Genomic DNA, 109,940 nt, shown 5'->3' with positions numbered 1-109,940 from the left:
GAAACATGTTTTGTGATAGCATCAAGGCTCCCAATCACAAGGTGTTCATTGAAACAGAATTTTCCATTTGCACAAAACTAGAGGCTGAAAACTGACCTAATATGGAGGTCAGGACAGAACATGAAAAAACCTCAAAGATTAAGCTGTCTTTTAATAAAACTGACAGTAATTACAATTAAGGTGATGAACTTATTTCACTGGTGCTTTACAAATGTACTGTACTTGGTTTGCAAAGAGGAAGAAGGCACAAAAGGTTAAATAATGCTTTTATTCAGCTTTCACAGTTCTAAACAGTAAACATAATTAACAATTCACCAATGGTATCAGAGAATACAGTCCTGGTATCAGTAAAATATCTACTGTTTAAGGCACTGGTAGTGGGAAGAAAAAAGACACAACACGGACTGCTCTTTATTAATCAGAATTCGAATCTATTATGAATATGTGCTTGCTATTCAATGCTTAGAAAGCCACAAGCTACATTCACAAACAAATGTTTATACAAGTTCAGTAATTACCGAGACAGGAATCAATGGCTCCCCTACTTCGACTCTAGAGCAAATATTGCTTTTCTTTGGAATGGAATCAATTTTTAACCTACTAAAAGAAACCAAAACATGAATTACTTCAACAGTATGGCTTTAAGACCCTGTATTTGGTTACAATATAGCAAGCCAAGTTAAGTAACAGCATACAAGTGCCATATACTGTCATTTTAAAAGAAGTCGTTTTACAATATAAAAAGTAGTTTAGAACATACTAAAACCAGTTTTTGTACAAACATTTTTACAAAACTGAATTACTAAAAAAACCTCAAGAACATTTTAAATATGAATCACACTTTACGTGTTGTATGAATCAAATTACTTATCTTGATGATATAAATTAGGGATACTACAAAATTTTTAAAGCTGGCATTCATATGCTATTGAAATGCACACATCAGAAATACTGAAATGTTAGTTGTGTAAAAATTCTGAAGAGTCACTTTTACGTTTGCCAAATTGATGTATGGTGACTTCAGTTTCTAAAGGAGTCACAGTGACCTCCCGTGGCCACCTAAGAAATCCCTGTCCTTAACCTTTTTTTCCATTTTGTACATGACATGCCACACAAATGCCAATAAACTTAAAAGGTACAGCAGTGGTTTCATGCCTGGTCCAGCTACTCCAGAAAACCACAGTATATCTGAAATGAGCCTTTATACAATCTAGCTCCAGGCTGCAGAAAAAAGTCAAGTGTCCTCTATGATTTATCAAGAAACTGTTCCAGAACCTTTCAGAGAACTGTTTTCCGTAAGTCAGTGAGAGATGATGTTTAATAGATGTTCAACACTTATTCAATATTAGGCTCCCACATACATAAATTCAGCTTTTGAGAGAGCAAAGGAAGGGAATGTAAATTGATGCTGTCTGAACCAAGTCCAAAGCAGAACACAGGTAAAGCTGTACAAGACTCTTAAATGTGAGTCAAGTTCATTGGCATACAAAGCCCAAAAACGTTCTAAAGAGAAACCAAGCGGAGGAAAAGAATCCAAAAGTCATTTAAGTGCCTTCTTCCATTGCTCGGAAGGGATGCAGCCAACAGGAACAAAATACTGTCTTCTTATGTCGTGAACAGATGAACAATGTGAAAACAAAGCAAAAATCACAGCAGTGACTGTCTCTCAGCTGTAAAATAGTAATTAACACTTGCATTCTTCTACTGCTTATAAATCCTCTCTGTTATATCCAACATTCTTTCCATTACGTGACTCTTCTGTGTTTGGTGCCAGCCATGTGAAATACACCTTCACTGGATCAATATTCCAGTGCTTGTGAAATGATACTGGAATTTGGTGAGAAAGGTAGTCTTTTGGGTAGTCCATCGGCCTTGCCTAGAGATGGAAGAATAAAGCAAAAGGACCAGTACTTAATGATGAATAATATTTTTAAAAAGATATCACTGCTCAATGGCCCCTGTAACAAAACAATGTGGCACAGATAAAATACCCAAGATGGTTACAAAGGGTTTTTTACATCATCCTATTATATCAATTGTCAAGGCATTAGTTTAAATCTTCAACTCACACTGCAATCATCACGCTAGGAATGAAGTACACTGATACTAAATATGCCCCATTTCTCAGGATGAAATGGGCACCATCTCAGAAGGCAAGCAATAAACAGTGTAGTTGGTATGAAATCTTTTTAAATATGCAGTTTTGGCTCAATAATGACAAAATTATTTTAAACTATATTGTCTTCCTCCTCTAACGAGAGTTGTCAGCACTGCCACCGTGACTGTAGGATTCTAATAAGGCCATAAGCAGCCAAAATATATAGAGTTTATGATAGATAAAGGTTCCAAACATTGTGGTGCCAGAAAACTGTGTTGTTTTTCATTATCAGGCTATATCAAACCAGACAGAATTACAACACAGCTACAAGATGCAGCTGCTGTACTAATGCTCCACATGTATTTAATTTTCTCTGGCAGTTCAATGGCACTAAGTGCATCATTACATTAAAAATTGCCACTTGCAGTGGTCCCTGGTAAAACAACTACATTTTGTAATTACATAAATTAATTACATTGTAATTAATTTGTAACTACATTAGAGTTTTTGTAAGAAAAATGCATGACAGGCAAACATTTGTGGTTTATATATAGAGGAAAAAACCCAAATAAGAAGAAAATAGAATGATTTGGTTAACAAATAATTGATTTGATGCCTAAGCTGGTAACTGATTCAGTAATGCATGCTTCACCTACTTGTGATGGTATTTATGAATTCTTCATGCAGTTCTGTATATGTTACAGTCATAAAATCAGGCAACAGAATTTGACCTTATGAAATCTGAGAATGTGTTGTTGGTGTTTTGAGGTTTTTTTATTCTGATATTTAAAACACAGAGTGCTTAGTTTTAAAAATTCCACTGGAGAAGTCAAGAGGGAATCTGTATCCCTCATGACATTTGAAAACACTTTGAAGAACATTTAGGTTTCAAGAACCTGAAGAATTTATTTTGGATAGAGACAGTTCTTACATATTTGAAACCAAAGACTTTTGCTGTTCTAAAATAAATCAGATTTTATTAAGCTATGGACAAAATTCTGGTGTTTTGATAATGCTAAAATAATGATACCTACCATAATAACTGTAATTTTTTACCTCTGGAACAGGTTACAGGATATGTATGTATCTGCCTCAGCAAGTAGGCAGCAGGAACCAGTAAGAGTGAACAAACACATCACAGACACTCCAAGAACAAAGATATCTTTGCTTCTGGTTTCATAATCTGTATCTCAGCACAATTTTAGATTCACAGACATCAAGGAACATCATACATCATAATACTTCAGTCAAGTGCTTAAAAAGTTATTTTCTGGTTGACAGAAAATCCAAAGTTGGTTTTCTCATTTTAAAAATACATTTTGCACAATAAGCACATTCAATCTTTTTCAGTGGTTTTCTCCCATGGGTTAATTTCTGTTGAGGGATGTTAAATAGAATTTGTTACAAGCAACAGTAAAGATGAATTAGAAGTCAAGTGCAATTTTCTATGTGGAAAATCAAACTGCTAGGATTTCACTTTCAAAGTGACTCGGTATCAAACACACTATTAAGGATTACAAGGAGGTCCTTTTTTTTGAATAAGGATTATTCTAACAAATTTGAAAAATGAGTTATGTTCTGACTATCCTTTAATTAGGCTGGTTTGTTGTTTCAGGTTTTTTTAACACCTGTGCAGGCAAAATTATTCAGTAACCATTCATTTTATAATATGCATGACTTGTTTTCTTTCTATATTGAAAGGAATAAGCAATGATAAACAAACCAGGAGAGTAAACAGATATGATTTTTTTTTTTGGACAAGGAATTAAAATATTGAATAGGATGTTCTCAGTCTTCCCATTTCTCTAAATAGTAAATGTAATCAGTAATGGATTTTTAACATAGGAAAATATGACAATTTAAATAAGAGACTCCCCCTCTCCACTGACAGCTGCTTTGAACCACAGGGCAATTTAGTAATTCTCAAGTAGCTTATTACCTTATTCTCAGCTCATATTCAGATATGCAGCTCTTCCCAGTTTTTCAACTAGATTGACACCTGAAAAAGCATCAAATACTACACTAATTTAAATGCTGACTTTTAAAATTGTGCACTGTTTGAGAAAAAAAATTTCTAGTGCTTCTTGTTCATATCGCAGAAGGATTTGGTTTACTTGGTTTACAAGGAAGAAAATCTCTACAGCCTCAATGCATTGTGCTTTCCACCGTAACACTCCAGTTAGCTTGGTAAATACCGTGGAAGACAGAAACAAGATTAAAATCTACTCCAGCCCTTTTCTCCCAAACTCACATGAAAATTATGTTTTGTAAGCTCTCTTTCCCATATGCTAGCATACAGCAATTTATTGTACTTACACCACTCTTCAGAACCCACCATAAAAGCAGTAATTTCGTATTTTCTATCTGCACTAATGAGGTAGTTCAGAATACTAAATACTGAATCAATACAAAAATCAGGTGTGTAGAGCAGGCAGATTTACTGAAAGATTTTACAGTCAGCTCTCCATTACCTGAAGAAAAAAGTATTGTGTTATAATTGTGTGTTTTCCTTAGAGGATATATGACTACTATTCAAAGCATGTGGCTCCTAATTCTATTTCTTATTCAAAATCCTCACCTCTGACTGCATTTCTAATAAAATGTAATTATAGGTTAGCTAAAATTAGTAGTATAAAATGTAGTTATAGGTTAGCAAAGCATTGCAGTAAACCATGGTGTGAGAATGTTTTTATTTGATCAGTTTTGTTCTGCTGAGAATCAAGGTAAAGCAGCAGCAGCTTCTTGGTTAGTGTTATTACATATTGATCAAATTGGAGTATTTGTGACTGTTTTATGGGTATACTTAAAAAGTGAAATACATTTTTAATATTCAAAAATAGCTCTCTGACCTGATGAAAAAGTGGACTATGTGTTATAGGGATTCCCAAGCCACTGAAGCACATCCCAAGGACCATATCATCGGGTGCATCCATGCTGTAACACCGGCATTTGCTGGCAAGTAGTTTCTGAACAGCTGTCCTGCTGAAAACCATCCTGAATAAAAAACAAAGCACATGAAATGTATAAAAACTTCTAAAGACACCAAATAACTGTAATTAATAAATATTGCTAAATTATTTAGTACTGCAAGACTGAATGTAGCCCTCTGATACAACACATTTGAAATTCAAAATTTAAGGGGTCAGAATTGACAAATAGCACAAGAGGCATTTTCTGAAAGATAATTACTTTTTATACTGGAAACTAATTACAGCAATTACATTCATTGTTGTTATTCCAACAATAAGTTAGCTACCCACCATTTTACTACAGCTGATAATTCCTTCTAAACTTGGCCTGGACTCAAAAGGGGTGTTCTCCTCAATCTCCCTCAAATGTAAGGGAAGAAGAGTCAGGCACGTGAGACCAGCATGTGTCACTACACAGAAGGTGTGAGATAACTGCACACATTTGGGGAAAACATCATTGTTTCTGTTGAAACTGATTTGTGTCATAATTTAAAATATTTGCACTCAAAACAGAAACTACTGTAGATCTCAGTAGGAACTCAAATCAATTACCCTCCTCCACCAGTGATATAGCTGTATCCTCCTGTTCCCAAGCCGTAGCCATAACGCTCTCCAAGGAATACTGGTTCATTTGGGTCATAGCAGCTGAGCAATTTTCGGAGTCTGGATATACTGTAATATGAAAAGCCATTAATAAAAAGTCTTGTAAACATTCATTTTGGAACAGACATTGCTACCCTCAACAGCATTGTCTTAAATAGCACAAAGATGACAGGAGAAATTCAGAAATTCTACCCAAAAAAACACTCCCAGAGACACAAACTGCTAAACAAAAATTTATGATGGATTATTTACTGTGAGATATGATTGTGCAATTTGGTCAAATGATGAACAAATTAACTTAAAGTATTTTTTGATTTAGGCAGCTTATCATCAAAACTGCAACTCATCTCAGAGAAAACATGAAATTACACTTTCCAAGATCTTCGCAAATTATCTATGAAGATTTACAAATTGAAAACTAAAATGGTAGATTTAGTTCTATGAATGCTGCATTATCCACAGTTGCATCCTCTCACTATTTCTTCTTCTGTCAAATGATTTAATGTAAAGTATTGTCTTGAATCACTGTTCCTAACCGTGGGATCCTGGGCATTGCTCACTGTGCCTTTTTTTGCTTATGTTGCAGTGTCAGATTTTATGAGAATGGGATCTAATTTTCCAACAAAGGCAAGTTCCAAAACACCATTCGGGTAGCTCAGGATAACTGACCAGAGCTTGTGGAACCTTTCTTCTGACACATTTGTCTAAGGAACCTTTAAAAAAGGGTTTTTGGCAAATGACTAAACCCTACCAGCTCAAACATACCTACACTGAGGAATCACAAAATGTGGTGTGTCCAGACTAAATGATTACACGATAATACTGATATGCACAGTTTTAACCAAGTTACAACATTGTTTTTAATACCTGTCAAAAGAATACTGATGGGAAGAGACAATTTTTCCTCAAGTAATATAAAGCCACATGACTAATAAAATAGCTGTATCTCTTAAAGAAAGAAGGATAGGTGAATATTGCTAAATCTCTTATTGACATAAAGAGTGGTAGCTCCTGAAGCAATGCAATATGTACCTTATCAGTGTGTCATCATCCACTACAACTAACCAAGGGGTTCTGGGAGAAGTATGATTCAAAAACCTTTCCAAAATGGCAAAAGTTTTCCCACAGTGACCTAAAAAGAAGAGAAATTAACAGAATATATGCTTAAATAAGATAGGAATTAAATTAAAACCAAGCTTTATTCCAGTTATCTGTCAAGCTGTTGAACAATAATGGACAAATTGCTATTCTTAATTTAAAGAGCTGTAAAAATGAGAAGACTATGACAGAAAAATGTTCTGCAAAATACTCCAAGATATTGTCATAGCATTTCACGATGCATCAGGCATTGATCCATTGCTTTTATAGAAATATTTAAATATATTTTAATCTACTGAACTCCTCACTGAGAACTCAGGTCCTGATCACTGCCTCCAAGGAAAGGTCTGAACATTTATCACAAGATTATGAGTTCAGAGGTAAGACACCCTTTGCTAGGAGTGCAGAAGGGAAACACCCTTTTTCAGAATAAGCAGGACATGAGAAACAAGAAGTTTCAGACTTCTTCTGAGTCTTTTCCAGAGCTTGGACAAACCTCATTTCAGTCAGTCTTTATTCATCACAGTTGACTGTCTAAAGTAATTACTGCTATCAATATTACATTTAGTAAACAATCACTCAAAATAACAGGATTATATTTGAAGCCAGTTTCAGTTAAAATATTCTTTGAGAAAATGCAGCAATTCTATGCTAAAGAAATGAAGGAAGTCCTCACTCTGGTGATTTTGTGAGACTGTGAACTTAATGCAGACTGATACGTGAAAATTAATTAAATTTACAAAATTAAACCCAAGATTTCTACATTATATTCTATCACAAAATGTGGTATGACTAGGACTGCTGGGCATGACTTCTTGCAATGATCCACGTGTGCCCAGCAGGTTTGCTGCCTCCTGAAAACACTCACTGCTTGCTCATGCCCCACTCCACCTGTGCACACAAAAAATCTTGCCTATTCTCTCTCTGCTTCTAACAGAGGAAAAAAAAGGGGCAGAAATAACCCAGAGGCCAGAACAACTGACCTTGTGGGCCAGGTAAGGCTAACAGGCCACCACTGCATAGAGACCTGTAATTCAGAAGGTAATGGATATAAAATATCAGCCTAAGAACAATAACTCAAATGAAAGAAAAAAAAATCAAAATTAATAAACCAAAAAAAGCCATTATATCTCCTCAGCCTTTTTTCTATTCAAACACAAAGTAAATTAATTTAAATGCCTGTTGTTTGCTATAAAAAGATGTTTCAATCTTAACATTTAGTTTTTGTGCTTAAATCAAGGCACATGGATATAATATCTGAATACCATATGGTAAGCAGTTTATGCTTAGTATGGTTGGCACTGCCTGAGGTCTTTAGAAATCAATTTATGACTTCTTCACTGTTGATGATCCGACTGAAAATCATAAATCACTGTAGAGATACTACTCTTACCCCAAGTAATAATACCATTTTTTTTCTCTTAGAGAATACCAATATACCATGCTTTCATAATCTCAGTATTTAGGTTTCTGCTAAAAAGAACAAGTTATCTACACAGGGCGACTCTGAATGTACTCTCCATCCATTTGTGTGAAGAGCATTCTTGTAGTTCAAGCTGCACATATGTGCTAGAGAAAAACAGAATTTCTAAATGACATGCTTGACATGAAAGGCACATATCATCCACAAAACTTCCCTTCTTCAGTCAGTCACTGGTGCAAAGCTGTCCACAGTCAATAGCTCACCTCTGTCAGTGTTAGGTATGCCTAAATCTATAGTAGGAATGGAGATGTCTGCATAATCACTGTAGTATTCAATAAGGGCAGCTTCTCTTTCCCAAGTCTGCTTTACAACGGGTACTGCAAAACAACGATTGGCATTCAAACACAAGGAACTTGATTAAAATAGATACTTGATCCAAATATTCATGTTAACCACGTTTGGTAGCCACATTTCTTCACATAAAAATGCTGCATCAAATACAGCATCATGATTCTAAATGTTCATGCTATTTTCTTTGCTATAATATCTAGACAGAAAAAAATTTACAATTTTATGAAAGCCAGTCAGGACAGTTTTATTTAAAGTATAAAAAAGGTTCTATTAAGATATGACAATAGTTTCATGATACTATTATTCATAATAATAATTGAAAAATGTGATATTTACATTTTGGCTAACCAAAGCATGGAATTCTACTTTTGCACTTGCTATTGTATGATTCATAGCACACATCAGCACAAACACTATCAGAGATTAGTCCTTCTTCTAGTATTGAAATGGCACATTTTAATCCAACTGTACAATCTGTACACATATTCTGAATCAGAAAAAGACCAAATGTAACTTTTGAAATACTATACTGGTATTTATACACATCCCATCTGACAAGAACATCATATTAATCCTCCAAAGCACTGTCTCTGGAGACAAACTCACAGGACATTTGAAACCATTCCTGTTATAAATGTATAAATATTTATTGTTTCATTTATAAATAAGAAGTATTTGTATAGTATAGTTTATAAATATCATACAATCAATTTTGATCCCATGGAGACTCTATTCAAAGGAGGATTGCTTAATGCTTCTCTAAAAAAAAGAAACCTTTTTCTTACTAGTTGGCCATTTCACATCAGCATGTAAAATTGATCACACAAAATTCTAATAATGATGAGTGTTTACATTACATCCAGAAGTGAATCAATTATGAGTAACACACACAAAAAAAATCCAGCCATCTGCAGGGTGTTCAGAAGAAAATCATCAGATTGAAATAAAGATCTCTGTGCCATTTAAAAAATGAGATCAGGCCTGAGATTTGCAAGTACTCTGCATTCTGCTGTTATTGCTTCTCTGCTCTATGCTCTCTGACACCATCCAGGAGGTCTCACCAGCAGCAGGTAGAGCTTTAAATGGAGGAAATATTTAGATAACTTCCCTTTGCTGCTATACAACCCTGATGCTTGTGAACAACTCACTTTAGCCCCTTGCTAGAATCATCCCTCACCTAATTTGATGTTTGTTGCCTACCTAGTTGCTCACTTCCCATAACTCTGGACACACGGGATTTATTACTCTTGATTGATCAACACTCAGTTTGCTAACAGTTACCTTCTAGTTCATTTTAGTGTAAAGACAGAGTAATAAGAACTCAATACACTAATGGAAAGGCTTTAATATTTTGAAAAGAAAAAAATCACTTTCGTAGCATTTTGCAACGGTCCATGCGACTTTTAAAAGTTCTTAAAGAAATGTAAAAGTGTTCTCATTTTTTCGTAACACATCCAAAAGGAATTATGTACAAAAAACATGTACAGGCCAGAAATGATTTTCTTATTTTGTTGAAATGCTTTACTTAAAAATGTTTCTCAGCAGAACAAAACCAGAAAGGTTTCAGAAAACAAGGCTCCAGAACAGAAGATCACAGATACACAGGAGCATCCCAACTTCCCCTGGCAGAAGCGATGTGCCTGTGAAGGTTGTTCTACCTTTCTCCAAACAAGGACCTGAAACTCAGCAGGGTCCTTTAACACACAGAAATATTTGCAGTTACAGACTGAGCCTCTCAATTCCTTTGGTGGAGCCCCTCTTCTTTCTAGAAATGAAAAGCTTACTGAAACAAGGACTTGGGTCTCATCTCAGTTAAGAGGTCTAGCAAGGGGCTGTCAGATGAAGCGTCCTTCTCTTTCCCTTGCCTGTCTTGATGGAAGTGTCACCATGCAGACCAATGTCAATTGTAAATTGAATCCCACAATACTTTGTAATTTCTGGCAGATTGTATCTTCCAAAAGAAAACTGCTTGAAGTTTTGGACTGGATGATGATGCAAATATTTATCAATATGTATTAATACTTGTGATCACACCAGAGTTTTAATACCACTAGAGATATTTAAAGGTCAGCTCTAAGCTCTTAATGACATTTTATTTCTGCTATTTCTAGAACCCTGATGCATATTTGCAGTTGTGAAATTTTCTTTTACAACTACAGATGGTATGTGTAAGAAGGAGAGTTGTATCTGAAGTAAATTTTGAGGTCAAATTTAGCTACTTTTAAAAGCACATCCATTTCCAAGCCTTAATGCCGCATTAATGTAGTTTTTGGCATACAATAAAGAATGACTTACCAGGTAAAAAGAGCTCTCTGAAGCTGGCATCCATTAATCTTTCAAAATCTGGAGTAAGATTATCCTCTATTGCATTACACTGGAAGCTGTGAGGAAAGTTCAAGAATTTTCCTCAGTCTTCAACAGGTGTTTCTTGACGGAGGTTTGTGCTATCTTTTTGAGGCCTTATGTTTCTTTCTGACTTTCTTGGTTGTTTTTTTCTTCTACTTATTTTTTAAAATTTTGATATTTAAAAATTAATATGGATCCAGAATGGAGAATTCTTCAGTGAACTCCAATTACAGAACAGTCAATTTTGTTTTGTCAAAAGCTACTTTAAAGACAACCTAACAATTACATTATTAAAACACTACAAATATGCCTTCATCAGGTGCAGTAGCATTAAGAAAAAATTTCCACAAATCTTATTATGAAAAAAATCTTGGCTGTTTTTAACCAGACCTAGTTAAGAAAAGAGCTTTTACTTTCATCCTGTCCTCGACAACAGGTGTGGCAAAACCCTCTCAAAATTTGGTACAATTACTAACCAATTACTTGGGGGTTTTTTGCCAATTATAATCACTTTAAATTATGCTTATAAACAGACTAAGCATAATGGAGACAGTATTATGCACCATGAGTATTAAAGAGCACATAAAATTCAAGCAAATTCCTGGAAGCAAATCTCTTCCTTCTTATCAAAATGTCTAGAAGCAAACCAGAACAGACTGGCAGGTGGTATCAAGTAGGTGGAGCGTCTTCTGTTAAACTGGTGGATTTAGAATTTTTCTTTCCAAGCTTTGTTGAGACTTGATCTCCCTCAACTTTGCTGAGCATTACTATGTGTTAGCAGAAGCTGAGAGTCTCTCTGTGTCTATTTTCTGTGCCTCTGAGGAGGAAGTCAATGCTCGCTGTGTGTATCTTGTTGCCCTGTGCCAGGGTTTTTTGTTTGCTGTTTTTATCATGGTGACTACCACTGCTTGTGTAACTCCACAATTTCAGATGGACTTTCAGATGAGACATGCTATAGTGTTTCATACACTCTTGATCTGGGCCACTGGCTAGACAAAGTACTATGTATGACCAGATTTCTAGAAGGGACAAATTTTCTCATTCCAAGCATTATAAAGTACTTGAGCACATGGAAGAGCCAGAAGCAACATGACAGCATAAGCTGCTCAATCTTTTACTGCAGAGGAGGGAAGGACGAAAGGAAGGAGGAGATGAGGGACCTTTCAGCTTGTTCAAATTTCTAAGCCAGCCACCAAAGAGCTGCACAATTTTCACTGCTGGTATGAAGAAAAGAAGTGAAGCAATTGTCTGGGGGAAACTCACTGAAGGATATTCATAGCTGTTGTATTAATTCACATATGTCATACAACAATATAAGCTAACCCTATGTAGGCTTTAATTTAGGTATTCCATTCCAAGTTTTCTGCCAACAGTGACTAACAATTAAACAATTTTTTATTTTAAATGTTTCACAGCACTCCTGAGGACTCTAAACAGTAAAAAGATCCCTCTTGAAGAATAAGCTGTTTATAATTCCGAAACTTTCCTGTTTCCCAGTCCATTTTGAAAACACTTAGTCCCCAAGAGCTACAGAGACAGCACATATCAGCTTGCTTTTTAAATATTCATTTTATATTGCGTAGAACTACTACCTTGACCAGCCAACAACTTACTTCTGTCACCATGAAATTTTCGACACGTTTTTACAGCAACAAAAACATCTTCCTTATTCACTGGCTCTCCCTATATGGACAAAACAAAAATTAATCTTTTAAGTGCAGGTTCTGCCTGTGGTACTTTACAGGATATGTATGTCCATACATATAATAAAACAGGAAGTATCTTTTCATTGTATAGTCTACCAAGCAGAAAAGTGTTCTTGTCATACATCAGGAAGTAAATTTTTATCTCTTGAGAAAAAAGGCATTGGTTGTTTAAAATTCCTGAAATAATACTATTGGCATTTTTTTTCCATTGATGAGTACTCAAACAAGAACTAAAACATCTATCATTAGGAAAAGACCATGAGTAGAAAAACTTGTTAAACTAAGAATGAGTCATCCAAAAAAGAATGATTCCTTAATTTCTTTGAAATTGGTAGCTATGACAACACAAACTGTATCACACTTGAGAAAAAACAGCTTAAATGATACAGACTAAAAATCTTTCAATTTCCTCAGCTGTAATAAACCATTTGACCACTTTGATTTGTTATGCTTTTTGGCACCTAGAATTTTGCTTTCCTGGAAGCACAGAACACATTTTGGCCTCTAGCTACACTTAACTCATAATATAATAAATGTATTCTCCTAGAGGTTGAAGAGATGGGTTATAATTTAAGGCACAAAATACTATTTTACATTTTATCTTTAGCCTCAACAAGTTTTAGATTCCCATCTGTGGGAAAAAAAAAATATCATCTATACTTCAGTCTCTCACAGTGTAAGCAGTGTAAGGATAAATAATGTACAGATCATGCACCAACCAAACATTGTGGTAGAAAGACTCATTAAGGCACACGCAGTGTTAGTTGCCAGGAAATGTTCTGAAAGCCTGAAAGAAGCCTGAAAGCATATCCAAAATACATCCTGGATAAATGCCAGAACAAAATATTTTGTAGGGGTTTCTTTCAGCTTCCTTAAAAATATTTTCTCAAGTTTTGAGATTTTTGAACTCAAGTATTATACATTTTAGTAAGAGTTTTACTTTTGCTAAGCAAATGGTATATAAAATATTGTACTTACACAAAGTGGCAGGAAATTACTGAATGTTGTTGCACAGTGATCAGCCTTATATGAATTCACATCATCTGTGCAGAACTCGGGCACTGGAGTAAGATGAGGTCCTTCCCCTTTCTGCCAAATGTACAGGGCAATCTACCAAAATTGGAAACATTTATATCAGTAATTATACTAGATAAAAATTTTCAGGGCATACAAAGAAATCGCGTTAACAAGGAAAGTGAAGGATATGGGATGGTGTAGCAGATTTGTCCCTGAGCTGATTAACTACTTCCTCCATATTCTGGTGGTGTCACCATGCTCTGAGCAGGTATTGGTTGCTGGCTCTTCCAGTTTCATCCCTCATCACTCCCTGCAACTGGAAGGATAGAGAACAGTACTTGTGCTCCTGGGTCCTTTAACAAATTGCATTAGTATTAATTCAGAATTCAGCTATTCAGAATTAATGACGACCACATGAACCCACAAAGAAGCAATGCTGCTAGAGAATAAAGACTATTTGCCAAGTGTAACTTATCACCGATTATTTATGGAAACTCACAATGTACTAAATTTCCCACTGAAAAATAAAATTTCAATAGAAAGCCTTAGAATGGTGTGAAGCTATATTATTTCAGAAGTGAGGTTAGAGTGCCATTTTGGGTTGTAGCACTGGATGACATAAGGTTAATAAAACCATGGAGACAGATTTACAATAAAAAGACAAGAATAGTCTTAATCCTAGTTCAGATCTAGTGTTAGATGTACAAAAAAATCTGTTATTCAATTTCAGCTTTGAACAGGTATCAAGGAATGTGCCACATATTGTATGGCTACGAAAAGCCTAAGCAACAACCTACAAATGAGCAGCAGTGTGACAAAATCACTTTACCACATCTGCAAGATATGAAAGCAATATAAATGTTATGGATATAAGAAACAGGGACTTGGAAAGTAATAAGGCAACACAAACAAAAAATTTTTAAAAAGGGATGGAGCACAATAAAATACCAAAGATTTGAGGCATATGTTATTAGAGTCTGTCAAACTAAAATATTTCTTATAAACTTAAAAATTATAAACAATTATTAAAAACAACAGATTATATTCTTTGATTTGTTGTCAATCTTGATTCACACAGGAAGAACATAGACATAAAAATGATTTAAGACAGAGAAGATGGTGATTTATTAAATAAATGTGAGGGAATGAAGCTGTCTCTAGGGAGGCATGAGACTGTGCAGAAAGAATAACTACAGGGCTGAAGTAGGTTATCAGTGGCAATAAATTTGAAATGAAACATATGCAAAGACCTGCTAACAGAATAATAAGTAGATGTAAGTCATTTTGTTGGTCGAGTGATCAATTGTTTTTTACTAAGCAATCTGTGGCACATAAAAACAGAAGCTCTTAATGATTTTTTTTTAAAGACAATATGTTTAGAGACTTTGTTAGTGCTGAGGTAGCCTGGAATACTGGGAATATATGAATGATTTTGTCTTAAAAATAAAGCTAAAATAAAAGGACATTGTGAAGCTCAAGGTCTTGCATTGAGAAACATTAACAAGAGGATAAAACCAACTTCTTGTTTCTTGTCTTGTTTCTTACAGCAAAATGAATGCTGAGAGGGATGCAATTGTTTTTGAGAAATACATCAGTCAACAAGGGAAAATAATATAGAAGAATGGTTTTACATACAACCAAATTTATTTAAATATGCTAAAAATCTATACTCGATAAATACACTGTAGAGTAATGTTGTAAAAGAGGAGGTTTATAAACATTACAAGATCTGAAAAATCAGCAGTAGTTTTATGTAAAGGTGTTTTTTTTTCTGGACCAGAACAAAAATTTATAGATGCTTTTCAGGAGGGGTAAAGTAATTAAAACTACTTCAGTATCAGTCATAATTTCAGCCCAAAATCTTTATCCTGTTCTTCCTTCCTTGTTCTTCACATTCCTTATTCCTAACCTTAATCATATTCCTATTTCAGGCCAGAAGCTTATTCCAGATCCATCCCCCTCTTCCAGCCCTGGTTCAGCAGTTCATTTTGGTGACAGTACAAAACCCTGGGTGGCACAAACATTTTAAATGCAGAAAAAAAAAGGCCTCCAAAAAAGGAGCACGGAGACAGCCTACTTTTCATGTTCCTTTCAGTCAGTTCACTCACTGTCTGAAATACCTTCTGCCAACCTTTTGAAAGCATTGCATACCAGAGACAAAAAAATGTCTTTCTAGACTTGCATGCTGCAAGTTGCAGCACTGCTTGTTCACACACAGGTAGATTCCTCAGAGTATTTAATGCAAACCCCACCATATTTAGCTTTGAGGATCTAATTCAGAAAGTGAGTGAGGCTGGCTAGAATTGAGATATTACTCACCTCACCTTATGGTTCATGAATTGGAAGTCTCTCTCCTTCCTTACAGAGCAATCCTTAGACGATACCTTAATCTATACAACTCTGTATGCATTCATATATTAATGCAAGCTTATTAATGAGTTTTTCTATGCTTAAAATATAGTTCTAAAGTATTACAATATTCTAAAGGAAGGAAAAGAAATCTACCATGCCATTGCAGATAAACTCTTTAGCAATGTTTAAGAAAAATCTCTCATTTCCATTATGATTTAATACTATTCACATACGTAATTTTGAGACAATTTTTTCTTTCATCACACCACTGCTTACCTCATGCTTCAAATCTATTGTGAAGTCTGATTTGAGTGGTTCACTCTTTAGCTTCTTTGCAAGCCTATGCAGTTAAGAGATGAAGAAGTTTAATCAAACATATTAAAAAATCAATCACTAGTGCATGCAGGAAAGTGTGGCTGCTACTACTGACCACCTTATAAAGGGAAAAATAATAATAAATCACATTTATGTATTTATTGCCTCAAGAAGCAACTTATATTTATCATATAAATCCTTTTCTCAAAAAAATCTGAACAGTGCCATGATGTTAATATTAGTTTTCAGCACACACATTTTGATACATTCTTCCTGTGCAAGAAAAAAATTCTCATCGGGGGAGACAGAGAGTCTGGCATTAAATTTTCAACAAATTAAAAGCAGCATTTGAAGCATTGAAGTGCATTTGAAGCTCAGTATTGATCAGTATCTCAAGCTACAGACAAGATTCTCTTTCTGTGTATTTCAAAGCATATTATTTAGGGACTTTCAATTTATGAGAACATTGATCCTTGCTATGGTAAAATGCATTCAACTTCTGAAACCCATGAACTTTTCTAATCTCATTTGAAAGAACCTAAGCCTCTAAGCTGAAATAAATATGTACTTTGTACAGCATGAGAAACACTTCTAGAGGGCAATGCAGCCACTCTATGACTCAAGAAAAAAAAACATGGTCTGGGAAAGAATACATTCTCAAAATTACAATATGGGATCGAACTGGTTAAACAATTAGTACTGGACAATTATTAGCTATTTCATGTAGGCAGAGTGAAGCAAAATAAATAACATGCACAGCAATTATACAGAAATCTATTTCTGCACTCTTGATTAATTTTGAAGTGTTTATGATAATTATACTTGGAACATGTAGAATAATGGAGAATAAACAGGAAGTGACTTAAAATTCAATTCTTACTTGTTAACAAGTGGAATGCTAAGTGCCCAACCAGCAGCAAAATCTGGAAATTTAAAGACTGTAGGATTTTCAGCAAAGGCATAATGGTGAATTATTGTAGATTCTTCATCATATAATGCTTTACCTAAAAACCACTCCTGTAAAGGAATATAGGAAACAATTTTGTTCATCTACAGCATCCTTTTAGTGAAGATGATGACTGCATTCATGCTGAATAAAGCAAACCTGAAAACAAAAACAAGGGAAGCATATTGTTCACAATAAATAATCTGGATAAAAACTGTACTTGGTAAGACATGAAACTAAAGATTGTTCTCTGAAATCAAATACAGGCTGCATTTTCAAACTCCAGAACATGCCTTGGCTTCCACCTGTTCAAAGAATACTGAATCCCAGAGTCACAGAATGGCGAAGGTTGGAAGAAGCCTCTTGAGATCACCTAGTCCAATTCCCCTGCTCAAGCAGGATCACCCAATGCAGGTTGCCCAGGACTCTGTCCAGTCATGCTTTGAATACATTCCACAATCTCTCTGGGCAATCTGTTCCAGTGTGTGAATTCCCAAACTGACTGCTCTCTAGACAGGACACTCAAAAGCATTGTATTCAGGAACTCCCTACATAGCAGTTCTGAATTTCCATCCATCTGGCCCCTTCACACTAGGGAACTTAAAAAGATTTCAGATGTCACACCCTCACAGTCTCATACAACATTTTATGAGTTCTTAAGATTCTCAAAAATAAACTGTTCTTAAGACAGATTTTTTATACCCTTTAGGTATCAACAGCTACTAAGTCATTGCTGCCCATCCACTTGGTTTATTCATTCCAGACATCTTTGGAGCTGTAGTCTAATACCCTGTTAGGATGACTGGAAGAGGCACATACAATTTGGTTTAACCTTGCTGCCATCTTCCACTATGAAAGAACAGTTTGAATCAATCTCCTGTTGAAACAGAGAATCACAGAAAGGATGAGGTTGGAAGGGACCTCTGAAGATCACCTGGCCTAACTTCCCTTGCTCAGACAGGTCAAGCTACAAAGCAGAATGCTCAGGATAATGTCCTAATGGCTCATGAGTTATACCCAAGCATTGAGACTTCACAATGTCTTTGGGACAGTGCTCATTCATCTGCACAATAAAAACGTGTTGCCTGATGTTCAGGTATAATTCAGCATTTGAGTGCTTGCCTTGAGGTCTGTATCTAAGGACATTCCCCACTGTTTTGCAGTTTTACTGCAGTCAGTAATGCCCTTAGTTATCAATGCAGGACATTCTCTTAACATTCTTCCAGTCTCTTTCAATGCTTTGAAACATCTGTTTTCATTCATTATTACATTCAATACTACACTTGTATTAGTCTTAATATTTCTGTTACTAATCTCTACATATTCACACTGAAAAGCTGCAGATTCATCAACAATTCACATGCCCACTGCAGACCTCTTAATGAGATAAACATATACCAACTTTTTATTATGTGGACTGCTGAGACTTTAAAATGAATATTGAATGAGCTGATATAAATCACCTTAAATTTTGTACCTGATGGACTACTACTCTATATAAGGAATCATGGATGCACTGTTACACTAAGATGACAATTACTGTGTACAAAAGCAAAATGGTTTTTTGCTTTTTATTGCAGGTTAGAAATTTGTTATTTTATTAGAATCTGTATGCAATGCAAATGAGAGAGTAAAACTGACAAAAGGGCAACATCTAGAACAAAACTGTTCATGTTTCTATTCTGAGAATATCAATTACAAGCAGGTGTTTCTGAAAAAAAAGGGATATTCCAAAGGTCTGAATATATTCAGTCCTCTGTTTTGAAGAGTTTTAAAGTGTTTTAAAAGGTAAGACCTCTGAACTGTTATTATTATTACCATTTTAGAAAAGAACTGTGAGGAAACACAAGGTCATGCGCCTGAAAAGGCAGTAAATATGCTAAGGTGAGTCCTGAGGCAGAATTACAATGAAGAAGCAAAACATATTTCACACAGCAGATTTTGGCTTCTTTTATTACAGGCAAAGGACCGACACCAAGGTGTTTCTTTTTCTGAACACTGAAAACTCTAAATATTATCACCTTTCATGTGTTGGCATTGCCAAATTTGCTTTGCTCCTTGGTGACTGTATTTCTGTTTTGTTCTGCAAGTCTTTCAGTGTTGTTTTTTTTTCCAACAGGTACAGAATACTAATCACCAAGACAGATCAGAAACAGAATGCAAGTAAAACACCCTACACTATTTTACATCACAGACAAACTAGCCTCAGCCATTCAGTCTGATGATAATTAGAATTGATAAAAGACAGGAAAATGGGGAGAAGGGACCACAAAACAGACTATATTCATCTTTTTATTTATGGTACATAATTTTCAGGCTATTCATGGAAAAAATGATTTCTCTGCTGGATTTTAACAGTTCTTCAACAGCTGTACAGGCATCTGCACTGCTTCATGTTAAATACCTTGCTCTCAGCCTCAGCAATAGAAATCTGTGCCCCTGTTTTAAGGTGTTTGGACACATCTTTTCTAACATTTGGCAAAACACACTCAATCACACTCAAAAAAAGAGTCAAATATCTGATTTTTATTTCACCTTAGACTTGTCAAATCTTCTGAGTGTTTCTAGCAGTTTTATGACTTGTATTCTTGTATCTTCTTCACAGAAGAAAATCCATGAGGCGTTCCTACCATAGGTAACAGAGAAGCTAAAAAAAGAAACCAGCATTTCACTAAAAAGGAGGCTTATGAACAAAAATGGCAAATTCAAGGCACATTCCCCAAATATAAGTAATTTGCAATCAATTCCTCATTTACAAAGAAGCAGAAAATTTTACTACTGATATAGAATTACACATCAAAGGACTACTGTGAATGGATAAACTGACTCTGCTGCTATCTATTTATAAGGCACAATTTATTACAGGAAGAAGAGAACAGAGATACATAAAGAATTTCCATTCAGAAATGTACAGGTCTAATAGCCACCTACAAATTCAGAAGTCCACAGACAGCAGTTTAAGTTACCTTCCCCATCTTCCAAGAAGCCCCAACATTTGCCGTAGAAAATCTAACAGCACTGCAACCATCATCAAAATGCCAAATGACAGCTTTTCTCACAGCTGTTGGACACTGATCATTGCCACCCTAAAAACTTCGTTAGCTTTTCCAGTACAGTGGAACTGTACAGACTGAAGGGACTTTGCAAAGATAGCAATAATCTCAATGCAGGATTCCTGACTCCTTCAGAAAAATGTCATCCCTTGTTTCTCTGTTCCTCTAGCCTTAATTCTTCCACTACTCATCAAAACAGAGCTGTATTAATTAATAACATCCTAATGGAAAAAAACCTGCAATCTTTATTTGTCCGATTTCCTTTGCATGACTTTTACATTGCTTCAATTTAACAAATCATCTGAGGAGAGGGAAAAGAAAACTAGTATCTATAAACATCATAGTCTGCTTTCCCCAAAACAATTTCTACTGATAAAATCAGCAATGAAAAGAAATAGCAGAAATCAAAGTCAGCAGAAGTAAGCGAAAAAGGTTGATTGGATCATTTATGTTTTAGAGAATTATGTTTGCCTAAAAAAAACCCCAAATCAAAACCCTCTCAAAAAGCCAAACCCATCAACTGAGAAATACTTCAGCTAGAAAATGTGTTACCTGCCTCTGCAGGTATTGCAATAACATGCTAGAAGCACCAGATGGTTGCCAAGCGTTGAACTAGTTCAGTCTTTTTTCACCTGGGACCAATTATTGTGCTGGGGTAAAATTAATTTTCTTTACAGTATCAGGAGAGTCATCTTCCTGTTAAGCTACCTTTCCTCTGTGTCTTGCAACAGTATTTGACTATTCAGTGCTTTCTGCTTAAGACACTTAATCTGCTAAACTCCAGTAGGCAGAAGAACTCATTATTCATCCTTTCAGCCTACAGTCAGTGCATAGTCAACACTGAAATCCAGGCAGCTCTCTGCCATTCAGCCAAGAAAGCAATACACAGTAAAGGGGGAAAAACACTTCCTAGCTGCCTCTCTATACTTTCCAAACAAGCACAGAAAGGGTATCAGATACACCTCATGTTCTTAGATATGTACCATAATTAATACCCTGTGAAGTCTGCAGGCTTTTCCCTCACATTTCAGTGCTCAGCTAGAACTTCCGGACAGAAATGTCTGGATTTACATGACAGGCGAAGGGCAAGGGGAAAACACAAAAACAACCCCTACAAAAAGATTTACTGCATGCTGTGAATATAGTACACAAGTTCACAAAAATAATGAGCAGCTCATCTAGCTACTGATGGGCAAACAGAATGATTCCCAAGGCTAGCTACTTAAGATGTCCAAGAGATTCTTACGCAGACCTCAGAGCAAAAGGTTTGGATTTCAGACTGCAAGGAGACATTGAAGATACCCAGATATGATCCTGTTTTGGATAATTTTTAAAAAAATGGATTTCTGCTCTGCTGAATGAACATGGTTACTGAGAAGAAATGTAGCAGGCCTTCTGGGCACAATAAGGATATTGTGTATGACATCTACTGATTGTATCTTCTGAAATTAAATATTTTGTCCAACTTAACATGTGCCAAAGAACTAAAAATCAAGAATTTTCACCACTGCTTAGAGACTTCCTTAAAAATGCTGACATCTACAGGACTGAGAAATCTATTCTTTGAAAGCAGTTTTTTGATACAGATGCATCTTATACCACAGTTAAAAGCAACATCAGCTGCTGCAGGATGAGCTGAACTCTCTTCTTCCTCTTTTGTCCATTGAGAAAACAAAACAAGCTTCAAAACATCAACATGATTCTAAACCACTCCATGTCCTCATTTGCCAAAAGTACTAAGTGAAACAGTACACACAGTACACTCATATGCCATAAATCTCAATATGGAAGTTCTTTACTTAAGATTCCTCTTCTGATTTCTAAACAATTTTCTTCTGCTTTCTCAAGCAAATGAACATTTGTATTTTTTCTTTTAGTTTTGCTATCTTCTAAGAGCTGTATCTGTAAACCCTGTCACCAAGACATAAATAATTCAGAAGAGGAACCACAAGGTCATTGAAACAGGAGCTAAGCAGGAAAAAAAGAAAGATGACTGATGGTTTGAACATCATCTTCCAGTTTTTCAATTTTCTTCAAATCTCTTCTGCTATTTTTCAGAGTTTGCCTATATCTCTAAGACAGCTGCTATACAAGCACTATTTACATTTTTCTACACACAAAGCAGTGGAAAGCAAAAGGAAAAGTATCCTGTCCTGCAACCACTCTGACATAAAAACATCACCCTGAATGTGTCTAATAAATTGTATTAACTAAATTAAACCTCAGAAGGCTGCAGATTTCAAATGCAAGCTTCAGGCAAAAGATACTCTTCAGTACCACAGAGCTTCAGGATTACTAAAATAATTTCCTGACAGTTTGCAAGATACTACCATGTAAATGCAGCATTTCTTCCTTGGAGCCACCTGTATAAGCTAAGAAGGAAAGATATTTGAGATTACCTGTCTTTTCTGATCATACTAATATGAAAATTTGCCATATAAGCATCTAAAGATGCTGAAACCTACTTCTCCCTACTGAGACATAAAACCTCTTACAAACACTATAAGCAATAAAAACCCCAAATAAGTATCATGATATATTCTTAAATTTATTCCACTTTATTCAGTCAAGTAATCTGAAAGATCAAAATTTCTGTAATGCTTTGCATCTTAAACTGTAAGGAGTTTAAACAGAAAAATACATATTTAAAAATGCTGCTTCTTTAGACTAGTTTACTTCCCTAATAATTTTAAGATGCACTGTGATTCAAAGAAGGTTGTTGTTCAGTTAAATTTTAATATTATTATTATTTTATTTCAATAGGTTTCTCTGATGTAATGAAGTTGATCAGAAATGTGCTTTGTAAAACAACAAAAAAAGAAAAGTAAAAAAGTTTAAATATATGAGTTAGCAACTCTCATTAAAAACTTTGCTTCTGATATAAAAGAGGTCTGAGTAACTAACATATATTCTTGGTTACAAAAACCTCAGAAAATAACTGGCATTCATTACACTTACTCTTTCATTAATGGCAATATTGTCCATGCACCTTCATGCCTGTCGATCTGATGAATAAGCAGAACCGTAGGCAATTCCTTGAAGAAAAATAAAAATGTTCCCATTAAACTTGAATTATATGTACTTTATTCCTAAACATCAATTAATCTTTAAAAAATTATTCTGGAACCACTACTTAGTTTTCATTGGTTTTGACTGGCAAGTAGCCCTGAGGAATAGATGACTTAGGATGGCATGAAACAAGGTGAATTGCAAGTTAGGGACAGTGCTTCTTCCAACTTGTCATTTCTTAATTGTCTTTTAGTTATAAAGCTAACAGACTTCAAGTTAAATGCTTTGCATAAGAACCCATGTAATCAATACAGCATAGCAGTCTCATGGCCATACCATAAAATCTCGTAAAAGAAGTACTTACAAATAATGAGGGGTGTTCTGCAGAGGCTTCCACTGGACAATCATGTCACACACAGCTTAAGTGAGAGTTCTAACACTCTTTACTTTGAGCTGACCTTTGACCTGTCACACCAGCATCATGACAAAAACGAATGGATTTACGGAAAAATCAAAACGAGGAGTTAGCATTCTTTTTCTTTCTGAAAGATCAAAGAAGCTTTCCTACAAAGGAAAATACTTCTCCTAAGTTCCTTTGCTCTTTTGGTACTCGAAACCTCTTTGATGTGGCAGACCCAATGTCTAGCACATAAGCTATCATTCTGGGGTGGTTTCCAAGGAAAGACCATTTAAGCACAACCTTCTGATAAACCAAACTGCACGATTTGTAATACATGAGAAAAGCTGGATCCAGATACATCCCTTAATGCACACACTGTACGTTATTCCACCAACAAGTCCTATCCCTCACTGCAGCATCACTCTGGCCAGGTGTGACAGCAGCTAAAGAGAAGGGAGAGGCTCCCTGCTCACCTGACAGTCTGACAGCAGGTCACTGCCCACAGGAGCATGGCACTCACCACAGCATTCAGGGGAACAGCACTTTGGGTTGGCACAAAACCTCACCATGAGATGCTTAGGAGAGAGCAAAAGGCCAGCAGAAGAGGGATCATGGTGGGTTGAGGAGTGGTTTATGCCCAGCTGGAAATGAAGCACCACACAGCTGCTCACTCAACCCCCCTCATCCCCTATCCTAGCTGAAACAAGGAGGAAAAATCATTGGTAAGTACCAGATAAAAAGGGAGTTGGTCACTTGTAACATTGCTGGTCATGCCCTGCTCTGATCACTGCAGTCTGTCCTGTCTTCTCCTTAAATTCCATTTCTAACTCCTGGGCAGGAGGCTTTGGTTGTTCCCACAACCAGAAAGAGGACCTTGAGTTGCAGGGGTGCTCCTGTTTCTCCACGCCCTTATCCTTTTCCACTTAAACCTTGCATGTGCCAAACATTCCTGCTTGATGAATGCTTTCCGTGAACAATGCCATTAACACAAAATCCACACTTAAACACAAAAATAATTTATTTTCTAAGAAAAGCTCTAAGATGAAGTTTACACTATTTGCTGACTCTGTCAAGTTTACATTAAATCATTTTTAAAGGCAGTTAAGCACAGCACCTAGAAATACATAAAACCTCCAAATTTCATATTCATCTCTTTTGCTCTAAGGAATGACTGTACTTCTCAGGAATGCATTAACCTTATAAAAAAATAATGATTTATGCTATTGGAATGACCCAAATAAAAAAGAATCAAAACAATGTCAAAACTCTAATTTGGAACTGGGTATTGACCTGCATTTCAAATCAGCATTTCTGATTTATGTTTCCAATTAAAACTAACCTAACAAATGTGTTTCTGGTTGTTTTCAATTTACTGAAAAAACAAAAGTTCAGAGTTTTTTGTGGAAGTGGCAAATCTTAATCATAGTATTCTCAACATCTTGTATTTCACTAAAATGTGACAATGGTAAAATTTACTTTGGTATAGTGTCACCATTATTGATTTTATTTACTTAGATTTATTTATTTATTTTTGAGATAAGTTTATGGTAAAACCATAAAATTATGCTTACTTATAGGACTGCAGATAGGAAGATTAAAAGGGCAGACCTCTGTCTTTAAAAGAACATTTATTTTTATATGCATACAAAACCTGCAGTTATGCTAGTATTTCTAGGCAGCCATGTATATCACGTACAATAGGATCCAGACAAAGAAAAAAGTAATTAATAATAGTACATTCAGTGTCTCTATCACATTGAAGGCTGAAACTGGATTAATTATAGATAAAAACAGCACTTACCCATGCAAAAGATATGAAGTAAATTATGTCATCTAAGTAGCTGTACCATATATTCTATTTCCTTTATGCAGAGCAAAGGAGTGATGACAAAGAAAAAGCACTCTCTCTTGAGCTAATATCCAATACTTTTACAAGGTATCTTTTCTCTTGGATATCTCACAAACCAGCTCTCTTTCTCTACCCAACTTCCTCTAAAACAAGAAGATGCATGTCCTGCATGATCCATAGCTTCCACTCACCTCTAACTATGCATCAATTCTAATTTAATAAAGGAGATGCTTAAAACACACTGTATAGATCTAAAACAGCCTCTTTCAAAATATACAGGAGGAGTTCTGTTGTTTTTCCTTTCTCATTTTTTACTCTGAACCTAGTGGAACTGGGCTGACATATTCATTTTATTTATTCTACCTTCAGTACAAGGACAGAATAAAAAAGCAAAATGTACCTGCTGTCAGCTTTGAGGAGTGGAAGGGCACGTGTGGTCAAGGTAATGAAATGTAACTTGCACGCTGTGTCTAGCTCATAAAACTCTCCTACAAATGCATCCATGGCCTGTACTGCATTCACTGGTTATTCTAGCTTGAAACTATTGATTTCCATAGTTACAAACAACATGGATTTTCACACATACCAACATTTTACATATGACACAAGTAAAATATCTTATAATCTAAATAAAATAATTTAATCACTTTTTGAAGATGGAGAAATGACCCTCACCACTTACACAACTGAGCTGACTTTAAAGGGCGAAACCAAGAAATACAATTGTTTGTGGTCTGTAAGACATTTTTATTCCAAAGACTACCTACTCTATCAGCACAGTGAGATCAGTAATACCTGCCCCAGATCACAAGTGCAAACTTTACACAAACAAAAAACCAAAGTGTGAATAAAAGGGTTAGATCCATGTTTTCAAGACAGTTCTATAGACACAGACTCACACAGCTTCATTTGTACCTTAAAATCAACTAGTATTTTTTATGCAAGTTGAAGTAAGAAGATGCTAGCAACACAATTTCACACCAAATCATCAAGAGAACTCTGGTTCTTCAATCTAAATATTGAAAGTTCTCTTCATTAACATGAAAAAACTTGGATGACTAGCATATCCAATAAAGAAAAGGTAATTCAGAATAGAAGAATTAGGAACTAAGAAAGGGAATTGTTAACCTGAAACAAGTATCTGTATTCTTTCTGCACCACTGCAATTTTATATTAATCTACCAAATCCTATATGAGAAACATGCAATTTATAGAGAACAAAACTGAACAGAGTAAAACCAAAAGAAAATGCTAAGGTTTCATAGATTACAAGGCCAAAATGGGCTTCTGAATGCACGCAGGATGACAGAGATCCACCTGAGACAAAATGGGATTTCCAGGCTAGGCTATGACCCTCTAGCAGAACTGTGTTTGCTTTGTTTTCCTACAAAATAGTTCACAGAATTTCATCTAAGCATAACCAAACCTTGCCCTGAGTGTATTCTTTTGTGAGAACACGCTTTCTTAGAACACAACTCAAACTAGACCTTGCTCAGCACTATTAATTATACGTCCTGTGTGCCATGATTTTGCAAGTATGACATAGAAACAGCTACGGAACTGGGGTGAAATGCAAACCACAACAGTAATGTGTTTGCTGTGATATGACTGAGTCGTCCAAGCAGAGCAAAAAGCCATCTTGTAATACACCAGAGAAAAACAAAGTAGTGTATAGGAATTTCCCCCTAATGAGACCAGTTTGCTGGTATCTGTAGGTGCCTTGCATACATCATCTCTCTGCTTTGTGAGCTTATTAAACTTGCCTCAGAAAGCCCAGAGCTGAGGAGCAGGAGGATCTTAAACCCTGAGCACTGCTGCTGAACTGCAGAGCTGCAGAATTAGAAATGTTTTCCTGTCTTTACATACCTTACAAGCACGTAAAAACATTTTCCCTACTCCCTTATCCTCTTATCAGTAATCAATCCTAAGACATATTCAGAACTAGCCTACCTTCTCAGCCTTCCCTTGGGAGGTTAAATAAGCCAAGCTCTTACCCTCTTACCATCATCTGTTATGACTACTTTGACAAAGCAGAGCTGTGGAATAGATACTGAAGTCTCCCTACAGCTTTATTTTCAAAAACATGCCAATTCTGTAGACATCCTGAAGCATTTCTAAAAGAAAGTAATACCAATAGCAGTAGTAAAAGAAAGTAATAGCAAATCTCCTACCTCTAAGCCCAGACAATTCACTGGGAATTGCCAGCTTCAAACATTATACCAAACACTACATCTTCCCTATATTCTAACAATTTTCTTCAATATTGAAAATCACAACAACCATTTCAAATATTTTTCATGTTTTAAAGACATAAGTATCAATTTTATCAGAGCCTTGTTTCTAAGAATCCAGGACAAAATATTATTTCAACAATCCCATTCAAATAAAACTCATAAAATATTTAAAGTACTATTTTACCATACCACTGTAAAAGAATTTTGCTTCTGTTTAACACATCAGTTATTTAGAAGCGTCTCCAAAGTTGTCCAGTCCTTCTAGTTCCTTGCTCTATTTCTCCCTTTAGGCTTCACTCAGAATTTTCATTCATTTTCTATTATTATAGAACAGTTTTGTGATGGAAGGAACCTTTAAAGCTCTAGTCCAAGCCCCTCCAGTGAGCAGAGACACCTTCAGCTACATCAGGTTGCTCAGAGCCCCAACCTTAAATGTTTCCAGGGATGGGATGTCAACCACCTCTCTGGCAAACTGTCAGTGTTTCACCAACATCACTGTAAAAAATTCCACCTTGAGTCTGAATCTACTCTCCTTTAGTTTAAAAAGTTAAGTCTTTCCGTATCATTACAGGCCCTCTGAAAAGTCTGTTCTCATCTTTTGTTGTAAGCCCCCATTAAGTACTGAAAGGCCACAATAAATGCAAAAAACCCCCACAACTACAAAGCCCATGTTTCTAATAAGGCATGGTTTCCAATAATCTTTTTGCTCCTCAGGAAGCCCAAAGTAATAAAGTATGATGTACTGTTTTCCATTAGGGAGAATTTCTACTTCTGTTCTACTCTCAGATGCACAGTTATTACTTTAAAAAAGAACTGAGTTTTCATAATATATTATGTGTAATTTCTGAGAGTTCAGCAAAAGGCCATAGCATTACCCTGCTTTCACAAATCAAGAGCCAGCACTGTGTGCAAATTAACAAATTAGACCTTATTTTGTAACAAGACAAAAAGATGTGGAAAAAATTCTGGAAAAATTTCGAGTGCTTCTCATAAATCCTACCACAGATGTGTATAACAGGACAGTAGCCTAGGATGGCAACAACATACTGCAGTAAAGTGCCATTTGTTTGCTCTTCACTTGAGTGAATAAAAAGCAGCAAGGAATACTTTCTCCACAGCTCACAGTTTACAAGAATTCTAAATAAATGCAATCATACTAAAGACAGACATGTGGTATATATATAGTACCACAGCTATTATTCATGAAAGCCAGTATTAAAGATGAATCACTCTAATTATGTTGCCAACTGGTCTGAGTAAGATCTTTGTTTAGAATGTGTTTAAGATAGGATTTTGGTATTGTAGTTGATAATATTAGTGTGTAAAGTGAGTTTTTATTTAAAAGCAAAATCTTTGTCAATCCCAGCTTCGGGTTGGATATTAGGAGGGATTTCTTCACTGAAAGAGTGATTATGCATTGGAATAAGATTCCCAGGGCAGTGGTGAAGTCACCATCCCTGTAAGTGCTCAAAAAACTGAGCAAATGTGGCACTTCTTGATATTGTTTAGCAGGTGTGGTAGTATTCAGTCAAAGACTTGATGATTTGGAGATCTTTTTCAACCTTAATGATTCAAGCAATGAAATTAAAAAAAAAGTATGGGGTTCAGATCCTTCTTTTAATATCAGCAAGATTGGCAGTATGAGCAGATTTTTATATTGATGGAAAGCCTGAAGCATCTTTCACTGACAGCAAGACTGAGACAGTTGTCTCCCAAGCTATGTGAGTATGATACATGGGGAAGCACGTCCCTTCCCCACAACAGGCTCTGGCCAAGTAAATCTAATGTACCTTTTTTAACTGGGGAAGAAGAGAAGGAACAGCAGAGCAGAAAGAAGCTTCCACAAGGCAAGAAATTTGGTAAATATATTTCAAGTACCAGTATAGATGCTCAGGAGAATTTACAAGGCAAAACAACTGTCACCAGGTAATGCTTTTAATCTGATGATTTAGCAATTCTAGTCTCGTATACTTGAGCACTCTATTCAAAGATGACTGAGCAATTTTAATATAGCCAACAGCAGTGGAGGAGGAAGCTTTACATCAATCTCTTATTCTTCACTAAGGAAAGAAATACCTTTATAAAATGGGTTTGTTCAGTTCCTATTAAGTATGCAGAGACTGCTGCTGAAGAGGCTGAGAGAGACACTTAGCCTAAAGCACTTTTGAACTTCTGAATTTCTTGTATATATTTTGCTCTGACATGACAAGACATCTCTGTGAGGTGACAGGTCCTATTTTCTGCATTAAAAAAGTGAAGGAAGTTACCACATATCTGATTGCTAAAAGCAGCTAAATAAAAATGGTACATGATGTGTATAGGCAGGGGTGAAGGCAGCCATTTATCACTACTAAAAGATTTAAAAGATCTCATTAGTGCAGAATTATTTGACTTCTACAAATTCCTTCAAATCTGCTGAGCATCCATTAGAGGAAAACGATCCTGTTCACCTTCCAGCACTAAGTGTAGGTAACTTGTACAGTTTCGACAGTTAATGAGCTAGACATCAATTCTGTTGATAATAAAGCCTAGCAATTGTCAAAAGGATGCCAGTACCTTTGCAGAATGAGAAGCAAGGGCATATTAGAAAGTCAAAGATCAAACAATTAAAATAAAAAGCCAGGAGAAGAGGCGGAGGAAAGCAAAGATAAAACAAAAGTCACTCAGGTGTGCAAACCCCATCAAGCTGACCTTGAAGAGATTTAAGACAACTCTGAAACACATTTTCAAAACTAAGCAGTATTTTTGAACACTTTTCCTGGAACGCTTTCAAAAGGTTTTATTTTGAATGCACCTTTCCACAGAACAGAGTCTAGAAGCATTTCACAACTTAAGCACCCAAATATTGAAGCCCCAGAACAAGCAGTTACACTCTAAACTGCAAATCCTAAAAGGAATGAAGTATTATGAAGAAAAACAAAGAAAAGTGGCCAAGAGCATACCGATACTAGGCAATGTATGCAAGCAGAAAAAGTAACACAACATAAAACAAACACAGGTGCTAACATGGATTAAAAAGTAGAAATAGGAACTTCATACACTGACCACTTAAATGCACGGTCTTACTAGGGTTTTATACTGCAAGTTCTCCCCACATAATATAAGTGTAGTTTTATGGATTCAGAAAACAAATGTAAATATTAAAGTTGTGGATGATGTTGCAAACACAAGAATGAATAAACCTTTGTAGAAAAAAACGAAAGTTGTTGCTAAGAAGGAAAAAAAAGGCACACCGTTATTTTACACAAAAAACCAAAGGGAATGATCTAGTAATACTGAGAAATCAAAAAGTTTAAAAGCTTTTGAAGTTAAAACATACCTGTTTTAATGTAAAAAAATACGGTTGATCTTGATATGGTGGAAGACCTTGTCATAAAGACAAACTTGTATACACAGAGATGGAGGGGCGGGTCAGAATGTAGCCCAACACCTCACTTAAATATAATCTGTTAAACCTTGTTAAAACTGCAGGATCAAAAAATAAATCACCAAATCAGTCTCAGTTGGAAAGTGGCTTCCATGAAATGGGAAGCCATTACAGGAGGGAGGGAAGTGAACAGGGTTTTCATACCAGAATGCTGAATTTAAGCAAATAACTGAAAATTGAAGCAATAGGTATTTTACAGATTGCATTGAATTTACGGCATTGATTTTGAAAAGTCTCAAGCAAATTATGTCTATCTTTCTAAATATACAAATCAGCCAAAAAACTCCGGGCAACTCAGCTGAAAAATAAGTCCTTCCACTAAATCTTATAACCACAACATTATTAACTTGCTTGTGAGCTTTTCAATAAGTTCAGACCTACTTCAAGAACTGTTGGGAAATTTTAACTGTAGAGCTTGTTGTAGGTCAAGAAAAGGAATGTATGCCCATTCATTTGTGGAATACATCTATCATGGGATGAAATAAGGAGAATACAGTCCAAGAAACACATCTTTAGAGTTGTTTCTATCATACCCTGATAGTATTGAAAGTTGAAAATTTCAGATGAGATATGAATGTCAGAATACAGGGAATTCTGAATTTGTTGTATTCTGAATACAGAAATAGTATGGAACATTAAAAGAGGACTACTTTGGAAAACAGAACTTCAGATAGCTTCATTCCAGCATCTGAAAGCAAATGTAAAAACAGAACTGGAAGAACTTCAGGAAACATTAACTGACCCAGAATGTATCGGTGGCAAATTAAGGAGAAAAATTGATAACTACCCACAAATTCCCTGAAAGTAATCTCATAGAGATGGCCAAAACATCAGCAGGAACAATTTGGAGACAGATCATTTCAGACAGGAATATGGTGATGGCTTAACATATATATATACATTAAAATTCAAGCAAACTGATTTTGCTTTTTCATCCTCTCCAATCCCTTAACAGAGAAATCTTCCATGTTATTAAAAGAGGGCAATGCTGCTGTCAGAACAGCCTAGGCAATTAAAAATAACTGGTTCTTAAAGCATATATGCAGTGCCCAATGGTCACTGGCACTTTGGCAACAGATATTGTGGCCATGAACCTAATGATACAATAAAATAATGCTGACATGGGCACTAAGAGGCTTTTCAACACAGAGATCAGCAGCTAAGACACTGAGTTGCAGTTAATTTGTGTTGAAAGCAGAAAACCAGAACCTGGTGCAGTCATGATCTTGTAAGATAACAAAGACACTGAACTTCTGAGGCACAGACTGCTGGTACAGGCCAGCTGGGTTTCTGATCATCCTTGTTCCTGTTGCACTTCAGGAATCAGGATTTTGCAAAATTGTTTTAAATAAACAGGAACAAAACTACAGGATGATCCTAACATTTGCCCCTTGTTTTCGCATTAGTCAAACTGGAAATTGGGGGACTGAGGAAGAAATGGTATTAGGGAAGTTTAATGATGGTATTAACTAAAGCAAGCATTTACTCATGAAACATAATATACATCTATTTCCTATGTATAGTTCCACACTTTTGACTGTATTTAATTCAGACTGATGAATAATCACTTCAGAAACAGCCCACAAATTCACAAATAAGCAATATTTCCCTTTATAGCAGAGATATTTAAATGTGTGAAACTTCATTTCTGTGTGATGTTACAATACATACAACTTGCTAAAAACAAAGTAAGCCCAGTAGAAAAAATACTGCAAATTAGAGTTACAACTCTTCTATAAAACATAACTCATACTTCACATCATCTATTACTCACATGGAAGTATGTGACACTCATCTTCATTTTCCAATATTACATGGTATCCATTTTAAAATATTCTTACCTTATTGGTTTGCTGTTTTGTTTTGGTTTTTCATTTTAACTCCATAATGAACAGTACTAATTTGCTATAGTTGTTCTGGTTAATAAACATAGGACCCATTTGATCTCCAGATCAAACCTAGGTATTTTCAGGAAAAATTATGGTTTTTTGAATTGGCCAAGGGTGTTCAATGTAAGAACTCTCAAGGACCCAAAGCAAAAAAATCTCCTACTCTACTGGACAAGTTTTCATAGGGAAATATACAGACTTTTGTCTTCTAAACAGTGTCACAATCACAGGCAATTAAAAAGCACTGATCACATTTAAACTGGTAATTTTTCAAAAACTTGTTCTTTTATTTTAAATGCAATAGCCAAAAAGTAATCCCGATTTTTGATTTTTTCCAAGACAGAAAGGGCATAGTCCCAAATATTACCCCTTTACACTCCCACAGCTTCCTTACTCTTATTTGGTACTTCTTATAAAGTCTAATTTACAGAGGTTCAATGTTCACGAATCTCAGAAAATTAAGAAGACTGCTAGAACCTTTAATGAATTTCTGCCATTGCTAAATTCTAACCAAAGGATTTTGGCTAATATTCAATAAATCTCTATGAAAATATTTTTAAGCAAGAAAAAAAATACTGATATCTACTGGTGACCAAAATTACAGATTGGTTTCATATTGAAAAAAAAATTTTAAGTACACCATAAAAGAAAAAAAATGGACAAATCACTTATAAAGATTAATGTCAGCGACTTAATCCATTTTGAAGTGAGACATATGTGCTAGTTTAATGAAGTAAAACAAATCTAGCAGCTGGATTCCATTTCTCATTTTAAACTCGCAGAAAATAACTAATGAAACCTTATGGACTGAATATCTATTGCTTGGCCCTGTAACCACAGAGGAGTGTACCTGATTATTCAGTCTATTGTTTTCATACTGCAGTTGTCTTTGAAAACACAAGGATTTAACTTTTTTTGCTTGAAACCAGTAATTTCATATGTATCCTTTGCAGTGAAAAATGCCAACTTCAAATGTTGATGTGCAGGACTGCAGAGATGATCTGCACCATCTCTGTAATCGGCATTCCTGGGCAGTGTCCCACAGTGGCATTGTGAGTTGACCAAAATAATCAAGACATACCAAGAACCTGCTGATTATGCCTGGTTTTTTCTTATACACTAATGGTTTTCCCCTGTTCTCAAATTTCAGATATGAGACCATTGGTGGGATTTCCATCACTGTATCTCTTAAGACACCATGACTGCTGTTCAAGAAGTATCTGCTAATACTGGAAAAGCATTACCAATTTCAGCATTTCCATAAAGGCATCTCCTTAATTAGGCAATGAAGGTTTTTAGAAGCCAGATCAGTTTCTAATTACAAAAAGATTTCACCTGTCTCCCACAAAACATGCTTATTATATTCCAGCCTCTCTGAAACCATTTGTACTTCTACTTACTGAACTTTTCATTACTCATATTCTGCAACATCAATTACAGAACTCAACTAAAATCCTTGGGTTTAACAACTGACACCATAATCCTCTCTGCACACATTGTATCTGAACACTCGTCTCAATTCCGAAGAGGACTCTGAAACAGCAGAACTCTGCAGAACAAAGGCTGTTCACATGACTGATTTCATTAAGGGATTAAAAATTGCATTTAGAATGGATTTAATTACAACAGGTTTGATAAGCTTGGATAAATGAAGCCTAAATCATCCAGCAATCTGATTTAGGCACTACAAGACTAATATACATAAGACAATTTACATCAGATTTCTTTTTCCTTTACAACAAAGACCATGGAAATGAAAAGTAGGTCAAAGGACCTCACAGCAAGCTATTTCATATCAGTGGATGTACACCACTCTTAAATTTTTCTGAATTTTATAAAAGACAAAGAAAATAAACCATTGCTTATGCACATTGAGCTTTCAATGTAAGTATCTCAAAAACCTCTTCTAAGTAAGCTTAAGCTTTACAAATGAAATTTCACATTAGAGTGTAAAGTACAACACACAGATCTCAGGGGTGACCCAGCAGGTCAAGGGCACAGTGCTCAGCCTGCAGAGGGGTGGCAGAGGCACGAGGAATAGTTAGGGAAGGTACTGCACCATGGAGGGACAGGGCCAAGAGAGGTGTGGAGGACCACGGCTGCAGGAAGAGGGGAGGCCTGCCTTAGGAATTTAATGTCCACACACACTTCCTTCTACTGCCACGATGTCACAACTGTGCAATGGAATTCTGACAAAATCTACATTACAGCACATTCACTGGCTCTATTAAAATTCTCACCTAAAATTATTCTAACCAATCATTAAATTGTTATGTTTTTCACTTCATAAAGAATGCATCTTTTTTTTTTTATTTTTTGGTAAACACACTGCAGTCATATTGGAAAACTGCCTTCTTCCAAGTTTTTCTTATCACTTTTGCATCCAGTGCCATCCAAACAATAATAGCCATTACACAAGAAGGTTGATAGTTGAAATTAAAAGTAGTGATAATCACGGCATACAATCAGTAAATAACCACTAAAATTTTTTCTTGTAAGCATGCAGAAAGCAATTAACAAAATAAATAGAATGGATTTGGCAAAAGGCACAACAAACTCCAATATTTTTAGTAAAATGCAGTTAACAGCATATATAACAAGGTGCACTTAATGTTATCTCAACATACCTTTCCAAGATCTACAGCCTGTTTCAAAATATCTCTTTTTAGATCTTCTGCTCTCTTGGAATGAAAAGAATTACTTTGACTCTGGATGACAAATACAATTCCTTTTAATTCTGTAAACAAGAAAATAGGAAGATTTAAAGATAAAAGAACCCATTTTCTGAGTTGCTCCAAAGCTAGTGAGAACTCAGATGTATATAGGAATCTGTTGCACAGTAAGCTATTCCTTTAATTATAACAACCTTTCATGAAACTGTAAAAAGGCAATACTTAACACACACACACACACAAAAACCCAAACCAGTCCTTTTCAAGATTCATTTACAAAGAGCATGGCAGGACTGGAAGATGTGGAGAAGTTAACAGCAGCCACACTCATGAGGTTGCTTTTTCTCCAATACAGCAGCACTCCTTGTCACCAGAGGTAAAAGGTGTTTGTCATAGACCAGTATCTCCTCTCACCAGGAAATGAAACAGAAAAGCTGCTTCCCAGACCAAGAGTTTAAAACCCAACCCAGAAACAAACATCAGGTGGAGAAAAGCACACACAAGAACACTGAGTTGATTCTCTTATCTAATATGACAGCATCGATATCTCACACATCTTCACAGTGTTTAAAAACATCATAACTAGAAATTTTAAACAGGAGAGAAGGCTAAGAGAAATTGAAAAGAGATCAATGAAGTAGCTTTGCAAATGTTTATGGATTATAAAAGTGCCTCTTATAAAATACAAACAGATGGTGAAGCAGGTAGCCAAATTTTCTTGATGGTAGGAGATAGAATATTCCTTTGATACTTGGAAATCTCAGAAAAACAAGAAGATACCATCCCATTCAGAAGCACAGCACAGCAGACGACAACAGAGGATAAGAACATAAAAGGAAGAGGACAGATGCCTTTTCCAGAACTCTCAACAAGTTTGATCTGTGCTGTTTAACCCAATCAAGACCATTAACTAAGTATCAATAAATGAGGAGGAATAACACATGATACTGTTTGTTTGGCCACAGAAGGCTGAACTTTACAGATACTAGGTAGAAAGTGTACCAGGAAACTCAGAATACAACAACTTAAGACAGCACCACAAGGAAAGAAACGAATGCCCAGGAGATCTGTACAGAATGTTGAAAATTGTGGAGAAGGAATAAAGTTCACACACACATGCAAAAAGCTAGCTTGGCAAATAGAGTAAAATGAGTGACAGACAGTGGAACAAAGGTGGAGAAAAACTGGGGGAAGAAGGAAAGAAGGAAATTCCAAAGAAGGAAAGAAGTAAACACAAGGAAAAAGAAGTAAACACAAGGAAAAAGAAGTAAACACAAGGAAAAAGAAGTAAACCAAACCCACGAAGAAGGATCACAAGGAAAGCAATGTGAATAGAAAGAGCATTAACCACAAATATCTGCACTCAGGTTATGAGAAGATTGCTGTGTCCAGCATCTGAGGATCAATTACACTGCTTTGTTCCTCTGACCAGTTATTTGTTAATTTAGACCTACGACAGCTCAAAGATGCAGTTAGACTTATTCCACTTTTCCCTCAATATTATTTTCCCTTCAATGTGTTAGCATATTTATCAAGACATTGCCAAATTGTACGAGACTTCTGGTGATATATTAGGGAGATGGAATAAGCATTGGTTTAGATATCAGTACTCATTTCACGTTTTTCCCACAGAGTGTAGGAATCAACAGTGTTCATGCTCTGAACCACCAAACAACCTGCTATGAAATCTCATGCATAATAAAAACGTCTGAATAGCAACTAATTGCTACCTCGCAAGATCTTTGCTAGATTTCCTGTGCAAAGCAAAAATATCTGTGTTAAAACTGAAACTACACTTTGTTGATGCTAATGAGAGTCAAAGGGCTAAATCTACATGCACGACACCAAAAACACCCACAGAGACAAAAAACAAACACTACCTTGTTTTTATATAATTGCTGTTTTAGTACCAGCATACTTACAGACATGGAAGCATCTGAATTACACTTGGTTTCACTTATGGTACATTTAACAACACCTGTGCTGTTCCACCATAGCACACTTTTTAGGAGTGAGATAACATCTACTTCGATGGTTAAATCAAATGGAAATAGTTTCCTTTGCTATAGGTAGTTAATAAAAGACATATTCAGTGTATGAAAATGTCAACAGAAAATAGTTACAATATTCAACACCTCAATTGTTTCTCAAGCTGAGAAACACCCAATGAAGCAAGAGAAAGAAAAGTCTTTTGAAAGATTGCTATCCAAAAGTGCTATTGATCTGTACATAACCGCTCAAAAGAGAGGAATGAAATATCAGAGGAACTAAGAACCATCAAGAACTACATTCTGTTTCAAGCTCTTACATTTTACCTACAGAAATGGGTTAAAAGACCATAAAAAAACCCACCTCAAACCAAAATAACTTTATCAGGGAGAGGCAAAAAATGATGTATTGCATCAGACCAGCAGTCCATCTAGTCCAGTATATTTTTTAACAGTAGTAATAGGAAAGAGTACTTAGGGACACCACAAAACCTTCATTTTCTCCAGAGCTCCTCATATCCTCACAGCATTGAGAAATATTATATGAGGAAATGCCAGAAGACAGGCATAATTAAGCTGGGCCCTTTTAGAACAAGCAGAGCCAAGTCCTGAGGGTTTAGCGGAGTGAGAAATCCACGGTTACAGTGCAGAGAATACAAGTCAGGTCTGTTAACTTTTTGCCAGAAGGACTCTACAGAGAGGGAAGAACCTTGCAGAACTTTTATTCTCATAATTTATCACGTGTCCAGCAGCAAAATTTTTTTTACCACTGTTTCACCTATTAATGTTTGACATGCTTTTTAAATACTTGCTTCTGGATGTTAAGAAGTTATTAGAGTTTGTTACAAGCAATTTGTAATAACCCTAGGTATTGCAAGTACAATTAGACTTAGCAGAATGGCAAAATTCATTTTCATCTTAAATTGTTACAAGAACAGCTACTAAATACCATAAAAATTTATTTTAAACTATAGTGCACTACAAAAAGCAATTCATCCTTTTCACAGTGCAAGTGCACATGTTCACAAAAACTTAACTACAAGAACTGCAAGCACAATCAAAGATGTAGAATTTTCTGTTTGATGAGACTACATGAACCAAGAAAAGGAAAAAACCCAACAAACTATTTGTTAAATAGCACTATACTCTACTTACCTCTGCCTATTTTACTAATTGCTTTACTTTTTCCAGACTTCTATAAAAAAGAAAGAAAGAAAAAAAAAAAGTAAGAATATACACAAAGCCTCAAATATTTCTACAGAAATACACTGGGAGTCAAAGCGCTCATCAGATTATAAATGTGTACATAAAGGTTTTAACTCAAAAACTAATATGAAAAATAAAGTGTTTTTCATCATCAAGAATTGCATCGTATATGCTTGCATACTATAACTCAGAAAATACAGTAAGAGTAAGAAAAAAAATGTGAAAATGCTTTTCCATGACTCAATTTATACTAGAGCTCTTTAAATTATTACTAACAATGTCTCTTTTTTGAATTATGTATCTCCTGAGTGCGAAGTTTGGAATATGGAGCTCTACAATAAAAACACACCTGTTCAGTGTATAAAAAACCTGACACACTCTATTCATTTAATCTACTATCGAGCTTCTATCAAGACACAATTCTTAAAGGAAGACTCAAATGCAATTTATATCAAGACAAATATCAAAAGGTTGTTGCAGATAACATGATTTCACTGGAATTTACTTAGGTATCACAAACACTAGAAACTTGTAGGGAGGAAAAGAGATCCTTCATTTGTCACACAATTTATCCCAGGTGACAGCACCCCAGTACTTTGGCTTGTCCACATGAAAAATCAAACTCATCTTTACTAATTGCATAAGAACGTTGTAGGATTTATCTTGGTTCCAGTGTTTTGAGGTTTTCAGAGAGAAAAGCTATACATATCCTTGGTAATACACTCACACATAAGTTTCCCTACCCTTGAGACAAGTTCTATTTTTAAATACTTAACCTCCTCCCTTTATTTTAAATATCAGATGCAATCCTTTTAGCTCTACTTGTATCTGACGATCTTTCCTCTGTCTTTTACACTAAAATGAATAAGCTCCAACTTCCCTGGTAGCCATCTGTAAAACCTTTTCAAAAATTCCTCCAACTGCATCCATTCTTATGACCCTTTTCCTGTTGCCTGGGTCAATAAAATTTAAAAGATTTTATATAAGACTAATTTATTTTGATATCTGTACACAACATTGTCAATATATAGCACAGTAAATTAACATTCTAAGCTAACCTGTATCAGAAGAAACATAGGAAGACTGATTTTCCATGCAAACAAAAACCTATGTGTTTTGTGGTACACTGTGTGAAGAATAACCCATATTTAAAATTACTTTTATTAAAACACAAAGTAATTGTTGCCTGTATATTCCTGTTAATGTTGCTTCTTGAAAAAGGGGAAAAAAGATATTTTGGCCTGAAGAGTTCTAGGAAGCACCTCTGACTTCATCTGAGGGAAGGTTTTGAAACTCTAAAATAGTAGGAAAGCCTTCATAAATTATACCCCATATAAGAAGGGTAACAGCTGGATTGAGACAGGAATGGAATTTAACAAACAGTAACCTATTAGCAATGACAACAGAATGACATGACCAGGACTCCCAGACACTGTGGCAGATCAGCAGTTTGCAACAGGGATATTTTTCACTTAGAAAAATTATTGTACTCAATAGCAATCATCATCAAAACCAAAAATTATTTAGAAATATTTACTTCTGACTATACTTCTATTGTATTTGATGTCAGATCACTAGATATAAATGGCAGCTATAGAGTCTAAGTATTGATTCATTGCAGCTTTTTCATTTTCCTCCCTTAAATTGCTTTTATACATACACAGATATTTGTAACAAATATGTACTCACATAAAAATGGTAGTCAGAAGTCTGTCAAAGGACATGCATGCTTACACACCTAACACTCAGTATACTATTTAAAACTAGAGCTAGCTCTGACCATTAGTTCTCCTAATCTGGTTAATCTGAAATTTCATACACGAGTTTTGCTCGTGCTATGACTTGAGTGGTAATATGTAATAATGCTAATTTGGCAGAGAGGCAGCCATTTCCCTCTCAATGTATTTTATATTTAACAAAACCAAGACGAAATGAAAATCTGCCTTTGAATTAATAAAGGCTGTATACTCAAAATTTTTTCTCAACAGCAATATCACTAAGAACTTATATGACACAGAACAGAAAGACGTCATATGAAATTTGGTACTACTGAAGTCAATAATTAAAATAATCAATGCCACAGATTTTAGGCTTTCTGCTCAGGTCTATGCTAGCTTAATTTATAACATCTGTAAAATGTTCCTGCTCTAGCAATTAAAATTTATTACCTGCAGCACTGGTAGTTCAGTCTCATCTTCTGCACCTTCAGAAACTACACTTACAGCAAAAGCTGAAAGAAAAAACAGACTTTTTTCATATTACACGAGCTCACTTTCACAACTGATGAAGTTCTGTAGAAAAAAAAATCCCCTTCATCATTTGGATAGATTTTTCACATTAAATAATACTGTTTTTGTAATAACCTTTGTGAACATGAGAGTCTGTTCTTACAGAATTTATACATTTGCTGCCTAACAATTCTCATACCATCACTGAAAAAAATCACTCTGATATGAAGCCAATTTTTCTTGGCTTCAAGGCAAATAAATCCTTTTGAAAAAAAAAAATCTCTTCAGTTCAGTAGCTCACTTGATAACTTGATGTGTTACCACATGGGAGACCTGCAGTCCACTGTTTTTAGGTTAAAGTTTGGATTACCAAAGATTCTCTTGGAACCACAGAAACTGACAGTGGCTGACAGAATTTTCTATCGAAAGTGAAGTTGAACAGGCTTTGAATGCCATCTTTGAACAACAGTTGAACTTGTAAATGTATGAGACCCAAACAAATGTTTCCAAAAAGGACAGGGGACCCCACAGAGCTGATCTGCACAGAAGTTGCATTATCTTAAACTATTTATAGTGACACCACCCTTTGCATACCCTTCTGTCTTGTATTAGAAGAAATAATCCTGAAATGGGTTCTGGTGTTACTTTTTTTGTTGTTGATATAGTCACTCAATTTGTCTCGGCCTGCTCATTTGTAAAAGTAGTTCTATTTAATATAAGAAAACCTTTCCAAGACTCTCCTTAAGAAATCTTTTTTTCTTAAAAGTACTGAAGAGATGCAAATGAAAGCAAATTACAATTTGGAAGGAATTCACGATACTATTCATCATGGTCAAATTGAGGGTTTTCTTAAAAACTGGAGTGGAAAAATTCAAGTGGATTGTCTCACTACAAATTTAAATTATTTATTGCTTGAAATTTACTTCAGAGTGAATTGTTAGTCATTATCATTCCTTTGATGCACTAGAAACCTACAATATAGGACAGCAAGACAAGATTGTTCTAGGTCTAGGGTGCCTCATCTCTGAACACCTACATCCTAATGCTCTTTCAGCTGGAGATCAAATTTCATCAAGTGTCCAGGAGTTGAGGTTCACGTCTCAGTGACATCTCAGGTCCTGATTAACCTGTGTCTTAAATCACATGTCTAGATCCAGACATCCCAAAATCATTCTAACACAGCAGACTCATAGTGGCCATAAATCAGAATCACAGAATATTTTGAGTTGGAAGGGACCTACAACTCTTAAATGAGTGGCCAGTACAGGGATTGAATCCATGTTATGAGCAACCAGGCTCTAACCAGCTAAGCAAATCTGAAAGTCATTTTCCTCCTCTTCTTCCACTATATCAGTATTTACAGATCCAGACAAGGAATAGCTTCCCCTACACAAACCAGATCCACACCTTGTTCTTGACACAATCCTAATTACAAGATCAACACAACACAGTCTTATTCCAGGAAATGTATTAATTATGTAGTATTAACCTGAAGAAGTGCCATCCCCTCAAAAATTCAGCCTACTCACAAGCCTGATTTTCAGTTTTTAGTATGCACCTAAAGAATGACACATGAAACCTAAGACAACTGTGACTGACAAGAGATGCTGCCTCTGTCATCACAGTACATTCCATAACCCATGCCACACTGCTCCTAAGTTTTATTTTATATTTATTTATATATCCTAATATTTTAATAATAAAATATTAACACACATGATCCTTGAAACAAATTAAACAATAATCAGATCACCTATTCCACACCATGTCTTTGAGAGCACAGATAAAGCTCTTCAGGGAGTTAATTAAACAACCTACTCATCTTGGTATGACAGAACCACAGATTTGTTGAGGTTGGAAAGGATCCCTAATGGTCATTTAGTTCAACCTCCCAGAACTGGATCCTCAGGACCTTGTCTAGTTAGGTTGTGGTTATTTCCTAGAACAGACTCCATAAACTCTCTGAGCAATCTCTTCTAGTGCTTATTCTTAGATTTAAAAAACAAAAACAAACAAAAAAACCCCCCAAAAAATCCCAACAACAATAACAAAAAAACCCAAAACAAACAAACAAATAAAAAACAACAAAACAAACAAAAAAAAAACCCCAAAAAAACCCCCAAACCAACCCACCCAAAAAAACACCAAAAAACAACAAAAGAAACAAAAACCAAAGAAAGAAGTAATTATGTTCACACAGAATTTCCTGTATTTCAGTTTGTATAAATTGATGTCTGTCCTGTCAAGTATCAGAGTCTGTCTCTGTCTTCTCTATTGCATCCCATCAGGTATTTACACATTGGAGGTCCTCCTTGAACCTTCTTTTCTCTGGGCTAAACAGCCCCAGCTCCTTTAGCCTCTCCTTGTCTGTCAGGGATTCCAATCTATTAATAATTCATAGTCCATAGACTCACTCCAGAACGTCCATGTCTCTCTTGTACTGGAGGGCCCTAACTTGGATATAGCACCCCAGGCGTGTCACACTGCTTCACGCAGGGCTGAGCAGACAGGAGGGGTCCCCTCCCTTGCCCTGCTGCCAAGATTGTTCCTTCCCCTGCAGCTCAGGGGGCTGCTGGCCACCTTTGCCACAATGGCACGCTGCTGGTCCATGACCAGTTTGCTGCACGCCGGGACTCTCAAGTCCTTCTCTGCAAAGCTGTTTCCCAGACAGTGTGCCCCCCATGTGCAACGTTGCACAGGGTGCCTTCTTGTCAGGGCTGGACTTTGTATTTCTCTTCACAAACTCAATTTCCCAAGTTTCCTGTCTGCCTGCTTCTCCAGCCTGCTGAGCTCCCTCTGAATGGCAGCACAACCAGCTGGTGCATCAACTCCTTCTGCACACTTCGTATCTTCTGCAAATTCCCTGAGGGTGCACATCTCACTGTCACTAATGAAAGGTCAAACAGTACTGGAGCCACTCCCCATAGCCCACGAGCCCACCAAGTCAGACAGTTTTCTACCCACCTCACTGTCCACAGACACAGCCCATACTTCCAGCAGTTTGTTAGGACATTATAGGAGACAGGACTGAACTCAAACACCTTGCTGAAGTTGAGATGAACAACATCTGTTATTTTTCCCCACATTCATGAAGGCAGTCTGTCATCACAGAAGTCTTTTGGGTTGCTTAAGCATGACTGTCCACTCAAAAACATGGTGACTTCTCCCAGTCATCCTCTTGTCCTTCACGTTCGTCTTGCTCTTTCTCTTGGCAGCGATACTGCAGATTATTTACTCCACCACCTTCCCAGGGACTGAGGTACCACGAGCCAACTTATCCTTGCCCTCCTTGAAGACCAGGGTGATATTCTTCTAGTCTTGAGCAATCTCCCCCAGTCACCATCACCTTTCAAAGACTATCGCATCTTGCACTGACATGTCAAACTCCACCAGCACTTGTATGTGCCTGCCATCAGGTCCTGTGGACTTCTGTATGTCCACTTTGTTCAAACGTTCCCTCAACCATTAACTCTTGGCTCCAGACTTTCTCATGAGTTTCAGGAGCCAGGGATTTCTGAAGGTGAGTCTTAATAATATCAACCAAGGCAAAGAAGGTTCTGAGTTCCTTGTCCTCTGTTCATAAGAAGGCCTATTATTATTTTCCCTAGTCTCCCTTTTGCTGATACACCTGCAGAAGCCCTTTTTCTTACCTTTCACAAGTTAAATCCCTCACCAGATTCAACTCCATGTGGGCTCTGGCTCTCCTAATGGCATACCTGCACTCTCAGACAGTGTCTCCATGTTACTATTGGGGTGACCTGACTGCATTTCTATCTCATGTCCTTCTTTTTTTATGTTTGAGCTTTGCCAGGAGCTCCTGTTTGTGCATGTGGGACTCCTGCCACCTTTGCCTGCCTTCCTGCATGTGGGGATGGGTCATTATTGTAGGAGGTGGACCTTGAAAATCAACCAGCTCTGATCCTGTCACACAGCAATTTCAACACTCACACATATATATAATATATTCAACAAACCAATACATGCAATGAATGCCAAAGTCTCTTGCTATACCATTATTCTTATTTCCTGTGACTTCAGAAAGGGAGCTTTCCCTCCTTTCCCAACAATTAAACACATTAAAATGACTTGGTATCTTTTACATTTTAGTATATCAGGAAGATTATTTCCAGCTAATACATTTTAATAAGACAAGAACTGTTCAGACTATTTTTAAACTACTGAAGAACCATTCACAAAACAGACTAACAGACCCAAGAAGACACCACCAAAAAAAGCCTCAAGAGTCTTCACCCAACAGTAATGAAGTTTTTCACGCACACAGACTGTATGAATTTATCTTAGCAACACTCTTCTACCTCTTAGCAAATCTGTTAGGCACATCTAATTTGATAAAGCAGTCTTCAGAAGTCAGCTGTAGCCAAGACTGTTCTGGCTAAGCAACCATCTCTCAGCATGGAAATAAATATCCTCTTCTAAGGATATTCTGGGAAAAGGGCAGCAGGAAAAGAACATGGTGAATTTAGCTGGCCTACAACATATCAACAAAGGGACCACAGGGTTGGTAGAAAATACATTGCCTTGGCACAAGTGGACAACTCCAAGATGAATTCATTCACATGCAATTCACTTCCAAGAGGTTTCTAAACAAGATGTTCCCAGGAGTGGACCACCGATAGAAAAATTCCAACCCCAGATGCAGCTCATGGCCAGGTCGCTTGGACAACACAGGCAGAAACTATAAATTCTCTGTGTGAAGGACATCTTTTTGTTGTGTGCAGGTCATATGTGCACAAAGAAGGATGACCTGTGTCTAGGAGCTACCAGATTCTACTGTAACAAAACAGTAACTTTCCGTGCCCAAACATCATTATTAATTCCGACAACTGCAACAATTTCTTTCTTCCTATAACTCCCTGATATAACACATATCAATGTCTGGAGCCAGAGGTACCTTTGCTAAATCCAGAATTTCCTCTAGTCCTTTTCTGTGTTCTCACACAATGTAACCACACCTCAGCTGGACCACTGTCTTGCCCAAGAGCACAGAGAAAACACATTGCAAGAAGAAACTTACTAGCTGGTAAAAATTCGAGCCCTGTAGGTATCACAGTAACCAAAAGACCAGGGTGATGAACTGTATCACTTCTCACAGACAAAGCTGCCCAAAGCAGAAAAAACCAGCATGGCACCATCTTAAATGCAACCTGTAATCTTGTATTTGTCACGTCATTGTTTAAAGCACTGCGTACTCTGAAGGTTGTTAACACACGTTGTGCATTAACATCATATCATCTGACACAAGCAGACAAAAGAAGATCGTGTCTATCACTAGTCCTCCCCTCCTTTTGCTAAACAGCCAAGAACTGAGGATAAGAAAAGCAAAGCAATTTTAGAAATACTTTAAAGTTCTATGTTATCATCAATCTTATCTCTGTGTCTTTTGAGAGCATGACTAAAATCCACTGGAAAAGCTAGACAACATTTTTGGATCCATTCAAAACCTGGACACGTAATACGAGATTTTTCATTCACTTCCTTCAATTCCTATTTATTTTTTGTCAAGCGTTCTATTACTTCCATTAAAATTTTGATAAGTAAGTAGACTTGCTTATAACAATAGAAAGTAGAACTCAGTAATTATTTTCATTGTTCAGCAACTGAACTGCAGGAATATGTGCAGGATAGAAAAATGGATGTAAATACTGCAGCATTAAAATACAATAAACTGTATAAATATATACAATTATATATAATATGACATTTTATATATAAAAGCAACCCTTTCTTCGGTAATACTCTTTCATGCATAAACAACTTCCAAACGTTTACAATTACATGTCCTTGAAGTGCAAAGGATGTTAAAAACTGAGGAGTTAACTCTTTGCTTTCTCAGACTAATCCACCTGAGACAGAAAACCAACACTTCTGTTATATTCCTCTTTTACAGTCTCACTCAAGGTTGACTGACCCCAGAGTCATTCCAACCACCTCACTGAGCTCTGGGTCAGTTTAAATGAGCTGCAGAAAACTAACAATTCTATGACTTAATGTATGGCAAAACTGTGATTGATAATAACCACTTCAAATAATGACAGCCACTGATTATGTTGTACACAGTAGAGAAAACACTTAAAATAGAATTTCTTTATACTTCTAATAATAATTGAATGAAAGGCCTATTTTTATTTTGGTTGGTTTTCTTCCTCCTTACAAGTTTTCAAAGAACATAAGATTCTATGGATTGACATGATTCCAGAGAAAATCTGCACTGATGCTGTCAGTCAAAGAGATGGGATTTTCTGTTATGAGACAGCCTGTGAGCACTACAAATTAGTTTTGTGTATTTATATGCAAGCTTTCATAATATTTCTTCACCCTATCAGCATCAAAGACTCTGGTCTAGCCAGATAAGAATGTATTAGATTCATCAACACAAAATGGGGAGAGCAGGGGGAGGAGGAAGAGGAAAGGCTGATGCAAGCAAATTTACAGCATCTGAAGCTTTTCATAAAATAGAAGCAACTACTTATATTTCTTTACATAAATGGCACATATGGGAAGAAGGCAGCTGAAATCACCACTTTGAACCACTGGATGAGTGCTGCATACAACACTACCTTTGTAAAGGCAAGCAAAAAAAACAGCAGAAGAAAAAGCATCATCATGATCCCTTCTGATTGCTTAGAAGTTACACCATACAAAATCATCTGAATATATTTTCCCATTCTGTAAGCTACCACTTGCAAGCTGGAATTTATGAAATTACCTAACTACTGACAAACAAGCTATTTGCTTCTGTGAAAGGCAATCCACATTATTTTTGTTTTCAAAGAACAAACTTACTATCCAGGCCATCTCAGAAGCACGGGTTATTTGGGAAAGGATGGACTCTGAAACATAAACAGGTTTTAAAAAACAAAAAGAAATCCACAATACTGCAGGAAGCTTCTGGTGAATAAATTCCATACAAGCATTAATCAAGACCTACTAAACAAGAACACAAGTGTTTCCATTTTGGCCTTCTACCTGCATGTATGTAGGTATGTATGCACGTACAATAAATACAGAAAAACTGAATCTGCTATTCTCTGGCCGTGATTGCAAGCTGTTTGCGATTACAAGTGCTACAGTACCTTACTGGAGCAAAACTACTCATCCTGGAAAGAACGAAATGTAGTTTTAAGAAGAGCTGTAGAGTATTAGGACTCCTCCAAAAACCAAGCTGTTTCAGTAAAAGTGTTTAGCAGGAAAAAAACTCAAATATCAGAGTTTTACTTTGCTGAAAACATGATTTATTAGTGCCATTTCCCCCCTGCATGATTTTGATGCACACTAGCCATTAGCAGGGGAAGAGAATCAAATCCAAAAGCTCACAGCAAACTGACAAGCCTATGCTGACAGAGATGGAAATATTCAGGACTAGAAATAATGAGAAACAGATGTAAACATTTACTTCTGTCTCTTACACTCACGCCAACAGCTCCCAACTCCAGGAGCCCGTAGCAACCCAATCGCTGACATACTACTAATTCTTCTCCTTTCATCCTCTCCCACCTGACTAGACACAGGAAAACCATCTCTAAAACACAGTAAATTATTTTTTTCCTCTCGGCTGGCATTTTAGGCGGGCGGTTTTACCTTTCCCCCGCCCTGAGCAGAACACGCCGTCAGTGCGGCGCTGCCCGGCCACGAGCAGAGCGCTCCGCGCTGGGCTGGGCTGCTCCCGGAGCTGTTCCCGATGCCAGGGCCGGTTTCCCGGCTCGGGCTGTCCGCCCGCACACGCCGGGCCGGAGGCGCTGCCCCGCAGCAGGAGCCCGCAGGGACCCCACGCCGCCCGGCCGCGCTCCGGCCCGGCCCGCCAACAAACTTCGGGAACCGGGGCACCGCGGCTCCCGCCCGGGGCGAGACAGAGCAGGCAGCGAGCGCCGGCGGCTCCGGCGCCACTCCGAGCTCTGCGTGCCCTCCTCCCTGCCAGCACCTCCTCGGAGGGGCCGAGCGTCCCGGGTCTCCTCCCTTCACCTCGCCATGGCGTCCCGGCCCGGCCCCCGGCACTCACCCCGAGCGCGGAGCGGCGGGAGAAGGCAGACGAGGTGGGCGCAGGCAGCGAAGAGGAGCCAGCGGCTGCAGCCGGGCTCCCGAGACATCTTGGCGGGGGCCGCCGAGCCGCACGGCGCGGGGAGGAGGCGAGGGGCACGGCGCGCCCGGCTGCCCGCCTCTGCCGCAGGAGCGCGGGCCAGCGGCCTCCGGCTGGTGGCGGTGCGGCGATCGCCGCCTGCCCGCCCTCCTCCTGCTGCCGCCGCCTTCCCCGTCCCTCCTCCCGGCAGGACCGGCCGCCAGCGCCGGCTGCAGGGGGAGGCGCTCGGCCGCCGCGGCGCCCTCTGGCGGCAGCAGCGGGACAGGCAGCGCCCGGCGGCCCCGCGGCGCTCGTCACGGGACAGCGCTGGCCCCGGGAACAGGGAGCGAGCGTCCCGCCCGAAATAAGCCCGGGAAGCACGGCTCCCCGAGCATCCCGCCCGAAATAAGCCCGGAAAGCACGGCTCCCCGAGCACCCCGCCCGAAATAAGCCCGGAAAGCACGGCTCCCCGAGCACCCCGCCCGAAATAAGCCCGGAAAGCACGGCTCCCCGAGCACCTCGCCCGAAATAAGCCCGGGAAGCACGGCTCCCCGAGCATCCCGCCCGAAATAAGCCCGGGAAGCACGGCTCTCCTTAGCCATTAACGCTTCCTCCCCATCCGTTAGAATGGGCCGCCAGGGAGGTGATGGAGTCACCGACTTTGGAGGTGCTTAAGGAAGACTGGATGCGGCACTCAGTGCCCTGGTGGGGTTGACGTGGTGGCGTTCAGTCATGGGTTGGACTCGATGATCTCAGAGGGCTTTTCCAACCTAATTGATTCTGTAATTCTGTAGACTGCTACCCAGCACTCCAACAGGACCCTCATCCACCAAAGCAAGGGACCAAAACAACCCTCACAAACCCTTACCCAAGAGAGCACATGGCCCCTTCGGTCAGCCTTTCCTAAACTACCTGTGGGACCAGGAGGGGGGGACACGGGGTACAGGCATGTGACCTGGAGCACAGCCTTGGCACTGGAGACTCCTCAGCTATAATGACTCACCCTATTTGGCTAAAGAACTGCAGACTTGGAGCTGCACAAAACTAGTTTTAGGGGTAACACAGAGGACAAAGGAGATGCTAACGTGCATATAAAGTCATGATACAGATAGTAAATTTGGATATAACAGAGCTACAGACCAATGAAGAAAGCCAAGAGTGTGAAACCGTGTTAGCAAACAAAAAATGACCCCACACAAAACCTGGCAAATGCAAGGAAGAAGAAACCATCCACACGATATCAGATTTGTCCTGGTGAAACACTCCACACGTTAACAGCTTGCTATAAGTGCCCCCATACACCCCAGAATTAAACTGCTGTTCTTCAGACCCATGGAAGCCACAGAAAGGCAAGCAGAGATAGGACTAGAAACTCAGCAGTGTGTAGAAAATTTTCACTGCAATGTTATTCTTTTTTTTCTGTAACAATTAAATCCATATGAATAATTACTAGAATTTCACATGTAAGGTATGGTAGCAAGAAACAAAAATTTCTTGGTATATAACATATAAGGTCAGCTTCCTCTTTGCCTTTAAACATGATTTTGAGCATAACACCTGGTGCCCCTATGTATCAATTCCTTTCACCCTGGCTACAAATAAACACATGAATTCCAGCCAGGTCTATTTCTACACATTTTCCCATCAAATACTTTTCACATAGATCCCTCTTAGCAACCCAACCATTCAGTATGCACTGACCTCACCGGAGAAAAATGATGCAGAGTCCAAGTCAACCATAAACTATTTTTAATCCTGAAAGGCCAAACACACAGGACCCAACTTGGGTCTTTCTTCAAAACACTGAAATGTTTAGATCTATGGCATTCTTCTCCTGACAGATCAGGTGGTTACAATAGGATACCTTGGATATGCCAGAGAAGTGATTGTGAAGATGAACAGAAACCTTTTCACAGTGATAAATGCTCACTTCCCACTGCAAGCTCAGGCAAACTAATCTATATCATGGTAACTTGATAGTAGACCTCACACTTCCGTTTAAAACTACCTCAATAGAAATATGTTAACCAGACTTCTTTGGAGTACTCAACATGCTTTATGTATTTTCTAAACACACACCCCCTGATATCACAAGAGAAGGGAAAATGAGGCACAAGTGTGAACAACAACAGCTTGTTATTTGCCTTACAGAACAACTGCTTGTTGCTGACATTCCAATTCACTAAATAAGTTACTGGCCTCAAGAATAATAATTCTGATGCCAACTAAGTAGAAACTTACACACTATTTCTCTGATTTCATGTGCGTGCTCATCATTACCAGGAAAAAAAAAAAAAAAAAAAGAGAGAATTATTAAGTTATCCTTCTATTTCTAGAATTATAACAATATAAAGTATTTGAAACTTTTTGCTTAACATGTATATCTGCATTTGCTTGCTTTTTCTTACAAGTTTCAGAGGCATTTCCCACCCTGCAACAGGCTGTTTCTACAGGTTAAAAGATCTTGAAGGTCCAAAGACACTTTAAAGTTTATGCAGAGCTGTTTATTACATAAATGCATAGGTCTGAAGGCAAAAGAGTTCTGGATAAGCGGTTTTACAACAGTTATGAGCATAAAATCCCAGAAAGATGAAACACCAGGGTAAACAGCAATTTAGCACAGAATCCCAGCCTTGGAGCAAAGCAACCTCCGGCTCCAGCTCCGGTCCCCAGGCAGCGTTCCCAGCAGCAGGGCCGCAGTGGCAGGAAGGGGTCCCAGGGTCCTGAGCCGAGTTCTGGCAGCAAGTGCCGCAAAGGCAGAGGGGAACCCCAGGACCCTGATCCCAAGCAGCAAGGACTGCAATAGATAGTACCCTTTAAATCCTGTTTTGGCTCCCTGGCAGGGCTCTTGCCTCAGGCTGTGGAAGGTGGAGGTTGGATCAATAGATCAGAAACCAATCGATTGATACCTTGACTCCCAATCCAGAGGCCTTTTATCCATAAATCATAAATGCATATTCATATCTTTATCTGTAAGCTACCCAATCCAAGTCTAATTCTTAAAGTTTGTAAAACTATGAAAAACTGTATCAAAAACTTACGCATATAGCATATCTGTTAATGTAAACAGGTCTTAGTAATGTAGAAACTCTGTCTTATTAACTTAAAAAACTTTATCTTACTTGAGTAGAAGTTGTATCTAAAGTTATGAGCAATACTCCACTATATTTTTGTTATGTCTAAAGTTATATCTCTAAGCCTGAAGCTCTAGACTCTATGCTAGCAGTTAGGCACTTGGAGTGTATTTTCTTAAAATTAAAGCTTAAACCTCTACTTTATGTATACGTGGCTTTATATATTCTAATTTCTCTAAAGGCTTTAATTCAACTCCTGTACTTTTCTCTCTCTGTGGAGAATCCATGGAAACATGGTCTCCAACATCTCCCCCTCCTCACTGAGGCATGTAGACTCTTAACAGCCTTATTAATCATATGTATTTGTTTTAGGTTGGCTAACTGGTAAATCTGTGCTATTAAAAAAAGCAAAGCAAAAAGGTGAAAGCATAACATACAATTGATCCCCATAGCTACTAAAAGAAATTCTACAATACTACCGATTCCCACATTAAAATCCTCAAAGTTCGCAGTCTTCTGCGACTGAAGCACACAACAGCAGGTGCAAATTGGAATCTCTGCACAGTCCACATCTGCATGCTTCTCTGTTCTTGGAGTGGTCAGCGCGTTTCTGTGCTTGATGTCTTTTTCACATTCTTTGCTGGAATCCACCTGGGTTCCAAATCTGCAGAAACACAAGCAAGCCCTTCACCCCAGGTTAATTGAGAAAGTGTACCGTCAATTTGTCCTGTTTCTGGATTTCTAAACTAAAAAAACCTTTTTCCCTGTGTGTACTGGTGTAAAATTGCACTTAAAGATATATGCACTGACAGATGGATTTTTTGTACATTTAAATTCTCATGAGTTGACTGCTCCTGTAGATACAGTGTGTTGCACCAGCTGGCAGACTGGGCAATATTTATGATTGATATCTAGAAATACAAATATTACATAAGTGCACAGGTACTCTGAACAAATGCATAACTCTATTAAGAACTGACAAATCAGGAAAATTCAGGTACAATAATTAAGAATATTTCAGATGCAAGCATAATTAATGACTTATCAATGATAACACACATGAAATCAAATTACTAAAATACTGTGCCATCATCTCAGAGTCTGCAAATAGCTTTTGGAACCTTTTTTCAGTGGGGACCCAGACATCCTTTATCAGGCAAGGTGCTCAAGACCAATCCAAAAATCAGTTCAGCTGTCATTTTATAGGGTCAAATTGTCAATAACTTGAATTTATATTTTTAAAGCAGAAACCATCTGAACTTTTGTTGGCAGAACATCCATCCAGATAGAGTCAAGAGTCTGGCCAGGACTCAAGCTCTAAACTGGAGTGATGTTCCTTAACACTTTTGTTGTTGTTGTTGTTGTTGTTTAAGACTCTTAACAATAGCAGTTATAAAATACTTAGACAGTTAAAAAATAAAAAGAAAGATCTTGAAATGACATGTGTCTTTGGATAATTAAAAGAAGGATATTAAAGCATATTAAAAATCAACTGTAAATAAGGAAAACTAACAAATTCACATCATATAACAAATATATCAATACTAATCATCCTAGGAAGTTGAAATAACACCTTTCTAAATTACCATATACTTATAACGCCCCAAAAAAACCCATATGCAATAAAACCTTAAATTAATAGAATATAGACTTATTATCATCTAAATTTTATAAAACTTGAACTTATCAAAACTTAAAAGTAACCTAAACTTAACAAGGCCCAAACTTAACTGCCAAGGCCATCTCTACAGGTTAATAGATCTTAAAGGTCCAAGAATGTTTTCAAGTCTTATGCAAAGTTGTTTATCACATGAAAGCATATATCTGAAGGTGTGAGAGTCCTAGATGAGCAGTCTTACAATCAGTTGTGAGCATAAAGTCTTAGAAATAAAATACCAGAATAAACAGTAGTCTTAACATGGAATTTAACATAACATTCCAGCCTTAGGATAAAACAACCTCCAACTCCTGACCCCAAGCATGGTTCCTGGCTACAGGGTCGCAGAGGCAGGAAGGGGTCCCGGGATCATTAATCCCAAGCAGGGTTCCTGGCTGTGGGGTTGCAGAGGCAGGAAGGGGTCCCAGGGTCCCAAACCCACACAGAAGCCCCAGCAGCCCCAAACAGAGTTCTGGGGCAAATGCCACAAAGGGAAAAGAAAGGGGAAAGGGACCCTGGGGCCCCAATCCCAGGCAACAAAGACTACAATAGATGGTATCTTCAGAATCCCATTTCAGCTCCCTGGCAAGCCTCATTCCCCAGGCTGCAGAAGATGGAGGTTGGATCGATAGATGGGATTGATCAATCAATACCTCCACTTCCAACCCAGAGGCTTTTTATCCATATGTTACAAATGCATATTCATGCCTTTATCTATACACTACCCAATCTAGGTACAATTCTTAAAGTTCATAAAACTATGAAAAACTACGAAAAATAGTATCAAAAACCTACACATATAGTATATCTATCAGTGCAAAAGCTCTATCTTGCTAACATAAAAATTCTATCTTGTTATGCATAAAAACTTAGCATATGTGAGGAGCTTTATTTTATTTGCACAAAATTCATACCAAAAATTATAAACAGTACTCTACTCTATTTTTGTTGTGTCTAAACTCTATCGCTAGGCCTGAAGCTCTGTACTTCTATACTAGCAATTAGGCACTTAGGGTACATGAAGCTTAAAACTGAGGCTTAAATCTTTGTGTGTGTGTGTGTGGCTTTATATATTTTAATTTTTCTAAAGGTTTTAATTCAATTCCTGCACTTCTCACTCTCTGGGGGATCCATGGAAACATGGACTCCAACACTTCACCAAACTTAAAATAACAATTTAACTGAGCAATACTTAGCCTATACTTAAACTAAGGCATACAAATTAATCTTAATATTGACAAACTACTAAAATATAACTTAACTCAGATGTATCTATAATAAATGACTCCAATTAAAAATCCATTTCTATTTTTACTCCCCACTGTGATAGTGCTCCATACTGTAATGGATTTCTGTATGGATTAGACTGCACATTAGGTGTTGTTCTCTTTGGTGATGACTGCTTTCCCTGCAACTGAACTGAAGAAGCCCAGAAGAGATGCTGGACAGGGGTTTTCCATTTACATCTAGCTTAGAGCAGCACTGATTTACATAATGTCTCCCCTTCTTACATCTAGGGCAGCAATGAGGTGGTTTTCAATGTGATGGCACTGGGCAATACTTTGATATGGGTACAGGCTTCCCACATTGGAAACACAGTCTTTTGTCATTCTTAATGTCCTGTGATGTCTTGTTGTTTTGCTGTAGTGCTGAGTTGAGGACTTCAAAGGCTTTTACAAGTGTGTCATCTCTTACTTCTGCTTTATGTGTTACCTTAAGAGCAGTAATAGTTTTTGTAATATACTGTGAGATTTCTTTTTCTCTACAAGCCTTAATCATTTGATGTATAGAAGGCTGTGGATCAGGCAAAGCTCTAATTATTAGTTTACATTCTTCATTGGCATTAACAAAGGCAAGATCAGATAGAGATGTACCAAGTCATCCTTACATTGTCTCTCTATGGCATCTCTCAGGTGATCTACAAATGTAAGAAATGACTCTGATGTCCCTTGCTTTATTTCAGTGTAAGTCCCTTCAGGAGTTCCCACTGACTGAGTCAACACCAGAGCTTTTACAAGCAGCATTTTTAGTGTCCCCATGATTTAGTGGCTCCAGTGAGTTGACACCCTCTCTGGCATCCCTGACTGGCAAAGCTAAAAGCAGCTCTTCAGCCAAGCCAAAGTCCTTGTCCCTAATTGCTTGGTGTCTGACTGCTGCCTGGTCTGTCAGGGACTCACGCTGAGTTCCTCTTGGAGGACGCCTTGATTTAGGCAGAGGTGTGTTCCGCATCAGAAGAGGATAAGTCTCCTTCCCAGTTTGAGTCTGCTGGATCTGAAGTTGATGAATCCAAGTCATTGTCCCAGGCAATATCATTTCTGTCTCTGCTTTGATACATTATAATCTTGTGTTCTCTCCCATTGCTGTACCATGTAGTTGCTTCGCTTTGGTACCTGCCTGCCCTGTTCCCCCTCCTTGTTGGAACTCTGGTATCATCCAATACCACCCTTTCTTCTATTCCTCTCTTTTGTGCTGGTTTCTTCAGGAATTCACATCACAAGGATCATGCCCTCAACATCTGGGATAAACATAAGACATTTCACTTTCAAAATGGTTAAGATAAATCCATGTTCCAATGTTTACCCATGCAGCAAGTCTGTAAGAAAAAAAAAACCAGCCTTTTGGTGAGATGTAATAGGTGTTTTGGCTTGTCACAAATATAAGAAAAAATTCCATTTAATAACACCCAAGAAGTATGCAACTCTTACCACGAAACATGGTGTTCTCCAACTGTTACAAAAAATAGCACTTAAGTATTTTAAATCTCATATTTAAGTCTGTGCAGAGGAAGTAGGAAATAAAGCTTTGTCTTGAATTTTACTCTACCTACACACTCAGATTGTGTTTGTTTTTCTAACTACCCCACTGAGAATTTGCACCACAGGGAGGTTAAAAACAATGAACTTTCTGTTAAGGAATACAGAGGTTTAGAACACCACCAAGCCTCCTTTCTTTATAGTACTACATATATTTTAGATTCCTAAATAATACAAATGTTGCTGTCCCACCTCTGATATTAGAAAGGGAGGGCTGCAAATACAAATAAATGCTGCCAGATACACATATATATATATGTAAAATTATGCAAATACTGGCATGTGATTCAAAGACAGCTTGCTCTTTGTCCAGACACTGCAGCAGTGCCTCCAGAGGCTTGGGTGGCTCTGTCATCTCTTTCTATAGAAGGACAATAATACAGGGAAACAGACAAATTATGAGCCAGACACAACAGCAATTACTGAGTTAGAGAACTTGACTGCAACTATTTTGTTCTTTTAGCCATTTGAGAAAGGTTTCATCCAGGAATGACAGAGTTTCCATGTTGCAGCAGCCCTCTTATTAGCACACAAAAATGAGCTGAGGCACAGACTTCTTGTTAAATACAGCATAAAAAGGGTTCTGGTTTATTCCTCTTTACAGCTTAGTCATCTTAACTCCAATCATTCACTGACTCTGGCTACAGCAAGCTCCTGCTGCAAGTTTCCCTTGCAAACTCTGACTGCAGGTTTTTACCTAGTTAGACTATGGCTGCAGGTTCCAACAACAGGCTCTAACTGCAGACCCAGACTGACCTCACAGGAGTGATTCTCTCTCCCCAGGATCCTGCTTCACGCTCCTCAAGGTTGATCCTCCCATTACCAGCTCACCCCCTCTTTTATCTCACTCATCCTTATTGGCTATAGCTGTTACTCATCAGGGGCAAGGCTGTACTGATTAATTAAAACAGCTGTTACTTATCAGGGGTGAGGCCACCTGTGTTCCCTTCTCCTACATTTCCATAGTTTCTTTCTAGGTTGGGCAGAAAGACCTCTCTGTTAGAGAGCCCTGCAAACCACATGAGTTAAGTTCTGTTCCAGCTCTTCCTCAGGCTTCTGCAATTGGACATCTCTGTCCTGCTCAGGAAGTTGCATAAGGAGGGGCATAACTTTAAGTGATGACTAATCCTATGAAAATGAGCAAAACCAATCCAAATGAGTTCAGAATCACACAATTACTTTTTAAATTACAACATTCATTTGGAAACAGAATTTCTCATCTTTCAGCTACTCAAGGCAGCTATTCAATGCCAGTTTCAGTCCATTATTACATACCCTAAAATACTGATACCTTGGGAATACACCTAGATTTGTCAAACACCAGGCAGTGGGCTTGAGCAAGGGAGCTCTGATACTCTGCAGCACTTGGATCTGAACTACACTCACTTGTCCCCATGGACCACTCTAAACAGCTCCCCATGGAAGAAACCTGCAGTAGCAAGGAAATCCTCTCACACTCTAAACATGACTCAGTCAGTGATACTTAGCCTGGGACTTGCTCCATCTTGGTGAGGAGAACTGACACTGTTGCAGTACCAGCATGTGGATGCTGTAAACCTGACAACCAAACCACTGAGGGAACTCAGCGCTCCAGCCAATCCCTGTGGCAGCCCACCATGTAGTTTGAGTTTAGTATCTCTCCTTCCTGGGTTAACCTGGGAAGTGCTTGTTCTTAATTAAAATTTGAAGATTCCATTTGAGCTAAGTCTTAGAGCCTTGAATTAAAGCTTTATATAGAACTGGTGTGCAGCTGTAGAAATGAATCCAGAGTCCAACCAAGCAACTTTTCATGACAGAGACGGCTGTTATTAAATTACACGCTCTCTAGAAAGGATTTGGAATACATTGGGCGTGAAGCAACCAGTCACAGATTCTTATGAGGTTATAAAGATGGATCAAAGACAAGTCCTTTTCTATGGGGCAGTAATGAGTGTTTAACTGTCTCTGACAGTCAGCTCCTCTGCCTTCTGGCAGAGAAACAGTGAAAATACCACCTGCAGCATATCTGTTGGTGCTCATTTAAGATTGTCCACGAGGCAGAATATATGCACTCAGGGGAGGGGGCAGGACACAGGAATTTCAACATCTTTGAACTATTACAGACCTATCTGTAGATAAGAAACAGAAGATATATCAAGCTGTGGAACTTCACACAGGTCCCCAGAGTTCAGGTGATGAGATTATGAGATGCTCCTGTCTACTGTACTGCACACAGTCAAGGAGAAAATTCTATAGACAGATGTAGAAGATTTTCAGTGTTGATTATAAGACTGAAAAGTGGCATATTGCCCACTCCCTTGGTCAAATGAACAGCTTGTCTAAGGAACTATCAGACTTGCTGCTCTCTCCTGTTTGGTTTTCCGCTGCTTCCATCTGACACAGAACTGCCTCTACCAAGCACATCTGAGGTCTTTATATTTTCCCTGCTGAAATGTAGCTGTTTAAAAATACAAAACATTTGTCCTAAACTACCTGATCCTGTCTTTTAATGAATTATTGAAAATATTACCTTGTCAAACAAAAGTCAAATATAGATAAACAATAAGGGATTTAACTGAGCAAAATAATGTATGAACAAAATGTTTCCATAAGTTTTAAATAGCTTAGTGGTTTCCTTAACTACTTTCCCCAGTTTCTAATTCTTACAAGAAAAGAAACAGTGGTGTAAAGAATCACCCACTTTTCTCAACTGTGTACTAAGTCATAATGGCAGGGAAAAAGAATGAGGCAAACTGTTGAAGAAACACTGAAGTGGTTGGTTAAATAATGTCCTATGAATTTGTCTTTAACATTTCAGCTGTTTTGATGAGCTGCAAATATCATGATCACTCAAGCACTGATTAACCTGCATCAGCTCCTGGGATTTCTGCCTCAAGATGTCCCATGCTTCACAAATAACTTCCATATATATTGTTTTACCTTATTACAGCTGCCCTGTAAATCATGACAGTTCAGAAACCAACTCAAATATTGTTATGACATCCCTATTTGGCAGCCAAAAAAAAAAAAAAAAAAAAAAAGAAAAAAAAAAAAAGAAAAAAAAGAAAAAAAAATCTCTTAGAGTGAAAGAGACAAGCAGAGTCACAGTAATACCCAGAAATGTTCAGCCAGCATGGAACATCTTAATGAGGCTTTAGACTCTGGAAAAATCCATCCTGTAAGATGGTGACACCAAAGACTTTGGAGTATGTCTGTCTTACAGCTTTTAATGCCAGTAACCTCAGGAAGCAAAGGGGCTGTATGCTTAGATGTGGAAACTCTAAACAGTGGCAGGTGCATAACAGCTAGTTTCTTCAGCTGAAGTTTTCTTTTGAACCAGCTCAGGTGTGCACAGTCATCATGCCATTGAACAAGCAGAGTTGGAAAATTGTGCCACTTCAGAAGTAGCTTTGAGCTGATGTTGGAACAGATGACCTCCAAACTTCTTTCCAGTTTAATTATCCTCTTATTCTGAGATGGTAGGGAGAAGAATAGAAAAAGACACGACACCTACCTGACACGTACCTGCAGACAGAATCAGTCAGCTTTGGATATGTAAACTTACTCTCACTACCAACAACAGAAGTTGGTATTTACTGCCTTTTGAGGCCTCCCACTTAGGCAAAACAGCAGTTTAAAGTCATTATGTCATTATTAAAGTCATTATTGAAGGTAGAATGATTCAGTTCTGAGCTTGCCAACCATCCTTGCTTATGAATAAGTCATCTAACAACCACCCCTTGATATGAACAAAGCCACATGAAATATCTTCTATGCAATAAAAATACATTTAATTGTCTGAAAAGGCCTTCTGCATCCTGATTGTCTTTGCTCAAAGGTGGACATCTGCCTTGTCCTTCTCACCTTGTCCTTCTCAGTGACATAAGGGGAAACAAGGACTGGGATAGTTAACCACATGAGCAGCTTATTGATCAAAACTGACAGCAGGAACCGGAGAACTCCTCACTCAGAAGTTTTGAGTTATGAAGGAGCCATTACAGCCTGGTGTCACTTCAGAGCACCTGCACTCATTACAGCCTGTATTAGCCTCAAAAGCTGTTTTAGATTATGTCTACCTGCAATTGCTCCCTCGGGACTCTCATTCTGCTTTTGATATGGGAAGTCAAACAGAACTGGATTAAAAAACCACAGAATGCCATATGTGGTACAGAAACATTCAAGTACAACAACAAGTCAACGTGACACAGGGAAACTACAAAAGTCAAATGAAGTTTGAGAGTTCGATGGCAACATTATCTAGGAAAACCTTGCCTAAATCCTCAAAATACATAGTCCTAAATCAAAGCAACTCAATTAAGAGTCTGGAAAAACTGCTTTGTGACCAAGCAGTGTGGCACACTGGGCATGACAGCAGTACCAAGTTTTTACACGGGCCTACGGAAAACACAAGCAATCCTAAGAAAATGACTGTGACATGCACAGTAAACCTCAATAACAAGCTTTGTGTACACAGCATGGAGAACAACTAGTTTGTTGAATTTTACCTAAAAAGCTGTAAAAAACTTGGTGTACTGGGTCTGGCCAGGATGGAGTTAACTTCCTTCAGAAGAGCCCATATGGTGCTATACTTCCCCCCTCAAACTGGGCAGGAAGTTGTAGAGGACCCAAACTAGCCAAGGGCATATTCTAGATAATATAAAGTTGTGTTACCCAATAGAAGCTGGGTTAGAAGAAGGGGTGTGTATGTGTGGCCTCCAAGTTGACTGATGTCTGGAGCTTGGCTAGACACTGCACTAAGGGGTGGAGAACAATTGCCTTGGCACCACTTGGGTCTTTCCCCTTTTTTTCCCTTTGTTTAGTAAAGTGTCTTTTATCTCAGCCCAAAACTTGTGCTCTCCTTTTATGCACTGTCATGCTGGGGAAGGAGGAAGTGTGAGGAAGCAGCTGTGGGAGTGTTTAGCTCTTGGCCAGGGTCAACCCACCACCCTTGGTAACAATATCTTCTAAATCAATGACATTCTTCTCTTTTCATCACAGTTATTCAGCAGTGAACTTACTGTAATATATTGGGGTCTGAATAGTAAGCTTAAAAGACAAATTATTGTTTCCAGCAGATTTATCTACTATAGAATGTACAATATTAAAACCATGGGGTGGGATTGAACAGCATTTAGAAAGAAACTGAAGAGGTTCTTTGATATCTGCTTATACCAGGACCCAAGCTGCTTCTCAAATCATGGAGACACCAGAAATCAAAAATATCCTTCAGTTGTGCAAGGCTCCCAGTGCACTGACTCCCAGTTCCTGGCTGACACTAAGCTTCAAACCTTGTTGGAGTCAACTGGCACTTCCTTGTTTTAATTTTAAGACATTATTTCTCATTCATATCCTTAATGGGCCCAGAGAAAGTCCTTACATAATTTTTCAATACTTGAGGAATAGTCACTTGTTTCTTTTCAATTTCTGTTCCCACTAAAAAGAATTTAAAAGTAGAATCTTCCAATATCGGATCACCAATCCTCACCCATTCTCATAGTGTATATTTAAAGCTTCTGTCTCACTTTTCACCTCTGAAGCTATGTGTTACTTCAAGTTTATTTGTGAACCTCTAAAAGAAGAATGAAAGGTCTTGAACCTAAAGAACTGCACTGTGATGACTTCTAGAGGAATAAAAACCTATAGAGCTGGTCAGACTATGCACTACAAACAGATAATCCAAGAAATGTATTTTAATGATCTGCTCTTTAATTTTGCAGTTGGCTCAGATTCTAGTGAACAGAGTCCTTAGAAGGCTTAACAGTGAAAACTTTGACAAGAAGCAGGTTCATAAGTTGTTTATAGCAGATACTACTGATACATTATTTGATATTGTTTCTGAAAATACAAATGGTTGGCAACATTTTCAAAGAATAAGAAATACTTTTAGGCAGATTTCTAATTATGCTGAACTTCTATCTTTATGTTGAACAGCTAACATATATGGAAGCAGGATTGGGATTTTTTTTTAGTCCAAAAAAAACCCCAAAAAACCACTGTTATTCTTCCAGGTTTCATCAGAATGCCTTTTCCCAAGTGAATTAGTACTGACACTGATCTACATAACTCTGACTGTGCACTTCCATGGGACACTCCGAAATAATGTCAAAGCTTAATTCTGCATTTTTGCTTCAAATACCACCATAAAGTAAAAATTAATGGAAAAACTGGATTTCTTTTTACTGGCTCATTCACTTCCATAGTAGTCACTGCTGTGTAACTGGTCAGAAAATTTTCAAAATGCAGTCTCCGATGGTTTAGTTAATCTGAATACAAAATATGACTACAGAGTCATCTACAGAGTTATCTACAGAGTACTTTGTACAATAAATGCAAATGTAAATGAAAAAAATCATACCAGCGTATGGAAAAGTGTATTTTTCGTATGTTTTTATTCCCTCCTCCTGATTTGGAGCAAAGTTTTTGTACCTGCCAGGAAGAAGATCAAGGTCCAATTAAAAAGACCTAAATACAACTTAAAAGTAAACCTAGAGGAATCTTGACCTTAAGAAGCACATAGTAGTATCTGATATATCAGTCCTACAGACACAAATCAGCTTTGCATGAAAAAAATTGTTTTATATTTTGTTGAATTTCATTAAAGACAATAAAACACACAGGTGCTATTCCTGCTTTTTGCATTAGTGTACAGCTTCATCACAGGCTGGCCTGGTGCACGTGCACATGAAAGCAGTTTGGCTGTACAGAATATCTTTCCATTTCAGCACTTGCAATCAAAACACCACTTCCCTAAACTGAGCAACATCAGTTCTTGGTTAAAAATCCATTACTATTTAAAGCAAGATGATTACTTAAAATCAAACTGAAAAAAAAAAAAAAGAGAGAGAGAGAGAAGAAAGAAGGCAACTAGTTCTGTGTTCTGACTTGCCTTATATAGTTATGCTAAAGGAAAGAAGGAACAGAGCCAACACTGTGAAGGCTTACATGAGGCAATGGTGCCACCCAATGTCCAGAAGTTATACATAAATTTGTTTTTCTTTATTGATCCAAGAGCAAAAAAAACCAAGCTCAACAAAGTGTGTAATGTTATTAGTAATCATAACTGTATGCAAAGGCTTGGCTTAGGCATAAGATTAATATATGTGGTAAATTTCCCAGCAGGCAAATATTTTTTTAGTTTCAGCTTGAATTCTCTGTAAAGTGAATATTAGCAGAGCCCAGGTAAATCCATTCAAGCTGTCAAAACATTCTACCAACATTTTCCTAAGGGCTTCATTATTTTATTTTCTCACTTTTGAGCCCTCTCAGCTGGGGCCTCTTACAGAGATCAGTCTTCAGCGTGTTTCTAGCAGTGCAGAGACTTTACTATTACACTACTAAAATGAAAATTCTTGCACAATAATCCAGTTTTGATAAACGGATGAATCTAGCCTGTGTTCAAAGGACAGTAACTTTTTAGAAAGGCACCTGTAACTATAAATAAAGAGTTTATAGTATTGGAAAACTTCATCAGGAAATCATTAATGACATTTACTGTTAAAAGTACACATCTCACTTCTGTTTGGAATTTTGCCCTCGTCACTCTACTAGAGGAACATTATGTGACTGCTTATGAAATAAAAAAATGCTCTAATGAGCATATACTGCTTTCTTGTGTAATTCTAAGTTTATGAATGTTTATTTATACCACTTTGCAGATCATGTGTTCTATGCTATAAAGCATTCTGGCAGCTCTTTGGGCTATCTTCAACTCTTCCAAATCATCTGTAAATGTAAATACAAAACTATGCATGGCAAGTCATGCCTATTTACTAAGGAACTCACATCACCAAAGGTATTACTGTGCTAAGATCTATTTCTAATATACTAATATTCTATTAGAATCTTCTGATATTTTTTCAAATATTACTTCTTTATTTGCACTCACTAGTTCATTATGCAAGTATAGGTTTTGCTGCATTATTTTCACCATATTCATAACCAAGTCTTATGTTAACATGGCAAATAAACAAGCTCCCTTCAGAGGCCTTTACTGTTCAGAAAGCACGTAATATTTCTTTGTCAAGCATATTGATTTTTTTCTTAAAAAAACAATCTGTAGTTTTAGATGCACCACCTTTGAGACATTCCTTGAAAAGGAAGCAATATCACCTATTAATCACTCAGCCTGCTGATTTTTAACTGTCAGTATTTCATCTTCCATCCAGTAGATTTTTATAGCTTTCATACGAAAATTGGTGTGAAGTTTTCAACTCTCAGAATACATTTTATTAACAGGTTTATGTTGCAGCATGTTTAAGATAGACATATATTTATAATAGTTAATATGTGCTAAATATAGCTATAGTGGTACTATACACACTCAAAGGGAAATTTTATAGTCCTCAGTTTGTGGCAATTGTTGACTTTATGAGAACAAAATTGGGGAAATTACACACCTACATTTCTTTTTAGAAAAAAAAAAAGAAAAGTGTTTGATTTGTTTATGTATAGACACAGTCCAATGCACACACACTTTTAAAAGATGCTTTATTACTTGATCTTTCTAAGCATGTTTACTGTAACCTGTAGTGTATATATATTTACGTATTTAGTTAACTTTTCATCCTGCCCAGGCCTAACCACTCAGTCAGTAGGTTTTCTGAAAGTTACTGGAAAAGTAAAAGAAATTAATTTCTTAGTGTCTGGACAGAAGATCATGGTATTATACTGGGGTTTTTGTTTTGTTTCCTTTTTTTTAATAAGTCAAAATCTGAACAGTCTTTGAAGTGCTTTGGATACTTTCTGTTGAAAAAATAGCTTGGATTACTGTCAGAAATTCATAACAAGTACATGTCATACTAATAATGTAAGTGATATTTTTAAAACATTCTACCAATGCTGAAAGCACAAGAAGTCTGCATAATCCGTGCACATCTAATTAGCACTGAGTCATATAAATGATACAAAATGACTTGGCAGCATATTGCCAGATGGTTTGCTATCAGATCAAGTAGTAAAAACTTAGCTTATTTATCTCCATTCCCCTCATCCCTTATTTTCATTTTCATCCCTTTTCATTTCCCTACTTAAAAATAACATTCAGTTCCTTTCATTTCATATACAAAACCAGTCAAAACCCCACTAACATTTTTTTAAATCCAGACTGTCTAAAGAGGCTTTGCAATCTTTCTGCTTTTACAAGTACATTTATTTTATTAATTGCACTTAGGCTTCGGAGAGTTTATACAATCTAGTTCCATATTTACTTAAAAAACATCCAACTCTCCCCTTCTTCCAATTAGTGATGTTCAGCTGGTCACCTATATTAATTTTGTTTTCAACCGTCATCATATTGTCTGATTTTTTATTTAAAACACTTCTTGTGTCTAAGCAACAGGAGAAAAGTTTATGAGGGAATTATAAACATATAATCACTCAAATTAGGGTGTTTGAGATTCATGAACACTCCAGGTTTAGTGCTATTTGAATGTGCCCAATCTCCATAATTTTGGATCTTAAAGCATTTATGGTACACTTGCCTTGTTGTGTTAAGTTTATTAAATACAAAGTAAATAAAGTGCAAGTATTCTTTTTCCTAAAATCTTAACATTTTCCAGTGGGACAATCCATATGTTTAAGTGAAAGGATGAAAACATCTGTACATCCTAGGGAATAAAACTAAGAATTTCACAATAACTTTGGCACTGTAACTTTTAACTTACCTTTTCCACCTTTGCATTAGTGTCAGTCTTAGTTTATGCTTTTCTAAATATAAATAATGCTTAATCAGCCTCAGAGAGTGACAGTAGTTTCCCAGCCAGCAAACCAAACATTCACAGTTATGGGTTTTGAGGAATTCATGTCAACCTCAAAAACAAAGTCTGCTCCATTTTAACTCATGTTTTATAAGAACACAGATATATTAATAGGCATGCAAATGAAAAAAGTCACAGGAAAAGGACATCCTTGCATTCAGATTAAGAGGGTTTTTTTGGGTTAAGAGTCTTACTCAGCGTGTGAGGAAGATAAAGCCATCACTCTGTTGGTTACTCTGGGATTTGGATCCATGCTATGCTGTGTGTACAAGTGCTGATACATGGCCAGAGCTGCAAAGAGCCTCATTAGAATTTGCCAAGTGCTGAGGCTTTTATCAGGAAGCATGCAAAAATCTATCAAGTTAATTTTATCTGCCTTACCCAAGAGCCTGTGCATTTTGTCCAAAGTGGATATTTCCCACAGTAGGGATGCTCTGAACAGCTCAGCTCAGATTTCAAACATTCAGAAAGCAGTGCCCATTGATTGCTATGCTTCAGGATACTTACACTACCACATTGGTGACATAACCTCTTCAATTTTCCTCTCTTTCTCCAGGATAAGAATGTAAATGGAGGTATTAGCGAAGATAATACTGTAGAAATTATCATTAGCACCTCCTATACAGAAGAAACAAACAAAACAAAACAAAACAAAAACAAAAACAAAACAAACAAACAAAAAAACCAAAAAAAAAAAAAAAAAAGTGAAAATACAAGCATGATGTGTTAGTCTCACACAGTTGGAAACTTGTATTATTTTCCTTGACACAATCCTCTTTTTCACTTGATTTACAAAATGTTTATATACATGACAATAAATATCATACAATGCTAACATAGTGGTATGAAAATCAGTGTAAAGCAAGAGGTGAACTACAAGATTGTACCACAAGGGTGAGACTACTGGAGCTGTCTAGTGAACTAATTAATATTTCCAGAGAAACACACCTTGATAGGAATGTCAGTCCTCCTTTGGAATAAACAATGACCTGAAATGCTCTTTACCCTTTTAAAACTTAGCTGGGAACCCAAGAACAAATGAACCCTAATCTCATTAGGTTGCATTAAAGACCTTCTCAAATGCTGAGAGACAGAAACAGTGCAGAAGCTTAGACTGGCCAGCATGTGCTATCATAAGAGCCAACTGCTCACATTTACAGAACAGCAGCTGCAGTAAAACTGGCACAGACAACTTCCAAGCAGATTAGAACAATAGCATGGACTGGAATGAAGCTCAACCCCCAAATGGAAAGTGAGAACATATATAAAGTCCCCAGATAAATGACAGACCTATTTACTTGGAATGCAATGTTTAGATGTTGCCTGCTTATCCTGGGATGGGTTTTCCTGTTTTCTGTTTCAATTAAAATATGTAGATTATGTAAAAAGAATGCTGCCTCTACTGTCCCAGCAGAGCTCCTGTAGATCTCTGTTTGGGCCTTTGGCAACACAGCAGAAATTTCAAGTACTCAGTTGCTTACTATGTTATTTTCTGTGACGCTTGGCCTTCCACAGGGATATTAGCCCATCCTCTGGTTGACTGAGGTCATGTTTTATAATGGTAACATTCCCTGTATAGACACTAATGTCATTCTATCTCCGCTCCCTATGGCAGTACACCAACATTAGGACCAGTTTAACAGATGAGATAACTCCTGTTCCCATGTTAAATTCATTTTCTGAACACCCTTATTAATGCTCTGGTAGAGGCCACGGTATCAAACGTGAAAATAATTTTTAAAGGCCTGATCAGCTACCATTTTAAAGCATTGCTTACACTGAAGAAGGTCAGATTGCTCTTTTCTCCAGGTCAGAATGCGGGCATCTTTACAGAAGCCCTTAACTGTCACAGTAGCAGCACTTACAGAACTGAACTCTCTGCTCATACTGAGGGGTAAGAAAAATCCACCAAAGATACCTTGTTGTCACCAAACTCTCTCTTCATTTATCATAAATTAAACATCGAAGTAGAGAGAATATTTGGGTAAACTGAGCAGCACTCAAACTAAATGTGCAAGGCAATCTTAAAAATTTGAAAAACATGGCTCAATCATCATATTCTGGTAAAAAGCTGCAATATCTGGTGCATTGCAAAACCACAAAGGTTAAAATAGAGTACCCATGTGTAAGAACCAAATACCGCACTGAACAATGAGAAAGCAGGAATATTCTTTCTCTCTCCTCTCAGCTTCCCAGCAGCATTAAGATCACAGACTACATGACCAAGGAGAACATTAACAGGAATTTCACATCAGGCCAGCATTAATGTCCACATGGATATCCAGTAAAGGCTGATGCGACACCCAAAAAGAAGGGCAGCACACTTCAGCCTCAGTTCTGAAACTCACAAGCTTTGCAATGCTAACAAACACCAGCAGAGGTTACATACAGTGTTTCCCCACCAGCCCCTACAAGATTACTGTCCATAGGCAACCCTTCCTGTCTCTAGTTTAGAAGGGACACACAGTCTCCACATTGCTAGAAAAAAAGAGCCAAGACTTTCCAGAATCTTTTCCTTGACTTTTAAAATAAAGTTTATCATCTGATTTCTACAGCCCCTGGTAAATCACGGAATTAAGGATTCCAATCCTGCTGGCTTTATCCAGAGCATCAGTCTAGACAGACAGATGCAAGTGCTCTCACTGCCAGGCCTCACCTGCATGTTAACCTCAGCCAGCCAACATCGTATCATTTCTTGATGCCTCTTTGATCTTGTATTTCTTGGCTCTCATCGGTGATGAAAAACAAGGGGTTCTTGTCCACATCATAACATTCAAACTTGTCCCTTCACAAAGCACTTCCTGGTGGCAGCGGGCTGTGCCTGCAGCCACAGGGTTTCCAGCCTACAGATTTGCTGGCAGCATGCAGCACTGGCCTGTCGTTTCAGAACGGCCCTCGCCACTGTGTCACTGCCCCAGGCCCAGATGTAGGAACCATCTCTAGCAAGCACCTTGCCAATATTAGCTCCCCCAGCAGTTATCTCCCCTTTGCTCCTCAACACCATTTACAGTTCCATAGTGGGGATGCATAGGAAGTCACTACCAATATGTGCTTCTGCTCTAGGCTGAGTAGAAATAAACTTTATTCCTACACTGGGATTCCAGTTCATTGAAGCCATAATTCAACCACTGCACTGCAGCATCAGAGATGGTGCCAGCACAGTAACTTCCAAATTTGCTGCTGATCTTTTCCTCCCTTTAGAGAGCAGCTGCAAATCTGGGCAAACAGTCAATTCTTCTTCTTTTTCTACTCAAGGATAAACAATTTAAAATGAAAGAGAAAAAGCAGGAAGAATGTTCGGTATCTACTTTTATCATCTATGGCAACACTTAAGCCACCAAATATGCTGCATGTCCATAATTTGCCACAACAGGACTTTCTAAACAACCCCTCAAAATGCTAGGTACCCCACTTCTTGTCAGATAGGGTGACAGCTGACATACAGGTGAACTGATAAATGAAAAGTGTTTTTTCTCCTTCAAATTCTACAGAAGTATTATCCAGGATGCAAGTGCTTTGGACACTCACCAAGGCCACTTTAGTTCTTTAAGCATTTCTGTATCAGGATATTTAAGCAGCAAAATACTTGGACGAAGTCTGTATCCTCATTCAAAATCACAATATCATGAATATTTACCATGTCAAGTAAGGACACAAAACTTCATACACATCTATTAGGCCAGCCAACATCAGCTCACACACACGCATCTATTAGGCCAACCTATCAGCTCATTCTGAAGTTAGAAGCTGCATCCTAGAAGCTGCAGCTAGTCATGCTGGTCTCATGAATTTTTCAGCCCTATGTCTCCTCTGAAACAGGCAAGCACTATTTCAGGAGACTGAATCCTCCCCACACACCCTCAAGAGGAGTCAAGATCCCTCTGAACTGAATGTTACTCAAATGTTACTCTGAAGCAAAGCTTTATCAGAAATTGCTGAACCACAGTACCTAGAAAGGGGTGTTGGCAGTGAGAGTGGAAATATCTCTCCTCTTCCATGCAGGGACGCTCAGGACAATGAATGCCTCTCTCTGCCCTTTATAACAGCCAAGACCTGAGAGGCAGCACCTAACACAGTTTTACGCTGCGTCAGAGGAGTATGAGGCTGGACATAGGAAGAATTTCTTCACAGAAAGTGTGATTAGACATTGGAATGGGCTGCCCAGGGAGGTGGTGGAGTCACTGTCCCTGGAGGTGTTTAAGGAGAGACTGGATGAGGCACTCAGTATCATGGTCTGGTTGTTCTGGTTTGGTCACAGGTTGGACTCGATGATCGCAGAGGCCTTTTCCAATGAATTGATTCTGTGATGGATGCACTGGTGACCACCGAAATCAGGATCTGTGCACCCACCACACCTCCATGCGGAACGCAGAAGGTTAAGGCTTCTTCTAGCAGGGATAGGGTGCTGCACAAAAAGCTAGAGCTAGACAGCTAGGAGGCAATAGAACATTTCTGTTATAGCGGATTGTGGCACACCGAGACAAAAGCCCTGTGCAGAGAGCAAGCGATGTGCAGAATTAACATATTTAGCCTGCCAGCTCCGGGGGGAGATACCTACAACAACGTGGCAACGAGCTCTGGAGAGGTTTCCCGGTGTATTAGCGCAGGGGCACTGCCGCGGAGAGCGGCTGATGCCCCCTTCCCCCGCGCATTCCGGAGGCTCGGGGCTGCCGGAGCCTCCGCCTTTCCCGGCCCCGCCGCCCCCTGGCGCGGCCCCGCCCCGCCCGCCTGGCCCCGCCCCGCGCGGCCCGCGGCGTCCGCGGTCGCCATGGGAACGGCGCGCGTCACGGCGCCCGGCGCCGCCGATTGGCGGGAATTGTTCGAGAAGGCGGCCGAGGGCGGAAGCGGAAGCCGCACGTGGAGCCGGTGAGTGGCTGCCGCAGTTTCTGGAAACTTCGCCTCATTGTCATATTTAAAGCGGCGGCGGCGGCGCTGGGTCTCCTCCCCGTCCGCCCGCCCGCGCACGCTACGGGGACCGGCGGCCGCAGCAGCAGCGGGAGCGAGCCGTGCAGAGCGGGAGCCTCACTCTGGCGCCGGGGCCATGGCCGTGGTGGGCTTTGATTTGGGCTTCCAGAGCTGCTACATCGCCGTGGCGCGGGCCGGCGGCATCGAGACCGTGGCCAACGAGTTCAGCGACCGGTGCACGCCGTGAGTGAGGGGCGGGGGCGGGCGGGGGCCGCTCTGTGCCCGGCGGAGCGCCCGCCGCCGAGAAGGTGCTGGAAGTTTCGCGGTGGGGCGTGGGTGGGGGGTTCCCGCTGTGCGGGGCCAGCGGGTTCGCCGGCACTCGCCGCCTCCGTGCGGGCCCCCGAGGGCTGCCGGGGGGCAGGTACAGCGTGGCGAGGCCGGGGGGCAGCCCGCCGTGTGTGTCTCCGACCCCTGTGTGCGCCCGCGCTGCCCCTTCCCGCCCCGAGCCGCTGTGTGCCCCTCTCCCATCACCGCGGGGTCCCCCTGTACACCCCGCCATCCTGCCCCAGGGCCTGGCCCGCCCTGAGCCCCCCTCCCCGGTCCCACCCGCTCTGTTCCCCCGGGTCCCGGTCCTGTTCTGTGCCCCTGGCCCCGGAGGCGCTGCCCGGGGCTGAGAGCTGTGCGGAGCCTGCCCGGGTGGTGCTGCGGGCGGGCAGCGCCGGGGGCGGCCGGGAGATCCCCGCGGGGACAGCCCGGGTTAAGTGGGACACGGGGGGAACGCACTGCCAGCCGTGCTGCGCAGGATGGCTCTGCCAGCTGCCCCAGGGCACCTCTCCTTTAGTCAGAGGGCAGGCATAGAACGCCTCTGGCTCAAAGCGGGAGTTAGTTGGCAAGCTGGAAGCAGCCATGCACAGACGGGTGGGGTGTAGTCTGGCTGTGAGATCTGAATTGCGATCATCCTGCTTTACCATTGGGATAAGCCATGGTGAGAAGTCCTGGATTCGAGCCAAGGCTTTAAGATGGATAAAAGTGTTCCTGTAGTTTTTTACAGCAAACTTAAAGAATGACACGTTGATGGCAAGACTTAGGTGTTTAATCTGCAGTAGTAGAAAATGAATTCGTGACAGTTCTCAGTCCTGTTTGTTGTAAGGACCGAGTTAATTAGCTTGTTGTTCTTTCCAGGTCGGTAGTTTCATTTGGATCCAAAAACAGAGCTATTGGTGTTGCGGCTAAAAACCAGGTAGGTCATTTCCAGCTGCAAACTGTTGAAGTACCAGGGGGTGTGAAGAGAATTGGCTGGCTGTAGTTGAAACCGAACAGCTTCAGTTTCTTGTTGAGCCTTTTATTTTAGAAATGCTGCACTATGCTGCCATGCTTTCTTCAGAGAAATGTAGGATGTTTTTGCTAGAATGCTTCTGCTCTCTTTTTCATTAATGTAATACTTTCCAGTTGAATATATTCCTATTCTGACAAGTTAAGGTCACTGGGTTTCTTTTCTTAATGACTGTATACAGGATTTTCCTTGTACATGAAGGAAAACATTTTAAATGCTGTATATAGTTTCTTAAAATTAGATGTAAGGGGAGAGGTTTGGCTCAGATTCTTAAAGCTATTTAGGGTACCTTACAGCCTCTGGATTTGCTGTAAATTAAATGCCTCTGGTTTTGAAGGTGCAAGTCCTTGTTTTGTTTTGTTGGGGGTTTTTTTTGTTGAAGTGCTCTGAAATGTTGCATATTTTCTCTGTTGAAGTAGTATTTTTGGTTTAGAAGGAGAACTTAATTCCAACAAGTCTCAAAATTACAAAATGTAATGAATAAATAAATCCTTAGGTATTTTATGTTGTTACATAACTGCTGCTTTGAGATCAAGCATGCAGCCTGCGCTGGCCTGTGCATCTCTCTAGTGTAGTCAAAGGACTGCAGTGGGTTTCCATGGAGAGAGCACTAAAGAAGACTTTATTCCACTGTAATAGCACTCTTCTTAATTTTGAATAGCTGAGGCAATACAAATACTTTACTTGTTAACAAGCACATGCACATTCAATTACAGGTTAACATTTGGAGTAATGAGGTAAATAGATTTGTATTTGATTTTTTGGTGTTTGTAGATTTTTTCCTTAAATTTCATTTTAGTATTGCTGAGTTGACTGCTGACATTGTTACAAGTCAGAAAATAGTATGATTCATTCATGTGCAAAAATGAGTTGTTACTCAAAATGTGAAATGATCTGAATCCTGTGTATTCTCAAGCATTCAGTATTGTTGAATTGTTCCAGAAGATGCTGTGGAAAACATGAAGTAAGATGAGAGTGAGGCAGAGTCTCTCTTAGGTTGCATTTACAAATGTGTGTTTGCAGTGGTGCACACCTGTGGCTTTAGTTACCTTCAGACTAACCTGTATGATGTTACTACATTGAATGTTTCATGTTGTCTCTCCTAGCAGTTGAAGCTAAATATTTTTGCTAGGAAAAAAGAATATGATACTTGAAAGGATAAAAGATGACAGATCATTTATTTCTCTAGTTGTAAGTTTGGCTGATGAACTGAGATGTGAATTGTGTTTCTTTTGTAAATGTGGAAGTTTCCTTACATGGACTACTGAGAGTTACATTTTTGGTGTCCTAGGGTGTTGTAGCTATTACACAAGGACTAAAACAATGCTTTCCATTTGAAAAAAAATATAAAAGTAAACAAACAAAAAATCCCACAAAATAAAAATGAAAGTGGTTTTGACTGGTGACTTCTACAATGTGTTTTTGTGAGAGAGATCAAAATACTCAAAGATGCTCTCTTAAACATTTGAGAAATAGCTGCTGGAGCAAATTTTCAGATAATTTCTGTTACCTTTAGGAAAGTATGGTAGCACTGGAGATGAGAACAGTACATTAGTTAAGAGACCATAATTCTCAGCTTTCTTAATTGTGACTAAGCAGGAAGATATTAAAACATGCTAGAGACCTAATGGCATACAATTACTCTAAAAATATCTTAAGATTGTTCTCTTAGAAAAGGCTTTGAGGTTAATTCTAAATTAGGCTATAAAAGCTGCCAGAGTGTTTGGAGTTCTCTGCCCACTACATGGTAATAATTCCTGCTGCCACGTTCTTCAGCCATACAGCAGTGAAATACGTAGCATTCAAGTACTCTGAAGTTGTGGCTATACAAATAAATGAAACCATGCTGGGAAACCGTGTTCAACACAGAAACCAAACTACTCGATCATGTTAAAGTACTGGAATAGTTCCTGGCATGATTTTTGGCCTGTGCTAACTTGTGCTTGTGCTATTAATTGCTGAGCACTGTTTGATGATTAGAATAAACCAAGGATGACTCTCAGCAGGGAGTCCAAGTGTGACATCTTTCCACAGACACAGCTGTCTGAAAGTTACTCTTTGTTGGTGGCAGTATGGCCTCCTTTTTTTCAGGGAGCTTTTCTGTAGGAGAACTGTCCTAGTTAAATAGATTTGTATTGCAAGATGTAGCTCAAATTCTTCCAATTCATGGTGGAAAATTTTATATGCAACAAAGATTTTGAGGCTTTTTTCTGAGGGTAGTGAATGCTAGAAATATTCCTTGTTATGCTCAGTGTTTGAGTTTTACCGTGCAGTCTGTTGGTGCCTGCCTAAATCTATCCTGTAGATAAGACACTTCTGTAATATCTCTCTAATAAAATAGGATTCATTCTACTCTGAGATACTTTCATTATCTCTTATGCTGCTCTAGTTGTCTGCTTTCTGTTGTGCATTGCACTTCTGATAACAAATGCCTTTCTAATGTCACTTGCTTGCACTGGGGAGCTTGCATTGTAGTTTAGCATATACTTCAAACTGATGCTAGCAAAAGAAGTTCCAAGTTGTCTATGCACTGCATTCTTTGGTCTAGTGCAAGAATTTGAGTTGCTGCTAAGTGAATGTGAACAAGGAAATGATGTGATTTCAAACTAGCTCAGGGAGGAAAATGTAGTATATGTAGTATAGAAATGTATGGGGACACTTAAACTTGACACTTAGTAACTAGGAAAGCCCTTGCTTGTATTTAATGTAATGAGGTTTGAAGTGGAGGTAGTGTGGCTTGGGTGGGAGGCCAAGCTTATGAACAGAGAAACCAGCTTCATACCTAGTTGGAATCTTTAGACGTTTGAATTTGGTCCAAGTTTTGTCCCCCATTTGCAAGGTGAGTGGCTCTGGTTGCCAGCACAATCCAGCAGCAGAGTGCTCCAGTGCAGTGCACAGCAGGGGTTTCCTGAACTGGGGAAATGTCACTGGGAGAAAAGAACTGCCAGAAGCCTGCAGCTCGAGTGGGACTCATGGGACCTGGGTGGGGCCAGAGCAACAGCAGCAGTTTCTCCCAATATAAAACAAGCCCTTAGGGAGCACTGGTGAGCAGGGTGTGGTACAGCAGTTTGCACGAAGGGTGCTGAGGCAGTGCCAGCCCAACCAGGGAGCAGTGATATCCACGGGCAGAAAGCCAAGCATGGCTGGCACATCTGCCCAGACAGCTCTGGCAGGAACACGCTGCCACCCAGGTGCCACCTGCAGGGTGAGCCCTGCGTTCAATGCCAGTGGTGGGTGGCAGCTGTGAGCAGAGCTGTGGGAGTGTGCCAGGTACTCTTCCACTTAGTGACAGAACTCTGGCAGGAGGTGAGTAGGTTGAGGACTATCAGGGAGTGTGAGAAAGAGATGATGTAGTGGAATTCACTCTGCCTTCCCTTGGACACGCCTGGGAGGCAGACGGGACACACGGACAATTCCTTTCTCCTCTCCACCTGCTGGAAAACAGTGACTTGAAGGGATAGGGAGCAGTCTGTCACCAAGGTTAAGTTGGCCTATGTCAAAACTGCTTCCCTGAACTAACAAAAAGACAGGTCATTGCCATAGGAGACTCCCTTTGGAAGGGAGCAGAAGGTCCATTATGCTGGCTGGAACCACATCTTAGGAAAGCCTGCTGCCTCTCTGGGGTCCAGGTACCTAACCTGGTATGGCTGTCAGATAATTATCCATTATTAGTTTCTCAGGCTGGCAGTGATGAGGTTGCACCAGCAAGTCCAGGGCAATCAGGAGAGATTTCAAGGCCTTTGAATTACTGTTTAAGGGATAAGGAGCACAGATAGTGCTATCATGTGTTCTCTATACCTCCAGTTGCAGGAAATGAAGGAGGAAACAGGAAGAGCCAGCAGACCAATATCTGAGCCTGGTGCCTCCGGCAGAATTTGGGGGTTTTGGTCATGGGTCAGTTGACAGGACAGCAAGGACTGCTAGCAACAGACAGGGTGCACCCATCTCAGAGGGGGAAAATGATCTGTGCACAGGAGCTAGCAGCTAGCATTGAGAACTTAAAACCAGATTTGGAGGGGGAAAGACATACAACTGAGAGAGATGAGTCTGGGGTGGGTACCACAGCAGTCTTTGAGAGAGAGTGTTCTAGCAAGGTCCTTCACTCTGCTGCCTTGGTGGAGATGGGATGGACATCCATGCAGCAGCAGTGACACAAGGGTTATTACTGATGTGTTAGAAACCATGGAAGCTCCTGAGAATGGTCACATAGGAACTAGGGCTTCTCATCTGCAAAAAAGTGGCAGGATCAATAGACCAGCTGAAGTGCATGTGCATCAATGCCTGCAACACAGGCAATAAAGAGGAGGAGCCACACACCATTGCACAGCAGTAAAACTGTCACAGTTGCCATTGTGGAGGTATGAGGATGACTGGCACAACTGAATTGTTACTCCTAACTGGTTACAAATTGCCTAGAAAGCCGGGCCCAGAGTGTGATGGTGAATGGAGTTAAATCTAGCTGACAGCCTATCACTAGGAGTGTTCCCCAAGGCTCAGTATTGGGGGCCAGCCCTATTTGATATTTTAATCAATGACCTGCCAAAGGAGATCCAGTGCACCAGCGCATCAGTCAGTTTGGAGGTTAGGCCAAGTTGGACAGGAGTGTTGATCTGCTGGAGGGCAGGATGGCTCTACAGAAGCATCTGGACAGTGCTGGATTGAAGGGTTGAAGCCCATTGTATGAGGTTTAAGAAGTGCCAGGTCGTGCCCTTGAGTCACAACCTCGTGTAACACTACAGGCTGGGGGCAGTGGCTGGGAAGCTGCCTGGTGGAAAAACACCTGGGAGTGCTGTTTGACCGTGGCTGAACATGATCCACAATGTGCCCAGGTGGCCAAGAAGGACAATGGCATCCTGCCCTTTATCAGCAACAGTGTGGCCATCAGGACCAGGGCAGTAATTGTGCCCCCTTACCCGGCACTGGTGAGGCCGAGTAAAACAAATCCTGTGTTTGGTTTTGGGCCCTTCACTACAAGAAAGACATTGAGGTGCTGGGGTGTGTCTGGAGAAGGCCAACGGAGCTGGGGAAGGGTCTGGAATGCAAGTCTGATGAGGAGTCTGTGGAGGGAACTGGGGAAGAGGAAGCTCAGGTGTGCTGTTATCACTATCTACAATAACCTAAAAGGAGCATGAGTTGCTTCAGAGGAAGTTTAGAATGGCCATTAGGTTGTTTTGTTTTTTTTTTTTTTGGCCAAAAGGTTTGTAAATGTCTGAACAGGCTGCCTAGGGAAGTGTTGGAGTCACTGCCCTGGGAGTATGGATGTTGCTTTTGGGGACATTGGTGGCCTTAGCTGTGTTTGGTAAATAGCTGGACTTGATCTGAAAGGCTTTTTCCTATTTAAACAATTCTATGATACTAAATTAGTTGACTAAAGTAGTAGGCTCTGTTGCTCATGTTATTGTTCACTCAACTGTGTCAAGGTTTCAGAGATAGTTTTATAATCCTTAATAGGTAATGGTCTGGAAGTCTGTGTCTAACTTATTAATGAGCTGATAAAAAGTACCAGACAGTAATTACCAGTGTTAAATAAAACAGCTGTGACAAGGGAGTGAGCAGTTGTCTGAAAACTTGACCTGTGCGTTGGGTCATACAGAGCAGCACTGAACATTGCAGGCTGATTAAGAGTGGATTTCTAACTATCCTGTATTTCTTTACAGCAAATTACTCATGCCCACAACACTGTATCTAACTTCAAGAGATTCCATGGCCGTGCATTTAATGATCCTTTTGTTCAGAAGGAAAAAGAAAAGTTGAGCTATGATTTGGTTCCCATGAAGAATGGGGGAGTTGGAGTAAAGGTAAATCTGCAGTGTATCTTTCTGGGTTGTATAGCTAAATATGAAGTCTTATATTTCAGCACCGAGTCATGAAAACACGGGTTTCTTTTAATTACCCTTAAGGGTTGCTTTAATCTTTCTGTTAAAGAAGAGTCCTATGAATAGACAGCTTTATCTTTAAACAGTGGATGTTAACCTTCAAATTAAGGTTCATTTACAAATAATTGCTGAAATGCAAGTTTCCCTGTTGGCAAATTGTACATCTACCTTAAATACGCTGGCAGAAAAATTGCTAAGATAATTAGAAGGTCGTATGGTTTTACTTCAAAGTATGACTTTGTGACTTTTGTGTGGAATGCATTGCAGCAGTCTTATTAGGGTTTACAAATGCGTTAGAAAGTAGTTGGAGCTCTTCTTTAGAAGAATTGCCATAAATGAGTGGGAAGTGTGTCTTTAGTGAACTGCCTAGAGTTAGTTACTTGCAAAAAAGTGTTCAAAACCAGTTCCTACCACATTGCAGGTTTGGCTCTTGCTTACATTTCAAGGACTTCACTGATACAATGTCAGCTTTTACTAGAATAGGTACAGTTAATAACATTGTTTCCATTTACAGAAATATATACAATTACTCATAATTAAGCCTTGCTGGCATAACAGTGTTGCTTCACTAGTGAAGACCTTAGCTTGAACGGGTCCCTCAAAACTTCAGTTCAGATCCGTCCTAAGTAATGAATAGATCACATTCTAATGTATACATTAGAAAGAATCCTGAGTGTAAGAGTACCAAGCTTTACAAAAGAGGAGATGCTTTTTCTTTTGCTGTTTGTGACTTGTGATAATAGATAAATTCAGATGGAAATCATTGGTTTCCTTGAATCCATGTGTGTAGAAATCTTGTACTATATGACAGTCTAGTGTTGAGAGAACACTACTACTTGGTATTTTCCTATTTTTCTTAGGCTACTTGGAGAACAAATTAATATTTATTTCTATTTAACTGTGGTTAAAAAGTTTTAATAATTGATTCAGTGACATTCAGTAAGACTGGGAGGTTCAGGGTACAATTTTGCTATTGAAACCAAAATGCCTAAATTTTTCTAAATCATACTGAGTGAATAAAAAAAGTGCTACTTTCAAGCATTAGTTGTAATGTGTTACTTCACTTCATCATTGTCATGCATTGTATTACATGATAAAAATGGTGATTCAAGAATAATTTTTGCTAAGAGAGCAATTTTTTCTGACCTTTATCTTAAGCTTTTAGTTGTTTTGTCTGCATAGTGGAACTCTTGTTGCACAGTTCTTGCTTTCAGAGACTCCACACTTCTCCATATTTAAGCAGAAGGATAAAAATGCTAAGGGAAAATAGACAGCAAGTAGTTCTGCACATTTTTTGCATTTGGCATCAGTTTGAAAAACGATGGCTATTTTTACTTAATGATGTGCCATATTTTAAATTTGTATCACTTTTGGCCATTTCCTTCATTTATGGAGTTGGTACAGTTCTTGATGTTTTAAGACAGTGAGAATGGAATTATTGCTTCTATAAACACTCAACTGGGAAATTAAATTGTAAACTGAAGTTCTATAATGAAATAATGAAGCATGTCATGATTCATAGTGTATTAGCCAGCAGTGTATCAAAAAACATTAAATGTATGTAATTTTCCTCTAGCTGAACTAATGGAATTACTTTACGTGTTCTATCCAGGTCATGTACATGGATGAGGAGCACATCTTCAGTGTGGAACAGATTTCAGCTATGCTATTGACTAAATTAAAGGAGACTGCAGAGAGTAACCTGAAAAAGCCAGTAACAGACTGTGTTATTTCTGTAAGTAATTGTAGTGCACAGGAACATTGTCTTTTAACTTCAGCTATTGAGGGCATTTTGTTTCTATTCATGCAGAGTGGAAGAGAACTCTGTTAAACACTTATAAAGGGATTAATCCTAACTAGCTTTAGAGCTTTTGACTTAAAGAAACCCCAGGGCTACTGGCATATTCCAGACCCTGACTAACTTCGTGAACTCATTCTCTTGGAAATGTCTGAATCTTTGGATCCAAAATGTTTCTGGATCCAGGTATATACCCTTCTGGAACAGCTTGTTTTCATGATTAAGCATACTAATTACTCATTAAAGCAAATATTAATGTTTGTGTTTTTTCTTGAATTTAAAACAATTTGATAACAACTTTGATAAACAATTTCCTTTGTTTATGAAGATTTGCCCTGTGGCAGCTGAAAATTTTAGTTTCTCTCCTGTTTATCTTCATCCTTTCAGCAAATTTTGTTTTGTTTTTCCTTTTAATGTTATGACTGCACAAAAAATGACCTCAGATCAAGAACAGTCATTCCATTGCAAAGCCCCAAGTATAAAATAACACCTGCCTCTGTTCTCAGTGACTCTGAACAAGTCTGTCTCATGTTGCATCTAGGAATATTTAGCTCTGTTATTATTAGAAATGTTGATTCTCCAGTTGATACCTGGCTTGTTCTTCATGTGTCCCTTTGGAGGGACATCAGGAGGCACTGTCCAATGCCAATGCTAGAGATCTGTAGAAAATTTTCAACAGCATATTCCTTCAGAATTACTTAGCAGTCCTTGCCAAAAGTAATTTCTGCAAAATAGATTCTCTTCATTTGTTATCATTTATTTCATTGCATCTGTCACATCTGTAGTATTGCTGTATGTTTTTAGTTCCTTCTTTCCTTTTTTAGACAGGCGTATACCTGCTAGTTCTGATTATGGTATTCCATGTTACTGTCTTCATAATATACAGTGTCACATTTTGGGCCAGCACTTAATGTTATTAACATTTGTATACAAATAACGCATTTGTTTCTTGCTAGTGTGTGCTCATGTAAACTAGCTGATGCTGGTTTAATTCTGCCTCTGAGTAGAATATTTAAAGTGTCAATTCAGTATGGTAATTGCATTTTAGAGGCCTGCAGTAAGTATCTTCCTCATAGAGGAGGAATAGATACAATTTTTAAATTAATGGTTTTAAATAAATAGTGTAGTGTCTCATTTTCTGGAAATAACTTTGTATTCTTGCCTTCTTTCTTCAGGTTCCATCATTTTTCACAGATGCTGAAAGGAGATCCCTTCTAGATGCAGCCCAGATTGTTGGTCTAAATTGTCTTAGATTAATGAATGACATGACAGCAGGTTAGTAGGATAAAACAGCAGTTCCTGCAAGTGACAGGTGGACTAGAGGTTGCATTTAATTACTGTAAGAAAAAGGACTGACTTGAAAAGGTGAAAATGAGACATAAATATGTGAAAACCTTGTGGTTCTTTTCTTGGTTAAATGTCTTCTGTGTGAGAGGTGGATGAGATCAAGCTCCATTGATAATTATCTCTGTGAGCAGTTCTTTAGGAGTCACTACATATGCCTGGACTACTTGTTCATTTAGTGTACTGCCCAGATGCACAGTTGCAGGATTTAGACACTCTTAAAGGAAGTTCCTTGATTAAACATCAACACCTCATAACTTCCAAGGCTTTTTTCAGTGTAGTCAGGGTTTTAAACAGACACAAGGGCTCTGCTGACCATTTATACAACTCTGAGACAAAACCTCCCAGCCTAGAAGATAATCCCTGTAAATACAAAAATATGTTTGGGTTTTGTTGTGAAGATGTTCTACATTTTTGATTACTTTGCATGGCAAAAAAACCCCCAAACAAACAAAAAACCACCACCCCAAAAAAACCACGAACCCAAAAAGCCGAAGGAAATGCTTAGGGAGCACATACATGACTAAAGGAGTATGTTCTGCTTTTCAGGTCCTACAGCTTAGATTGATAGAATAAGGCTTCCATGAAGATAGTATATCTTGCAGAGGTGTACATCTGGATTTGTCTTGGTGTTTTTGATCTTATAGCCTAATGTTCCCAGGGATGTGGTTGTATGCCACTGGAAACTAGAGATGGTGTGGATAATACCTGACACTTCTTTTGCAGTGGCTCTGAATTACGGAATTTATAAACAAGACCTTCCAGCTCCTGAGGAGAAACCACGGATAGTTGTGTTTGTTGATATGGGACATTCTGCATTTCAAGTATCAGCCTGTGCATTCAACAAGAGTAAACTCAAGGTAATAAGGTTAAATGGAAATAAAAGGATTTATAAGCAGTGAGAATCAAATAGCCTGCAGATTGCCTTCTTTTTTAAATTCTGAAATAATTTAATGCATGGGAAAATGGCAATGAGTCGAAAGGTGAAGGTTTTCATCAGTGTCCTTCATTTCATTAGAATTATTTCAAACAGGCTGTAAATTTCTTGCAGTACACAAATGTAAGATATGTAATACATGTGCTATAATTTATTTTGTTTTATCTAAATGAGTGTGTATATGGATTAAGATTTTGAATACTTAGGATTACTTACAGAGGAAATGTTACTTCCTCTGTAAAAGTGAAGATGAATTTTTGACTGATGTGGTTGTGCATTGGAAGATAGGCTGACCTGTCCCCAGCATTTTTTTGAAGCAAGGACTTCAAATGCTGCTATTGGAAGACTGGTATTCCCTTGGATTTTATTAGTGTAAGACTAAATAATTGTGTTTGTTCAAACCAGGTACTTGGCACAGCATTTGACCCTTTCCTTGGTGGGAGAAACTTTGATGGAAAGCTGGTAGATTACTTTTGTGCAGAAATAAAATCAAAGTACAAACTAGATCCAAAAACCAAAGTTCGGGCTCTCCTTCGTCTGTATCAGGAGTGTGAGAAACTGAAGAAACTGATGAGTTCAAATAGCACAGACATTCCCCTAAATATTGAGTGTTTCATGAATGATACTGATGTATCTGGAAAAATGAACAGGTGAGTTCTGTACAAGACAGGCTTTTGCTTTGGTGGCCATATTTTTTAAACAAGTGTTTCTTTCTGCGTTTGAAAAAAACTTGCTAAAATTAAATGTAAGTACTGAATAGCTGTGGATTTTGTGATGCTAGAATAGCTGAAGCTGGGAAATGTGGTGTTCAGCTACTTGAGTAAGGTTTCAGTGCAATACGGCATGCATTAGAAGTTTGGATTCTTTTCGTAGAATGTGTTCTTAAAACCATGGATTGTTGCATGCAAACCAGAGAGTTGGCTGCATATTTAGACCTACATATTTTAGGTAACCTAAATACCCTACTGCTCTTAAGATAGCGACAATTTAGACTTTGTTTCCTTTTTTCTGTCCTTAGTGTACTGGGGATATTGTTAGAGAAATGGAGGGCAGAAACAGTGCTTATGGGTGATGACTTGATTATGGTACAAGTGTAAATGAAGTCTCTGTCTCTTGCACATGTTCACAGGCATGGCTTCATTTGTTAGTTCCGTAGCTACTGCTGAGAGTGGTGGGTTCTTCTTCCAGTGTTTAGGCAACAGTTTTTCATTATAAACGAAGTGTCAGTGTTGTCTGATTTCTTATCTGTAACCTCTTCTCTGAAGCAAATATATAGCAGCTGCCCAAACAAAACCTTTATCTTATTGAACAACATTGATAGTGGCATAGGGAAATTTGTAAGCAGCTCTTTGCGTACTGCCTTGTCTACAGTTGCCACTCTGGCCTGCTCACAGAAGTTTAGCTTTAAGTCCTTTTTTGCAATGTAGTTAACTAACCTAGTCACCATCAGTTTGGAAACAAATACCAGGCAAGGTTCTTGTGAGACAAGCATTCTTTGGTTAATTCCATTTTTGGGTTTTTAGGTCACAATTTGAAGAGTTGTGTGCTGACCTGCTGCAAAGGATAGAAATGCCTCTGCTTTCACTAATGGAACAAACACAACTGAAAGTGGAAGATGTAAATGCTGTAGAGATTGTGGGAGGAGCAACCCGTATTCCTGCGGTCAAAGAGAGGATTGCCAAATTCTTTGGCAAGGATGTCAGTACAACACTGAACGCAGATGAAGCCATAGCTAGGGGCTGTGCTCTGCAGGTATAGTACTGGCAACACTTGATGAAATTAAAAGATATGTTTCTTGGTAGCACTTCCATGAAGTATTAGTCAAGCAGTTATGAAAAATTGTAGAAGTGATCCATTTTAAAGTACTCAAGGGAACATACATGTTCACTAGGTCTTTTTATGGGACTGTGCTGTTGAGGAAGTCCAGAGTACTTCTTTTTGGTGCAGTACTCTATTGCAGGGTGTATTCTGTAAGCAGCCCACTCTGCTCTTCAGAAGAATGTAATCCAGGGATCTTCAATGCCAAAACTTAAGTTGTTGTCAAGTTGTTTGTTGTCAAGCTGAAAGATGTTTTTTACTCAACAAGGTATGAGGAGTATCTATGGAGTTTGCATCTACTGCAAGTTTGACTTTTCTGGTACCCAACTTAACATCAATGTGAAACAAGCTTTATTGTCTCCCTCCCATTTTTACTGTCTCCAACTATATTTTACAAGCAAACCATTCATTCTGTGTTCTGCTTTTTCTCCTTTAACTTCTTATTTCACTCTCTGCTCTTTGACTTGTTTCTTTATTCCATCTCACTGACAGCTTCCCATTGCCAGCAGTCAGCTGTGTTCAGGGAAAGAAGCAGGACCCTTTCGAGAACTACTTCTTTTAGGACTAAGCAGTACAGCATTTCCAGTTTTCACAGTCCTACTCTTTTCTTAGAGTGTTACCTTTACTCACAAGCTACAAAAGGCCTGCTAGCCCAGCACATAAACACTTGTGAGATTTCTCATACTGTGTTGAAATTGAGTATTGAAATACTTTTGCCTAATAAAATCAATTCAGTTCTCACTTGTTTGAAGATTTTTTTGCTGTCTTGGCTAGCGGAGAAGAATTAACCAGCTTTAATGCGAGTTTTTTTGTTGTTGGTTTTTTATATTTTTTAGTGTGCCATTCTTTCTCCAGCTTTTAAAGTGAGAGAATTTTCTGTGACAGATGCTACACCTTTTCCAATATCTCTGCTGTGGAACACAGAAGCAGAGGACACTGAAGGGTAGGTAGCTCAGACTACCATTCAATGAAGCTTTTCACCTTCATAAATCAAGGGTAATGTTCTTGCTTGCATTTAAATTAGGATCTTGCCATTGTCATGTAGAAAACCCATAGACCATGTACCAGAGATGGTTGACAGAGAAGATTGTGAAGACATAGGTTGAAATTTTAACTAATTCCTCATTTGTAAAAATATAAAGATTATAAAAAAGGTGATGAAAGAGCTACCAACTGGTATCTTGCCTTGTGCTACCTTTACCTGGTTGTCAGGCTTAGGAATGTAAAATTAACTAGATAAATGCCTGGGTCCTGATTCCACTTTGCCTTCTGACTTTTTGTTTTTTATTCAATGTGTTCCCAACACCTATCTAAGATTCTTGATTTATTAATAATGTTGTGTACTATGGTAATACTGTGAGCTCATATGGATGCTGTTCATCTGACTGAAGCAAGAATTTAACACCTAACAAAAACTTAACATTTTGTAAGAGTAATGTCTTGCTACAGTCTCTTACAACTGACATCTATTACTAATTGTGCCATGTCTGTGGGAAATGCAATTGCTTTCTAAGATGTAAAGATCTCCAAGTTCAACTTGTGGGAAAATCATAGTTCTAGATGGATCTGTTCACACCTTTCATGTTCTTCATAGTTTGGCTTTTTTTCCTTCCTGTGTGTTTTCTGTGCAGGTGCAGGGCCTAATTGTTCTGTCACTTGTGAGAGCAGCCTGTGAGTTCATGTTCTAGGTAAAGCTCTCACTTTCTCTCATCTAGGTTATTAGATGAGACCTTCCACAGTTAGGAGACAAAACTTAGCTGGAAATTAGAATCAGGGTGGCATAATAGCAGACATGCCATAGAACATGAAGTAAAGCTGGTTGTTTTTCTGTCATGTTGAGGAATGAATAATAATCTGGTGTCAAGGTTCTCAACTGAGCCATGGAACATAAATGAACAAGGAATTAACAGGCTGTAATTATCCCTTTGAGACTAAGGAAGGGTGCAAATTATGATTTAAAATACACTATTCCAGGCTCAAATAGTGGACTAGGACAAGTTCTCATTACAGTAGAGAACAGTAAATCCTTTTCCCTTGCAGTATAGTAGTGAAGTATCTTTATTGGAATTGTTCAGAAAGGTAAATGTGTCAAAACATGGTGTTCCTCCAAAGAGTTCTGACCCTATATCGAAACCTTCCAGCTCAAATACACTGCTAAAAGTGATATTTTTCCCTTAATTACAGAGTTCATGAGGTCTTCAGCAGAAATCATGCAGCACCCTTCTCTAAGGTACTTACATTCTATAGGAAAGGTCCATTTGAGCTGGAAGCTTTTTATTCTGATCCTAATGGAGTCCCATATCCTGAGTCAAAAATCGGTAAGTAATTGTCCTGGAAATTATGTTGTCTCCAATAGAATTATTGATTAACTGTGTTGTGGTGCAGTATGGTTATGACGTATATATTCTGAGTTTTGTCTCTGAAGGACTCAGAATTTTCCCATTCCTGAGGCAACTGAATCTGTATTTCTTTATTTTTCTTGCTTATAATGTTGTTTTGGCTAAACAAAGAAATGAGGGGAAACGAATGCCTACAACTAAAATGTGGTTATCACTGCAAAAGATAGCTTTGTAACTTACTAAGTCTTCTATGCATATCATTGAAGCAAGCTGGGAAAGATTGAAAAATATCTCCTGTGTATTAAAAAAGCATGTCTTAAATAACTAGTTGTTTTTACCTATACCTTCTGGGATTGATATAATGCTGAGTAACTTTTAGTCAAAGCAGTTTGAAATAGTGGCAGCTACAAGACTACAGTATTGATTTGTGTGTATAACATTTCTAACCAGCTCCTTTGTACTTTTTGACAAATTGCAGCACTTGACAGTGTTGATACTTAAAAACAGCTTACAACATGGTTAGTTAGAAAGAGATTGTGATGGCAGACAGGTCAATTAAATAATTGTTTTTGAGTTCTAAACATGCAGTTAAATGTATGTTTGCATACTAGGTATTTCGAAAAAACAGCATAATGAAGAGGAACTTATTACAAGCACAAGTAGTGACAGTACAAGAGGCAATAGCTTTAGAGGCTGCAAGAGAGCAGGTTTGATTAGATATTTGGAATAGATTCAGCTGTGAGGGTGGTGAGGCACTGGAATAGGTTTCCCAGAGAAGTTGTGGATGCATTGGAAGTATTCAAGGCCAGGTTGGATGAGACCCTGAGCAGCTTAGTCTAATGAAAGGCTGAGGATGGAACTCGATCTTTAAGGTCGCTTCCAGCCCAGGCCATTCTGTGATTCTCTGACAGTATTCTGTAGTTATAGAAACATCAGACTTCCTTTTGTGGGTAAATCTTACCATACAGACTGATGGTGGGATATGTCAGTGTTCAATTTATATGGCTGTAACAAACAAGGAGCTGTTTAACTGCTGTTCTGAAAACTGGTAAGAACAGAAGATCAGATTGGTTTCAACTCAGTTGCCAATTAATTCTTTGCTGAGAACAGAACTATTGGTATGACTAATGGGTAAGTAGTAGTTCTAATGAGACTGGCAAAAGGGAGGATAGATCACACAACTCCAGTATTATTGAATTTACAAGACAGAGGATTACGTTCCTTATCCTGTGAGACAGGCAGGTAAAAGCTTGTGTGCTGGTAGTCTAGATCTGTTGCTGAAGGAATGTTGTTTGCAAATGTGTATATTTGGTCTGTGAAACTGGGGAACTTGTCCTTTGCAGGTAAGTGAGAATTCTGGTCTCCAGGTCACTGTAATTTATGCATAAGAAAAATGTCTGCTGTTAATGTTAAGGACATCAGTCTTCATTTACTCGTGAACTAATTGTCTATTAGTTTCACAATGCTTGTTTCAAGAATTACAGTAGTTACAAAACAATTAGGTTCTGCCCTAGAATAAAAGGCAATGGCAGACTTGCATGGATGTCAGAAGTTGTAAGGAAAGCCTCTAGAAATATTGTTTCTATGTTGGGCAGTAATTTGTATTAGAAAGGCACCACTTAATATTGGCATTAGACTAAGCCCTTCAGTAGTTTTCTTTCAGCCCACTAGTAACACAGATAGCACCAGTTTTGTATTTACTCTGTGGTGTCAGGAGAACCTACTGTTTGATTTATCAGATGAAGTTGGCTGAAAAGCAGTGTACTTTGGTTTTGTTGGGGTTTTTTTTTTTCTGGTAGTACTGATTTAATTTGAGGAATCATGAGATTAGCACAGAGGCTTCATCAAATATTTAGAAAACAGTTTGTCTATAAAAAAGGGAGATGTTTTCCTGGCTCTGTAATATTACCTACTTAATTCCACTGTGTGAGTTTTGATTCTTTTGGTTTTAGGTAGGTATGTTATCCAGAATGTGGCAGCCCAGAAAGATGGAGAGAAGTCTAAAGTCAAAGTGAAAGTCCGTGTCAATACTCACGGCATTTTCAGTGTGTCCACTGCATCTATGGTAGAACCAGTTAAAAGTGAAGAGTGTGATGATGTCAGTGTTGAGACTGAAGTGGAAGCTCAGGACCAGAGGCCTATTGAAAACTTCAGTGATGTAAGTTGACCTTTCTTGTGTGTGAATGTCCTTACTGATCGATGAAAGTGTGTTCTGCTGTTACATACTGTGGAAGAAAAATACCTTCCTCTAAGGAAGGAGATTAATTTTAAGATGTGTGTAGCTGTCAGGAAATGTCTCCTGTCTCCTTTACAAGAACAGGAGACAATTTGTGCTATCTTGGAAGTGTGCAGATTTCAAAATCAGTTATTGTGCGAAGTGCCAAATTGCAGCAGGTCGGTTGTTTGAGGGTGGGGTTGCTCACAGCTTCCATAGTTATCCAACTGTTCCAAAAAGGACAACTAGATTTGGATTGTTACTCATCCATGTGCTTTGTGTTGAAATGATTTGTATGGAATCCTTCGTATCAGTAAAGATTTTTGAAACTTTTTATGAAAGGGAAAGCTGAATTGTTTTCTACAGCATTGAAGGAGAGGGGAACACTGGGGAATAACGCACATTGTTGCAGCCTACTTCATGTTTTAATAGTTTTTCTGAGGGGGAAAAAACCTTAAACATTATGACTCAATAAATTAAAAGCCCCTTTTTTGTAAGAAAAAGTGTTAGCATGTGCACACACGCACAGAAGTATTGTGCAGCAAGCCTGGCACTGGTAACATTTTCACAAAGTCCTTCTGAACTGGCACCCAGTGTGTATCTCCATAGCTGAAGCGTGTGTGTTTGTGCGTGTGCACAGAATGCTTTGTAGGGCACTTTGTACCGTATGTGCGTCAGGAGTGAAGTGCCCTATACTTAAATGCAAGTGCACATGCCTTCTACATCCTTTGTGCCTGGGCTTTCATTTCAGAAAAATATCCAGCAAGAGAACAGTGAGGCTGGAACACAGTCCCAGGTACAAACTGATGGTCAGCAAACGTCACAGTCTCCCCCTTCATCAGAACCTCCCTCTGAAGAAAACAAAATCCCAGATGTCAAGAAAGTGAGTGACCCTTTAACTCTGTTGAAAATGTTATGCTATATAATGGCTTTTAAAATGGTAACATATTTCAGGAAAAATAAGGAACTTGGTGTTGGAACCTTTTTCATTTTCACATCTTTACTATAGTGGAAAATAATGTCTGTATCTTGTGATGGTTTTTGTACAGGGCTTGTGAAAGGATTCCTGCAAGAAGCCTTTCTTTACCAGTTCCCTGTCTTCTTGCAGTGTTGTTTATTTGTGCTAGTTTATTTGGGCTGCAGACATTTCAATTTAAACTGCAGTTAGAGGCCAAGCTTATTGGACCTTCTGAGGGAAGCTGGGATCAGGAATTCATAAACATAAAAGGAAATAATGTGAAACACTTGTCTGCATGTTATTGCTAGTGACTTGGTTTTTTCATCTGTATGAGATAAAAAACATTTGGGGTTAAAATCTTAGCCACTGTTAGCATCATTAGTGAACTGCTGCGTTACAGACGGACACTTCTGGAGAATCTGCAAAGACACCATATATCTCAGGAATGTCCTTGCTGTAGCTCAGTGCTCACTGTCTGGGAATAGACTGTAAGGAGACTAGGACAGAAGGTGGAATCACCAAAAGCAAAGTGCCTCATGACTATATTTTGAAGATTTTGAAAAGAACTTGGAAAAACCTTTGCGCATTCTTCCTCTGAATGTATCTTTCATCGTAGTGGTACTTCATCAGAAAGAAGTCAGGAAAATTATCTTATTTTTCTTCTTTCTAACTCAGACAAATGAGAAGAAAGGTGATCAGCCCCCAGAAGCTAAAAAACCCAAGATAAAAGTGAAGAATGTGGAACTACCCATTGAAGCTAACTTGGTTTGGCAGTTAGGAAAAGATCTCCTCAATATGTATATTGAAACAGAGGTGAGTTAGTGTGGTTTAGACTGCTTTCCTGTGTGCAGTTATTAACCATTCGCCTGCTTCTCGAGGCAACCTCTGTTCTTGTACTGTCACCCTGGAGTGTGGGCTCAATTAACAATGAGCTAACATACTGTCTGCCTTCTAACACACAGCTGCCAAATGTTTATCAGAAAGATTGAAGTGTCCCTTATAGCAGTTAGTATCAGAGCACTGATCTGTGGAATGACATCACAGATTCATTTAAACGGTTGTAATCTAGAGAAGTGCAACTCATTTCTTCAGATAACTCTACTGCATAATAATGAGAATTTTAGCAGTTAGGTGAGCCAAGGCCTCTGGAGATTTTACAGGAGGTGTGCTTTGTAGAATGCTGTTTGAACACTGTTATTTTTTAATTAAAACATTTTCTGTGGTATACAGGGAAAGATGATTATGCAAGACAAACTGGAGAAAGAAAGAAATGATGCAAAGAATGCAGTGGAGGAATATGTTTATGAGTTCAGAGACAAGTTGTCTGGACCATATGAAAAATTTGTTTGCGAAAAGGTAGGTTATGGTTTCAGGACCTTCTCTGAAAATACTGATACCAAATATCTGTTTTGTATACTTTGGTTAAAATTTCTCAGTCACCCTGGACATAGTTGCAAAACCAGAACTTCGTTTGAATGATGGCAGTGACTAACCCAGAATCAGCTTTAGGCATATCAAACACATATCCCTGAAAATAGTTTTGTCACAAATGGAGTAAAGTTTTGTTTCCAGTTGAAGCTGGTGACTTGAAGGGGAAGCTGTGTTGCTTTAAGTGTAACCAAAACCATGAATTAGAGTTGCACCCCAAGTATTGGCCTAGTCAAGGACAGAAGTCTGTAAATGCTACCTTTATTGTAGATGTGTGTTTCTCAGTCCAGAAGCTGGCATGGTTTAAGTAACTTAATTAGCAAAAGCTGCAGTAGAAATTGAATTTTTAGACAGGAAGCTAAAGATTCATGTGTATATTTACCTCTGTCATGTTACTGCAAGACAAATGTGATCAATTGGTGTGCATTTGGGTGTTTGATGTGTTGAATTATATTGACACACAGGATCTGCAGGGATTCTCTGCCCTCCTGGCAGAGACAGAAGGCTGGCTGTATGAAGAGGGTGAGGATGAAGCGAAGCAGGTGTATGTAGAAAAACTAGAGAATTTAAAGGTAGGCCTGTTAATATGCCCAAAATGCAAAATTTCCAGAACACTGTGCTAAACAACATTATTGAATGTTAATGAATCACGTAAACATGTAGAAATTGCCTTTTCTAGAAATTAGGTACTCCAATTGAAATGCGCTATCAAGAGGCAGAGGAACGACCAAGGCTATTACAAGAATTGGGACGCAGGCTCCAGTACTATGCTACAATAGCTGGGGAATTCAGGAATAAAGTAAGTGGCCTTTTTTTTTTAACCACAGTGCTTCAGTGAGGCTCATTGGCTGGAGGGGCTTCAAATGCACTTTCAGATGAGCTGCAATCTACTGCTATGTAGGTCACAAATTTAACACCACAAATGTTTCCCAGTACTCAAAAAATCTCACACAGTGTGTCATATCTTCAGGTGCTGGATACTTCTGGATGTTTTCAGGCTGAAGAGGATGTTCTTGTAAAGAGTTTAGACTTGTGGTCTGATTCTTGACCTTAAAAAAACTGATCTGACTGTTTTTTAGAAGTGTGCTTCTCTTCCAGTTCTTTTAGGGACAAGAATTATTGTATGGTGAGAAGCATTAGTATAAAACCTAGTTGCAGATAAAGTAAAACCCCACAGTTTTATTTTAGGTGTGTATTTGGGACTTAGGTTTTGTGGGGGGGTTTGTTTGGTTTTTTTCCATTAGTATTTGTAGATTATGTTCTTGATAAGCATTCCTGTCAGAAAACCTGCTCCCTGGATTTCTTATTAAAGAATTTTAGTAGGACAGCTCACAACACTCAGACTAATTCAGTCTGAGACTTAGCATCAGAAACAATTATGTCCTCACAGCTATAGATGACAAATTTAAGTGAAATCATTAGTAGTGTTATATGTGAAATAAATAGCATCATTGTAAATAGTATACTCAAAACTTGGTTTTATTTAAGAATTCTAAATATAGATTCATTTGTTGTGTTGCTGGGTAGGTCCTTCTCCTGATAGTAGTTAATGGTGTAACTGTGGCATTGTAGGGAATGCTGAAGTGGAAAACTGATCCTTTCCCTGTACATCAGAATCTCAATGTCCAAACTACCTTAGGTGCAGGTAGCCCCTCCAGCATGTAAGGGAGGTTTTTTTTTTTAATCGGCTTTTTTAAGAATGTTAAATTTATTGCATGACCTTTTTGTGAAGCCTCTATGCCCCCTGTGAACCAGATTTCTTGTTCCTTTGAGTAGAGGAAGCTTTATATTGACATCTGTATTTCCTGCTGTCTCTTGCTGTGATGGCTCTCCCTTGTGGCTAACTTCTCTTTATTTTGACCATTGGAAGAGATTTACAAGTTATAAATAATTGAGATAGACTTGTTGGCATAGCTTGACTCCATTATTAACACTTGACATTATTAACTAATACAAAATGTTTGTATTGGGACAGGATGAGAAATACATCCATATTGATGAGATGGAAATGATGAAAGTAGAGAAGTGTGTTAGCGAAGTGGTGGAGTGGATGAACAATGCTGTGAGTGCACAGGCTAAGAAGAGCTTGGACCAGGATCCAGCTGTGCATTCAAGTGAAATTAAGGCAAAGCTACAGGTAAGTACCATAAGAAACTATCTTTAGAGATTGGTGCTAAAAGTAAGACTGGTATCTGTGCCTTTTGTCTTTCCCGGTTTTCTCTTGCTGCTCTAGTGCTCTTGAAAGGTAGAAAGTATGAGGAGGAAATCCAATAGAAAGCAGAGGAGCTCTAGTGTACTGTATTCAACTCAGTGGAGCTCATTGGTATTTTGTCTGTCAGTCACCTTAAAAACTCGGCTTGTTTTTCAGTGTTTCACTGAGAGACAAAATAGCATTGGAAAAAAACAATGTGAAATCCAAAATACTTAGCTGAACTTTGCCCAGAGAACATCAGAAAGTATACCAATTAACTTATTTCAATGTACAATAAGTACATGTCAGTTTGGACTCAGGGGAACAGATGTGGAAGCCAATTTCAAGCAGTCTTTTGGACATGGGACTTTTTGCACTACTGAACATGGTAGCTCCTTAATATATATTCTACCCACATCTTTTCCATTTTTTAGGAGTTAAACAATGTCTGTGAGCCTGTTGTGACACAACCAAAACCAAAAGTTGACTCTCCTAAGGAGGAAAACCCATTAAGTGAGCAAAGTGATTATAAAACTGAAGACATGGGAGAAGATGACAAAAACTCTGAAATGCCTCAGCAAAACGGCGAATGTCATCCGAGTGATCAAAACACTGTTAACATGGACCTGGACTAAGCCACTGCACTTGCAGCAAATTATTTCATCCCATGACAGAAGATGTTTTGGCTGTCATATGTGATGGGGGTGGGAATGCATTGTTTTGGAAACTATTTATATTTTTTTTCTCAAGACTTGTCGGGGATATGTTATGTTGTGGGAGGAAGAATAGTAATAGTGTTGGTCATGACTATCCTAAAAGGAAAATTGCCTTGGTAACTTTCAGATTCCTGTGGAATTGTGAGTTCATACTAAGCTTCTGTGCAGTATTTAACCATTTGCATCACTAAAGATGAAAAGAAGCCCTTGCTTTGAAATGTACTGCTCCTTTAAAAGGTTGTAATTGAAACACTCGTAGGCATTTGTAGATGCCAAGGTAGTTTTCTTTTGTCTGGACATCTAATTGGGTATGTCAGAAGAAGCCAGTGTCTGTCCCCTTCATAAGGACTTTGCAGAAGAAATCCTTCTGTCCTGAGGTTTTTGATTGTGGCAGTCCAAAGTACTTATCAGGTAATGAGATGGTGAAATGTGTTAGTAGCATGCAGAAACGCTTACGTTTCATCTCTTGCTAAACAATACATTTTTCATGTGGGGTACGTAAAATGAAGGAAATACTAATTCTGTTAGTGTTATTGTGAAGCTTTTTAATGAGCTTTGAAATAAAGTTCATTTTACTGGTATCTCCTGACCTCTGGAGTTGTACTGTTTTCAGTACTTCTGCTCTCAGTGTTGCCCTCCTCACAGTTTGACAGGCCATTGCTTTGTGTTCCTGTGCAGGAGAGTCATAAGCATGCTTAAAACTCACACTTTGCACAAAGCCAGTTGTACAGCGAGATGAATGTAATTCAGCTCCTTTTTGAGTTATGCCCCTTTCTTTTCTTTGGCCCAAGGGTTGTATACACCTGAAAGAACCTGAAAACTTCACAGATGTTAGAGGATAGGACACTGTTTGTAACTGATGCCTATATAAGTTATGTTACAAAGTGCTTATATAGCTTGAGTTATAAGACATCAATATAACCTAAATCATGACTTTATATATCTATATAACGTGAATCATAGCTTTTTGTACCTATATAACCTGATATAAATAACTTTCTATACAATGTAATGGCTAGTATATGGTTAAGTAGTTGCTTAATGCTGAATAGACAAAAAAGAACAAACTCACCAGGTGGATAGCTGTAGAGAGAGATTAGTATAGTACTAACGAGAAATTGGCAAGTGCAAAGCCAATTAGCTGCAAAATAGAGAATTTAGGCTGGTTAAGACCAGACAGACCAAGGAACACCTTAACTGTGCATGCTCTGAAGACAAAGTTGAAAAGTTCAGATATGAAGAAGACCTTAATCAAAGACCCCTGATGACTCCTGAATTGGGGAGGTGCAAGCGCAGTGGAAAAGAACTCTAATAACCATGAGATCATACCACGTAAATTAGTTCTGGTGCATATGTAGTGATGTTGTAGTGACATAGTGACACTAAGTAATACTTAATGTAGAAATAGACCACAGCATTTGACAAAGGTGGGTGAGTTAGGGAAAGAAATCCACCTTACCAGCACAGCAATAAACAAATCCCTGCTCTATAGACATCTGTCCATGGGATTTATTTCCAGCGTATCTTTTGAGCATCATAACACAGAACCCTCTAACTTAGAAATTGTAATCCATGGTTCACAGCAAGATGTTAAAACCTGGTTGAATACTTAGGCCAGGCTCTGCTTTTTGAAACAGACTAAACTAAAATAATATTTTCAGCCCATTCAAGTTGCGCTTGTTAAACCTTGCTAAACGTTTTAAAAACTAAGAATTCCTCTTGAGTAAATCTCTGTAGTCTATTGAAGATTTTTTGCAGGCTTGTTGCTCTGTGTTAAGCATCAAATTACACTAGGGAATAGTAGGCACCTGAAATGCTGAGGGAAGAATTTTTCTTGGGAGCATGTTCTGGAGGGTGTTAACCTTGCTGATGCATGGAGGCACAGATCCCATATGTAAACATGTGGCACCAGATGCTTAAAGATCAGTGTCCCTAAGTGCAAAAGTGTTGGTTTGCTTTTTAAATCAGGGTTTATTGTGGCTACAGCAATATTTTGTCTAGAACAACATAACCTAATGGAGAAAAGGGAGATTGGTGCCACGGGAGCTACTAAAGAGGGAGCACAGATAAGAGGACTGATGCTTCCTAGGGCCAGCTAATCCTATCCAAGGCAAGTCTTTTTCTTCTAGTTGGTGTTTTAGTATCACCCTTCCATGAGTCTTGCAGCTAGGGGCAGGAGCTGTAATGCAGTGTGTGCAGCTTCCCACAGTAGTGCCCAGTTTCCTGCACTGACTGTATTGACTGTACATAACCCATTTGACAACTGGGTTATCAAAAGGCAGATCACTGTTACTTGGCTGCTTTGAGCTGCTTGTTCCTCACTTCTGCTGATCCATTAGACAATGGTGTACAATTAGCAACAACAGGAGTATTTTGATTTTCCTTTTCCTAGCGCTAAGGGACAGGAAGTTAGACCAAACTTCAAAACCATGTCTGAGGTGTGGAAAAGTATTTCTGTGTTGGTACCAGTAGACTTTTATTAACTGACTAGTGCTTACTTATGTTATTGCTGAAATGAAAACGGAAATCTATTGCAAAATCAGTAAGATGCGTTAGGAGAAAGCTTAGCTTAATCAGTGGAAAATTTTGTGGAGACATTTGAAGTAGAATTCTGTCAGAAGAATTAGTCCTGAGTCTACGAAAAGCAGCTTTTCTGGTCCTGATGGATTGCCATGTATTCAATTACCTCTATACTGAATTTTCCTTCTAATTTTCCTCTAATGAGCCTTCATAAAAAGTCTGCACTGGGAACAGATGAATCTGGGCTGGATTTTTTTTTCCAGATTTCTGCAATGTTAACTATTTTATACCAGCTAATGGTGTAGCAAGTGATGAATCCTTTATTATTAAGTGGCTTATTTAAATCTTTACAGTGCTTGTGCTTTACCCTGAGCAGCAGGGGAGGAAGGAAAACAAGAATAGATCAGTGATACAACTTTACCTTCTCTCCCTTTGCCCCAGTTTAATGACTTTGTTTTCTCATTTAACTTTTACCAGCCAGATGTGGAGATCCTGTGTGCCAGTTTCACTTTGATCTCAGTATCAGTGACAGGGAGGGGAGGAGGTGCAGGAGGGCAGTTTCCTTTGTGCTGCGACATACCACAAAAACACAGCAGCACAAAACAGAGATTACAGGACCAGTTTAATCTCACTGGTACAAGGATGTAATGGCCACAATGTTTTAGTAACTAAATACTGCACAAAGGTTTGACTCTCCTTTTGGAAGGAGAGAAAAAGATAACTTGATTCCTCTAAAGCAAGCTTTTTCAATTCTTTTCACAAAGGATTTTTGATGCTGTGTGTTGTTGCATTCACTTATAATGTGTTTCTCAAAGTTCCCAATTTTACCCAAGTCTTTACAACTGTTTTGCTGTAGTGGCATTACTAATAGGGGAGAATTTACATCAGTATTCAGTGCAGTTTTATTTTTGAGGCATGGCTTTTCTCAAGCTGTGTTCTGAGATTCTTGAGAGTCCTTTGACGTACCATAGAAAAGTGTCTTAGAAATACAAACATTTACTTGTTATTCAGAAAATGTGTGAAGTATACAAAAAACCTCAAATGCCCCACTAAAAACATTTAAGGTCATATTAGGGGAAAATACTCAAAATGGACCTAATCAGATAGCTTTTTTGGATTATTATGAACCTTAATTACATATATAAGTATTACTTAACCTTGTTTATCTTTCCAACATAACTGACTTGTGAGTTAACTCAGTCTTTAAAGTAACATTTACAAACTCACAACATACATCAGATTGCCTAGAATTCACTCTTTGTCCAATTCAGAGTCTTAGATTACTAACATTTATGTAAAATATACGGGAGTTGTCATGACTGTTGTATTTTCCTCTGCCATTTTTTTCTGAAAGCTTTAATGGAATGAAGAATTTTTGAGATTATGCACAGTTCAGAGAAACTATTTTTTACGTGATATTTAAAGCATTTTAAGGCAAGAAAAGCTTAGAACCACAAAATAGATACAGACAAAATAAGTAATAAAAAAAGGTAAAACCCTAAAATTTATCTGTTGTATAACCTCTTTCATACAGGTTTGATGTAGCATGTTTTGGCAGACTAACACTACATAGACTGGCTACTACTGAAGTCTGAATGATACATTTTAAATCTTGGTCAGGTACCTCTCCCCTCACTGAAATATTCCTTAAATTCTTTATGGTTCCCATTTTGTAATAGGTTTGACTTTCCTGAGGGTGTGTGTTGCAAATGATGGAGCCCAAATAAGATAATATCTCTGGAATACCAAATATTCTTGTATCATTTATAATGAAGTTCTCATTTATCAGGCTGACTCTTTATTCATGTAAATTAGGAATACTGGTAAACTCTGCAGGTGAAGTCACTGAGCTGGCAGGTGAGTTGCTAAATTTTAATTTTGTTGTTTCAGCTCAGCATCTGATTGTCAGGGTGTCTACTGCTCTGGTACATAACATTCGTGTTCCATGCATAGATTTATGCTTTGTGTCTCCCTGTGATTGAGCCACAGCACAGCTCCTTGAAAAATATTTTAAAAAGAGAGATGTGTTTGTTTATTCAATGAACCTTGATCAATTCCCCTAAACTGGTATTGATTTCAATGAATGTTAATTCAGAGTGCTTTCAGCTGACTTTCAAAAGTGGTGAAGGAGACAAAACTGAATAGAACAAAACAGAACCTTAGGATAAAATGTCCACATTTTGTTATCATTAAAAACGCATAGCAGGCATAATAAAACCTCTTAACATTTTAGATTTTGGATTGTCTTATAAATGGGCCTGTAGTTATCCTGGCTAAAGGAAGTAAAAATTTTTGACCAAGCATTTCCTCCTCAGAATGCAAGTTTCATAGAAAAAAATAGAAAAAGCCCAAAGGCACCCTCTGGGGAATGAGAAACCTGATCCTGTCACCTGTAGGCCCTAGTGATTTAAAAATACAGATGAAGGCTAAAGCAGAAGAGACATGAGAAAAGTATAGGTCTAAACACTAAGTGCAGTCCACGAGTCTAAGCCATAGGGGCTCACCCACCCATGGCTCCAGCAGGAGGGTGATTAGGAAAGGCCACACTGGCTTCCTGCAGGTTTTCCTTCCCTGCTATGTGCCACTTGCTTAGCCCTTAGCATTACTTACCCCTCTGCCCTCCAGGCAGAGACTCCAGAGATGAGCTGTGCCATCCAAAGGCAGGGACAGCAGGATTCTGTCTTTGCACATCAACTCAGATCTATCAAAGGGGAGGCAGAACGGCACAGAGACCCACAGGTGCCTGCCACGAGCCCTGTGACAGCATCACTGCCTTGTGCTGCCCTCTGCCAGGTCAGAGCCCAGGTTCCTGTGCTGCCTGGGGCACGGTAGCTAAGTAACCCAATCATGTTGCCATTGAAAAGCAGCTGGCTACAGGCCTGTGTGCTTTTTGGATATTTCCAGCCCAAACTGAGCTATGCAAGACCATACCTACACAATAGCTGTTCATGTGTGCGATTCCTAGCTACAGAAAAACAGGGAATGAATTTGTAACATCTCATACAATTCCCAGTCATATTCAAATAGAGGTCAGTAGAGAAGAAGAGTATCTCAAAGAGGCCATGCTTTGTGCAGGGCTGAGCACAAAGCCTGGCAAGTGAAAACTGAGCAAGGGCCTCAGTAATGCAGTTTCAATGCAAGAAAATGTTAAAATAGTTTTCATGCAGAGCATGAACCCAGCCCCACGTGGGTAAATAGCTCCCACTGAACTGCAAGGATGAGAGTGTCACTAAGCCAAAATCCTTGCTGAGTTTATGTTCAGTCCTTACCTCCCACTGCATTCAAAGTAGGTTAGTCAGCATTTAGCCAATGGGCCATTAAATTGCTTTACTTGAAATGCTACACAGGGGCAAATTTTGCTATGCTGTAAACAAGCCACTGCAATACCAAGGACAGACTTGTGAGAATGAACAAGAGGAGAAAAGAGATTAATGTGGGGGAGAAGAAAGGATTTTGATTTGTTTGGTTTATTGTTATACAGGGCAGGACATTGCTCCTTTAAATCCCTATTTTCTCTTATCATGTTTGCTCAAATGTGCACACACGCATGCAACCCCTCAAAGAGTTTATCTGCATTGGAACAAGGTGCACCACATACATTGTGGTGGCTCCTGCTCTGAATTCCCAAGGGTGTGATACTTGGTGCTGTCAGTATGCACACATCCATTGCCATCAGTCACACAGAGAAGCTGAGCTTGGACTGGGATGGACATCCAGGCTGGTTGTGTGATTAATCAGCAATTCACAGTCTGTGATAGCACAGCACGGGCTGTTTAAAGGCATGCACTGCATCATGTGGAAGCCTGTGTCAAAACCCAGAATGGCTGGATGCACATCAGCAGCAATTTTTCATAGGGAAAATGCTTTTTCTCCTTCCTGTCACATGTGATTTGTCTGGAGTTGCACACATAGTGCCAAGCTTGGTTCTACGTGGTGTACACACACTGAATGAAGCCAAGCAGGCTCCAGGAATAGAAGAAACCTGCAGGAGAACAAATGGTGATGGCAAAACCATTTCTCAATAATGGGAGAACATGAGTCTGTTGGCAGGGGAACACACAGGGGCTGAAATTAGTTAGAAGCAGTGATCCCAAATCTTCCTCCACTGCTCATCATGCTTACAAGGTGTTTATTTACTAGAGCTCCCTGGCACACTGCCTTTATCAGGCTTACCATTCACCTCAAGCATTCTCTGGGTGTCCTCTAAGAAATTATTATTTTCATACAAAACTTTTATATAAAAAAAGAGATTCATAAAATATCAATATTTAATGGAAAAACCCTCAACCTTAAATTAGCTAAAACTATTAGAGCAAGTCCTGTTATCAGTGAAAAATCTGAGCTCTCTTGGATCACTGTGTCACAGCAGGGCCAGAGGTTCTGCAGATTTTATCCCACAGGAGAGGTATGGTTGCACTGTCATGAAATTATTTAAGATGCTGCAAAATCAATAGTCTGCATCTGCATGTTCATGGATTAAAGGCAGAGGGAGAGAGAAGAATAGTTATCACTGCAAAGTGAGAAACCGTTCACGGTTTTCAAGAAACACAGAAGCATAGTCTTAAAAAAACCCCAAAAAACCAAAAAACAAACAAACAAACCAAACCAAAACAAACAAAAAACACATACAGCAAAGAGCTGTAACTCATACTGGGAACATGGGCAACATCCCAGTGATGACACCCCTGCCTTAAGGCGCACTGGAAATGAGACTCACTGCTCCAGACCCCAACCCAGCCATGGAAGCCTCTAGAAATATTGCTTGGGTACCACTTGTAACTGCAGCTTGGAAAGCAATAGGAAGAAAAAAAAAACCCTGTCCACTGCAAGCCTGCTTAAATGTGAAAAGACTTAAGAATTACTCAACTTGCAGAATTCAGAATTACTTCCCTTTAACTAATGATGTTAAATGAATAAAACACATCATGTTGACACAGCAAGATGTCCCCATTACTGTGTTGAAGGTAAAGTAATAAATCTTTTTCTGAAGCAAGTGGTAATGCATTGATAAGCACTTCTTAGAGCTCCCTTCAGAGCCTCACAAGGCCACTGCTGGCATCAGGTATCACCACTGACAGCTTTCAATAGAGCTTGTCAAAGAAAGCTGGAAAGATTTTACACCGGAAAACCTGAGTCCACTGAAATGCAAAACAGTCTTCTGAATGATGGATTTTACTAAGATTTAACTTCAGAGCAAAACCTTTGTAAAGTCCAGCAAGCCTCTAAGAGAGGCTATTTAAGCATTTTCAGAACAAAGCCAGTTTTGTTTTCCTTTAGAAATGCACTTCAAGATAGTTTTGCACGATGAATACATGACAGAAGCAACCCCATAAAAATCAAACCCGATCATTTCAATCTACCTTAAATATTTTCCTTAATGTTTGTTTTGCAGAGATTGTTGGAAGCTGGGTGATATTTATTGTTTTCCCAAGCAGCACTTGCCTTTTCCACCAGTGCAGTCAGTGGGAAGAAGAATAGAGGAAGAATTTCATGGCAGTTGCAGCTGGAAGTGAGGATCCAAACCATAGGGTCACCTCGGTGACAAAGTGAAGCAAGGAGAGTGAGGGGACAGTGCCTATCACACAGGATATTGACTTTGCTGCCATGGGGCTGGATGGAAGCAGAGAACCACAAATGAAACAATGTTTGTCCTTCTGTTTCATTCTTTGGCAGGTTCTTTGGCTTGGTCAGACCACCCACACAAACCCGACCCTGCCCCAAGCTTGGTGGCAGCTGATTTCCACATCCCATCTCAGTTCACAACCATGCAGTTTAACTGCCTGACCCTTCCTGAGCTTTTATTATTTCTAACTTGTCCTCCTAGACCTTATGAAGGACAGTGACTGAGGATCATGCAATGCTAAGATTAAATTAACATCTTTACATGAAAATCTCAGTTGCCTGAATTAAATCCAAACCCAAGTTTTTATCTGTTGTGCAATGCTGCCTTACCCTATGCAATAACTTACTTCTCTAATTAAATAAAACACTTGAAATACTGACCCAAGGTGGATCCTTGCCATGTTGTTCTGCCTGAGAAGAGCTGAGATTTCTGAGCATGAATGGACCTCATCTGCCCAGTCCTAGCCCAGAGACCAACAAGGAAGAGACTGGTTTAGTCTCCACCAGAAGAGTTTTGTCCTCCTTGGCCTCTGATACATGCTCCCTGCTTGGGGAACAGGAAGGTCCCCCCTATGCAGGCAATGTGGCCCTAACAGCAAAAGGAGGTGGACAGAAAATAGGAAATCCACTTCAGAGATGATAATTCTCAGACTTTCCTCCTCTATATTTCGGATGCCTGCTTTTGCTTTTAAGAGAAAGTGAGCAAGAAGAGTGTCCCAGAATAGCCAGCAACTTATAACAAGATTCCTCCCTGCCCCCATTTCCAGTATTGCCCAATTTGTTGAAGCCAACATATTTGGTTTCAACGTGTCACCAAACAGTCAAAACCTCTTTTGAGGTCAGTGGCTGCTGATACCTCCCTGGGAGCTCCTCAAGGAACCCTGGACCTCATTAGGAAAGAGTAGGCCCTTCACACCAGCACAAGTAACAAATGTTTCCTCTCTGCATTCTAAATCTGTTGCAATCAGCTGGATGCTTCTCTCACCATTGGCAAATGCAACTTTGCACAGGTCTAATTTCTTAATGAGTGGTCCACAATTCCACATTCAGAGGACAATAAAACCTCATGCTGTTTCTGTAAAGGTGTACCCGCACACCCAGCTCTGTGGGCTGAGTAGTCAAGTTGATCTCAACAAAATTGCTTCCATGTTCCAAAGTCAGCCCATAGCCAAGCAATTGGGTGGCTTCTCAGTGGGGCAGAGGGGGCAGATGGACAGTGTAAACCACTTACCCTGGGGAAAGAACCCTGAGGCTTTATGTATCACAGGCACAGTTTTGCTTTTCAGCCCAAAAAGCTGGTTCTACTGATGGTAGTGATTTTTGGTCTATTTTATTCTTTACCAAGCTCTAAATGCCAAGTTTGGGGTTTCATTTAAAACAATTTCACATTATTTTATGCTAATAGATTATGTCTTTCTTTCTACTTAGAAAGCACACGTTTATTCCCACCTAACAGCTACAATACACACAGAAAAACATTCAGGACAGCTCTGGATGTCTTTGATTCACCAACATACTTTTCTGAAATTAGAAAGAGATGTGGTACCTACACATTGTTAATTCAAGTACTCAAACATGAGTAAATTTACCCACTGGTCTCTAAAGGGATGGAATAGTTATAATTTTCCACTCTGGAATTACTGTTCCTCTTGGAAACTACAGAACCTTTTACTGATACACTTGGTCCTCTTAGCTTAGCTCAAGAGGTTCTTGCTTGTGGGCTATGCAGGACTAAATAGCGCCAGTTCAGCTGTCTTTAAAGGAAAAGAGAAAAAAGAATCAAAGAAAGTTTGGATTTTGAAAAATAGCACAAACTTTCCACTTAAATTTATAGAGTCATAGAAACTTTAAGTTTGGAAGAGATCTCTAAGATCATTGAGTTCAACTGTTAGCCCATTAACACTGATTTCACTTAATCATGTCTCCAAACACCACATCTACCTGTTTTGTGAACACTTCCAGGGACAGTGGTTCCACCACTTCCCTGGGCAGCCTGTTTCAATGCCTGACCACTCTTTGAGTGAAGACATTTTTTCCTGATATCCAATGTGAAACTCCCCATGTGCAACTTGAAGCCACTTCCTCTTGTCCTGCCTCTTGTCACCTGGGAGAAGAGACCAACCCCTACCTGGCTGCACCCTCCTTTCAGGCAGTTGTAGAGTGATGAGGTCTTCCTTGAGCCTCCTTTTCTCCAGGCTAAACACCCCCAGCTCCCTCTGCAGGTCCCCATAAGCCTTGTGCTCCAGACCCTTCCCCAGCTCTGTTGCCCTTCTTTGGATGTGCTCTAGCAGCTCAGTGTCCTTCTTGTACTGAGGGGCCCAGAACTGAACACAAGAACTGAGGTGTGGCCCCACTGTGCCAAGGGTAGGGGGACCATCCCTGCCCTGGTCCTGCAGCCTCTGTTGCTGATCCAGGCCAGGAGCCTTCTTGGCCACCTGGGCACAGCTGGGTCATGTCCAGCTGCTGTTAACCAGCACACCCAGGTCCTTTTCCATCCGGCAGATTCCCTGCCACTGCCCCCAGCCTGTAGCTCTGCCTGGGGTGGTTGTGATCCCAGTGCAGGACCAAACTCTTGGTCTCACTGGATCTCACACAATGGGCTTCAGCCCTTTGATCCAGCCCGTCCAGATCCCCCTGCAGAGCCTTCCTGCCCTCTGGCAGATTAACAATCCTGCCCAGCTTGATGCTGCCTACAAACTTACTTCCCACCCTCATCCTCAACTTCAAGCCCCAGTTTTGTCTTCTGTTGAACAGCCCAGACAATTGATTTTTTTTTAGAGCTGTGCCTGACTTGCACACACTCTGGGGATGGGCAGAGCCACTATGGGCAGCCTCAGCCTGCTTGGCCAGGCTGGGCATCTCCCTCTGCTTGGGGATATTCCTGTTCTTTCCTTTCCAGAAGCCATAGTACACATTTCTTTCAGAGGCATACAAATCTGACTAATTGCACAGGAATGTCTCAGGGGAGGAACCTCCCACAGAAAGGCACAGTTACTTGCAGTATAAACTCCCACCAGATGCATCTGACCCTGGGACAAGACTTACACAATGTCAGGGAAAACTTACTCCTGTTCACCTCTTCATAGGTGCATTCACAGATATCTCATCACACTTTCCTTATGCAAGAAAAAGAAAAGCCCAATCCACTATCATTTGTGTCCTCTAAACAATTTTGAGTTTTCTAGGAATTTGAGAACTGCTTGCCCCTCTTCAGAGCACGCTATTGTTGCAAACCCCTCTCTTCAGGTCTCCATCTCTGCTTCCTGCAGCCAGCCTAGCACAGGACTCAAGCACAGCCTTCTCTGCTGCTGGTACCAGCAATAGTGCCTACAGAGGTGCAATGAATATAAAAAGAAATGCAGCTTCACCCACCCCTATCAAGTCAAACAGGTGATTCTTGCCTCTGTGAGCATCAGGGAGCTCAAATAATTGCTTTCTTATTTCAAAATCCCACATTTCAGATGTCTTTAAAAAAATAAAAATAATTAAAGAAAGTTCGGACTTTGAAAGGTAATTCAAAGATTCTGCTGAAATTCTCACCCCTTGTCCCCACTTTCATGCCTTGGCTTTCTTTTCTGTTGAGCGTCATGGAAAAGGCATGTCCTTATGTCACCTTTGTTCAGATCTCTGGTCCCTGACCAATACTACAGTGCTGGCCACATCTGTATGTCCAGAGGCTACATTTAAGCAGGCACTGCTGGGTGGACAGCTGCCCAGACCCAGGCTGAGTGTCCCTGGACCCTGGTGGGTATCACAGGACAACCATCACATAATTTATAAGACCTGCTCTGTGACTGTGTTCAGAGCACATCCCACCCTCTTCCAGTGAGAGATGGAGACACTGGTGTTGCTAGCTAGTTTTAACTCTAGGTTGAGTGATTTTCCACAGTCCCTCCTACAGAAACTGCTCCTATTTTTGTGGGAGCTGCTCAGATGCTTTAAAGGAAGGCTGGAAGTCAAGCCATCTCCAGGCTGGAAGTCATCTGAGGTCACCTTGCAGGGATGTGAGAGTCCAGTGAGCAGCATGCCAGCCCCTCTATCTTACTGGCAGTCCTCCAGGGTTAATCTAGTGGAAACTGCTGTGGCAGTATCCAGCACAGCTGCTAGGTCTTATTGCCACTTGAGTCATTCACCCAAGGGAAAACCCACAGCGGGCTCTGGACCCACACAGTGCGGTGGGAGTGGGAGCAGCATAAATAACAAAGTCATGTTCCTGGGGGCAGCTGCTGAGGAGATGTGCAGCTAGAGAGCAGGGTGTTACAGAAGCACAGCCTGTGCCCCCCACGCTCCTGAGGGAGGGAGGAAGGGAAGCAGAGGAGGAGGGAGGGACTGCAGGCCATGCTGTTCATGCCCTTAGGAAGACAGGAACCTGCATAGTTTCCCAATATATTCCCATATAGTTTCCCAATATATTAAGCAAAGGAGGAGAAAGAAAGACACAGGAGAAAGACACAGGGCTTCAGTGGCTCTGAAAACTGAGATAAGGGCAATGAGTCCTTGCAAGCAATGTGGTTCTTATCTGCCCCTGGTATGGCTCTGCTGCTGTCATTTTTTGAGTTGTGCTCTCACATGCCTTACACCCGCCCAACCACAGGGCTTCAGGGGAAAACCACAAAGCACAAACGGCCTCTCTCACCCCTTCTCTCCAGCTGCCCCTTTTCCTCACTTTCAGGCAGTGAAAAGCAAATCTATCCACAGTGACACAAAGGGGTTGCATACCAGGTGCATAAAAGCAAGCACAGAGCTTCCCCCTACTTGTCCTTGTGCAAGCTGAAAAGCAGCAACTCTGGAAATCCACAGAAAAAAGAGAAGGAAAAAAACCTCAGCTTGCCTGGGGAGGGAGGTGGGAAGTAGAGCAAGAAACACTCTGTTCTTTGGAGCATTTACAAGATAAAACTGCAATGATAGCTTCAACTCCAACATCTCCCAGTTCCTAAGTATTTGACTTCAGATCAGTAAATGTTCATCTACCGCCAGCAATAGGCATGTGTTGATGCAGCCCTCTTGTTAGAGAGCAGAAATGAGCTGAGACACAGACTTCTTGTTTTAGCATGAAAAGAGTCCTGGTTTATTCCTCTTTACAGCTCACCCATCCTGACTCCAGCTATTCACTGACTCTGGCTGCAGCAAGCTCCTGCTGTAGGTTTACCTTGCAGCCTCTGACTGCTGGTTATTCCCTGCTAAACTGTATACATATATGTATATATACAGTTCAGCAGGAAATACATATGTATACATATATGTATCACTTTGCAGACTCTGAATGCAAGCTTTTACCCAGCTAGACTGTGGCTGCAGGTTCCAACAACATTCTTTAACTGCAGACCCAGACTGACCTCACAGCAGTGATTTTTCTCTCCCCAGGATCCTTCTTCTTCATTAGCCTCTCATTCCCTCTTCCTCAAGGTTTTTCCTCCTTTATGATTCTCCCTTCACCAGCCAACCCACTCCCTTTTACCTTTATTGGCTATAGCTGTGACTCATCAGGGGTGAGGCTGTATTTGATAATTAATGCAGTTGTTACTTATCAGGGACAAGGTCACCTGCATTCCCTTCTCCTACAGGCATGTGCTTATTTTTACAGATTATATGCAAGTTACACATTCAGATATATTCAGATATTAGACAATTTCAGGAAATCTGTGTAGAAAGAAACAGACTACCATAGCTTTTACAGACCTCAGCAGTGGACATATACAATATTTTAGATAATCATTCAATGACTGTATGATTTCTGTCTCTTCAGACGTGTGAAGGTAAAAGGTGGGTGCCATACAGCTTCTGAACGTGCCTGCACATCAGCTGAAGTTTAGATAAGAACAGGTTTGTGTTTAGACAGCTCTTATTTAAACCTATGACTTTCTCACCACACCAAGTCAGATGTAATGGTCCCAAGTCTCTCAACCCTTGTGTTTTGGAGAGTGAAGTTGTGAGACTTTCCTCAGGAAGGTTTAGCCAGTGGAAGCAACTCTTCACTGAAGGAAGGCAGACGTACTGCAAGTGTTTGCTTGAAGAAAGCAGATTTTCCTGCTGGTGAATTTTTTTTTGTGGCTTCCTTGTGCCCTGTCTTTGCCTGCAGCCATGTCCCCTGCAAACCCAAAGTCACCTGGGCTCCTGGCATCCCTACTCTTATTGGGACCCAGCAGATTTGTAATCAGGTTTGCAAGTGCCTTGGTAGCATGCAGCAGTGCTGCAGGACCCTGCACAGAGCTGAAAGCCCTGTGCACCTGGGGGGTACTTCTGTGGAAAAAAAAATGCTGCAGGATTGAAAGTTTAGGGATCAAGAAGAGCTCCAGGCAAGCTCCCAGGGAAAAGAACTTGTGTTTCTGCAAAACATTTCTTTACAGGAGTGATTTTACTCTGGGGTTTGTATGTGCAGAGGAATTGCTGTATTGAGAGCAGTGAGCTGCCATGCTGCACCCTGGGGTGTCTGGCCATGTCTGAAGCAGTGCCATAGAGCCATGGCCCTGAGCTCACAGCACAGACACCAGAGACCCCCTCCCTGCCCTGGCAGCCAGGACACCACAACTCTGCCCCAGCTCTGTGCTGGCACACCACAGCCCCCAGCACAGCAAGTCAGGCCCTGCCCAGTGCCCTCCTCCTGTCACAAGCAGGTCATAATCCTGACTGAACACAAATGCCTCCACTTCCTTGGGGGTTCTAAATATGGTCTGGTCCCCTACAGCTCTCCTTGGAGGAGCTCTCACAGCCAGCCTCAAGGAATTCCATTTCCCCTTCCTCCCCTTCATGGGCAGCTCAGCGTGAGGACCACCAATGGCACATCAATTCCTGGAAAAGCCTGGAGACCTCCTTGAGCACAGCCAGGCAGCTGCAGGAGCCCAAGCCTTTTGTGAATTCAGCAGTGTGATCCTGAGTCACTACACATTCCTCTTTTTTAATTTTAGAAGTAGTTAACGCCTCTCCTTTTTATTATCTCTATGTATTCCTCCTCTCATACCCATAGGATTTCAGTTACTGAATTTTCCATGAGCTGGCACAAAACTCTTTTGCTCTTCTCTAGTATGTGACCACAACCCTAGCTTCCTGGGTCTTTTTTTCACCTTTCCTTGAACTTCCTCAATTTCATTGGTGACTGTTTTCCTAAGAAGCAAACTGGACTGACTGCAGCTTTGCTAGTGTTTCTGCACATGCAGAGCAGGCACAAATTTGCCTTCTGACAGCAACCCAGCAGTTCTGGGCAAGGGAGAGCAGACGGAGACACTGTAAGGACCAAACATTTCTAGAGGAAAGTAAAAAATTAGGAGAAAAACAAACAAGTCTCTCATTTCATGCCAAAACCAAAATTGTTTTCCTACTACAGAGAAAGAGGAGAAAGAAAAGCCCAGGAAATCTAGCAAGCAGCACCACAGATGGAGCTGAGGGCCTTTCTTCCCTTGTAGTCTGGAAGT

General features: G+C 39.1%; 2 protein-coding genes and 1 long non-coding RNA gene across 8 annotated transcripts; 1 reads left to right on the top strand and 2 right to left on the bottom strand.

The window, feature by feature from the left end:
• Positions 1 to 249: 249 nt before the first annotated feature.
• B3GLCT (beta 3-glucosyltransferase) lies at positions 250 to 50,131 on the bottom strand. 4 transcript variants are annotated; one of them, XM_063394759.1, is made up of 16 exons: positions 49,197 to 50,131; positions 41,120 to 41,181; positions 38,901 to 38,940; positions 35,713 to 35,822; positions 23,236 to 23,312; positions 19,760 to 19,871; positions 17,159 to 17,295; positions 16,240 to 16,303; positions 13,573 to 13,704; positions 12,502 to 12,571; positions 8,455 to 8,568; positions 6,703 to 6,802; positions 5,620 to 5,739; positions 4,948 to 5,092; positions 4,038 to 4,097; positions 1,739 to 1,876 (listed from the first exon to the last, which is right to left on the bottom strand). In XM_063394759.1, exons 1-15 carry the CDS (start codon positions 49,810 to 49,812, stop codon positions 4,086 to 4,088), a joined length of 1,911 nt encoding a protein of 636 aa, XP_063250829.1. In that variant the 5' UTR covers positions 49,813 to 50,131; the 3' UTR covers positions 1,739 to 1,876; positions 4,038 to 4,085. The 4 variants fall into 4 exon arrangements, with proteins under 4 accessions (XP_063250826.1, XP_063250828.1, XP_063250827.1 ...); XM_063394756.1 differs by lacking the exon at positions 4,038 to 4,097 and having other exon boundaries at positions 250 to 1,876; positions 49,197 to 50,120; XM_063394758.1 differs by lacking the exons at positions 4,038 to 4,097; positions 8,455 to 8,568 and having other exon boundaries at positions 250 to 1,876; positions 49,197 to 50,121.
• Positions 50,132 to 51,735: 1,604 nt separating this feature from the next.
• On the bottom strand, positions 51,736 to 71,225 carry LOC134549202 (uncharacterized). 2 transcript variants are annotated; one of them, XR_010080023.1, is made up of 4 exons: positions 71,090 to 71,225; positions 67,039 to 67,149; positions 63,132 to 63,202; positions 51,736 to 56,577 (listed from the first exon to the last, which is right to left on the bottom strand). It is a non-coding gene; the product is annotated as an uncharacterized LOC134549202 (long non-coding RNA). The 2 variants fall into 2 exon arrangements; XR_010080024.1 differs by having other exon boundaries at positions 51,736 to 56,499.
• Positions 71,226 to 71,404: 179 nt separating this feature from the next.
• Positions 71,405 to 94,970, top strand: HSPH1 (heat shock protein family H (Hsp110) member 1). 2 transcript variants are annotated; one of them, XM_063394753.1, is made up of 18 exons: positions 71,405 to 71,679; positions 72,619 to 72,676; positions 78,427 to 78,567; positions 80,258 to 80,380; positions 81,619 to 81,718; positions 82,514 to 82,647; positions 83,130 to 83,374; positions 84,248 to 84,476; positions 85,379 to 85,485; positions 86,727 to 86,860; positions 88,834 to 89,039; positions 89,848 to 89,979; positions 90,730 to 90,867; positions 91,285 to 91,410; positions 91,947 to 92,054; positions 92,162 to 92,281; positions 93,458 to 93,619; positions 94,108 to 94,970. In XM_063394753.1, exons 1-18 carry the CDS (start codon positions 71,573 to 71,575, stop codon positions 94,306 to 94,308), a joined length of 2,571 nt encoding a protein of 856 aa, XP_063250823.1. In that variant the 5' UTR covers positions 71,405 to 71,572; the 3' UTR covers positions 94,309 to 94,970. The 2 variants fall into 2 exon arrangements, with proteins under 2 accessions (XP_063250823.1, XP_063250825.1); XM_063394755.1 differs by lacking the exon at positions 89,848 to 89,979.
• The last annotated feature ends 14,970 nt before the right edge of the window (positions 94,971 to 109,940 follow it).

This window comes from Prinia subflava, chromosome 3, assembly GCF_021018805.1.
Source record: "Prinia subflava isolate CZ2003 ecotype Zambia chromosome 3, Cam_Psub_1.2, whole genome shotgun sequence".
Lineage (NCBI taxonomy): Eukaryota > Metazoa > Chordata > Aves > Passeriformes > Cisticolidae > Prinia > Prinia subflava.
Note: the sequence above shows the minus strand (reverse complement) of the source record. Positions and strands in the feature narration are given on the sequence as shown.

Excerpts from the sequence above, each read along its gene's own strand:
- B3GLCT (XM_063394756.1), bottom strand. The coding sequence starts at position 49,812 with ATGCTCGGGGAGCCGTGCTTCCCGGGCTTATTTCGGGCGAGGTGCTCG. Across the intron at positions 35,823-38,900 it reads AATTAGTAAAATAGGCAGAG|AATTAAAAGGAATTGTATTT; the intron begins GTAAGTAGAGTA and ends TCTTGTTTACAG. Across the intron at positions 5,093-5,619 it reads TATATCACTGGTGGAGGAGG|GATGGTTTTCAGCAGGACAG; the intron begins GTAATTGATTTG and ends TTTTTTATTCAG.
- HSPH1 (XM_063394753.1), top strand. The coding sequence starts at position 71,573 with ATGGCCGTGGTGGGCTTTGATTTGGGCTTCCAGAGCTGCTACATCGCC. Across the intron at positions 80,381-81,618 it reads TAACAGACTGTGTTATTTCT|GTTCCATCATTTTTCACAGA; the intron begins GTAAGTAATTGT and ends TTCTTTCTTCAG. Across the intron at positions 89,980-90,729 it reads AAATCCCAGATGTCAAGAAA|ACAAATGAGAAGAAAGGTGA; the intron begins GTGAGTGACCCT and ends TTTCTAACTCAG.